Consider the following 144,179-nt stretch of genomic DNA (forward strand, 5'->3'; position numbering starts at 1 on the left):
AAGGATGCCTGAGTGGACATACAAAACTCACAAGTTCCTGGCTCTCACGGCTCCTATGCAGAGGGTTAGTCGAAGACGGAGGGGCATCGCGAGGGGCGTCGGGGGACGGGGGACTGTGCCTCACTGCCCTCCCCTTCTCCAAGAAACCCGTCTTCAACAGAGTCGAGAGAGCCGGGAACTTGTGAGGTGTGCATGTCCTGGTGAGCCTCCACCTTTTATAGGTGGGTGCAGCCTCGACTGTACAGAGACAGACCAGACCAGCTGCACCATACAGACACTTCAAACCTAATCTGAGTACAAAACACACACACACACACACACACACACACACACACACACACACACACACACACACACACACACACACACAGAGAGAGACACAAACATCTTACCATTAAAAAAATAGGGTTCCTTTACAATGTCAGAAGGAGGAAGGCACTAAGACACCGCCTTCCGCCCCTCGACGCCCTCGCGGTGCCCCCTCCTTCTGACAGGAACTTCCTACAGACCAGGTATGAAGGATGCCTGAGTGGACATACAAAACTCACAAGTTCCTGGCTGCCCTCCCCTTCTCCAAGAAACCCGTCTTCAACAGAGTCGAGAGAGCCGGGAACTTGTGAGGTGTGCATGTCCTGGTGAGCCTCCACCTTTTATAGGTGGGTGCAGCCTCGACTGTACAGAGACAGACCAGACCAGCTGCACCACACAGACACTTCAAACCTAATCTGAGTACAAAACACACACACACACACACACACACACACACAGAGACACAAACATCTTACCATTAAAAAACATAGGGTTCCTTTACAATGTCAGAAGGAGGAAGGCACTAAGGCACCGCCTTCCGCCCCTCGACGCCCTCGCGGTGCCCCCTCCTTCTGACAGGAACTTCCTACAGACCAGGTATGAAGGATGCCTGAGTGGACATACAAAACTCACAAGTTCCTGGCTCTCACGGCTCCTATGCAGAGGGTTAGTCGAAGACGGAGGGGCATCGCGAGGGGCGTCGGGGGACGGGGGACTGTGCCTCACTGCCCTCCCCTTCTCCAAGAAACCCGTCTTCAACAGAGTCGAGAGAGCCGGGAACTTGTGAGGTGTGCATGTCCTGGTGAGCCTCCACCTTTTATAGGTGGGTGCAGCCTCGACTGTACAGAGACAGACCAGACCAGCTGCACCACACAGACACTTCAAACCTAATCTGAGTACAAAACACACACACACACACACACACACACACACACAGAGACACAAACATCTTACCATTAAAAAACATAGGGTTCCTTTACAATGTCAGAAGGAGGAAGGCACTAAGGCACCGCCTTCCGCCCCTCGACGCCCTCGCGGTGCCCCCTCCTTCTGACAGGAACTTCCTAAAGACCAGGTATGAAGGATGCCTGAGTGGACATACAAAACTCACAAGTTCCTGGCTCTCACGGCTCCTATGCAGAGGGTTAGTCGAAGACGGAGGGGCATCGCGAGGGGCGTCGGGGGACGGGGGACTGTGCCTCACTGCCCTCCCCTTCTCCAAGAAACCCGTCTTCAACAGAGTCGAGAGAGCCGGGAACTTGTGAGGTGTGCATGTCCTGGTGAGCCTCCACCTTTTATAGGTGGGTGCAGCCTCGACTGTACAGAGACAGACCAGACCAGCTGCACCACACAGACACTTCAAACCTAATCTGAGGACAAAAAACACATACATACATACATACACACAGACACAGACACACACACACACACACACACACACACAGACACAAACATCTTACCATTAAAAAAATAGGGTTCCTTTACAATGTCAGAAGGAGGAAGGCACTAAGGCACCGCCTTCCGCCCCTCGACGCCCTCGCGGTGCCCCCTCCTTCTGACAGGAACTTCCTACAGACCAGGTATGAAGGATGCTTGAGTGGACATACAAAACTCACAAGTTCCTGGCTCTCACGGCTCCTATGCAGAGGGTTAGTCGAAGACGGAGGGGCATCGCGAGGGGCGTCGGGGGACGGGGGACTGTGCCTCACTGCCCTCCCCTTCTCCAAGAAACCCGTCTTCAACAGAGTCGAGAGAGCCGGGAACTTGTGAGGTGTGCATGTCCTGGTGAGCCTCCACCTTTTATAGGTGGGTGCAGCCTCGACTGTACAGAGACAGACCAGACCAGCTGCACCACACAGACACTTCAAACCTAATCTGAGTACAAAACACACACACACACACACACACACACACACACACAGAGACACAAACATCTTACCATTAAAAAAATAGGGTTCCTTTACAATGTCAGAAGGAGGAAGGCACTAAGGCACCGCCTTCCGCCCCTCGACGCCCTCGCGGTGCCCCCTCCTTCTGACAGGAACTTCCTACAGACCAGGTATGAAGGATGCCTGAGTGGACATACAAAACTCACAAGTTCCTGGCTCTCACGGCTCCTATGCAGAGGGTTAGTCGAAGACGGAGGGGCATCGCGAGGGGCGTCGGGGGACGGGGGACTGTGCCTCACTGCCCTCCCCTTCTCCAAGAAACCCGTCTTCAACAGAGTCGAGAGAGCCGGGAACTTGTGAGGTGTGCATGTCCTGGTGAGCCTCCACCTTTTATAGGTGGGTGCAGCCTCGACTGTACAGAGACAGACCAGACCAGCTGCACCACACAGACACTTCAAACCTAATCTGAGGACAAAACACACACACACACACACACACACACACACACACACACACACACACACACACACACACAGAGACACAAACATCTTACCATTAAAAAAACTGGGTTCCTTTACAATGTCAGAAGGAGGAAGGCACTAAGGCACCGCCTTCCGCCCCTCGACGCCCTCGCGGTGCCCCCTCCTTCTGACAGGAACTTCCTACAGACCAGGTATGAAGGATGCCTGAGTGGACATACAAAACTCACAAGTTCCTGGCTCTCACGGCTCCTATGCAGAGGGTTAGTCGAAGACGGAGGGGCATCGCGAGGGGCGTCGGGGGACGGGGGACTGTGCCTCACTGCCCTCCCCTTCTCCAAGAAACCCGTCTTCAACAGAGTCGAGAGAGCCGGGAACTTGTGAGGTGTGCATGTCCTGGTGAGCCTCCACCTTTTATAGGTGGGTGCAGCCTCGACTGTACAGAGACAGACCAGACCAGCTGCACCACACAGACACTTCAAACCTAATCTGAGTACAAAACACACACACACACACACACACACACAGAGAGAAACACACATCTTACCATTAAAAAAAAATAGGGTTCCTTTACAATGTCAGAAGGAGGAAGGCACTAAGGCACCGCCTTCCGCCCCTCGACGCCCTCGCGGTGCCCCCTCCTTCTGACAGGAACTTCCTACAGACCAGGTATGAAGGATGCCTGAGTGGACATACAAAACTCACAAGTTCCTGGCTCTCACGGCTCCTATGCAGAGGGTTAGTCGAAGACGGAGGGGCATCGCGAGGGGCGTCGGGGGACGGGGGACTGTGCCTCACTGCCCTCCCCTTCTCCAAGAAACCCGTCTTCAACAGAGTCGAGAGAGCCGGGAACTTGTGAGGTGTGCATGTCCTGGTGAGCCTCCACCTTTTATAGGTGGGTGCAGCCTTGACTGTACAGAGACAGACCAGACCAGCTGAACCACACAGACACTTCAAACCTAATCTGAGTACAAAACACACACACACACACACACACACACACACACACACACACACACACACACACACACACACACACGCACAGAGAGACACAAACATCTTACCATTAAAAAAAGTAGGGTTCCTTTACAATGTCAGAAGGAGGAAGGCACTAAGGCACCGCCTTCCGCCCCTCGACGCCCTCGCGGTACCCCCTCCTTCTGACAGGAACTTCCTACAGACCAGGTATGAAGGATGCCTGAGTGGACATACAAAACTCACAAGTTCCTGGCTCTCACGGCTCCTATGCAGAGGGTTAGTCGAAGACGGAGGGGCATCGCGAGGGGCGTCGGGGGACGGGGGACTGTGTCTCACTGCCCTCCCCTTCTCCAAGAAACCCGTCTTCAACCGAGTCGAGAGAGCCGGGAACTTGTGAGGTGTGCATGTCCTGGTGAGCCTCCACCTTTTATAGGTGGGTGCAGCCTCGACTGTACAGAGACAGACCAGACCAGCTGCACCACACAGACACTTCAAACCTAATCTGAGGACAAAAAACACATACATACATACATACAGAACCAGACACACACACACACACACACACACACACACACACAGACACAAACATCTTACCATTAAAAAAATAGGGTTCCTTTACAATGTCAGAAGAAGGAAGGCACTAAGGCACCGCCTTCCGCCCCTCGACGCCCTCGCGGTGCCCCCTCCTTCTGACAGGAACTTCCTACAGACCAGGTATGAAGGATGCCTGAGTGGACATACAAAACTCACAAGTTCCTGGCTCTCACGGCTCCTATGCAGAGGGTTAGTCGAAGACGGAGGGGCATCGCGAGGGGCGTCGGGGGACGGGGGACTGTGCCTCACTGCCCTCCCCTTCTCCAAGAAACCCGTCTTCAACAGAGTCGAGAGAGCCGGGAACTTGTGAGGTGTGCATGTCCTGGTGAGCCTCCACCTTTTATAGGTGGGTGCAGCCTCGACTGTACAGAGACAGACCAGACCAGCTGCACCACACAGACACTTCAAACCTAATCTGAGTACAAAACACACACACACACACACACACACACACACACACACACACAGAGACACAAACATCTTACCATTAAAAAAATAGGGTTCCTTTACAATGTCAGAAGGAGGAAGGCACTAAGGCACCGCCTTCCGCCCCTCGACGCCCTCGCGGTGCCCCCTCCTTCTGACAGGAACTTCCTACAGACCAGGTATGAAGGATGCCTGAGTGGACATACAAAACTCACAAGTTCCTGGCTCTCACGGCTCCTATGCAGAGGGTTAGTCGAAGACGGAGGGGCATCGCGAGGGGAGTCGGGGGACGGGGGACTGTGCCTCACTGCCCTCCCCTTCTCCAAGAAACCGGTCTTCAACCGAGTCGAGAGAGCCGGGAACTTGTGAGGTCTGCATGTCCTGGTGAGCCTCCACCTTTTATAGGTGGGTGCAGCCTCGACTGTACAGAGACAGACCAGACCAGCTGCACCACACAGACACTTCAAACCTAATCTGAGGACAAAAAACACATACATACATACATACACACAGACGCAGACACAGACACACAGACACAGACACACACACACACACACACAGACACAAACATCTTACCATTAAAAAAATAGGGTTCCTTTACAATGTCAGAAGGAGGAAGGCACTAAGGCACCGCCTTCCGCCCCTCGACGCCCTCGCGGTGCCCCCTCCTTCTGACAGGAACTTCCTAAAGACCAGGTATGAAGGATGCCTGAGTGGACATACAAAACTCACAAGTTCCTGGCTCTCACGGCTCCTATGCAGAGGGTTAGTCGAAGACGGAGGGGCATCGCGAGGGGCGTCGGGGGACGGGGGACTGTGCCTCACTGCCCTCCCCTTCTCCAAGAAACCCGTCTTCAACAGAGTCGAGAGAGCCGGGAACTTGTGAGGTGTGCATGTCCTGGTGAGCCTCCACCTTTTATAGGTGGGTGCAGCCTCGACTGTACAGAGACAGACCAGACCAGCTGCACCACACAGACACTTCAAACCTAATCTGAGGACAAAAAACACATACATACATACATACACACAGACACAGACACACACACACACACACACACACACACACAGACACAAACATCTTACCATTAAAAAAATAGGGTTCCTTTACAATGTCAGAAGAAGGAAGGCACTAAGGCACCGCCTTCCGCCCCTCGACGCCCTCGCGGTGCCCCCTCCTTCTGACAGGAACTTCCTACAGACCAGGTATGAAGGATGCCTGAGTGGACATACAAAACTCACAAGTTCCTGGCTCTCACGGCTCCTATGCAGAGGGTTAGTCGAAGACGGAGGGGCATCGCGAGGGGCGTCGGGGGACGGGGGACTGTGCCTCACTGCCCTCCCCTTCTCCAAGAAACCCGTCTTCAACAGAGTCGAGAGAGCCGGGAACTTGTGAGGTGTGCATGTCCTGGTGAGCCTCCACCTTTTATAGGTGGGTGCAGCCTCGACTGTACAGAGACAGACCAGACCAGCTGCACCACACAGACACTTCAAACCTAATCTGAGTACAAAACACACACACACACACACACACACACACACACACACAGAGACACAAACATCTTACCATTAAAAAAATAGGGTTCCTTTACAATGTCAGAAGGAGGAAGGCACTAAGGCACCGCCTTCCGCCCCTCGACGCCCTCGCGGTGCCCCCTCCTTCTGACAGGAACTTCCTACAGACCAGGTATGAAGGATGCCTGAGTGGACATACAAAACTCACAAGTTCCTGGCTCTCACGGCTCCTATGCAGAGGGTTAGTCGAAGACGGAGGGGCATCGCGAGGGGCGTCGGGGGACGGGGGACTGTGCCTCACTGCCCTCCCCTTCTCCAAGAAACCCGTCTTCAACAGAGTCGAGAGAGCCGGGAACTTGTGAGGTGTGCATGTCCTGGTGAGCCTCCACCTTTTATAGGTGGGTGCAGCCTCGACTGTACAGAGACAGACCAGACCAGCTGCACCACACAGACACTTAAAACCTAATCTGAGTACAAAACACACACACACACACACACACACAGAGAGAGACACAAACATCTTACCATTAAAAAAATAGGGTTCCTTTACAATGTCAGAAGGAGGAAGGCACTAAGGCACCGCCTTCCGCCCCTCGACGCCCTCGCGGTTCCCCCTCCTTCTGACAGGAACTTCCTACAGACCAGGTATGAAGGATGCCTGAGTGGACATACAAAACTCACAAGTTCCTGGCTCTCACGGCTCCTATGCAGAGGGTTAGTCGAAGACGGAGGGGCATCGCGAGGGGCGTCGGGGGACGGGGGACTGTGCCTCACTGCCTTCCCCTTCTCCAAGAAACCCGTCTTCAACAGAGTCGAGAGAGCCGGGAACTTGTGAGGTGTGCATGTCCTGGTGAGCCTCCACCTTTTATAGGTGGGTGCAGCCTCGACTGTACAGAGACAGACCAGACCAGCTGCACCACACAGACACTTCAAACCTAATCTGAGTACAAAACACACACACACACACACACACACACACACACACACAGAGACACAAACATCTTACCATTAAAAAACATAGGGTTCCTTTACAATGTCAGAAGGAGGAAGGCACTAAGGCACCGCCTTCCGCCCCTCGACGCCCTCGCGGTGCCCCCTCCTTCTGACAGGAACTTCCTACAGACCAGGTATGAAGGATGCCTGAGTGGACATACAAAACTCACAAGTTCCTGGCTCTCACGGCTCCTATGCAGAGGGTTAGTCGAAGACGGAGGGGCATCGCGAGGGGCGTCGGGGGACGGGGGACTGTGCCTCACTGCCTTCCCCTTCTCCAAGAAACCCGTCTTCAACAGAGTCGAGAGAGCCGGGAACTTGTGAGGTGTGCATGTCCTGGTGAGCCTCCACCTTTTATAGGTGGGTGCAGCCTCGACTGTACAGAGACAGACCAGACCAGCTGCACCACACAGACACTTCAAACCTCATCAGAGGACAAAAAACATACACACACACACACACACACAGAGACACAAACATCTTACCATTAAAAAAACTGGGTTCCTTTACAATGTCAGAAGGAGGAAGGCACTAAGGCACCGCCTTCCGCCCCTCGACGCCCTCGCGGTGCCCCCTCCTTCTGACAGGAACTTCCTACAGACCAGGTATGAAGGATGCCTGAGTGGACATACAAAACTCACAAGTTCCTGGCTCTCACGGCTCCTATGCAGAGGGTTAGTCGAAGACGGAGGGGCATCGCGAGGGGCGTCGGGGGACGGGGGACTGTGCCTCACTGCCCTCCCCTTCTCCAAGAAACCCGTCTTCAACAGAGTCGAGAGAGCCGGGAACTTGTGAGGTGTGCATGTCCTGGTGAGCCTCCACCTTTTATAGGTGGGTGCAGCCTCGACTGTACAGAGACAGACCAGACCAGCTGCACCACACAGACACTTCAAACCTAATCTGAGTACAAAACACACACACACACACACACACACACACACACACACACACACACACACACACACATTCATATTACCATTAAAAAAATAGGGTTCCTTTACAATGTCAGAAGGAGGAAGGCACTAAGGCACCGCCTTCCGCCCCTCGACGCCCTCGCGGTGCCCCCTCCTTCTGACAGGAACTTCCTACAGACCAGGTATGAAGGATGCCTGAGTGGACATACAAAACTCACAAGTTCCTGGCTCTCACGGCTCCTATGCAGAGGGTTAGTCGAAGACGGAGGGGCATCGCGAGGGGCGTCGGGGGACGGGGGACTGTGCCTCACTGCCCTCCCCTTCTCCAAGAAACCCGTCTTCAACATAGTCGAGAGAGCCGGGAACTTGTGAGGTGTGCATGTCCTGGTGAGCCTCCACCTTTTATAGGTGGGTGCAGCCTTGACTGTACAGAGACAGACCAGACCAGCTGAACCACACAGACACTTCAAACCTAATCTGAGTACAAAACACACACACACACACACACACACACACACACACACACACACACACAGAGACACAAACATCTTACCATTAAAAAACATAGGGTTCCTTTACAATGTCAGAAGGAGGAAGGCACTAAGGCACCGCCTTCCGCCCCTCGACGCCCTCGCGGTGCCCCCTCCTTCTGACAGGAACTTCCTACAGACCAGGTATGAAGGATGCCTGAGTGGACATACAAAACTCACAAGTTCCTGGCTCTCACGGCTCCTATGCAGAGGGTTAGTCGAAGACGGAGGGGCATCGCGAGGGGCGTCGGGGGACGGGGGACTGTGCCTCACTGCCCTCCCCTTCTCCAAGAAACCCGTCTTCAACAGAGTCGAGAGAGCCGGGAACTTGTGAGGTGTGCATGTCCTGGTGAGCCTCCACCTTTTATAGGTGGGTGCAGCCTCGACTGTACAGAGACAGACCAGACCAGCTGCACCACACAGACACTTCAAACCTAATCTGAGTACAAAACACACACACACACACACACACACACAGAGAGAGACACAAACATCTTACCATTAAAAAACATAGGGTTCCTTTACAATGTCAGAAGGAGGAAGGCACTAAGGCACCGCCTTCCGCCCCTCGACGCCCTCGCGGTGCCCCCTCCTTCTGACAGGAACTTCCTACAGACCAGGTATGAAGGATGCCTGAGTGGACATACAAAACTCACAAGTTCCTGGCTCTCACGGCTCCTATGCAGAGGGTTAGTCGAAGACGGAGGGGCATCGCGAGGGGCGTCGGGGGACGGGGGACTGTGCCTCACTGCCTTCCCCTTCTCCAAGAAACCCGTCTTCAACAGAGTCGAGAGAGCCGGGAACTTGTGAGGTGTGCATGTCCTGGTGAGCCTCCACCTTTTATAGGTGGGTGCAGCCTCGACTGTACAGAGACAGACCAGACCAGCTGCACCACACAGACACTTCAAACCTCATCAGAGGACAAAAAACATACACACACACACACACACAGACACAAACATCTTACCATTAAAAAAACTGGGTTCCTTTACAATGTCAGAAGGAGGAAGGCACTAAGGCACCGCCTTCCGCCCCTCGACGCCCTCGCGGTGCCCCCTCCTTCTGACAGGAACTTCCTACAGACCAGGTATGAAGGATGCCTGAGTGGACATACAAAACTCACAAGTTCCTGGCTCTCACGGCTCCTATGCAGAGGGTTAGTCGAAGACGGAGGGGCATCGCGAGGGGCGTCGGGGGACGGGGGACTGTGCCTCACTGCCCTCCCCTTCTCCAAGAAACCCGTCTTCAACAGAGTCGAGAGAGCCGGGAACTTGTGAGGTGTGCATGTCCTGGTGAGCCTCCACCTTTTATAGGTGGGTGCAGCCTCGACTGTACAGAGACAGACCAGACCAGCTGCACCATACAGACACTTCAAACCTAATCTGAGTACAAAACACACACACACACACACACACACACACACACACACACACACACACACACAGAGAGAGAGACACAAACATCTTACCATTAAAAAAATAGGGTTCCTTTACAATGTCAGAAGGAGGAAGGCACTAAGACACCGCCTTCCGCCCCTCGACGCCCTCGCGGTGCCCCCTCCTTCTGACAGGAACTTCCTACAGACCAGGTATGAAGGATGCCTGAGTGGACATACAAAACTCACAAGTTCCTGGCTGCCCTCCCCTTCTCCAAGAAACCCGTCTTCAACAGAGTCGAGAGAGCCGGGAACTTGTGAGGTGTGCATGTCCTGGTGAGCCTCCACCTTTTATAGGTGGGTGCAGCCTCGACTGTACAGAGACAGACCAGACCAGCTGCACCACACAGACACTTCAAACCTAATCTGAGTACAAAACACACACACACACACACACACACACACACACACACACAGAGACACAAACATCTTACCATTAAAAAACATAGGGTTCCTTTACAATGTCAGAAGGAGGAAGGCACTAAGGCACCGCCTTCCGCCCCTCGACGCCCTCGCGGTGCCCCCTCCTTCTGACAGGAACTTCCTACAGACCAGGTATGAAGGATGCCTGAGTGGACATACAAAACTCACAAGTTCCTGGCTCTCACGGCTCCTATGCAGAGGGTTAGTCGAAGACGGAGGGGCATCGCGAGGGGCGTCGGGGGACGGGGGACTGTGCCTCACTGCCCTCCCCTTCTCCAAGAAACCCGTCTTCAACAGAGTCGAGAGAGCCGGGAACTTGTGAGGTGTGCATGTCCTGGTGAGCCTCCACCTTTTATAGGTGGGTGCAGCCTCGACTGTACAGAGACAGACCAGACCAGCTGCACCACACAGACACTTCAAACCTAATCTGAGTACAAAACACACACACACACACACACACACACACACACACAGACACAAACATCTTACCATTAAAAAACATAGGGTTCCTTTACAATGTCAGAAGGAGGAAGGCACTAAGGCACCGCCTTCCGCCCCTCGACGCCCTCGCGGTGCCCCCTCCTTCTGACAGGAACTTCCTAAAGACCAGGTATGAAGGATGCCTGAGTGGACATACAAAACTCACAAGTTCCTGGCTCTCACGGCTCCTATGCAGAGGGTTAGTCGAAGACGGAGGGGCATCGCGAGGGGCGTCGGGGGACGGGGGACTGTGCCTCACTGCCCTCCCCTTCTCCAAGAAACCCGTCTTCAACAGAGTCGAGAGAGCCGGGAACTTGTGAGGTGTGCATGTCCTGGTGAGCCTCCACCTTTTATAGGTGGGTGCAGCCTCGACTGTACAGAGACAGACCAGACCAGCTGCACCACACAGACACTTCAAACCTAATCTGAGGACAAAAAACACATACATACATACATACACACAGACACAGACACACACACACACACACACACACACACACAGACACAAACATCTTACCATTAAAAAAATAGGGTTCCTTTACAATGTCAGAAGGAGGAAGGCACTAAGGCACCGCCTTCCGCCCCTCGACGCCCTCGCGGTGCCCCCTCCTTCTGACAGGAACTTCCTACAGACCAGGTATGAAGGATGCTTGAGTGGACATACAAAACTCACAAGTTCCTGGCTCTCACGGCTCCTATGCAGAGGGTTAGTCGAAGACGGAGGGGCATCGCGAGGGGCGTCGGGGGACGGGGGACTGTGCCTCACTGCCCTCCCCTTCTCCAAGAAACCCGTCTTCAACAGAGTCGAGAGAGCCGGGAACTTGTGAGGTGTGCATGTCCTGGTGAGCCTCCACCTTTTATAGGTGGGTGCAGCCTCGACTGTACAGAGACAGACCAGACCAGCTGCACCACACAGACACTTCAAACCTAATCTGAGTACAAAACACACACACACACACACACACACACACACACACACACACAGAGACACAAACATCTTACCATTAAAAAAATAGGGTTCCTTTACAATGTCAGAAGGAGGAAGGCACTAAGGCACCGCCTTCCGCCCCTCGACGCCCTCGCGGTGCCCCCTCCTTCTGACAGGAACTTCCTACAGACCAGGTATGAAGGATGCCTGAGTGGACATACAAAACTCACAAGTTCCTGGCTCTCACGGCTCCTATGCAGAGGGTTAGTCGAAGACGGAGGGGCATCGCGAGGGGAGTCGGGGGACGGGGGACTGTGCCTCACTGCCCTCCCCTTCTCCAAGAAACCGGTCTTCAACCGAGTCGAGAGAGCCGGGAACTTGTGAGGTCTGCATGTCCTGGTGAGCCTCCACCTTTTATAGGTGGGTGCAGCCTCGACTGTACAGAGACAGACCAGACCAGCTGCACCACACAGACACTTCAAACCTAATCTGAGGACAAAAAACACATACATACATACATACACACAGACGCAGACACAGACACACAGACACAGACACACACACACACACACACAGACACAAACATCTTACCATTAAAAAAATAGGGTTCCTTTACAATGTCAGAAGGAGGAAGGCACTAAGGCACCGCCTTCCGCCCCTCGACGCCCTCGCGGTGCCCCCTCCTTCTGACAGGAACTTCCTAAAGACCAGGTATGAAGGATGCCTGAGTGGACATACAAAACTCACAAGTTCCTGGCTCTCACGGCTCCTATGCAGAGGGTTAGTCGAAGACGGAGGGGCATCGCGAGGGGCGTCGGGGGACGGGGGACTGTGCCTCACTGCCCTCCCCTTCTCCAAGAAACCCGTCTTCAACAGAGTCGAGAGAGCCGGGAACTTGTGAGGTGTGCATGTCCTGGTGAGCCTCCACCTTTTATAGGTGGGTGCAGCCTCGACTGTACAGAGACAGACCAGACCAGCTGCACCACACAGACACTTCAAACCTAATCTGAGGACAAAAAACACATACATACATACATACACACAGACACAGACACACACACACACACACACACACACACAGACACAAACATCTTACCATTAAAAAAATAGGGTTCCTTTACAATGTCAGAAGAAGGAAGGCACTAAGGCACCGCCTTCCGCCCCTCGACGCCCTCGCGGTGCCCCCTCCTTCTGACAGGAACTTCCTACAGACCAGGTATGAAGGATGCCTGAGTGGACATACAAAACTCACAAGTTCCTGGCTCTCACGGCTCCTATGCAGAGGGTTAGTCGAAGACGGAGGGGCATCGCGAGGGGCGTCGGGGGACGGGGGACTGTGCCTCACTGCCCTCCCCTTCTCCAAGAAACCCGTCTTCAACAGAGTCGAGAGAGCCGGGAACTTGTGAGGTGTGCATGTCCTGGTGAGCCTCCACCTTTTATAGGTGGGTGCAGCCTCGACTGTACAGAGACAGACCAGACCAGCTGCACCACACAGACACTTCAAACCTAATCTGAGTACAAAACACACACACACACACACACACACACACACACACACACACACAGAGACACAAACATCTTACCATTAAAAAAATAGGGTTCCTTTACAATGTCAGAAGGAGGAAGGCACTAAGGCACCGCCTTCCGCCCCTCGACGCCCTCGCGGTGCCCCCTCCTTCTGACAGGAACTTCCTACAGACCAGGTATGAAGGATGCCTGAGTGGACATACAAAACTCACAAGTTCCTGGCTCTCACGGCTCCTATGCAGAGGGTTAGTCGAAGACGGAGGGGCATCGCGAGGGGCGTCGGGGGACGGGGGACTGTGCCTCACTGCCCTCCCCTTCTCCAAGAAACCCGTCTTCAACAGAGTCGAGAGAGCCGGGAACTTGTGAGGTGTGCATGTCCTGGTGAGCCTCCACCTTTTATAGGTGGGTGCAGCCTCGACTGTACAGAGACAGACCAGACCAGCTGCACCACACAGACACTTCAAACCTAATCTGAGTACAAAACACACACACACACACACACACACAGAGAGAGACACAAACATCTTACCATTAAAAAAATAGGGTTCCTTTACAATGTCAGAAGGAGGAAGGCACTAAGGCACCGCCTTCCGCCCCTCGACGCCCTCGCGGTTCCCCCTCCTTCTGACAGGAACTTCCTACAGACCAGGTATGAAGGATGCCTGAGTGGACATACAAAACTCACAAGTTCCTGGCTCTCACGGCTCCTATGCAGAGGGTTAGTCGAAGACGGAGGGGCATCGCGAGGGGCGTCGGGGGACGGGGGACTGTGCCTCACTGCCTTCCCCTTCTCCAAGAAACCCGTCTTCAACAGAGTCGAGAGAGCCGGGAACTTGTGAGGTGTGCATGTCCTGGTGAGCCTCCACCTTTTATAGGTGGGTGCAGCCTCGACTGTACAGAGACAGACCAGACCAGCTGCACCACACAGACACTTCAAACCTAATCTGAGTACAAAACACACACACACACACACACACACACACACACACACAGAGACACAAACATCTTACCATTAAAAAACATAGGGTTCCTTTACAATGTCAGAAGGAGGAAGGCACTAAGGCACCGCCTTCCGCCCCTCGACGCCCTCGCGGTGCCCCCTCCTTCTGACAGGAACTTCCTACAGACCAGGTATGAAGGATGCCTGAGTGGACATACAAAACTCACAAGTTCCTGGCTCTCACGGCTCCTATGCAGAGGGTTAGTCGAAGACGGAGGGGCATCGCGAGGGGCGTCGGGGGACGGGGGACTGTGCCTCACTGCCCTCCCCTTCTCCAAGAAACCCGTCTTCAACAGAGTCGAGAGAGCCGGGAACTTGTGAGGTGTGCATGTCCTGGTGAGCCTCCACCTTTTATAGGTGGGTGCAGCCTCGACTGTACAGAGACAGACCAGACCAGCTGCACCACACAGACACTTCAAACCTCATCAGAGGACAAAAAACATACACACACACACACACAGAGACACAAACATCTTACCATTAAAAAAACTGGGTTCCTTTACAATGTCAGAAGGAGGAAGGCACTAAGGCACCGCCTTCCGCCCCTCGACGCCCTCGCGGTGCCCCCTCCTTCTGACAGGAACTTCCTACAGACCAGGTATGAAGGATGCCTGAGTGGACATACAAAACTCACAAGTTCCTGGCTCTCACGGCTCCTATGCAGAGGGTTAGTCGAAGACGGAGGGGCATCGCGAGGGGCGTCGGGGGACGGGGGACTGTGCCTCACTGCCCTCCCCTTCTCCAAGAAACCCGTCTTCAACAGAGTCGAGAGAGCCGGGAACTTGTGAGGTGTGCATGTCCTGGTGAGCCTCCACCTTTTATAGGTGGGTGCAGCCTCGACTGTACAGAGACAGACCAGACCAGCTGCACCACACAGACACTTCAAACCTAATCTGAGGACAAAAAACACATACATACATACATACACACAGACACAGACACACACACACACACACACACACAGACACAAACATCTTACCATTAAAAAAATAGGGTTCCTTTACAATGTCAGAAGGAGGAAGGCACTAAGGCACCGCCTTCCGCCCCTCGACGCCCTCGCGGTGCCCCCTCCTTCTGACAGGAACTTCCTACAGACCAGGTATGAAGGATGCCTGAGTGGACATACAAAACTCACAAGTTCCTGGCTCTCACGGCTCCTATGCAGAGGGTTAGTCGAAGACGGAGGGGCATCGCGAGGGGCGTCGGGGGACGGGGGACTGTGCCTCACTGCCCTCCCCTTCTCCAAGAAACCCGTCTTCAACAGAGTCGAGAGAGCCGGGAACTTGTGAGGTGTGCATGTCCTGGTGAGCCTCCACCTTTTATAGGTGGGTGCAGCCTCGACTGTACAGAGACAGACCAGACCAGCTGCACCACACAGACACTTCAAACCTAATCTGAGTACAAAACACACACACACACACACACACACACACACACACACACACACACAGAGACACAAACATCTTACCATTAAAAAAATAGGGTTCCTTTACAATGTCAGAAGGAGGAAGGCACTAAGGCACCGCCTTCCGCCCCTCGACGCCCTCGCGGTGCCCCCTCCTTCTGACAGGAACTTCCTACAGACCAGGTATGAAGGATGCCTGAGTGGACATACAAAACTCACAAGTTCCTGGCTCTCACGGCTCCTATGCAGAGGGTTAGTCGAAGACGGAGGGGCATCGCGAGGGGCGTCGGGGGACGGGGGACTGTGCCTCACTGCCCTCCCCTTCTCCAAGAAACCCGTCTTCAACAGAGTCGAGAGAGCCGGGAACTTGTGAGGTGTGCATGTCCTGGTGAGCCTCCACCTTTTATAGGTGGGTGCAGCCTCGACTGTACAGAGACAGACCAGACCAGCTGCACCACACAGACACTTAAAACCTAATCTGAGTACAAAACACACACACACACACACACAGAGAGAGACACAAACATCTTACCATTAAAAAAATAGGGTTCCTTTACAATGTCAGAAGGAGGAAGGCACTAAGGCACCGCCTTCCGCCCCTCGACGCCCTCGCGGTTCCCCCTCCTTCTGACAGGAACTTCCTACAGACCAGGTATGAAGGATGCCTGAGTGGACATACAAAACTCACAAGTTCCTGGCTCTCACGGCTCCTATGCAGAGGGTTAGTCGAAGACGGAGGGGCATCGCGAGGGGCGTCGGGGGACGGGGGACTGTGCCTCACTGCCTTCCCCTTCTCCAAGAAACCCGTCTTCAACAGAGTCGAGAGAGCCGGGAACTTGTGAGGTGTGCATGTCCTGGTGAGCCTCCACCTTTTATAGGTGGGTGCAGCCTCGACTGTACAGAGACAGACCAGACCAGCTGCACCACACAGACACTTCAAACCTAATCTGAGTACAAAACACACACACACACACACACACACACACACACAGAGACACAAACATCTTACCATTAAAAAACATAGGGTTCCTTTACAATGTCAGAAGGAGGAAGGCACTAAGGCACCGCCTTCCGCCCCTCGACGCCCTCGCGGTGCCCCCTCCTTCTGACAGGAACTTCCTACAGACCAGGTATGAAGGATGCCTGAGTGGACATACAAAACTCACAAGTTCCTGGCTCTCACGGCTCCTATGCAGAGGGTTAGTCGAAGACGGAGGGGCATCGCGAGGGGCGTCGGGGGACGGGGGACTGTGCCTCACTGCCTTCCCCTTCTCCAAGAAACCCGTCTTCAACAGAGTCGAGAGAGCCGGGAACTTGTGAGGTGTGCATGTCCTGGTGAGCCTCCACCTTTTATAGGTGGGTGCAGCCTCGACTGTACAGAGACAGACCAGACCAGCTGCACCACACAGACACTTCAAACCTCATCAGAGGACAAAAAACATACACACACACACACACAGAGACACAAACATCTTACCATTAAAAAAACTGGGTTCCTTTACAATGTCAGAAGGAGGAAGGCACTAAGGCACCGCCTTCCGCCCCTCGACGCCCTCGCGGTGCCCCCTCCTTCTGACAGGAACTTCCTACAGACCAGGTATGAAGGATGCCTGAGTGGACATACAAAACTCACAAGTTCCTGGCTCTCACGGCTCCTATGCAGAGGGTTAGTCGAAGACGGAGGGGCATCGCGAGGGGCGTCGGGGGACGGGGGACTGTGCCTCACTGCCCTCCCCTTCTCCAAGAAACCCGTCTTCAACAGAGTCGAGAGAGCCGGGAACTTGTGAGGTGTGCATGTCCTGGTGAGCCTCCACCTTTTATAGGTGGGTGCAGCCTCGACTGTACAGAGACAGACCAGACCAGCTGCACCACACAGACACTTCAAACCTAATCTGAGTACAAAACACACACACACACACACACACACACACACACACACACACACACACATTCATATTACCATTAAAAAAATAGGGTTCCTTTACAATGTCAGAAGGAGGAAGGCACTAAGGCACCGCCTTCCGCCCCTCGACGCCCTCGCGGTGCCCCCTCCTTCTGACAGGAACTTCCTACAGACCAGGTATGAAGGATGCCTGAGTGGACATACAAAACTCACAAGTTCCTGGCTCTCACGGCTCCTATGCAGAGGGTTAGTCGAAGACGGAGGGGCATCGCGAGGGGCGTCGGGGGACGGAGGACTGTGCCTCACTGCCCTCCCCTTCTCCAAGAAACCCGTCTTCAACAGACTCGAGAGAGCCGGGAACTTGTGAGGTCTGCATGTCCTGGTGAGCCTCCACCTTTTATAGGTGGGTGCAGCCTCGACTGTACAGAGACAGACCAGACCAGCTGCACCACACAGACACTTCAAACCTAATCTGAGGACAAAAAACACATACATACATACATACACACAGACACAGACACAGACACACACACACACACACACAGACACAAACATCTTACCATTAAAAAAATAGGGTTCCTTTACAATGTCAGAAGGAGGAAGGCACTAAGGCACCGCCTTCCGCCCCTCGACGCCCTCGCGGTGCCCCCTCCTTCTGACAGGAACTTCCTAAAGACCAGGTATGAAGGATGCCTGAGTGGACATACAAAACTCACAAGTTCCTGGCTCTCACGGCTCCCATGCAGAGGGTTAGTCGAAGACGGAGGGGCATCGCGAGGGGTGTCGGGGGACGGGGGACTGTGCCTCACTGCCCTCCCCTTCTCCAAGAAACCCGTCTTCAACAGAGTCGAGAGAGCCGGGAACTTGTGAGGTGTGCATGTCCTGGTGAGCCTCCACCTTTTATAGGTGGGTGCAGCCTCGACTGTACAGAGACAGACCAGACCAGCTGCACCACACAGACACTTCAAACCTAATCTGAGTACAAAACACACACACACACACACACACACACACACACACACAGAGACACAAACATCTTACCATTAAAAAAATAGGGTTCCTTTACAATGTCAGAAGGAGGAAGGCACTAAGGCACCGCCTTCCGCCCCTCGACGCCCTCGCGGTGCCCCCTCCTTCTGACAGGAACTTCCTACAGACCAGGTATGAAGGATGCCTGAGTGGACATACAAAACTCACAAGTTCCTGGCTCTCACGGCTCCTATGCAGAGGGTTAGTCGAAGACGGAGGGGCATCGCGAGGGGCGTCGGGGGACGGGGGACTGTGCCTCACTGCCCTCCCCTTCTCCAAGAAACCCGTCTTCAACAGAGTCGAGAGAGCCGGGAACTTGTGAGGTGTGCATGTCCTGGTGAGCCTCCACCTTTTATAGGTGGGTGCAGCCTCGACTGTACAGAGACAGACCAGACCAGCTGCACCACACAGACACTTCAAACCTAATCTGAGGACAAAACACACACACACACACACACACACAGACACACACACTCACAGAGACACAAACATCTTACCATTAAAAAACATAGGGTTCCTTTACAATGTCAGAAGGAGGAAGGCACTAAGGCACCGCCTTCCGCCCCTCGACGCCCTCGCGGTGCCCCCTCCTTCTGACAGGAACTTCCTACAGACCAGGTATGAAGGATGCCTGAGTGGACATACAAAACTCACAAGTTCCTGGCTCTCACGGCTCCTATGCAGAGGGTTAGTCGAAGACGGAGGGGCATCGCGAGGGGCGTCGGGGGACGGGGGACTGTGCCTCACTGCCCTCCCCTTCTCCAAGAAACCCGTCTTCAACAGAGTCGAGAGAGCCGGGAACTTGTGAGGTGTGCATGTCCTGGTGAGCCTCCACCTTTTATAGGTGGGTGCAGCCTCGACTGTACAGAGACAGACCAGACCAGCTGCACCACACAGACACTTCAAACCTAATCTGAGTACAAAACACACACACACACACACACACACAGAGAGAGACACAAACATCTTACCATTAAAAAACATAGGGTTCCTTTACAATGTCAGAAGGAGGAAGGCACTAAGGCACCGCCTTCCGCCCCTCGACGCCCTCGCGGTGCCCCCTCCTTCTGACAGGAACTTCCTACAGACCAGGTATGAAGGATGCCTGAGTGGACATACAAAACTCACAAGTTCCTGGCTCTCACGGCTCCTATGCAGAGGGTTAGTCGAAGACGGAGGGGCATCGCGAGGGGCGTCGGGGGACGGGGGACTGTGCCTCACTGCCTTCCCCTTCTCCAAGAAACCCGTCTTCAACAGAGTCGAGAGAGCCGGGAACTTGTGAGGTGTGCATGTCCTGGTGAGCCTCCACCTTTTATAGGTGGGTGCAGCCTCGACTGTACAGAGACAGACCAGACCAGCTGCACCACACAGACACTTCAAACCTCATCAGAGGACAAAAAACATACACACACACACACACACAGACACAAACATCTTACCATTAAAAAAACTGGGTTCCTTTACAATGTCAGAAGGAGGAAGGCACTAAGGCACCGCCTTCCGCCCCTCGACGCCCTCGCGGTGCCCCCTCCTTCTGACAGGAACTTCCTACAGACCAGGTATGAAGGATGCCTGAGTGGACATACAAAACTCACAAGTTCCTGGCTCTCACGGCTCCTATGCAGAGGGTTAGTCGAAGACGGAGGGGCATCGCGAGGGGCGTCGGGGGACGGGGGACTGTGCCTCACTGCCCTCCCCTTCTCCAAGAAACCCGTCTTCAACAGAGTCGAGAGAGCCGGGAACTTGTGAGGTGTGCATGTCCTGGTGAGCCTCCACCTTTTATAGGTGGGTGCAGCCTCGACTGTACAGAGACAGACCAGACCAGCTGCACCATACAGACACTTCAAACCTAATCTGAGTACAAAACACACACACACACACACACACACACACACACACACACACACACACACACACACAGAGAGAGACACAAACATCTTACCATTAAAAAAATAGGGTTCCTTTACAATGTCAGAAGGAGGAAGGCACTAAGACACCGCCTTCCGCCCCTCGACGCCCTCGCGGTGCCCCCTCCTTCTGACAGGAACTTCCTACAGACCAGGTATGAAGGATGCCTGAGTGGACATACAAAACTCACAAGTTCCTGGCTGCCCTCCCCTTCTCCAAGAAACCCGTCTTCAACAGAGTCGAGAGAGCCGGGAACTTGTGAGGTGTGCATGTCCTGGTGAGCCTCCACCTTTTATAGGTGGGTGCAGCCTCGACTGTACAGAGACAGACCAGACCAGCTGCACCACACAGACACTTCAAACCTAATCTGAGTACAAAACACACACACACACACACACACACACACACAGAGACACAAACATCTTACCATTAAAAAACATAGGGTTCCTTTACAATGTCAGAAGGAGGAAGGCACTAAGGCACCGCCTTCCGCCCCTCGACGCCCTCGCGGTGCCCCCTCCTTCTGACAGGAACTTCCTACAGACCAGGTATGAAGGATGCCTGAGTGGACATACAAAACTCACAAGTTCCTGGCTCTCACGGCTCCTATGCAGAGGGTTAGTCGAAGACGGAGGGGCATCGCGAGGGGCGTCGGGGGACGGGGGACTGTGCCTCACTGCCCTCCCCTTCTCCAAGAAACCCGTCTTCAACAGAGTCGAGAGAGCCGGGAACTTGTGAGGTGTGCATGTCCTGGTGAGCCTCCACCTTTTATAGGTGGGTGCAGCCTCGACTGTACAGAGACAGACCAGACCAGCTGCACCACACAGACACTTCAAACCTAATCTGAGGACAAAAAACACATACATACATACATACACACAGACACAGACACACACACACACACACACACACACACACACAGACACAAACATCTTACCATTAAAAAAATAGGGTTCCTTTACAATGTCAGAAGGAGGAAGGCACTAAGGCACCGCCTTCCGCCCCTCGACGCCCTCGCGGTGCCCCCTCCTTCTGACAGGAACTTCCTACAGACCAGGTATGAAGGATGCTTGAGTGGACATACAAAACTCACAAGTTCCTGGCTCTCACGGCTCCTATGCAGAGGGTTAGTCGAAGACGGAGGGGCATCGCGAGGGGCGTCGGGGGACGGGGGACTGTGCCTCACTGCCCTCCCCTTCTCCAAGAAACCCGTCTTCAACAGAGTCGAGAGAGCCGGGAACTTGTGAGGTGTGCATGTCCTGGTGAGCCTCCACCTTTTATAGGTGGGTGCAGCCTCGACTGTACAGAGACAGACCAGACCAGCTGCACCACACAGACACTTCAAACCTAATCTGAGTACAAAACACACACACACACACACACACACAGAGAGAGACACAAACATCTTACCATTAAAAAACATAGGGTTCCTTTACAATGTCAGAAGGAGGAAGGCACTAAGGCACCGCCTTCCGCCCCTCGACGCCCTCGCGGTGCCCCCTCCTTCTGACAGGAACTTCCTACAGACCAGGTATGAAGGATGCCTGAGTGGACATACAAAACTCACAAGTTCCTGGCTCTCACGGCTCCTATGCAGAGGGTTAGTCGAAGACGGAGGGGCATCGCGAGGGGCGTCGGGGGACGGGGGACTGTGCCTCACTGCCTTCCCCTTCTCCAAGAAACCCGTCTTCAACAGAGTCGAGAGAGCCGGGAACTTGTGAGGTGTGCATGTCCTGGTGAGCCTCCACCTTTTATAGGTGGGTGCAGCCTCGACTGTACAGAGACAGACCAGACCAGCTGCACCACACAGACACTTCAAACCTCATCAGAGGACAAAAAACATACACACACACACACACACACAGACACAAACATCTTACCATTAAAAAAACTGGGTTCCTTTACAATGTCAGAAGGAGGAAGGCACTAAGGCACCGCCTTCCGCCCCTCGACGCCCTCGCGGTGCCCCCTCCTTCTGACAGGAACTTCCTACAGACCAGGTATGAAGGATGCCTGAGTGGACATACAAAACTCACAAGTTCCTGGCTCTCACGGCTCCTATGCAGAGGGTTAGTCGAAGACGGAGGGGCATCGCGAGGGGCGTCGGGGGACGGGGGACTGTGCCTCACTGCCCTCCCCTTCTCCAAGAAACCCGTCTTCAACAGAGTCGAGAGAGCCGGGAACTTGTGAGGTGTGCATGTCCTGGTGAGCCTCCACCTTTTATAGGTGGGTGCAGCCTCGACTGTACAGAGACAGACCAGACCAGCTGCACCATACAGACACTTCAAACCTAATCTGAGTACAAAACACACACACACACACACACACACACACACACACACACACACACACACACACACACACACACACACACACAGAGAGAGACACAAACATCTTACCATTAAAAAAATAGGGTTCCTTTACAATGTCAGAAGGAGGAAGGCACTAAGACACCGCCTTCCGCCCCTCGACGCCCTCGCGGTGCCCCCTCCTTCTGACAGGAACTTCCTACAGACCAGGTATGAAGGATGCCTGAGTGGACATACAAAACTCACAAGTTCCTGGCTGCCCTCCCCTTCTCCAAGAAACCCGTCTTCAACAGAGTCGAGAGAGCCGGGAACTTGTGAGGTGTGCATGTCCTGGTGAGCCTCCACCTTTTATAGGTGGGTGCAGCCTCGACTGTACAGAGACAGACCAGACCAGCTGCACCACACAGACACTTCAAACCTAATCTGAGTACAAAACACACACACACACACACACACACACACACAGAGACACAAACATCTTACCATTAAAAAACATAGGGTTCCTTTACAATGTCAGAAGGAGGAAGGCACTAAGGCACCGCCTTCCGCCCCTCGACGCCCTCGCGGTGCCCCCTCCTTCTGACAGGAACTTCCTACAGACCAGGTATGAAGGATGCCTGAGTGGACATACAAAACTCACAAGTTCCTGGCTCTCACGGCTCCTATGCAGAGGGTTAGTCGAAGACGGAGGGGCATCGCGAGGGGCGTCGGGGGACGGGGGACTGTGCCTCACTGCCCTCCCCTTCTCCAAGAAACCCGTCTTCAACAGAGTCGAGAGAGCCGGGAACTTGTGAGGTGTGCATGTCCTGGTGAGCCTCCACCTTTTATAGGTGGGTGCAGCCTCGACTGTACAGAGACAGACCAGACCAGCTGCACCACACAGACACTTCAAACCTAATCTGAGGACAAAAAACACATACATACATACATACACACAGACACAGACACACACACACACACACACACACACACACAGACACAAACATCTTACCATTAAAAAAATAGGGTTCCTTTACAATGTCAGAAGGAGGAAGGCACTAAGGCACCGCCTTCCGCCCCTCGACGCCCTCGCGGTGCCCCCTCCTTCTGACAGGAACTTCCTACAGACCAGGTATGAAGGATGCTTGAGTGGACATACAAAACTCACAAGTTCCTGGCTCTCACGGCTCCTATGCAGAGGGTTAGTCGAAGACGGAGGGGCATCGCGAGGGGCGTCGGGGGACGGGGGACTGTGCCTCACTGCCCTCCCCTTCTCCAAGAAACCCGTCTTCAACAGAGTCGAGAGAGCCGGGAACTTGTGAGGTGTGCATGTCCTGGTGAGCCTCCACCTTTTATAGGTGGGTGCAGCCTCGACTGTACAGAGACAGACCAGACCAGCTGCACCACACAGACACTTCAAACCTAATCTGAGTACAAAACACACACACACACACACACACACACACACACACACACACACACAGAGACACAAACATCTTACCATTAAAAAAATAGGGTTCCTTTACAATGTCAGAAGGAGGAAGGCACTAAGGCACCGCCTTCCGCCCCTCGACGCCCTCGCGGTGCCCCCTCCTTCTGACAGGAACTTCCTACAGACCAGGTATGAAGGATGCCTGAGTGGACATACAAAACTCACAAGTTCCTGGCTCTCACGGCTCCTATGCAGAGGGTTAGTCGAAGACGGAGGGGCATCGCGAGGGGCGTCGGGGGACGGGGGACTGTGCCTCACTGCCCTCCCCTTCTCCAAGAAACCCGTCTTCAACCGAGTCGAGAGAGCCGGGAACTTGTGAGGTGTGCATGTCCTGGTGAGCCTCCACCTTTTATAGGTGGGTGCAGCCTCGACTGTACAGAGACAGACCAGACCAGCTGCACCACACAGACACTTCAAACCTAATCTGAGTACAAAACACACACACACACACACACACACACACACACACACACACACACACACACACACAGAGACACAAACATCTTACCATTAAAAAAACTGGGTTCCTTTACAATGTCAGAAGGAGGAAGGCACTAAGGCACCGCCTTCCGCCCCTCGACGCCCTCGCGGTGCCCCCTCCTTCTGACAGGAACTTCCTACAGACCAGGTATGAAGGATGCCTGAGTGGACATACAAAACTCACAAGTTCCTGGCTCTCACGGCTCCTATGCAGAGGGTTAGTCGAAGACGGAGGGGCATCGCGAGGGGCGTCGGGGGACGGGGGACTGTGCCTCACTGCCCTCCCCTTCTCCAAGAAACCCGTCTTCAACAGAGTCGAGAGAGCCGGGAACTTGTGAGGTGTGCATGTCCTGGTGAGCCTCCACCTTTTATAGGTGGGTGCAGCCTCGACTGTACAGAGACAGACCAGACCAGCTGCACCACACAGACACTTCAAACCTAATCTGAGTACAAAACACACACACACACACACACACACACACACAGAGAGAAACACACATCTTACCATTAAAAAAAAATAGGGTTCCTTTACAATGTCAGAAGGAGGAAGGCACTAAGGCACCGCCTTCCGCCCCTCGACGCCCTCGCGGTGCCCCCTCCTTCTGACAGGAACTTCCTACAGACCAGGTATGAAGGATGCCTGAGTGGACATACAAAACTCACAAGTTCCTGGCTCTCACGGCTCCTATGCAGAGGGTTAGTCGAAGACGGAGGGGCATCGCGAGGGGCGTCGGGGGACGGGGGACTGTGCCTCACTGCCCTCCCCTTCTCCAAGAAACCCGTCTTCAACAGAGTCGAGAGAGCCGGGAACTTGTGAGGTGTGCATGTCCTGGTGAGCCTCCACCTTTTATAGGTGGGTGCAGCCTTGACTGTACAGAGACAGACCAGACCAGCTGAACCACACAGACACTTCAAACCTAATCTGAGTACAAAACACACACACACACACACACACACACACACACACACACACACACACACACACACACACACACACACGCACAGAGAGACACAAACATCTTACCATTAAAAAAAGTAGGGTTCCTTTACAATGTCAGAAGGAGGAAGGCACTAAGGCACCGCCTTCCGCCCCTCGACGCCCTCGCGGTACCCCCTCCTTCTGACAGGAACTTCCTACAGACCAGGTATGAAGGATGCCTGAGTGGACATACAAAACTCACAAGTTCCTGGCTCTCACGGCTCCTATGCAGAGGGTTAGTCGAAGACGGAGGGGCATCGCGAGGGGCGTCGGGGGACGGGGGACTGTGCCTCACTGCCCTCCCCTTGTCCAAGAAACCCGTCTTCAACCGAGTCGAGAGAGCCGGGAACTTGTGAGGTGTGCATGTCCTGGTGAGCCTCCACCTTTTATAGGTGGGTGCAGCCTCGACTGTACAGAGACAGACCAGACCAGCTGCACCACACAGACACTTCAAACCTAATCTGAGGACAAAAAACACATACATACATACATACAGAACCAGACACACACACACACACACACACACACACACAGACACAAACATCTTACCATTAAAAAAATAGGGTTCCTTTACAATGTCAGAAGAAGGAAGGCACTAAGGCACCGCCTTCCGCCCCTCGACGCCCTCGCGGTGCCCCCTCCTTCTGACAGGAACTTCCTACAGACCAGGTATGAAGGATGCCTGAGTGGACATACAAAACTCACAAGTTCCTGGCTCTCACGGCTCCTATGCAGAGGGTTAGTCGAAGACGGAGGGGCATCGCGAGGGGCGTCGGGGGACGGGGGACTGTGCCTCACTGCCCTCCCCTTCTCCAAGAAACCCGTCTTCAACAGAGTCGAGAGAGCCGGGAACTTGTGAGGTGTGCATGTCCTGGTGAGCCTCCACCTTTTATAGGTGGGTGCAGCCTCGACTGTACAGAGACAGACCAGACCAGCTGCACCACACAGACACTTCAAACCTAATCTGAGTACAAAACACACACACACACACACACACACACACACACACACACACAGAGACACAAACATCTTACCATTAAAAAAATAGGGTTCCTTTACAATGTCAGAAGGAGGAAGGCACTAAGGCACCGCCTTCCGCCCCTCGACGCCCTCGCGGTGCCCCCTCCTTCTGACAGGAACTTCCTACAGACCAGGTATGAAGGATGCCTGAGTGGACATACAAAACTCACAAGTTCCTGGCTCTCACGGCTCCTATGCAGAGGGTTAGTCGAAGACGGAGGGGCATCGCGAGGGGAGTCGGGGGACGGGGGACTGTGCCTCACTGCCCTCCCCTTCTCCAAGAAACCGGTCTTCAACCGAGTCGAGAGAGCCGGGAACTTGTGAGGTCTGCATGTCCTGGTGAGCCTCCACCTTTTATAGGTGGGTGCAGCCTCGACTGTACAGAGACAGACCAGACCAGCTGCACCACACAGACACTTCAAACCTAATCTGAGGACAAAAAACACATACATACATACATACACACAGACACAGACACAGACACACAGACACAGACACACACACACACACACACAGACACAAACATCTTACCATTAAAAAAATAGGGTTCCTTTACAATGTCAGAAGAAGGAAGGCACTAAGGCACCGCCTTCCGCCCCTCGACGCCCTCGCGGTGCCCCCTCCTTCTGACAGGAACTTCCTACAGACCAGGTATGAAGGATGCCTGAGTGGACATACAAAACTCACAAGTTCCTGGCTCTCACGGCTCCTATGCAGAGGGTTAGTCGAAGATGGAGGGGCATCGCGAGGGGCGTCGGGGGACGGGGGACTGTGCCTCACTGCCCTCCCCTTCTCCAAGAAACCCGTCTTCAACAGAGTCGAGAGAGCCGGGAACTTGTGAGGTGTGCATGTCCTGGTGAGCCTCCACCTTTTATAGGTGGGTGCAGCCTCGACTGTACAGAGACAGACCAGACCAGCTGCACCACACAGACACTTCAAACCTAATCTGAGGACAAAAAACACATACATACATACATACACACAGACACAGACACACACACACACACACACACACACACACAGACACAAACATCTTACCATTAAAAAAATAGGGTTCCTTTACAATGTCAGAAGAAGGAAGGCACTAAGGCACCGCCTTCCGCCCCTCGACGCCCTCGCGGTGCCCCCTCCTTCTGACAGGAACTTCCTACAGACCAGGTATGAAGGATGCCTGAGTGGACATACAAAACTCACAAGTTCCTGGCTCTCACGGCTCCTATGCAGAGGGTTAGTCGAAGACGGAGGGGCATCGCGAGGGGCGTCGGGGGACGGGGGACTGTGCCTCACTGCCCTCCCCTTCTCCAAGAAACCCGTCTTCAACAGAGTCGAGAGAGCCGGGAACTTGTGAGGTGTGCATGTCCTGGTGAGCCTCCACCTTTTATAGGTGGGTGCAGCCTCGACTGTACAGAGACAGACCAGACCAGCTGCACCACACAGACACTTCAAACCTAATCTGAGTACAAAACACACACACACACACACACACACACACACACACACACACACACAGAGACACAAACATCTTACCATTAAAAAAATAGGGTTCCTTTACAATGTCAGAAGGAGGAAGGCACTAAGGCACCGCCTTCCGCCCCTCGACGCCCTCGCGGTGCCCCCTCCTTCTGACAGGAACTTCCTACAGACCAGGTATGAAGGATGCCTGAGTGGACATACAAAACTCACAAGTTCCTGGCTCTCACGGCTCCTATGCAGAGGGTTAGTCGAAGACGGAGGGGCATCGCGAGGGGCGTCGGGGGACGGGGGACTGTGCCTCACTGCCCTCCCCTTCTCCAAGAAACCCGTCTTCAACAGAGTCGAGAGAGCCGGGAACTTGTGAGGTGTGCATGTCCTGGTGAGCCTCCACCTTTTATAGGTGGGTGCAGCCTCGACTGTACAGAGACAGACCAGACCAGCTGCACCACACAGACACTTAAAACCTAATCTGAGTACAAAACACACACACACACACACACACACAGAGAGAGACACAAACATCTTACCATTAAAAAAATAGGGTTCCTTTACAATGTCAGAAGGAGGAAGGCACTAAGGCACCGCCTTCCGCCCCTCGACGCCCTCGCGGTTCCCCCTCCTTCTGACAGGAACTTCCTACAGACCAGGTATGAAGGATGCCTGAGTGGACATACAAAACTCACAAGTTCCTGGCTCTCACGGCTCCTATGCAGAGGGTTAGTCGAAGACGGAGGGGCATCGCGAGGGGCGTCGGGGGACGGGGGACTGTGCCTCACTGCCTTCCCCTTCTCCAAGAAACCCGTCTTCAACAGAGTCGAGAGAGCCGGGAACTTGTGAGGTGTGCATGTCCTGGTGAGCCTCCACCTTTTATAGGTGGGTGCAGCCTCGACTGTACAGAGACAGACCAGACCAGCTGCACCACACAGACACTTCAAACCTAATCTGAGTACAAAACACACACACACACACACACACACAGAGAGAGACACAAACATCTTACCATTAAAAAACATAGGGTTCCTTTACAATGTCAGAAGGAGGAAGGCACTAAGGCACCGCCTTCCGCCCCTCGACGCCCTCGCGGTGCCCCCTCCTTCTGACAGGAACTTCCTACAGACCAGGTATGAAGGATGCCTGAGTGGACATACAAAACTCACAAGTTCCTGGCTCTCACGGCTCCTATGCAGAGGGTTAGTCGAAGACGGAGGGGCATCGCGAGGGGCGTCGGGGGACGGGGGACTGTGCCTCACTGCCTTCCCCTTCTCCAAGAAACCCGTCTTCAACAGAGTCGAGAGAGCCGGGAACTTGTGAGGTGTGCATGTCCTGGTGAGCCTCCACCTTTTATAGGTGGGTGCAGCCTCGACTGTACAGAGACAGACCAGACCAGCTGCACCACACAGACACTTCAAACCTCATCAGAGGACAAAAAACATACACACACACACACACAGAGACACAAACATCTTACCATTAAAAAAACTGGGTTCCTTTACAATGTCAGAAGGAGGAAGGCACTAAGGCACCGCCTTCCGCCCCTCGACGCCCTCGCGGTGCCCCCTCCTTCTGACAGGAACTTCCTACAGACCAGGTATGAAGGATGCCTGAGTGGACATACAAAACTCACAAGTTCCTGGCTCTCACGGCTCCTATGCAGAGGGTTAGTCGAAGACGGAGGGGCATCGCGAGGGGCGTCGGGGGACGGGGGACTGTGCCTCACTGCCCTCCCCTTCTCCAAGAAACCCGTCTTCAACAGAGTCGAGAGAGCCGGGAACTTGTGAGGTGTGCATGTCCTGGTGAGCCTCCACCTTTTATAGGTGGGTGCAGCCTCGACTGTACAGAGACAGACCAGACCAGCTGCACCACACAGACACTTCAAACCTAATCTGAGTACAAAACACACACACACACACACACAGAGACACAAACATCTTACCATTAAAAAACATAGGGTTCCTTTACAATGTCAGAAGGAGGAAGGCACTAAGGCACCGCCTTCCGCCCCTCGACGCCCTCGCGGTGCCCCCTCCTTCTGACAGGAACTTCCTACAGACCAGGTATGAAGGATGCCTGAGTGGACATACAAAACTCACAAGTTCCTGGCTCTCACGGCTCCTATGCAGAGGGTTAGTCGAAGACGGAGGGGCATCGCGAGGGGCGTCGGGGGACGGGGGACTGTGCCTCACTGCCTTCCCCTTCTCCAAGAAACCCGTCTTCAACAGAGTCGAGAGAGCCGGGAACTTGTGAGGTGTGCATGTCCTGGTGAGCCTCCACCTTTTATAGGTGGGTGCAGCCTCGACTGTACAGAGACAGACCAGACCAGCTGCACCACACAGACACTTCAAACCTAATCTGAGGACAAAAAACACATACATACATACATACACACAGACACACACACACACACACACACACACAGACACAAACATCTTACCATTAAAAAAATAGGGTTCCTTTACAATGTCAGAAGAAGGAAGGCACTAAGGCACCGCCTTCCGCCTCTCGACGCCCTCGCGGTGCCCCCTCCTTCTGACAGGAACTTCCTACAGACCAGGTATGAAGGATGCCTGAGTGGACATACAAAACTCACAAGTTCCTGGCTCTCACGGCTCCTATGCAGAGGGTTAGTCGAAGACGGAGGGGCATCGCGAGGGGCGTCGGGGGACGGGGGACTGTGCCTCACTGCCCTCCCCTTCTCCAAGAAACCCGTCTTCAACAGAGTCGAGAGAGCCGGGAACTTGTGAGGTGTGCATGTCCTGGTGAGCCTCCACCTTTTATAGGTGGGTGCAGCCTCGACTGTACAGAGACAGACCAGACCAGCTGCACCACACAGACACTTCAAACCTAATCTGAGTACAAAACACACACACACACACACACACACACACACACACACACACACACACACACACACACATTCATATTACCATTAAAAAAATAGGGTTCCTTTACAATGTCAGAAGGAGGAAGGCACTAAGGCACCGCCTTCCGCCCCTCGACGCCCTCGCGGTGCCCCCTCCTTCTGACAGGAACTTCCTACAGACCAGGTATGAAGGATGCCTGAGTGGACATACAAAACTCACAAGTTCCTGGCTCTCACGGCTCCTATGCAGAGGGTTAGTCGAAGACGGAGGGGCATCGCGAGGGGCGTCGGGGGACGGAGGACTGTGCCTCACTGCCCTCCCCTTCTCCAAGAAACCCGTCTTCAACAGACTCGAGAGAGCCGGGAACTTGTGAGGTCTGCATGTCCTGGTGAGCCTCCACCTTTTATAGGTGGGTGCAGCCTCGACTGTACAGAGACAGACCAGACCAGCTGCACCACACAGACACTTCAAACCTAATCTGAGGACAAAAAACACATACATACATACATACACACAGACACAGACACAGACACACACACACACACACACAGACACAAACATCTTACCATTAAAAAAATAGGGTTCCTTTACAATGTCAGAAGGAGGAAGGCACTAAGGCACCGCCTTCCGCCCCTCGACGCCCTCGCGGTGCCCCCTCCTTCTGACAGGAACTTCCTAAAGACCAGGTATGAAGGATGCCTGAGTGGACATACAAAACTCACAAGTTCCTGGCTCTCATGGCTCCTATGCAGAGGGTTAGTCGAAGACGGAGGGGCATCGCGAGGGGCGTCGGGGGACGGGGGACTGTGCCTCACTGCCCTCCCCTTCTCCAAGAAACCCGTCTTCAACAGAGTCGAGAGAGCCGGGAACTTGTGAGGTGTGCATGTCCTGGTGAGCCTCCACCTTTTATAGGTGGGTGCAGCCTCGACTGTACAGAGACAGACCAGACCAGCTGCACCACACAGACACTTCAAACCTAATCTGAGTACAAAACACACACACACACACACACACACACACACACACACACACAGAGACACAAACATCTTACCATTAAAAAACATAGGGTTCCTTTACAATGTCAGAAGGAGGAAGGCACTAAGGCACCGCCTTCCGCCCCTCGACGCCCTCGCGGTGCCCCCCCCTTCTGACAGGAACTTCCTACAGACCAGGTATGAAGGATGCCTGAGTGGACATACAAAACTCACAAGTTCCTGGCTCTCACGGCTCCCATGCAGAGGGTTAGTCGAAGACGGAGGGGCATCGCGAGGGGCGTCGGGGGACGGGGGACTGTGCCTCACTGCCCTCCCCTTCTCCAAGAAACCCGTCTTCAACAGAGTCGAGAGAGCCGGGAACTTGTGAGGTGTGCATGTCCTGGTGAGCCTCCACCTTTTATAGGTGGGTGCAGCCTCGACTGTACAGAGACAGACCAGACCAGCTGCACCACACAGACACTTCAAACCTAATCTGAGTACAAAACACACACACACACACACACACACACACACACAGAGACACAAACATCTTACCATTAAAAAAATAGGGTTCCTTTACAATGTCAGAAGGAGGAAGGCACTAAGGCACCGCCTTCCGCCCCTCGACGCCCTCGCGGTGCCCCCTCCTTCTGACAGGAACTTCCTACAGACCAGGTATGAAGGATGCCTGAGTGGACATACAAAACTCACAAGTTCCTGGCTCTCACGGCTCCTATGCAGAGGGTTAGTCGAAGACGGAGGGGCATCGCGAGGGGCGTCGGGGGACGGGGGACTGTGCCTCACTGCCCTCCCCTTCTCCAAGAAACCCGTCTTCAACAGAGTCGAGAGAGCCGGGAACTTGTGAGGTGTGCATGTCCTGGTGAGCCTCCACCTTTTATAGGTGGGTGCAGCCTCGACTGTACAGAGACAGACCAGACCAGCTGCACCACACAGACACTTCAAACCTAATCTGAGGACAAAACACACACACACACACACACACACACACACACACAGAGACATACACACTCACAGAGACACAAACATCTTACCATTAAAAAAATAGGGTTCCTTTACAATGTCAGAAGGAGGAAGGCACTAAGGCACCGCCTTCCGCCCCTCGACGCCCTCGCGGTGCCCCCTCCTTCTGACAGGAACTTCCTACAGACCAGGTATGAAGGATGCCTGAGTGGACATACAAAACTCACAAGTTCCTGGCTCTCACGGCTCCTATGCAGAGGGTTAGTCGAAGACGGAGGGGCATCGCGAGGGGCGTCGGGGGACGGGGGACTGTGCCTCACTGCCCTCCCCTTCTCCAAGAAACCCGTCTTCAACAGAGTCGAGAGAGCCGGGAACTTGTGAGGTGTGCATGTCCTGGTGAGCCTCCACCTTTTATAGGTGGGTGCAGCCTTGACTGTACAGAGACAGACCAGACCAGCTGAACCACACAGACACTTCAAACCTAATCTGAGTACAAAACACACACAGACACAGACACACACACACACACACACACACAGACACAAACATCTTACCATTAAAAAAATAGGGTTCCTTTACAATGTCAGAAGAAGGAAGGCACTAAGGCACCGCCTTCCGCCCCTCGACGCCCTCGCGGTGCCCCCTCCTTCTGACAGGAACTTCCTACAGACCAGGTATGAAGGATGCCTGAGTGGACATACAAAACTCACAAGTTCCTGGCTCTCACGGCTCCTATGCAGAGGGTTAGTCGAAGACGGAGGGGCATCGCGAGGGGCGTCGGGGGACGGGGGACTGTGCCTCACTGCCCTCCCCTTCTCCAAGAAACCCGTCTTCAACAGAGTCGAGAGAGCCGGGAACTTGTGAGGTGTGCATGTCCTGGTGAGCCTCCACCTTTTATAGGTGGGTGCAGCCTCGACTGTACAGAGACAGACCAGACCAGCTGCACCACACAGACACTTCAAACCTAATCTGAGGACAAAAAACACATACATACATACATACACACAGACACAGACACACACACACACACACACACACACAGACACAAACATCTTACCATTAAAAAAATAGGGTTCCTTTACAATGTCAGAAGAAGGAAGGCACTAAGGCACCGCCTTCCGCCCCTCGACGCCCTCGCGGTGCCCCCTCCTTCTGACAGGAACTTCCTACAGACCAGGTATGAAGGATGCCTGAGTGGACATACAAAACTCACAAGTTCCTGGCTCTCACGGCTCCTATGCAGAGGGTTAGTCGAAGACGGAGGGGCATCGCGAGGGGCGTCGGGGGACGGGGGACTGTGCCTCACTGCCCTCCCCTTCTCCAAGAAACCCGTCTTCAACAGAGTCGAGAGAGCCGGGAACTTGTGAGGTGTGCATGTCCTGGTGAGCCTCCACCTTTTATAGGTGGGTGCAGCCTCGACTGTACAGAGACAGACCAGACCAGCTGCACCACACAGACACTTCAAACCTCATCAGAGGACAAAAAACATACACACACACACACACACACAGACACAAACATCTTACCATTAAAAAAACTGGGTTCCTTTACAATGTCAGAAGGAGGAAGGCACTAAGGCACCGCCTTCCGCCCCTCGACGCCCTCGCGGTGCCCCCTCCTTCTGACAGGAACTTCCTACAGACCAGGTATGAAGGATGCCTGAGTGGACATACAAAACTCACAAGTTCCTGGCTCTCACGGCTCCTATGCAGAGGGTTAGTCGAAGACGGAGGGGCATCGCGAGGGGCGTCGGGGGACGGGGGACTGTGCCTCACTGCCCTCCCCTTCTCCAAGAAACCCGTCTTCAACAGAGTCGAGAGAGCCGGGAACTTGTGAGGTGTGCATGTCCTGGTGAGCCTCCACCTTTTATAGGTGGGTGCAGCCTCGACTGTACAGAGACAGACCAGACCAGCTGCACCATACAGACACTTCAAACCTAATCTGAGTACAAAACACACACACACACACACACACACACACACACACACACACACACACACACACACACACACACAGAGAGAGAGACACAAACATCTTACCATTAAAAAAATAGGGTTCCTTTACAATGTCAGAAGGAGGAAGGCACTAAGACACCGCCTTCCGCCCCTCGACGCCCTCGCGGTGCCCCCTCCTTCTGACAGGAACTTCCTACAGACCAGGTATGAAGGATGCCTGAGTGGACATACAAAACTCACAAGTTCCTGGCTGCCCTCCCCTTCTCCAAGAAACCCGTCTTCAACAGAGTCGAGAGAGCCGGGAACTTGTGAGGTGTGCATGTCCTGGTGAGCCTCCACCTTTTATAGGTGGGTGCAGCCTCGACTGTACAGAGACAGACCAGACCAGCTGCACCACACAGACACTTCAAACCTAATCTGAGTACAAAACACACACACACACACACACACACACACACACAGAGACACAAACATCTTACCATTAAAAAACATAGGGTTCCTTTACAATGTCAGAAGGAGGAAGGCACTAAGGCACCGCCTTCCGCCCCTCGACGCCCTCGCGGTGCCCCCTCCTTCTGACAGGAACTTCCTACAGACCAGGTATGAAGGATGCCTGAGTGGACATACAAAACTCACAAGTTCCTGGCTCTCACGGCTCCTATGCAGAGGGTTAGTCGAAGACGGAGGGGCATCGCGAGGGGCGTCGGGGGACGGGGGACTGTGCCTCACTGCCCTCCCCTTCTCCAAGAAACCCGTCTTCAACAGAGTCGAGAGAGCCGGGAACTTGTGAGGTGTGCATGTCCTGGTGAGCCTCCACCTTTTATAGGTGGGTGCAGCCTCGACTGTACAGAGACAGACCAGACCAGCTGCACCACACAGACACTTCAAACCTAATCTGAGTACAAAACACACACACACACACACACACACACACACACACACACACACAGAGACACAAACATCTTACCATTAAAAAAATAGGGTTCCTTTACAATGTCAGAAGGAGGAAGGCACTAAGGCACCGCCTTCCGCCCCTCGACGCCCTCGCGGTGCCCCCTCCTTCTGACAGGAACTTCCTACAGACCAGGTATGAAGGATGCCTGAGTGGACATACAAAACTCACAAGTTCCTGGCTCTCACGGCTCCTATGCAGAGGGTTAGTCGAAGACGGAGGGGCATCGCGAGGGGCGTCGGGGGACGGGGGACTGTGCCTCACTGCCCTCCCCTTCTCCAAGAAACCCGTCTTCAACCGAGTCGAGAGAGCCGGGAACTTGTGAGGTGTGCATGTCCTGGTGAGCCTCCACCTTTTATAGGTGGGTGCAGCCTCGACTGTACAGAGACAGACCAGACCAGCTGCACCACACAGACACTTCAAACCTAATCTGAGTACAAAACACACACACACACACACACACACACACACACACACACACACACAGAGACACAAACATCTTACCATTAAAAAAACTGGGTTCCTTTACAATGTCAGAAGGAGGAAGGCACTAAGGCACCGCCTTCCGCCCCTCGACGCCCTCGCGGTGCCCCCTCCTTCTGACAGGAACTTCCTACAGACCAGGTATGAAGGATGCCTGAGTGGACATACAAAACTCACAAGTTCCTGGCTCTCACGGCTCCTATGCAGAGGGTTAGTCGAAGACGGAGGGGCATCGCGAGGGGCGTCGGGGGACGGGGGACTGTGCCTCACTGCCCTCCCCTTCTCCAAGAAACCCGTCTTCAACAGAGTCGAGAGAGCCGGGAACTTGTGAGGTGTGCATGTCCTGGTGAGCCTCCACCTTTTATAGGTGGGTGCAGCCTCGACTGTACAGAGACAGACCAGACCAGCTGCACCACACAGACACTTCAAACCTAATCTGAGTACAAAACACACACACACACACACACACACACACACACACACACACACAGAGACACAAACATCTTACCATTAAAAAAACTGGGTTCCTTTACAATGTTAGAAGGAGGAAGGCACTAAGGCACCGCCTTCCGCCCCTCGACGCCCTCGCGGTGCCCCCTCCTTCTGACAGGAACTTCCTACAGACCAGGTATGAAGGATGCCTGAGTGGACATACAAAACTCACAAGTTCCTGGCTCTCACGGCTCCTATGCAGAGGGTTAGTCGAAGACGGAGGGGCATCGCGAGGGGCGTCGGGGGACGGGGGACTGTGCCTCACTGCCCTCCCCTTCTCCAAGAAACCCGTCTTCAACAGAGTCGAGAGAGCCGGGAACTTGTGAGGTGTGCATGTCCTGGTGAGCCTCCACCTTTTATAGGTGGGTGCAGCCTCGACTGTACAGAGACAGACCAGACCAGCTGCACCACACAGACACTTCAAACCTAATCTGAGTACAAAACACACACACACACACACACACACACACACACAGAGAGAAACACACATCTTACCATTAAAAAAAAATAGGGTTCCTTTACAATGTCAGAAGGAGGAAGGCACTAAGGCACCGCCTTCCGCCCCTCGACGCCCTCGCGGTGCCCCCTCCTTCTGACAGGAACTTCCTACAGACCAGGTATGAAGGATGCCTGAGTGGACATACAAAACTCACAAGTTCCTGGCTCTCACGGCTCCTATGCAGAGGGTTAGTCGAAGACGGAGGGGCATCGCGAGGGGCGTCGGGGGACGGGGGACTGTGCCTCACTGCCCTCCCCTTCTCCAAGAAACCCGTCTTCAACAGAGTCGAGAGAGCCGGGAACTTGTGAGGTGTGCATGTCCTGGTGAGCCTCCACCTTTTATAGGTGGGTGCAGCCTTGACTGTACAGAGACAGACCAGACCAGCTGAACCACACAGACACTTCAAACCTAATCTGAGTACAAAACACACACACACACACACACACACACACACACACACACACACACACACGCACAGAGAGACACAAACATCTTACCATTAAAAAAATAGGGTTCCTTTACAATGTCAGAAGGAGGAAGGCACTAAGGCACCGCCTTCCGCCCCTCGACGCCCTCGCGGTACCCCCTCCTTCTGACAGGAACTTCCTACAGACCAGGTATGAAGGATGCCTGAGTGGACATACAAAACTCACAAGTTCCTGGCTCTCACGGCTCCTATGCAGAGGGTTAGTCGAAGACGGAGGGGCATCGCGAGGGGCGTCGGGGGACGGGGGACTGTGCCTCACTGCCCTCCCCTTGTCCAAGAAACCCGTCTTCAACCGAGTCGAGAGAGCCGGGAACTTGTGAGGTGTGCATGTCCTGGTGAGCCTCCACCTTTTATAGGTGGGTGCAGCCTCGACTGTACAGAGACAGACCAGACCAGCTGCACCACACAGACACTTCAAACCTAATCTGAGGACAAAAAACACATACATACATACATACAGAACCAGACACACACACACACACACACACACACACACACACACAGACACAAACATCTTACCATTAAAAAAATAGGGTTCCTTTACAATGTCAGAAGAAGGAAGGCACTAAGGCACCGCCTTCCGCCCCTCGACGCCCTCGCGGTGCCCCCTCCTTCTGACAGGAACTTCCTACAGACCAGGTATGAAGGATGCCTGAGTGGACATACAAAACTCACAAGTTCCTGGCTCTCACGGCTCCTATGCAGAGGGTTAGTCGAAGACGGAGGGGCATCGCGAGGGGCGTCGGGGGACGGGGGACTGTGCCTCACTGCCCTCCCCTTCTCCAAGAAACCCGTCTTCAACAGAGTCGAGAGAGCCGGGAACTTGTGAGGTGTGCATGTCCTGGTGAGCCTCCACCTTTTATAGGTGGGTGCAGCCTCGACTGTACAGAGACAGACCAGACCAGCTGCACCACACAGACACTTCAAACCTAATCTGAGTACAAAACACACACACACACACACACACACACAGAGAGACACAAACATCTTACCATTAAAAAAATAGGGTTCCTTTACAATGTCAGAAGGAGGAAGGCACTAAGGCACCGCCTTCCGCCCCTCGACGCCCTCGCGGTGCCCCCTCCTTCTGACAGGAACTTCCTACAGACCAGGTATGAAGGATGCCTGAGTGGACATACAAAACTCACAAGTTCCTGGCTCTCACGGCTCCTATGCAGAGGGTTAGTCGAAGACGGAGGGGCATCGCGAGGGGAGTCGGGGGACGGGGGACTGTGCCTCACTGCCCTCCCCTTCTCCAAGAAACCGGTCTTCAACCGAGTCGAGAGAGCCGGGAACTTGTGAGGTCTGCATGTCCTGGTGAGCCTCCACCTTTTATAGGTGGGTGCAGCCTCGACTGTACAGAGACAGACCAGACCAGCTGCACCACACAGACACTTCAAACCTAATCTGAGTACAAAACACACACACACACACACACACACACACACACACAGACACACACACTCACAGAGACACAAACATCTTACCATTAAAAAAATAGGGTTCCTTTACAATGTCAGAAGGAGGAAGGCACTAAGGCACCGCCTTCCGCCCCTCGACGCCCTCGCGGTGCCCCCTCCTTCTGACAGGAACTTCCTACAGACCAGGTATGAAGGATGCCTGAGTGGACATACAAAACTCACAAGTTCCTGGCTCTCACGGCTCCTATGCAGAGGGTTAGTCGAAGACGGAGGGGCATCGCGAGGGGCGTCGGGGGACGGGGGACTGTGCCTCACTGCCCTCCCCTTCTCCAAGAAACCCGTCTTCAACAGAGTCGAGAGAGCCGGGAACTTGTGAGGTGTGCATGTCCTGGTGAGCCTCCACCTTTTATAGGTGGGTGCAGCCTCGACTGTACAGAGACAGACCAGACCAGCTGCACCACACAGACACTTCAAACCTAATCTGAGGACAAAAAACACATACATACATACATACACACAGACACAGACACACACACACACACACACACACACACAGACACAAACATCTTACCATTAAAAAAATAGGGTTCCTTTACAATGTCAGAAGAAGGAAGGCACTAAGGCACCGCCTTCCGCCCCTCGACGCCCTCGCGGTGCCCCCTCCTTCTGACAGGAACTTCCTACAGACCAGGTATGAAGGATGCCTGAGTGGACATACAAAACTCACAAGTTCCTGGCTCTCACGGCTCCTATGCAGAGGGTTAGTCGAAGACGGAGGGGCATCGCGAGGGGCGTCGGGGGACGGGGGACTGTGCCTCACTGCCCTCCCCTTCTCCAAGAAACCCGTCTTCAACAGAGTCGAGAGAGCCGGGAACTTGTGAGGTGTGCATGTCCTGGTGAGCCTCCACCTTTTATAGGTGGGTGCAGCCTCGACTGTACAGAGACAGACCAGACCAGCTGCACCACACAGACACTTCAAACCTAATCTGAGTACAAAACACACACACACACACACACACACACACACACACACACACACACACACACACACAGAGATACAAACATCTTACCATTAAAAAAATAGGGTTCCTTTACAATGTCAGAAGGAGGAAGGCACTAAGGCACCGCCTTCCGCCCCTCGACGCCCTCGCGGTGCCCCCTCCTTCTGACAGGAACTTCCTACAGACCAGGTATGAAGGATGCCTGAGTGGACATACAAAACTCACAAGTTCCTGGCTCTCACGGCTCCTATGCAGAGGGTTAGTCGAAGACGGAGGGGCATCGCGAGGGGCGTCGGGGGACGGGGGACTGTGCCTCACTGCCCTCCCCTTCTCCAAGAAACCCGTCTTCAACCGAGTCGAGAGAGCCGGGAACTTGTGAGGTCTGCATGTCCTGGTGAGCCTCCACCTTTTATAGGTGGGTGCAGCCTCGACTGTACAGAGACAGACCAGACCAGCTGCACCACACAGACACTTCAAACCTAATCTGAGGACAAAAAACACATACATACATACATACACACAGACACAGACACACACACACACACACACACACACAGACACAAACATCTTACCATTAAAAAAATAGGGTTCCTTTACAATGTCAGAAGAAGGAAGGCACTAAGGCACCGCCTTCCGCCTCTCGACGCCCTCGCGGTGCCCCCTCCTTCTGACAGGAACTTCCTACAGACCAGGTATGAAGGATGCCTGAGTGGACATACAAAACTCACAAGTTCCTGGCTCTCACGGCTCCTATGCAGAGGGTTAGTCGAAGACGGAGGGGCATCGCGAGGGGCGTCGGGGGACGGGGGACTGTGCCTCACTGCCCTCCCCTTCTCCAAGAAACCCGTCTTCAACAGAGTCGAGAGAGCCGGGAACTTGTGAGGTGTGCATGTCCTGGTGAGCCTCCACCTTTTATAGGTGGGTGCAGCCTCGACTGTACAGAGACAGACCAGACCAGCTGCACCACACAGACACTTCAAACCTAATCTGAGGACAAAAAACACATACATACATACATACATACACACAGACACAGACACAAACATCTTACCATTAAAAAAATAGGGTTCCTTTACAATGTCAGAAGGAGGAAGGCACTAAGGCACCGCCTTCCGCCTCTCGACGCCCTCGCGGTGCCCCCTCCTTCTGACAGGAACTTCCTACAGACCAGGTATGAAGGATGCCTGAGTGGACATACAAAACTCACAAGTTCCTGGCTCTCACGGCTCCTATGCAGAGGGTTAGTCGAAGACGGAGGGGCATCGCGAGGGGCGTCGGGGGACGGGGGACTGTGCCTCACTGCCCTCCCCTTCTCCAAGAAACCCGTCTTCAACAGAGTCGAGAGAGCCGGGAACTTGTGAGGTGTGCATGTCCTGGTGAGCCTCCACCTTTTATAGGTGGGTGCAGCCTCGACTGTACAGAGACAGACCAGACCAGCTGCACCACACAGACACTTCAAACCTAATCTGAGTACAAAACACACACACACACACACACACACACACAGGAAGCGCTGCCTGAGGAAAGCGGGGAGGATCATCAAGGACTCCAGTCACCCCAGCCATAAACTGTTCCGACTACTTCCCACAGGAAGGAGGTTCTGCAGCATCCGGTCCCGTACCAGCAGACTAAGAGACAGATTTTTCCATCAGGCCATCAGACTGCTGAACACTTCATAGACACCTCAGCTTCACAACTGGAACTTCAACATTATGTAATGCCACTGTTTTGCACATGTCTCAACTCTGTATATTTTTATATATTTTATTTTATTGTTTACTCTATTTAATTCGTAAAAAATGTGTACACACACACACACACACACACACACACACACACACACACACACACACACACACACGTAGAAAAACATTTAGTATACACATCCAGAAATGCATATACTATCATATATTGTACATATATTTATTAGTTTCAGATTAGCCATTCTTATATTTTGCTTGTTTACGTTATTGTATTTTGCACGTTATTGTATTTTGCACAACTCTGTTGCTTGTGAAGCTCGCACACAAGAATTTCACTCACATGTACTGTACCAATGTACCTGCACATGTGATGTGACAATAAAAGTGATTTGATTTGATTTGACATGTATATTCAAACCTCAAGGACAAAAACCAGAGGACAAAAACTACAAGAACAATATAAATATGGAGAAAACTAACCTTAGAAACATGCAGGGTGACCGGAGACAGCAGCACTGCAGACATGAGGACAGGCAGACAGTTAAGGCTGTGTGAGAGTCAAGTTCACTCCTATATATGACCTCCTATCGCAGAATGCGTTACTGTGACAACGCAGGCTTTGTGCTTTGAAGTGTGGTGATTGGTGACGTCATTGGAACGGCCCGGATCAATTTGAAAAAGGCGTTTTTGTCTGAAAATGCTCGTGTCCAAACTACCGTTTTCACAGAGTTGTGTGTCCACATTGAAACGGCCGAAAACGCTTACGTTCCAGTACTGCGCATGCGTGAAACGCAAGGTGACTGGACCTGCCTCATTTCTGTCTGCCGTTTATTTACTTTCCGGCTCTTTGAAACGTGCAGGAAAATGAAAAGGAAAAGCGACGAGTTTTTTAAATGGACTAACAATGAGGTGGAGTTGTTGCTGCAAGTAATACAAAAGTACAAAGTTGCAAAAGCGATTGAGAATTAAAGAATTTGAAGAAAAGCTATCTGCTATCTTTGTGTTTTGCAGCAGAGAAAAAATATAGTTTATGTCAATAAAGCCTTTGATCCGGAGAAGAAAAGGATGTCAGGAGGGGACCTGGATCTGTGTGTTTACGCCTGCGTGTTCTGACGCCATGACATCTTGAAGATGCCGTTACCACAGAAACTGATTTTTGGGCATTTTACAAATTTTAGTCCATTAAGCTATTTTTAACCATTTCATTTTAAAGAAAAGTGTCAAATTTGAAGCCTTCAAATCAAAGTAACACCTTTTTTTCATATTCATACACCAGTCGTTAATAATTTCTACACCTCTCCCGGAAAATTTAAAACATACAAACAATTTACGGGAAACAATCTTGGAATACACATATTTGATCACGTTAGAACTTGATATTCACACTGGAACTTGTTAAATTATTACAGTAATTTACATTTAAAGAAATTTTCAAACGTACCTGCAGCGAAGTCCAGGTGACAGTCGGGGAGTCCGGGTCCACGGCGAGCCATCTTCAAACTTGAAAAACAAAAACAAGTACAAACGATCCACAGATGAAGTACTTGTTGTGCTCTCAAATTAAATCCGCTTTTAGTAAAATGTTTTGCAAAACTTAGCTTTCCACAGGCTGAGGTTGGAGCAGGTCGAAACAAGTCCACGAGCAAGTGTAAACGGACGTTTGGAACGTTGTGCAGCATTTAAATACCCTCGGCGACCATGGTTACGGTTGTCAACGTGTACACGTGCACGTGATAGAACTATCCGATTGTTCAGTCTGACGTCACTAGCCGTGTCTGGGTCTAAACTCCGCTGCAGGTCCATATATCAAACGATCACTATGGCATTACTGAGAGTTGAAAAACTGTCTAAAGTCTTTCATCTTTAATAAAATGATCGGCGTTCTGCTCTACCAGGTGTAACAATTGAGTTTAACATCCAGGCATCCATGAAAACGGAATTTATGACATTTAACGGAGTTAGAAGTTAGCAGGGAGTTAGCTCGCTAGCTTCTATCTAAATACAATATAACATGTCCTGACTGCGGGGTTTTGGAAACAAGTTAAAACGTACAGCTCTGCTATCACTTCCAACATAAATGAAGACAGAAAACTAAACAGCAGTGACGTTTGTCGAGCGGGAGCCTGGGATTGTTTAGCTAAACGGCCTAAACCGTTTCCCATTCATTCTCTATGGTAGTGCTAAACCACTACGGATGTAATATATTTTTGGCCACTACGGTCTTCCGGCGCTGTAACGAGTTTGAGATGCGGCGGCACTTTTAAAAAATCTCCTCTTTTACGTTTCGGGAGAGAAAACAAGTAACTCAACGCTCGCAACACATCCCAACGCTCCTCATTCATTGATCAAAGGTAAGAAACGTCGTTTGAAATAACAGTAAACCAAACAGAATACATTTACAGGTGTATATTACAGGTAATAGGCGTGTTGCGATTGCATTTACGAAGCATCCATCGCTCAGTTAAAGACGGTGGGAGTTTATCTGCTGTTGTAAAGTGGCACGGTAAAAAAATGAATGAACGTGATCCTTAAATAAATTACGTGTTTCATTGACGTGTTTTGCCATTAAATAAACTTTGTAGGTTTCCGACTGCTGTGACACTGACATTACTATAATGTGGTACAATTAAATAACCAATAAGTGTCTTGTTATGAGATGACATGCTAAATGACTGAACCTGCTTTAAAAGAAAATGTATTGCTTTCATGTTGTAATGGTCAGTCACCTTATCAATGCGAAAATCTGTTTTGATATCTCTAACATGAGCAATGCCCACTCGTGTATGAATAAACACGATAGCTTAAATACATATATGTTGTTAATCTACCAGCAATTCTTATGTGCCATGACTACTAAGCAGTTACCACAAATTTTGCAGATATGCCAATAATCATTCAACCATGAAAGGTTTTTATTTACAGACAGAACAGTTTGTTATACCTGGAGGAAAAAACACTTTTATCCCAAATGTTGTCAATGTTCTTTCAAATTGAGTCTCGTTATTGTTCTCCTGCATCCTGCTGTGTAAACCCAGCAGCAAGATTATAACCTGAAATGTATTTGTTTGTGTTTGGAATCAATTTTGTTTAATATAATTGTTTATTTTTTCACTGCTTGTCAAGATGCAGAAGAAAGTTGCGCCATATCCAGGGAAAATCTCTGTGGTTGTTCCGCAAGGGGCCACTTGGATACCTTCTCCAGGACCCGTCAAAAGAAGCTCGACGGATTAAAAATGACCCCAAACTGCAGGACAAGTCTGCACCTGTGAGGGATGATGTTGTACATCAGAATGCTCTGACTGTCATCTATCAGAGAGGAGGGGATGAGTCTGACATGAAGGAAGTGCAGGGAGAGTACATTCTGCAGTTTGGAAAGTATAAAGGGAAATCTTTCCAGTGGCTTCTGGGGAATGATGTCGGGTACACCATGTACCTGATCAAAGATCTCCAGAAGGAAGAGGCTGCAGGGACCTCTGTGGAAGAAGGGCATGGCAAGGAGAGCTTGCATTCATTTGTACAGTATGCCCTCAGCTTTACAGAGATAAAGACTCTTCTGAACTGCAAGACCAGCAGAGTGAGTGTTGCTGCAGAAGCCTCTGAGGATGATCAGCTGGTTGGCTTTGGCTCACGAGCCAAGAGCACCTGGAAGGAGATTCAGGAGTCTCCTTTCTACGAGGCAGAGAGACAAAGATGGGTGGAAGAAAAGAGGAAATAGGGGAGAAACTGTTGATATTGTACATAAGATAGTTTTGTTCTAGTTTTGTAATGTTTATTTTGTTTATATAAATAAAAACTGATTGTAAATATAAAAATGTGAATAAATTGTGTTCTGTAAAAATAGCAGCACAGCTCTCTTCTTGATAACCTCTTAGAGTTCACCTGTATGTTTATATACCTGTGTGTGCTCACCATCAGGTAATCAGTTTTAAAAAGCTATGAGTGCGGCCCTGAAAGCTTACATATTATTTCTAAATCACTTCATGTAATGATAACAAGCCATCCTTTCTCTAGTGGGGTCTCACAGCTTTTATCTTTATAATCTTTCTGGTTGATTTGTAATATTAGAAACATGACTGCTGTCTTTTATCTGTGTGACTATACAGCCTGTTTCAGACATGACAACCAGACAGTGTCTGAAGTTATCTTTAATACATGCAACACAGCCGGAGATAGTCCAGACACTTTCTCACTTCTGATGATAATATTTTTGGTTTAGGTATTGTTGCTTTCTGGCTTGAAGCTTATCTACAAAAGCAGTTCAATAAGGAGAGATCATGTGGAAAAACCGAACATGATTTATTGAGATACAGAAATAAATGTAACTGTTAGGCAGTTAGACTCCAATGACCCATCATAGCAGAAGAAATCTCAGCAGTGACAGGATTTTGCATAAGCCACACCCCAGAGTCAAAATGCTGGTAGTGATGAAGATGGAGGCTGGGACAGGGTTCTGAGTGACCACGGTGAGGAGGAGAAAGGAGAGGAGGCGGGCTGCATAGCTGAGGATCTGAAACACAGAATGGTAGAAGCAGAAGAGCAACAGATTTAAAGCATGCAGAGTGGAGGCTGGCAAGAGCATGACTGGAATAAAGTAATGATGTCAGTACTGAGTTTGTGCTGGAAAATGAATAGATATAAACTAACAGCCACCAGGAAGCAGACAGATGACTTATTACAGACATGCCTTGTTTAAATTATGTATAAGCATCATTTTCTATGTCATCAGAATGTATCTGTATTATAGTTTTAGCTTTAGTCTTTTTATTAAAAGTTGGATGTCTGCATAATTGTAGACTATATGTCTGGTATGTATCATCTCAAGACTGTCATGATACAGTCTGAGTTATGACAGTATAGGTACGTAATGCAGAAAAATTGCTCCACAGGCCATAACACTATATAATCTAAATAAAATGATAATGAAATAAAAATTAAAAGCAAAGTGAAAAATAAATGTTATCCACAATAAGTAAATTGAAAATGGTGTTTAACTTTTGATAATGTAACACAACCTTTGTCCCAACCAGGACTCGAACCCGCGCTCAGACAGTTCAGTGTAAAAAAAAACAACCATTTTTTTCCAATGCCCGAAAAGCTGCGATTTGATTGGCTGTTTCTCCGTTACACCTATACGCGAGGAGAACAACTGAGATAATCCATCCAAAATACGAGGTTAGTCATTCATATACTGCTGCATGGGCTGGGCTGTAGTTACATCCTAAGGTTTTAAAAACTGAGCTTAAATAAATGATTAGCGGTAATAAAAGCCGAGGGAGGTCAACAGGGATCACTGACAGTCAGTGATCCCTGTTGACCTCCCTTTCTTTTGAGATCAAATAGAAGAAAATACATAACATTAAACATGTTAACAACACAAAAGCCATATTAAACGCAGACTACTTTAGACCCGGAAGTAGGATTCGTGGCGTCATCACTGAACAACCGGATATGAATGGAGCTCACCGCAGTGTAATTTACAGTTAATTTATGGTCATTTACTGTCAGGGGTGGAAGTAATGAATTACAAATACTCACGTTACTGTAATTAAGTAGATTTTTTGGGTACTTGTACTTTTATGAGTAATTTTTCAAGTGTGTAATTTTACTCATACTTGAGTACAACTTACACCATGTAATCTACTGAGTACGCCCACAATTTGAATTAATATTCAAACCTTTCGTCTGCATTTTTGCAGCCAATAAAGCCGTGCAATCCCGACCGGCCAATTTAAGACGTAAGCAAAGAATAAACTCTGATGCAGCAGCAGGCACAGGTGTCTGGAGGTGCTACATGGTGGAGTACAAACTACTTTATAGACGGAAGATGTGGAGACAAAGAAGCCAAAATGGAGACAGAGGACAACTGTCAACCATGAAAACGACATAGAAAAGACGGAGGACGTGTGCCCGTGGCCATACCTGGAGGAATTTTTCATGTGCAGAGGGAGAAAAGGAGACAGCGTCCAGATGCAGTGCAAACTTTGTTTGACCTCTACAGTCATTTCAGCTTACAAGACTTCAGCGTCTAATCTAAAAAAAACAAAAAAAAAAAAACACATTGAGGTAAGAGGTTTTACAACTATACGTGTACAATATTGCCTTCTTATTTTTCATGTGTGTTAAGGTTATTAGTTTGGCTGAGATATTGTCACCGCCATTGGTTAGCCTGATATTAAAATAAGACGGAGCTAGCTAATGTGCGTGTGTGCATGCATAATTGAGCTAAATTCGTAGGAATGTTTTAGCTTATTATTTGGATAACCACCGTCATTACAATAAATTAAATTTGTAGTCATTTAAAACTCACAGGCCTACAATCAGCTGGCCTATATAAAAAACAAAAACAAAATTTGAACACAGTGCTGAGCTGCATCTCAAATTAATCTTCCAGCTCTCAGCTGACATGTACCAGAGCCCGCTTGATGGATCAGTTGATCAGGATCATTGGCCTGATATAGGTCTATCATAGTGACGTGGCTCTTAATCAGTAGGGTTATATGTTTCCCAATATGATATATTTTTTTAAAGAACATAATGTGGATTGTTTTTATTTGTTAGCTGTATGGGCAGCATTTTTGTGTATGTGATCCCTTTCCTTAAATTACATTTGCTATATACACATATTTTGCTCTCTTAGTATTTTTAGAACCTGACTAATACTGAAAACTTTAGGGTGATACTGATAAAAAGGACTTAAAAATTTAGATACTGATACATTGGTCGATACTCTTTTTACAGATAGTATACAGATTACAGAACTTGGAATGTATACAGAAATTCATGTTTTTCGCAATGATCGTTCAAAATTGGCTTACATTTGTAAATAAATACAGCAATATATCTGCAAGATTTGACCAAATTCACCACTCTTTTATACTATGCTAAACAATCAAAGATTAGCTCATGTCTAGTTGAATGATGTTTTAAAAATGTTTTCCTGTAGTGTTAATCACAGTGATGTTATGAAGTAATGTATGAACCTGACGTATGATAATATTTATCTCTACGGAGGAAACATCCATCGAAGATTGAGCAGTACAATATCACTGTGGCATCAACATCTCGTCAGCGAAAGGCCACAGCCACACCAAACAAGCTCTCAGCAAATACACAAGCCAAGTTACCAGACCTGATGTTGAGAGCTGCAAACAAACATGTTCCACAAGCAACTGTTGACATGCTTGTCATCATTTTCATATGTGAGGGTCTACAGCCATTTGCAGTGGTAGAACAGCCATCTTTCAAAGAATTGGTTACCACATTACAACCTCAAGCCAAAGTCCTCTCCAGACCCACTGTCCGTGCCAGAATCTGTGAAGCTGCTGATCACATGAAGATGACTTTGGTTGCAGCATTGGATAAAGTCAAATTTGTTGCTACCACTACTGATTGTTGGTCAGCTCATCAGAAAAGTTACCTTGGAGTCACATGCCATTGGAGGAAGAGTCCCTGGAAAGAAGATCTGCAGCACCAGCATGCAAAAGATTGAGAGGGTCTCACACATTTGACATGCTTGCTGGTGCGCTTGATGATATCCATTGCCAATACAAGATTAGAGGCAAAGTTGTAAGAACCACAACTGATATGTGGAAGGCCTTGACAAAGTTGGATCCACTGTTTGGGGCACAAAATGATGCAGATGAAGCTGAAGATGAAACAGACCCAGAAACTATTGACCTGACTGACCATATTGACTACCATGAGGCAAGTGCAATTCTGATGAAGACTCTGGTTTGGAGTATCAACTCCCGTCTCATCAGCGATGTGCATGTCACCTGCTAAACCTTGTGGCAACATCTGATGCTGCCCTAGCAGAGAGCATGAAGGAAACCTACGAGAGGCTCTCCCGTGCATGCTTTGCAAAATGCCAGGCCATTTGGAACAAAACTCATTTGGCTAATGAAGTGGTAGAGGACAAGTGTGAACTACAGATCATTCGTCCCAATGCAACACAATGGAATTCAACCTACCTTGCCATTGAAAGGATAATACGCATCATTGATGAGAAGGGGGGAAATGCCATCAGGAGCATTTGTGAGGAGTTCAAGGTGAAAATGTGAGTAAAATTGGACACCTACCAATATGGTTGCAAATCTTGTGAATTTTCCTTAATGGATGGTTAAAAACGTGAGCAGACTCTTAATATTAAATCAGAAGATCCCTGTTATAGTCATGGTGGGTTTTGTTGTTGTGTCTTACAGGTTGAGTCCTGCAGAAGTTGCATTCCTTAGGGAGTACTGTACCACCATGAAGCCACTGGTGAAAGCTTCAAACATTCTTCAGTCTGAGTCCACTTCCTTTATGGGATGGCTCCTGCCAGTAATCCAACAACTACTGTTCAAACTTAGCAGGCTGGAGACATCAAGCAAGACATGCGTGCCACTCATCAGAGTCCTGCAAAATGGCCTTCAAAAGCGTTTTGGAGCGATGATGGAGGATCCAGAGTTGGCTGCAGCTGCAGTCCTCTTACCCAAGTTCAAGACTTCCTGGACTGACAGAGCAGATGTAACAGAGGCTGGTAAGGATTCATGTGATCCCATTTTTGTGTATTTTTACATTTGAACACATGCTTAAGTGAGTATTTCACCTAATACATTGTAAGTTATTGATGGTCTGTCCCGAATACTAAACAATCCTTTTTGAGAATTTGCCGTTTTTAAATTTGTGTTCAGGAATAATCACTGAAATTTAAATAACAAAATTGTGTTATCTACTTGCAATTACAGCCTTGACATACATCAAACAACATCTTGAAACGACAGAGCATGAGAGTGAGGATCAGCAAAGAGAGTCATCTGATGAAGATGAATTCTTCTCCAGACCAATCTCCAGAAGGCTGCAAAGTGCAGTTGAGCTTGATGGTTACCTTGCTTGTGCCACAGACACCATGGAGCTGCTGCACTCCTTCTCAGGTATCAAAAACCTCTCTCTTAAACTGAACACAGCTCTGCCTGCTTCTGCTGCGTGTGAACGACTTTTTAGCTGTGCTGGTCTACTCTTCACAGCCAAACGAAGTCGGATTGCCTCTGTTAATTTAGAAAACCAGCTCTTGCTGAAACTGAACAAAAGGTTCAGAAAGTAAAGTGTGCTTGAATGTCCAGCTTGAATGAAAAAAAAATACACAAAGCTGGAGTTCTTCTGTGTCTTTACGTGGCCAGCTGCCTCTTCTTCTCCCATTCTCTCTCCCTCTCTCTCCTGTTGCTACTTAAATGATGAAACTGATCAATGATCAGCTGATCGCTTTTCTCTCTTGTTTGTTTATCGCGCATTTCGAGCCAGAAAGAGGAAACCAGCGGTGGTCGCTCTAAACAACAGCAGCAGGTTAAAACTTGATCAGCTGCTATTAGAATTTATTTAATATTACTTTCTAGTATCAGCTGATGTTGGCTGGAGCCACAGCTGTAACAGCTGCTGGTCATGATATCGGTTTGGATATATGGTGAGAGGGAAACGTGAAGATGAAACCAGGAGATGTCCTTACTGAATCATCAGAGCTGAACAGGTGATGGAGAAACAGGTTTACCTTTTAGGTGACATGAATAAGTTGAAGGGAAGTTATGAACTGTTTCTGAGAGACAAATAACATCAGGATCCTTTTTTACTGACAGCTGGTAACTGTGCAGGGACGGGTCTAGCAAAGTTTTGCAAGGGGGCAGGTAACCATATACATGCACTGTTTATAAGATTGGGGAAACCTGCAGTCAGCTGAGACTGAAGAAGTCAATTGGATGAGTGACGAAACGTTTTTCCCACAAAACGTAAAGTCCAGATGAACAGAATAAACTTTTGGAGATACTATATAGCTCGTGCTAATATCACATCTTCACATTTTTCTTTTTAGAGGTAACAATAACTTTGCATTCTCGCTACTCACCATGCTCTAAAACAGGTATATGTTAGCAATGACATCATTTAACAAATGTTTTTAAAATTCTAGCCGTGCTAATTAGCCTTAGGATTGGTTGAGGTCTGTGCAAGCCTTTGGAACAAAATCAGTCTTTTAAAGCTCACTATTTTCCAGGTGAGCCTATAGCACATTTGTTAAAGTCAGTCCGGATTGTACAGCTTCTAATCAGAAACAATTAAAGTTTGTTTCTTTTTTTTGTGGTTTTTTTTTGTGCTCATCAATCTTTTTCTGTAAGTAGTTACCGAAATACAGTCAACCTTTCTTCATTTTCCTAAGTGTGTGTGTGTGTGTGTGTGTGTGTATATATATGTGTGTGTATGTGTATATATATATATATATATATATATATATATATATATATATATAAGTAACAAAAAAAAACAAACCACAACGCCCCCCAGATCAACACAACCATCAAACATATTAGAGGAATATAACAGTAATAAAAGTAGATTTAAACAGGCAATACCTCTAGACTAGCAAAATAAGAGATAAAGGGTTGCCACTTGTGAAAAAATTTGGCTGTGCAACCTCTCAACGTATATTTAATTTTTCAAGTTTTAAAAAAAACATGACATCTTCAAGCCACCGGGAAACAGTAGGATACTTAACAGACTTCCAATGCAACAATATTAGACGTCTCGCTAATAGGGATGTGAAGGCTATAATATCCTTTTGTGTGGAATCAAGTGTAAGTGAGCGAACAGGAATCCCAAATACAGCAATCAGAGGACAAGGATGAAGAGTTACCCCAAGAACAGTTGACATAATAGCAAAATACCCTGTCCAGAAACCTTGTAGCTCAGGACACAGAAAAAACATGTGGCTAAGGTACGACCAGTACTTTTAACATTTTATCAATTATTTACCAAATTAAAAAACAACATGTGGTAACTTATTTTTAATTTTGCTGCATACAAGTTGAATGAATGCTTACTGGATCTAGAACACCATTTAGATCATAACAGCTCCTGATCAGGATGAATTTCATTTTCAAATCAAATTTCATGTCGCAGTTTCACACTTTTGTAACATATTATTTCAAAGCTTGCTTATGGGCTTGTTTTGGAGCAGACCAACAGTCAGGCTCGTCTTCACCCTTACTGTCAGACTCTGAATTGATGGTTCTGCTATATCTCACCTGGCTGAGTGGGGACACATGTACTAAACGTTAGAGTTCCCACTGCAGGAGCTTGGGTTTGAGTCTGCCCTCGACCGTTTCCTGTGTGCCATACCGCCTCACTCTCTCCCCACCTTCCTGCCTCATGTTCTGAAATCTCTTCCTCTCCATCAACTTTGAGTTTCTTTGAGTGGAGCTTCTTTTGCAGCTGTGACAAAATATAGAACGGTTTCTGCAACCAGGGGAGTAAAATGTGCTGCAGTGTGAGGGCGCACAGGTGTAGGTGTGGAATTTTACATATAAATATTATAGTTTACTTCATGCACAAGAAATGTAAACATTTAATCTAACCCACTTTTCATCAACTACATAACCTTTATTGGAGAGTACATTCATAAATAGTGTGTATCACACACACAAACACACATCCACTAAACTCTCTCGTTTTATATCTCTCCCTCTCTCTTGTGAATGATGGAAGTTTGGTGGACTGTGTGGTTTGTCTGGCTGAAAGTTGTGTTTTTTTTTTTATGTGTGGTGTGTTGTGAGGCTGATTATGAGTTAGTGTAATTGTGTATGGTGTTGTTAGTGTAGTTTATGTGGCGTTAGTGGTTTTTCCTGGATGCAGAGCAGGTCAGTATGCCGTGGACTTTTACACCACCATGTTAGGGATGGAGTAAAGTAATAAAGCTTGAGTGGAGAAGCTGCTGCAGGGGCTTCCTCAGCTGAGCTCTGAGGACAGAGCTGTCCTGGATGCTAACTTTTCTTTGGAGGAGATTAGTGCTGCTGCTGGTCAGCTGGCTCCTGCACAGGGTGGGCTGCCTGCAGACTTCTGTAAAAGACTGTTACTGGCATCGAGCCATCATGTGGGGCTCTCTCTTCTCCCTAAAAAAACAGAGATTTGTCTCTGCTTAGAAATGGAGACGTGGCTCTGTTATGCACAGATTACTAACTTCCTTCAAAAGTACTGGCCACCAGGCCGAAACACTTTGTGAAATGAATCACTCACAGAGATCAGTCGTACTGTGTACCACACAGCTCTAATGTGAACAAGAGTTTTCTCATGAGAGACTTGGTAGTTATTTGTAAATTGTACAGTTTGATGTTGGAATAATTTCTTTAGATTAAGAGAAAGTGTTTGATAGGATTGACAATCTTTTTTGTTTTTCCATTATGAGAAGTTTTGCTTTTTGGAGGTGGATTTTTGTCACTTTTGGGGCTGTTGTATCAGGCGGCTTTCTGTTTTGTAAAAGTGGATGATGGGCTGAGCTGCCCAGTATAAGTTTGGAGAGGATCTAACTGGAATGTCCTGTTTCTGGAATATATATTTATATTGGTATATTTGTTAGAATTTTTAATCTTTGTTGAATGTTTTAAGAGATAAATAAGCAAAGTTATCTAGATTTATGTTGCCAGGTTTATGTCGGAGGCCTCTGCTGGTGTTGTCATTGTTTTTCTGTTTTCATTACAGATCAGAGTGATGTGGACTTTCTCAAAAGATGTTTAGATTTGTATGAGAACCTTCAGCAAAGGTGAGCTGGTGAAAAAATATGGTGTAACAGGTTTGTTGGTGGTCATATAGAGACTTTTTTTTTTTTTAGGAAAAGAAGAGTCTCGGAGGTTGCCATGGAGTCAGACTGTCTAAACCAAAAATGGATGCTGTACATACACTGATAAATGTCATTTCAGGAGTGGCCAGATTGAAATCCAGAGAAAACTATGCTAGAGGTGAAAGGTCAAACATTGGTCATCATGTTGAGATTTTTTTAATACCACAGACTGACAAAGAAAACTGAAATTTGTGAATTTTAAAGGTGTGCAAGATGTGCTGTGTTCAGTCGCAGGGCCTTGCCCTTTTATTTCATTTGTCTTTGGTTTCGAGTTTTTATTTGTGCTCTTGTAATTATTTTGTGATAAAACTTTTTCTATTTTGAGATCAAGATTCAAGTGGAAATCTTTGTGTGTCTGTCTCTCCCTTGGTTTCTGTAGAGGTACAGTGTGGGGGCGCCTGGATAAATGTTAAACAGAAGCTAGATGTAGTGTTCCTCCACTGTCCGTTAAGGATATGAGGAAAAGAAATGGTCAAGAACAAAGTGTATGGTGTATTTATAAAAGAAAATGGCTTTTAAATTGTATACCAAAACGACCACCAGAAAGTCAACTACAACTTGTTACATAATCATCATGATTGTTGTATCAGTTTAACAGTTTATGGGTTGACTTCTTTCGGTTCATTCACTGTTTACATCATGAAGGAAAAAGAAGGCAACAGGCTGAGAAATGAAGCTGTTGTGTGTCTTTGTGGCCACACGGGGGCAGTGCTGCATAAATAGTAGAATCTCTTCCTGGACACTTTTTCTGGACCTCTTTTTAAATGACTAATAAAGACAACAGCAACATGAATTACATCAGGATCTGATATGGTTGTCTTTTTTTGTTGAGCTTTATATATTTCAGAATGCCTAGAGTTTGTTTGTTTCCCATGTTTTGTGATACAGAACATCTCCTCTCAGACGGCTGTTGTCTCATAATGGGTCATTACCTGGTCTGATGGGGTGTTTGTTCCATTTATAAATCAAGTGATTGATTTGTGAAATGAGAGATGGCCTCTGACCTGCTGACTGGTGTCTGATCTTCTCTGCTCCCCTCAAATTTGACAACTACTCGGCTAATGTGATGGTGGACAGGAAGTCACTAAACCTGGGACTCTGGAAACACATTTCTAGGGATAAAAAGTTAATGTAGATCGTTTCAGGAGATAAATATTAAATGATCGATTTGGCGATTATACTAATATAGTAAGAAAAGAATGTATGAAGAAAAGATTTTTTATCTATACACTTAAGCAACGACCAGAGTCTTAGAATTGCGCTTTCACCAGGTTTTACTTGACTGAACAACAGAACTTCTCTGTCTCCTTTATAAGGGGTCACATCCTGAGTTACACAATGAGTCTTTCAAATGTGTGCGATAACCCACTGCATGTGTAGTCGTGCTGAGACCGCGTGGTCTTATTTTTATTACCCCTTGATTCAGCTGTGACCTGCTTATCAAGTCTTTTTACAAGTACATCATAATTATCTGCTCTCATGCAGACATAAGTTGAGCAATGGTTTAACAAACTTTCCCATCAAAAACATGAAGGTTTAGCTTTAAGCTTATTTGTCCAAACAACAAAGGATAAACTGCCAGCACCTGGACTGAAACAGAACATAGTAGTGTTGGATGTAAGTAAAGGAAATACAAGTATAACTGTGACTATGGAACAAATCTCCTTCAATGTTAAACCTTAATGTTAACCTGATTGTGTTTATTAGAAAAATCAGCCATTACAGTGTCTGTGATTGCTTCACATAGTTAGTTAACTCTGGTTGTCTGTGGGTTTGTGTCAAACTTGGAGTGGAAAAAAAGCATAAAAACTGTGGAAGATGCAGACTGTGAAAGTCTAGTTTATTTCATGAATACAATTATTTTTTTTACAGTCGCTAGAACAAAGTAGCGTACATTCATGATAAAGTAAATACCACAACACAACATGGACAGTAAGAAGTAAACTGAATTGTCTTAGAACTTATTATATTCTTTAAGCTTAAAAGCAACACCTAGGATTCGACTGTTTGTGTTTTAAACCTTTTATTCAAAACTAGTATGTGTCAACACTTCTTTCTCCCAGCAGCATTATTGAAGTGACACTTTAACGACACTTTACCTGCTGATGCTTCACATCACAATCTTTATGACGAAAAAGCTCAGATGTCTGTGCTGTCACTTGTTATGAAAATGGACAGAACCTGGGCTCAGGCTTCCTCTTCTTCTTTCCTTCCTCTTTAATAATAACCATAGATCAGTAAAATAGCCATATTTTTAAACAAATGATTGTGATGAAGAGAATTTTTTTTTCTAGTGTGCATGAACTCAAAATCTTTTAAGTTTAAATCTTTTTTGTTTACCAATAACTGGGGAAATCCAAACTTGATGTACCAGGTCAACTCAGCGAGCTCCTGTCTTGACCTCCCCTCTGCACGCACGCGCACACACACACACACACACACACACACACACACACACACACACACACACACACACAGTATCATCATAAATGCCATGATATCTTTCTTGTTCAAATAGTTTATTCACTTAACAAAGAGGTAGCTTGGAAACTCAGTAAGAAGGAGGAAAAATAGTTTAAGGACATTTTCTCAAATAAAGAGGATTTCATCATCTTTCTGTTCATAATGGGGCGATTGTGGCTCAAGAGTTGGGAGTTCGCCTTGTAACCGGAAGGTTGCCGGTTCGAGCCCCGGCTTGTACGGCCGCGGTCGTTGTGTCCTTGGGCAAGATACTTCCCCCGTTGCCTACTGGTGGCGCCAGTGTCCGGCAGCCTCGCCTCTGTCAGTGCGCCCCAGGGTGGCTGTGGCTACAATGTAGCTTGCCATCACCAGTGTGTGAATGGGTGGATGACTCGTTGTGTAAAGCGCTTTGGGGACCTTAGGGACTAGTAAAGCACTATACAAATACAGGCTAAATAAAAGAAGAGATACATCAGAAACAAATCAGTAGATCCAGAAATTATAGAGTCAAACTCTTTTCAGCTGTAGAGGTACACTTCATGCACTCCTTAGCGTACAGTTCAAATGCCTGTGTTAGGGTGCATTGTTTCAGTTTCATTAAGTCTTCTTGCAGTTACATGATAATTATTATGCTGGAGTGATCAAAGCTCATAAACATCTGAGTTACACAATGAGTCTTTCAAATGTGTGGAATATCCCAGCTGTAACCTTTGCTTTCAATTTGGTTAAATTTGGCATTCAGATCACAGACTAAACAACAAGTACAGTAGGTCTTCCACTCCACAATTAAAAATAGCAACGCTCATGCAAGGCTTTATTCTCCATAGAGTCAACATAAAGCAACATTAAATAATGGATCTTTCATCTGAAAAAATTACAGTTTGTATAAATTTACACTGAAGACCAAAATACACACACATACATAAAACCCATAAATCACTAAAACCTATTAAAACACATGGAAAATTACCTCATTTGTTGTGCTATTCAAAGATGTGTATGTGTGTGTATTCAGGCCAAGTCATAAAGAAAGCAATAGAGGTCAATATACTTTATGTTCTACAGTAGCTGCAGATTAATGAATTATAGTGGAAACTTGAAGATCCTAGGTATAGTAGTTTGTGGGAAATAAATACAGTGAAGTGACCATTTAGCTCTTGTGGCATGAAACTGCTTAGTGCATTATTATTTGCTTTTCTACAATATGATATTTGTTTAATAATTGATTGATTTAGTGCATAAAATAGTTGATAAATAAAATGTTAAATATCTAATCTAAGGGAGTGTCTTTGACACATGCTGACTGCATTCTTCTTATAACCAGAACAGGAAGTGAGATCAGAGGAGAACAAGAGTGAGCAGTTTGGTGAAAGGAACAGGAAGGATGAAGAAGAGGTGAATATCCACACAGTTTAAAAGGAGACATCATGGCACAATAAGAGCACAAGCTCTAAGATGAAGACTGGTAATGATTAAAAACTGCACTAAATAGTATCATTCTGTGACTTCACACTTTAGGTAGTGCATAACATGTACCACTTTATATTAATTTTACTATATGTTTAAATAAATAAAAACAAATAACTTTAAAAGGTGCTGTTATTGAGTGAAAATTCAAAAGACTTCATAGCTGGGGAGAAAAAGGGAGAAAGATGGAGGAACACAGCACACATAAGAAACAGGTAAGAGTGGACATGAAGTCAAAGTCAGGGACATGTCCGATAATAAAGACCTTCCACCTGGCTACATATATGTCACTTCTGCTTTGCCCACATTCATCTATGGTGATCGCTTATAACTAAGCAGGGTGCTATGCTCTTATCAAACGATGATCCGAAACTGCTCTTAAAATAATTATTACAAGAATATATACATATTTTTTTTGTTATTTTTTTAGTTGAATATAAAATGTTTGTGTGTGATTGTCAGTACAAAGAGGAAGCGCGGACAGAGAGACTGGAACTAACAGAGATCAGGTGGATTTTTCACAACATCTACATGCATTAAATGGATGCGTTGTGTGCTTTTCAGTAGCACTCTGCTATTAATGTGAATAATAGCATTTAGCAACATTCACATCACTGTAAACTTGAACAGGATGAATGCCACTATACTGATGTGACAGACTACAAATCTGTTCTCCACTCTCTGAATTGGTGTACACGAGTCTCTGTGCTGAGTCTGCACAACAAAGTGTTTGGGTTTGCATGAATTCAAAAGCTGTCATTTAAAATCAGCTCTATTACCAGTTTGCTTCTTGTGCAGGTACGTGGAGTCGCAGGGGGATTTTGAACTGTCTGTATTGTATAATGGTACTTTAAATACTTGATGATTTGGTGGACCTGCCTCTATGTGGTTAAGAGACTGAAACAATGCCGTGCAGGTTTCTCCTCTGATCTGCTTTTTCTTAAACTGTTTTTGAAATTTACTGTCAACATGACTGTGCCATTGCATCGGGTTTTAAACTAAAGTGACCACCGTAAAGCTGATGTATTATATTAAAATCTGTTATTCTTAGACACTGCTGTAGGTCATCCAAAAATTACATTTCTTTTGAAGGCAACACTAAAAGCATGACATTAAGACTGAGCTGAGCCCTCCTAAAGGTTTGATGCTGGAGTCGCCCCTGATTGAGTGCTTCTCACACATTTATGATTTTGAACAATTTACAGAAAATAATATCAACAGTAAGTACTTTTAAAGACTTAACATATAATAATAGTTGCTGAATTCATGCAAGTCAAATAACTGATTGATCAACTACAGAAACAAAATTGTACTTCATGCGTTTCATGAGCACAAATCTTCATCTGTAAAATAACAACTAAAGATGTCAGATAATTGTAGTGAAGTCAAATGTACCAATTTCCACTTAGAAGCAGCGGAGAAGAAGCCACAAATGTGATGGAAAGACCGATGTAATGCCTCTATCACCCACTGTCCTTGCCGACCTGCATTGGCTTCCCGTTAAGTATCGCATTCAATTCAAAATCCTGCTGCTCACCTTCCGAATTATTAACGATATAGCTCCAAGCTACCTCATTGAGCTCCTTAGACATACACCCCTACGGTGTAATTTTACATGTAGTTGTTTTTTTTACTGTGTAATAATATTCAGCATTGCTATCAATACATTTTTCAAAAAATGCTTCTCTGTGCAAAATGGGATTAAAAACATAAACTGTGGGTGTGGCGGAGGTGTGGTCCGGGGCGCGGCTGCAGGGGAGGAGTGGTGCAGTGAGCTCAACGGGGCGGTGCTGGTAAGAACAGCTGATGGCGATTTTGGACTGATGGTGGTTTTCCTTTCCTTTATATAGTGAGGTGGAGAGGAGCGGAGGAGAGAGACGCTGGGGAAACCGACCGCTGTCAGACGGTGTTCTGTTGTAATTCAGTGCACACTCTTAATAAATGTGGGATCTGATGACAACGACCTGTGTGTGGGTGTATCTGTGCCTAGCGTGTGTCACAGTGGGATACTGTTATTCCGTGATTTGAACCGGGGGAACAAATCGTGGCAGGATCAGCCTGATATTTTTTGTATCCCACTCTAACTTTACTGTATAAAGAGCTAACGTCTCCAAAATGTCAGGAGTAGTTAGTCATTACAACAAGTGTTTGTGAACTAAAAATCAAGAATGTGGGATACTGTTTGTCCGTGATTTGAACAGCCCAGCGCTGCTCCCGACGAAGGGAAAACCAATTCTGCAGGGGAGACCTGGGTCATTCTTACTATTCGGTGCCATTTGAGTCCTAATGACATAATATGGTATATTTAGTGTAAAACTTGTCTAATGCTTATTTCTAAACCATTTTCTTGTATGTTTAACCCCCCTCTACCATAGAACACATTGATATATACACAGGATAAATACATTAAAAGTAAATTACTTTTATTTTAGCACAAGTCACTAAAGTACTATGTCCCCAGTCATGCTTGCTCGACTTCAGTTACAAATATAACTTAAAAAAAAAAAAAAAGAAATCTAGATTTTTCATCATTTCTGGATTGGCTTATTTCTAATGTTCCTCATCAAATGTTCTTTTTTATTATTAATGCATGTTTAATACTTAAAATCTTTAAAAAATGTTGTGTCCCTGAATCAACTGTCACCCCTGTTACTCTGATAAGAATTCCATAGAACACATCACCTGATTATTCTTTTAGTCACATGACACTCCCAGATGTAACATATTTTGGAGGGAAAACTTTCAAGAAGAAGACGAGTAAGTACCACTCTTTAATCAACCCTTTTTTCAATGTTTTAGCAAGATTTTGTAATGTGGCAAAGCATAACACGTCCAACCTGTTACGCTTATTAATAGTGGAAACAATTTTTTTTTTGTAATTTTTATAATATGGCTAATAAACATGTTAAAAATGGTTCTTAGTGGTCACCATGTACTAGCTTGTTGTTCATCATACTAGTAGTAATGGCTAAGTTTAGCATAAAATCTCCCCCCTGATACCGTCACCCCTGTTATTGCTATGCACTGTAACAGGGGGGACACATGGTAACAGGGGGGACGTAAGATGATAGAAGTTTAGTGTTTAGGGTTATTTATACAAGTGTGTATTGGTAATTATTATTAACCTGTATATATATACTTTTAGAAGATTTTGAATAGTATACATTTTTCAGGGAATGGCACCAATGTCTGCTGCGGAGAAGCAGCGGCGCTACCGAGCACGTCGTGATGCTGACCCTGAGAGAAGACAGATATATCTCAATAAAGAGAAAGAGAAGTGGAGAAAGGACAGAGAGGAAGGGGGGAAAAAAAGAAAGTGGCAGATCTCAGTGAACGACAGAAGAGAGCACAGAGAAAGCAGTGGCGAGAAAGGAAAAGAAAGCAGAGGGCTAGTGCCAAAGGCAGGACAGAATTTGAGGCTATGAATACTCCTCCCCTAAGTCCAGACCCTCAAGGTTAGAAGAAGAGTTGACAGTTCAATGCTTTGCTGATTAGGTAGATTTTGTATTTGAATGATAAAACGTGATTTTGCCCTAAAAAAAAAGAGAGAGAGAGAGAGAGAGAGAGAGAGAGAGAGAGAGAGAGAGAGAGAGAGAGAGAGAGAGAGAGAGACTACCTGCCTAATACATTATAAACATATAATATCCAACGTCTATCTTATACTGTATCTAAACATTTATCTAAACATATATATATATAATAATTGTGACAATATTTCCTGTGTTGTAGGCAATACATTGTTGGACGAAGGAATATTAGACAGGGAAGAAGGAGACTCAAGAATGAAATTAAAGAGCTAAAGGCCTTGTTGGAAAAGGAAAAGAGAAAAAAAGAAAAATACAAGAAGAGGTGCCAGCGTTTGGGTGGGGAAAAAAAATCCCCACGTTCTAAAGTGGATGCACTGCTGCGTCATGAAACAGTTAGCAACACAATTAGGAAAAGACTATTACTGCAGGAATCAATCATTGAGGAAATCAGGAATAAATACAAAAACACCAAAAAGGAACGAGAGAGGCAAATTATTGCAAAAACGACAATAGGAAAAATTATAAAGAAATACAGGCTACAGAGGGCTGCACAGACAGCTCTAGGCTTTTCAAAAAAGCGTGGTCAAAGACAAGATGGAGGGCTCATAACCTTTGAAAGAAAGGAAAGCAATAGATTACCAGTTGATTGCAAGCAGAAAATAAAGGCCTTCTTCTTAAGAGATGACGTCAGTCGGATGACAACAGGACGAAAGCAAACTAACTCAAAAGAAAATAAAAAAACAGAAACGTTTGCTAACTGATTCACTGAAGAATCTGCACCATAAGTTTCTTTCAGAAACTGAGCATCAGGTCTCATATTCTTGTTTCTGCACCTTAAGACCATTTTGGGTTGTGGTGCCCACAGAAGCTGATCGTGAAACCTGTCAGTGCAGGACACATGAGAACTTACAGTTCATGGCCAATGCCCTGTATGTCCAAGGTCTGTCAGCAACAAAACACATTGAAGAGATGGTAGATGCAACAATGTGTGATGCTAAATCCAAAGTCTGTGCATATGGTGAGTGCAAAGACTGTTTCAGTACAACACACACACTCTTGAGACCTCCTAACAACACAGAGATAGCCTTTACCAAGTGGTCTCTAGAAGAGAATGAAAAATTAAATGATGGAGAGGTATCTGGTAAAAAGTCAACAATTACAGTGAAGACAACTGTCATGACAACAGAGGATGCACTTGCAGGGGAATTTCATGACGGACTACTCAGATTTAGGCGGCACGTCTTTAATATCCGATGGCAGTATAGAGCCTACAGACAACTGAGAGAAAATCTGAGAAACGATGAATGTCTGCTACATGTAGATTTTTGAAGTTTCTTTAAGGTGGTATTTTTTGTCACTGATGTTATGTCCACCCTGTTACCTCCTGTCCACCCTGTTTCTCCTCTGTCCACCCTGTTACCTGTGTGTTTCTTTTGTTAATTAAATCAAATCAACAAACATAATGCATGTCTCTTTGGTTATTGGGAGGGAATGAATCAGCAAAATTAAGTTACTTAAAAATGGAGCCAATTTTTTTTTAATATTCCCTTTGAATCTAAAAACAATCTTTTGAAATTACACTGTGTCTTAAAACTGAACCTGTCTTCTTTCAATATAATGCTTGTTTAAAATACTTCCTTGAAATTTCCTTGCAGATTTTAAAAAGGGACATTGTAGCTTTTAGAAAATGTAAATATTACTATAACTGTGCATTCAAAACAGTTATTAATAGAAAATTGAATGTCCTGTAACAGGGTGGACATTTGGCACGTCATGGTAAAGACTTTGATTTTAAAAAATATTATAATATAATATCCTTAGCTGGACCAATACATTTTTCTTATAGGTTGAAAATCCCTCTTTTAGATGAAATGTTAAAATAATTCAAAATTTTGTATTTTTTGATGAAGAGTGATCACACTGAAATGGCACCGAATAGTAGGAATGACCCACCTACCTCAGCGCTTGTGCAGGTGAAACCAAAGGGCAGATATGCTTCACCATATTTTCTAGTCTTTGGCTTGGAATAAAGTTGGTTTGGAAACCTATTCAGCGATGCTTCATCTCCTGCTTTGCGTTTGTGTAGGCGCCCCGTGCTAGCAGTGTCCAAGCATTTTGTTTTTTTCCCCTTTTCATACCGCCCCCCCTCCCCCCACCCTGCAATGGCTCTGCGCCCCCCCCTAGGAGGCGGGCCCCACACTTTGCCTAGCCCCATCTTATCTCTCTGAGCTGCTGCAGCCTTATACACCCACCGGCTCTCTCAGGTCAGCTGATCAGCTGCTCCTAAATGCATCTGACTGAGCGTAAACTTAGAGGAGATCGTGCTTTTGCCGTAGCAGCTCCAAAACTGTGGAACGATCTGCCTTTAGAGATAAGACAGGCCCCTTCTCTGCCTGTTTTTAAATCACTCCTGAAAACCCATCTATTCACCCTGGCCTTTCACTCCTTGTGAGATGTTGGTTTTTAGTTTTACTTCAGTTGTTTTAGTTGATTCAATGCTGTTTTAGCTTGTTTTTAAATATAGGGCTGTTTTAATTTTTATGTACTATGTTTTATTTTTTACTGTTTTGTTTTATTCCATTGTTCTTAACTTATTTACTGTACAGCTCAGTTATTCTCCTGACTGAAGTTTGATCTGTTTAAGGCATCCTGCCATGCGATTGCATTTGTCCCTGACCACCAGAAACCCTCATGCTAACTTTTATCGAGTGGAAAAAAGTTAGCATTCATCCTCCAGCTTCACTGTGTTTCTATGCTAACATAGCTGTGTCGCTAGCGATCATGTAGCAATCAATCTTTATTTATAAAGCACTTTTCATACAAAAAAAAATGTAGAACAAAGTGCTTTACATGGTTAAAAGCAGCCCACCCCACCCTCCAACTCACTCCCCACACTGTCATTAACATAAACGATGTGAACACACACACACACACACACACACACACACACACACACACACACACACACACACACACACACACACAAAAAGAGTAAAATTGGGCTGGGTACGCATGAGCCAAGTGAGGAAACACTATAACAGGGAGCCGTCTGCACCGGGAGCCGGTCACAGACCGTAGCCTCCAGGCTGGGCACACAGCAGGAGGGAGGCAAAGAAGCCCCCCAGCCAGGCTGAGAGGACCCCAGAGCCCCAGCAACCATGGTCGATCACAGCCCCGGTGCAGGGAGCGCCCTCTGAGGAAACACTGGAGATATGACACAATAGGATATATACAGGGTAAAACGATAAAATAAATGAGAACGGGATACAATATAAATAGAGTAACAAGATTAAAAAATAAATCAATAAATATTAGGTAAAGCCTAAATTAATAATAGAATAACAGGATAGAATAAATAAGCATAAAATAAATAAACGTTAAGTAAAAGCTAAATTAAAAAGGTGGGTCTTGAGCCTGTTCTTAAAAACATGTACGTTCTCTGCGGCCCTGAGCTCCTCCAGCAGGCTGTTCCACAGATGAGGACCATACCACTGAAAAGCTGCCTCTCCGTGAGTATGTGTCCTGACTTTAGGGACAATCAATAGGCCAGTACCAGAGGACCTCAGGGTCCGCGAGGGTTCATACAGTAAAAGCAGATCTGAGAGATAAGAAGGCCCAAGACCATTAAGACATTTAAAAACCAATAAAAGAACTTTAAAATCGATCCTGAAACACACGGGGAGCCAGTGCAGCGATTCTAAAACCGGTGTAATGTGGGCCCGCCCTCTGGTCTTCGTCAGCACACGAGCTGCCGAGTTTTGTAAAAGTTGTAAAGTTGAAATATTCTTTTTAGGAAGACCAGAGAGCAGGGCATTACAGTAATCAATGCGACTGGTAATAAAAGCATGCATCAGCATCTCCGTGTTTGCCCGAGAGAGAATAGGGCGGACTCTGGCTATATTTTTTAGATGATAAAATCCAATTTTGGTTACATATTTAACATGTGGGATAAAACCAAGCTCAGAGTCAAAAATAACACCCAGGTTTTTCCACTTGTAGCGAAGGACATAGTGAAAATGCCTGTAATTTAGACAAGAGTTTCTCTCTCTGAGCCTCAGGACAGATGATTAAAACTTTAGTTTTGTCCTGGTTAAGCTGTAAAAAGTTTTCTGCCATCCAAGATCTTATATCTAAAATACAGTTAAAAAGGGCATCCATTGGTCTGGTGTCATCAGGAGACACGGAGATGTACAGCTGAGTGTCATCAGCGTAACTGTGGAAGTTCACTCCATGCCTCCTGATGACACCGCCGAGAGGCAACGTATACAAATTAAAAAGTACAGGGCCTAGAACCGACCCTTGAGGCACACCACATGTCATTTTATGGATCTTAGAGGAGCATGTATCCATACTCACCATAAAAGTTCTGTCAGAGAGATAGGAAGTGAACCAGTTGTGTACAGCACCAGAGAGGCCCACCATGTGTTTCAGTCTGTTTAAAAAAAAAAAAAAAAAAAAAAAATAGCGTGGTCTACTGTATCAAAGGCTGCACTTAGATCCAGTAGCACCAGGACTGAGAGCTTTTGGGAGTCCCAGTTACATCTAAGATCATTTAAAACCTTTAGGAGAGCCGTCTCTGTGCTGTGGTTCACCCTAAATCCAGACTGGAATATCTCCAGGATCTGTCTATCATTCAAAAAGTCATTAATCTGAGTAAAAACAAGTTTTTCTAAGATTTTACTTAAAAATGGTAAGTTGGATACAGGTCTGTAGTTATTAAAATCATTACAATCCAAATTGCTCTTCTTCAGAAGGGGCCTCACCACTGCCGTTTTAAAGGCAACAGGGAAGACACCCAGCTGAAGAAAGCAATTCATCATGTATAAAAGCTCAGCTTCAAAAAATCCATAAAGTGTTTTAAAGAGTGAAGAGGGGATTGGATCTAAAAGACATGTGGTGGGTCTCACTGTGGAGAAAACTTTCTTAAGGTTTTCAGCATTAACCAGGACAAAGCTGTCCAGTGTCTCCTCAGGTACAATCGAGCCCTCAGATGTGTTTAAAATCATATCGCGATTAGATAAAATGTCAGATCTGATGGCGCTGACTTTTCCCCTGAAGTGGTCTGCAAACTGCTCACAGAGTGACTCTGTGGGGGTTCTTTGGGAGCTGTTAAAATCAGGGTTAAATAAATGATCACATCATTATATACCAGCTAGTCCAACTTCAGTAACCCTACAAAAGTTACTGCTGTTTAGTGTTCTGTCTTCATTTCCAATATGGAAAAGAAATAGTAAAAACTAAAAGACTTGCATCAGATTTGGCCTACTTTATATAGTGAGTCATATTCGCCCATCCTTTTCTTCTTTAAATGTGAAGTGGTGTTGGAATTTCCAAGTAAGAAATGCATTCCTGCCCTGCTGCAGGCTCTGTTGTGCTGGCTCCGAGTCCATTGTGTAACTGACAGCATCAACATCAACAGTACATTCGAGCTTCTTTGTTGCGGCTCTTCCAACCAGTGGCCGCGGCAGGCTAAACATGAGGACACCGATGACGCGCAACAATTAACGCAAAAAACACTTCTGTATCATTTGCTTCTTTATTTTCACATGCAACTGTCCAAACCACAAATCAGCATATGGGATTAACTATCAAACAAACGCACAGACTGCACAAACAAATAACTGCAACTTACGAATAACTGCACTAGCTACTATGTCAAAATTACAAACTGGTCTATGGCATCAATTAGTGCACAAATATACAAACACCATCAAGTTACAGTCCAAATATATCACAATCATTCAAGCTGCTATCAATTGCGATCACGTTGTGTTCAATTTGCATTCATATTGCGATAATATTACGATCATGTTGCGGTATGTTGCGGTCAACAGAAAGTTTTGCCTCGTGCTCACCCTACCTTCTGCTCATCACATTAGGTGCTGTGAACAAGTGAGTGCAACCACATTTATCTTATACCACACCCATGAGACACGCCCCACACCCATGACCAATACAGTGAGTCCATTTAAACCAACCCACTTAGTCAGACGGAAACAACTCATATGGCTCCTACACTCTTATTACGTGTTTTATTTGGGTTTCCGGCAATGCGTTTAATTACCAAAATTAGAGGTGGGATAGCCTAACATATGAAACAGAAAATGACCGCTGTGTAATCCATTTATTTCAGTAACTGTATTCTAATTATCACCTATTTAAACTGTAACTGTGACGAACTGGTTACTCATATTTTGTACTTTACATACCTAACACCTGTACATGTATTACTCCCCAACACTGCACTCAATAATGTTAATGTGGTTGTGTTGAGTAATACTGCGAGTGCTGATGTAAGAGCTTTGAGATGCATTTGTAGATATTATTACGTGTTTTACAGTCTTTATGGTGCTAGCTTAAAGTTACGGTGTAAAGGTTATCTTATATTGTGGTAAAGCGGTTACTATTTAAATGGTGTCTAGACAGAAATATTAACTCCTGTTATGACTAAGTTGCTAAGTTACTAGTTAATGAAGTTACCAGTAACATGGTTAAACGCATTCACAGATTCACAGTAAATATCCCGATTAGCTTCAATGGATCTATAATAAATTTCTGCTAGTTCTAGCGCTTCATTTAAACCGTATGATACTCATACTTACCCAGAGTCAGTGTAAAATAAAATTCTACCTGTGTGAACAAAGTCTGGCTCCTTTAATCCTGCATGACAAACTTCAGGATGCAGGTTTATTGACCCTCTTTCCTGCTGGCACACCTGTGACACCTGAGAGTCAGCTAGAAACTTACAGGAATGTTTACTTCATGCAAAGACTGATAGACTCTGTAATACTGTAAATGATCAGTAACTTAGGTTAATACTAAACATTTGTGCCTCTCTGTCTGTGCTGAACCATTTAGAATCAGGTTTTGAGTCAGGCTGCATTGAGTGTGGGACTTAAAAGCATTAGGCTTGAAGATGGTATGAAAATCTCTACTTACCTTCTACGCTATATTTTTGTTACTGATTTATTAATACATTTTACATTGTTTCTTTTGTTTATCAGTAGAGAGAACACAGATTTCAGAGGCGCAAAGAGAAGCACTGTTGCTTCATACTTAATACTTTAAAGCTGCATTAGGGGAAGACAAGAAGCAGAAGTACTTCCAGGCACAGCCGCAGTGAGGGAGCAGACACCTTACACTGAGTTCAGAGAAGTCAGAATTTCAAGAAGCGTCTGAAACAGCTCAGGTTTGGAAAGAAGCCTTTTATGTTGGGTGTTATAAAAAATATACACATATTTATAAATACATTTTATAATAACAACTATAATATTATTATAAATAGTAGTTATTCTCTTATTATTATAAATAAATATCAAACATTTCAGTTGATTTTCTATCACATATATTGTGTTAGCCCTGTGATAAACTGGCAGCCTGTCCTGCTTTTGCCCTGTGGCAGCTGGGATAGGCTTCAACCTCCCACTGTCACGATCCTGGGTCTTTTGACCCAGCGTTTTAAGTTTTAGTTTATTTTTGATGTTTATGGTTTATTTTTAAGTTCATTAGGTTATCTAAGCTCATTTGTTTATTTAGATTCCCCTTGTGTCTTCTACCCCTGTGTTTTAGTCTCCCTTTGCCCTTTATGTGTTTCATATATTGTCTTGTCTGCGTCTCATGTTTCCTGTTTTATTTTGAAGGTCTGTGTCCTATGTCAGTGTAGTCAGCTTTGCTTCCTTTGTCTCGTTATGTCAGAGTAGTGTCAGCTGTTTCCCCATGTGTTTCCACTTCCCCCTAATCACCCTTGTGTGTATTTATTCTGTGTGTTTCTGTTCATTCTTTGTCAAGTTGTCTGTTGTTCCATGTCTCCAGGAGTTTCCATGTTTATGTTTTTTGCAACGTTCAAGGTTTTGTTCTTTGCCTTTTGTGTTTAGCATTCAGTTTTCCCAGTTTAGTTCTAGTTAGGTTCTTTCTTGTGTGCATCTGCCTTTTGTTTTTGTACTCTTTTATCAGCCACATTAAACGGCTCGCTTTTAACCTGACCATGTTTTACCCAACAGACATTTATTTCAGTGACTCTTTTGAATTTAACGGACTTTGGATTATTTCCTGTGCAGGAGGAGGAGAAGGAGGCTATTCGGTAGTGATGGGCAGATGAAGCTTCATGAAGCACTGAAGCTTTTCATCCAATTGGTTCATCCCAGCGCAAAGCTTCTTGAAGCTTCATTTGCTCTAGTAGGACACCTACTGGACGTAAAAATATTAGTTGGCATGAATTTGAAGAGTGTGGCCTTTTGCACACAGCCTGTAAATGTCAACAACAAAAGGAGTGTGTAAAACATGTATATTGTAGTGATGGCAGTATACTGTGTATATTTATACTGGCAGTATGGAAAATGATCATTTACTGTGAGGTGAGGTGTGGTTGGGGTGTGGACAGTAGTTGTGCTTTTGTAACGTTGAGGTATGGACAGCTACACACTTCTGCCTGTTCACATTCTGTAAAAACTAAATGTTCACTGCTTTTATGGCCTTTTTAGTGGGGAGAACATAGCTAGGATTTAATGATTTAACAAATCTTTTGAATCCTTTGTCCTCCACATTGCTAAATGGCTGGGAGTCCTCGATCACCATGCTAACCAGGTCTTCATCTATTTGAGATTGTTCTCCTGAGGAAAGACAATAAAGACAAAGCACAAATATAAATATCACACACATAACTTATAACAGTTGTATAATATTGTTATATCATTTAGTAACATTACTGCATGCTATATTATCATTGCATTTGATGGCTCACCTGGTCTTGCTCCTCAATCGGCGTTCCCCTTATTCTCATGCAAAGCTCTGTAGTGCCTAAGCATGGATGAGGTGTTGTTGTTATATCCCAGCTCCCTGGCACATAGCAAACACTTCACCTTGTACAAAAGTAAAGACAGCTTAACATAAATTGTATTGCACCATCAGTATTATGGAAATACATCTTCTGTAGAAATTTACATACCTTGTTGGGAGGAATAAGATCAAAATGTTCCCACACAGGTGAGGATATCCTCCTCTTCTTAGCTGGCTCCATTCTCTTCTGACTTTCTCTCATAAACCTCCAAACTGTCTCCAAATTCTCACTAACCGCAACTCTCCATCAAACACCCACATTTTTGAATGAAGTCTGAGGGGTTTATATCGCTGTCGTAGCTCGCGGCAAAGTTCGAACCACTTCCTGAACCAGTCACGTGGTACAGCCGGGCAGCGAGGCTTCAGACGTCATCATTTTCAGCTCCTCCCATAAATGAAGCAAGCCTCGATACGCGCATCGCAGAAACGCTCCCTCAATTACTCGACACAAGCTTTGAAGCCTCGATAGAGAACGTCACATCACTACTATTCGGGCTCAGATGACCCGGATAGCCACGGCTAACCCAAGGTTTCTGGATTTTCTTGCCTGATGATTTAAAGAACTTTGTTACTGCCTCAACCTCAGTAGTAATATAAAGGCACTTTTTTAACTAGTTTAGGAGCACTTTTCTTTTGTGCTCTGAAAGACACAGAGGCTAGTAGTTTTTAAAACAGAGTACCACAAACAACATGTATCCTTTTAGAAATAAACTTTTCTTGTGATACTTCTAAAAACCACATATTCTTAACTAGCCACAATAGCACTGTATCGACCCCCCAATGTTCCTTTAATGCAACCTATAATTGTCTAGTAGCCACACAAACGCACTGCAACAGTAAGACTTGATGAGACAGAGGGGGTTACAGGTAGGGCCCCAACAGTCAGCAAAACAAGTCATAAAACAATAAAAGCTGCATACTTATCAAGAGCATCCCAGCACACACATCCCAACTGTAGTTCCATAGTTTTTCACCTTTTTTCTTTACAAACTGCTCTTTTCATCTCTCCATGTCAGAGGTCAACTGAAACCAAGTCCACCTATATAAAAACACCCCATCAGACACACAGTATTTTCCTCAGCACTTCACAACTTTCGCAAGGTATATCGTTTTAACTTTTTTTTTTCGGACCCCGGACACAGCGCTGTGAGGTAGTTAGCACACAATTTGGCCATGTAGAAAGCATCGTTTGTTTGGAACGCGTCATCACTGTTCATACGAGTTTAATTTAATCAAACCTCATTTTAGGATCTACGTGGCTCCTCATCACTCGCCGATTCATCATTTTATTTAGATATCAGAATTTTCAGAATGGTGATCCAAGCGGGACACAGAGGCTGCTAGTTTTAACGCACCAGAATGCCGCAAATATAAATAAAAGCCTGACTATCGAGTGAGCCTAGCCGCAGCGACACCTTTCTTTCAAATGGATGCCTGCAGGTGCGTTGGAGCCGACTTTGCTACCCGCACAGAGCGTTTCGGACAGTCGGGCACTGCTTATGCAATAAAGAAAAACAACAATACAGCATGTTTCTCTGCTCCAAGACATCCGCGGTCCTTTCACACGGTAAGCATGTCTGTTATACCCAGCGCATAAATGTCTGTATGTCAGCGCTGATTAAACCCTGTTTAAAATGTGACACGTTTGTTGTCCAAAAACATTTCCTCTAAATTTGCAAAGTTACTGATTTAAAATCTGCTCTAAGAAATATTTCCTGTGATCTAAAATTTGGCACATTTATATTTGTGTCTGGTAACAACAGCAGCAAATGTGCTGTACAGCTGATTCTTTTGAGGGTGTAGCGCCTTCAAAGGTTGACGTAGGCACCATGTAGAGTTATAAAACGGGGTTTATTCTGGTCTCGACGACCCGGGAGAACTGCTCAAAGAAGAAAACGATTTTTTTTTAAAACATCACATCAAAATGCATTCTTCTACTTTGTGTAAATCAATCACAACGTAATTAATCACAGAAAATAAAACATTTAAAGAACACAAGCAAAGTAAGTTGACCTCCAGGAGGGGCTAAATAGTCCTTTGTGGCCTTACTATCTTTTTCTAACTTATTTCTTGCACTTATTTAATTTTGAACATTACTTTTTCCATGTGTGGAGCTAACCATGTGTGCTAGCAAAAAAGGGGTTGGGTGGAGACCCAAAAATGCAACCAACTCTACATTCCACTGTTCATCACCAGATGGTGCAAAAGCGCAAGATCCAGACATAAAGCATCAAATCCAAAAGTCCTTTACAGAGGGTTTTTATCATTATTATTATTATTATTTATTATTTAACTAACTTTTTAAATGTTTCACACATTAAACATTAATGCATGAATGGATGTGTATTTTAAAATGAAATACTTACAGAAGACATTGTTAATTATTAACAGCTTAATTATTGTGCTTTGTATATGCTACATGTATATATAGTACATGCAGTATGACAGGAACACAGAGGTTTAGTGCCAGACTTCACATAAAAAGTATCAACTATGTTAGGATCCATGATTATCATGTGTGGTGTTAGTTTACATTAGTGGCTCCTCTCATGAAGGTGTGTGGATCTCTCACCTCTCTCCAAATTGTGGTTGTGTGTTTGATGCTGAAACAGATGAAGACTGCTGATTGGCTGAAGTAGGGTACAATATATTTTTTTGGTTTTTGGTTTGGGCAGTGCTCACCGCTACATTAAATAAACTGCTGCTCGTGTGTGTTTGTAGGTTCTCAGTCATCCAGCTCATGGTTGTCTAAGGAGCCTGGAAACACTTCAGCCACCTGGAAATACCCAGCCTGCAGAGTACATCATATGATTTATTGATTTATTTTGTGTTCATGTCACATGGATGGATGTGAAATTAATTTATGATTGTTTTGTTTTTTGTCTGTTTCTAGAGGAGACGTCGTTCAGGTTGCAGGACTTGGTGGTTATAGAGTAAATGCCACCGGCCACACACGTAAAACCATATTTTGTTTGATTATTTCACAGTTAATGCTAGAATCTGATTTCGGTTTCTGTGACTGTTTTATACTTACATTTATGTTTTTTGTTTAATACTGAATGAAGAACAAGTTTTTTTCTTTTTGTAAATTTTGGAGTAGATATACTGTGCGCCAAGTTCCTTGTTTAAAAATCATTTGGAAACATAACAAAAGATGAAACATCATTCTACTCACAATTTTAGCTTTTGAAAGATTATGAATAACTTTTGTTCTTTTCCTTTTTCTCTAGTCCCTGATGAACCACCTAATCTTCAGTGTGCAGACATGTGTGTTGCTGACTGTGAGCCTACCAGATACTCTCAGTGTACTGCATATGTGCCATATAACAACAGGCTGTGTCTGGAAGAACATCAAGTAGATGCACGTGGGGTTAGTTAACTGCTAATATTACTGTATATCATCTGTGTATGTTTTAGATATTTTGGGGAGCACAAACTACATTTCTATTCTCTCAGGGTGATTCTGGTGGTGGAGTGATTTACAACAACATGATTTATGGTGTAATCAGTTCTGGTTTTGAACGTGTCTGTACTGGACCAGCTGTTACTGTGAATGTTTGTTCTGACATGAACTGGATAAATCAGAAAATTGCTCAAAATAATGGAAAATAACTGAATGAAAATAACATCCAGAATAAACAATCATCTCTACATGAAACTTGTGTGCTGTGTGTTGTTTCTACTCTAGAATATCTTCATGTTAACTGCAAATTGTGAACCTTTTTCTTTGGTCTAAAATATTGTGTCAGATTTGCAGCTTGTGTGTGTTTGAATGTGGTGTCAGGTGTGTAGCAGCTCATCCTGTTGTTCAGAAACTCTCAGACTCACACTGTGAAGATGCAGAAAGGCTTTCTGATCAGACATGCCACCAATCAGCTGCAGGGCCTGAACATGATAGACTTCATAAATCTGAGTTGATTGTTGGGGGTGGAAATGTTTACGTGGAGGCTGTTGGCCTCCGTGCACTGAGGGCATTAAAATAAATACAGTAACCATCAAAATAAGTTTTGTTGATAAAATACATTTCTTGAAACCGTCCATTGTTTTGTCCGAACTCTAAAAACTGAATCCAATTTTCAAACTAAAAGCAGTGCTTTCAAAATTTACACTAAAGCAAAAAACCTACAAGAACAAAAAATAAACAAAATTATAGTACATAGCGACATATGTGTTTTATTTCTCATAACACATCATTTCCATCTTGTCTTCAGTCCTGCATTTTTATACTTCTAAGACCAAAATGAAAACTAAACTCTTCATATTCACAAACACTATTTGTTTCAGGATTTCATCATGATTCATTTTCCATATGAGGCAGTGCTTTCAAATTACTTTTGAAGTAGTACAGAGAAATTACTCTTCTCCTCGTCTTTTAAATTGCATCAATATTTTCCAACTGAGCAGTAAAAGGACACGGAACTCAAACATGAAGCATCAACGTGATGTTTAGATGTCAATTAATATTACAATAAGAGACTAAAGTAACTCGCTTTGAACACTTCAGTTTTCTCTCTTGATGCTGCTGTTTGTTTCCTCCCCCACTTGTATTTTTCTGCACTTCAGTGAATGTGCATAGCGCCCTCTGTTGTATGTTTGGGAGAACTGCACTACATTGTCATCAAACGAAACTGTGCAGAGGTGGAAAATGAGCAAAGGAAGCACATCAACTGAAGAAGCTTCTTGGATCAGAAGTTAAACATCATCCAGAACCTTAAAGAAGTAAAGTCGCTTTCTTTCCAGGCTCCTTAGACAACCATGACCTGGATGACTGAGAACCTACAAACACACGAGCAGCAGTTTATTTAATGTGGACCTGAGCAGTGCCCAAACCAACAACCAAACAATTTTTACTGAACCCTACTTCAGCCAATCAGCAGTCTTTATCTCTTTCAGCATCAAACACAAACCACACCTTGAAGAGAGGTGACAAATCCACAAACACCTTCAAATGTAAACACACATCACACATGATGAACATGGATCCTAACATAGTTGATACTTTTTTTTGTAAAGCCTGATACTAAATGTATGCAGGCCACCTGAACTGCTTTTTCTCGAGTGCCGCCCACTGGTTGGTCACTAGAACTGTGTGTTGCCATCACTGGAGCTGTGGTTGGTCTTTTAGATTATTTAGACTGGGACTGTTTTTTGATTAGGCGGCATGGTGTCCTGACGGCTGCCTCTGTTGTTTTTTTTCCCAGGAGGAGGAGAGTGGAGCACAGGTGGACAGCAGCCATGGGAGCAGAGAGCACAGAGTTTTGGGTGAAGACATGACACAGGAGTCGAGGGAGCTCAAGGGATTATTGTGTTGTCTTATTTACTCCACTGTAAATAAAGAGCACTGTCCATCGCACGAGTCCTGCTTTTGGGTCCTCCTTCCCCACTTCACAAACACTGAAACTAATTATACAGGTAATAATAAAGGAACCAGAAGTTCACATCTATAGCTTTAAATTTGGATAAATCTGTCAACACAACCATCAATAATAGAATAAAATACAAACAAACACTGAAACTAATGAAAAATTACACATGATATATGAACTGTGGAAACTAACTGAACAATAAAACTCAGAATAAACAAATTCAAACATTATATGAAAGGTATAAACTGATTTGCATCTTATTGATTTGCAGGCTCACTTTGCTCCAGGACTTGACGACTGGCCCAACCCGTACAGTCTTTGGCTCTTAATACTGAATGTTGAAAACTGATACTCATGGACACCTTATTTCAGCCTCTTTACTTTGCATAAGAGACCCAAAGCATTACATTAACATGATGTTGTCTAGTGGACCAGCACGTCCATTACATGTTTTGCCGTTATTGCTGTTTGTTACGAGTTCAAATATTGAGGGTGAGCACAAAACAATAATGGTCCAGAAGAGCTTCGGTCAAACAATGATTTTAATGAACACGCGCGTGGGGAGATGAACACTGCCCACAGACAGCATCGATCTCCGCCCAATGATACACAAGCAGTTGTTTTATACCATCAGGGTTTACGTTTATGACGCCCCCTCATGCGTCAAGCAGATACAATACATGCATAAGTTTCAAAACCACAAATGTTCTGTTGACGACTTTGGACACATTTAAAAGGACATCTTCTCCGTCTCGAGGCCAGGTGCTTCCTATTAATCTTCTAACTCTCGCTTATCTCCTGGAACAAACTGTCCCTTAGGCAGACACAATTTTGCAGTCACAAGCTTTTGCAAACTATTATTTGAACTCTTACCTAAATATGAGTCTAACTACTGTTTGTGTGTGTGTGTCTCGACCTCCAACGCACTCAGCCTCACCCCGCCCGTTGATGCTTCTAACCTTTTACCAGACAGCTCTCTGTGATAGGTGTAATAATCTTAACTAAGAACATGTGTAATCTATTGAATAAATGCTTTGATGAAATGATAATTAATGTAATGGTAATGATGATGGTTATGAATAGTAGCAGTAAAATATTTCCCTGATCTCCACACTCCCGCTTTTGACCTCTTGACCACAAGAGGTCACCATACGTTGCTTGTGTCACTCCTCGGCCCACTCAGCTGCTTCCATGTCCATTAATGGCATCATGGGCCCGGGTCACCGTTCCCTCTCTAGCCGTCCTCTGGCCCAGGGAATGAGACAACACCCTCTGAGACATTAGACAAAAACAAACACCTTTCCCTACTACGCCTCCCACACTCATCTCCTCAATTGGTCTCTTAATTCTTCAAACTTGGTTCAAGCTATCATGTTTGGGACTCACTAATCAAAAGCGAGCCTGACTTATGGCCTTGGGTCCCTATTTCGTCTACCTTTAACAACGGTGGGAGTGAAGCTCCCGTGGAATGTGCTCTCTGTCTCCTCTATTATCAGAAAAAGCAAGGTCCTGACTCTCTGAAAACAGTATTTCTTATAACTCAGCAGTATAATGCATCATAAAACAATATCATTCATTCACAATAAATCAGCAGCCTAATGTAATACAAATCAGTTTAACAAATGTAATAGTTATCACCTTCTTCTAATTCAGGAGAATAATGCAAACTAAAACTACATAATAATTTCACAATCATTAATCAGGGGCATAACGTGGCATAAGATAATATAATAATCTCACAGTCCCCCTTTGATCTCTTTTAAAAGAGATCACTTACACCCTAGAATCCAGGTTTGCGAGGTCCATTTCTTCTTCTTAGTCCTGAGGCCCTGTGTCCCCGTTTAACGATTGGACCATATTGGATGACCTCTGTGTTTGCACAGTTCAGATGCAAGAAAAACTATGATTACAACAACAATAGAAGTTACAGATGACACTCCCATCGCTCTCCAGTTCTCCCACAGCTTTATCTTGGTGCTCCAGTTTCCCCAACCTCATTTTGGTGCCACCTTGTACCTTTCAAACGTACTCAGACTAGAACCTCTGTCCAAGGAGCTTTTAACCTTTACTTTATTGCTGCAGCTATCAGTGTCTTCCAGTCGGGTGATTCTCTGCTCTTCTTTCTTCGACCTCAGGGGTTAGACCACCCTTCAGTCGTTGCACAGATCAGGGGATTATTCTGCCCCGATTTTCAAACAACGATCTGTGTATTCTGGGGTCACAGCCGTGTCCCCCTTTTTACCAAGAGCCTCTCGAACCTCGTTGGTCTGGTGTTCCTGGTTTTTTGCCAACCCCTTCATGGTTATTGCTTTGTTTACGGGATCCATCCTTTTGAGGTGACTAGCTAGAGCCCAAACTGCATGACCCTTGGCCCCAGTTGCTGTCTCGGCAGTCTCCACGCCTATCTCTGCTGCGAAGGATCCTCATATCTCCGTGACCTCGTCTGGTGTCTGTTCCTTTCTCTGTAAGACAGAAAACCAAAACACCTCTCTGCCTAGCCTTAATAATCTAATGTTGTTATTCATTGTTCCTCGAGTGATTCAAAATTGGTTTAGAATATTCAGAATGTTCAGGACTCTCTGGCCCAGGGACTTATTCTAATCATAATCTATGTGTGTGTAAGCGTGTTTGCATTTAGCCCTCTGCACTCAAAGTCAATACCTGCAATATATCAGTCCGGTCCATCACGCCGAACGAAGCTTATGACCTTCTAAAGACTGAGTGCCAACTCATTATGAGCACATTTGCAATGCGTATATGAAAATAAAAATAACCACTTATTTTAGTAAAAGAAATCAAAAACAAATTAACCATTTTTACTTCTAATCTTTGCCACCTTTTTACAAAAATCATGTGTTTCTTTCAGCCTTCCGTCCTACGATTTCCTCTCCAGTGCGATACTCAGCTTCTCATGAACACAGGCATTTTATCCTCTAAACCAGGGGTCACTAACAGGCGGACCGGGGTCCGAGTCCGGACCCAGTCGCCATCCTATATGGACCCAGACCTATAGTTAACAAAATATTAAATTATATTTAATTTTGACGGGGCGATTCAATTTTAAGCGGTAACCTTACATTGTATTAGACCAGGGAACATACTAACCAATTGTGTGCGAGTTACGCCACCCACGTGACACTACTTAGCCAATCACATCTGCGCATTCAAGGCGATCGCAACGCTGAGTGCAGACACAGACAGACAGAGGAAAGACATGGTGAGAGGTGAATGACAAGCGAGACGATTAACGATACAGTGAGACAAGACGTGAGCGGGAGTCACAAGAGGTAAAACAACTATGGCGCTTTCAAAAAAGAGAAAAGTAGACACCGAAAATAGAACTTTCAAGACTGAATGGACTGACGCATATATGTTCATTCTTCCGGCCGCAAGCAGCAAACCAGTGTGTCTCATATGTTCAGAAACCGTGGCACTGATTAAAAGTGGCAATGTCAAACGCCACTATGAGACAAAGCACAAAGCTTTTGAACAATCATACCCACCCAAGTCTGAACTCAGGTCCCAGAAAATTAGCAGTCTCAGAGCCCAATATGATCAGTCCACAAGGATCTTAACCAATTCTTTCACCGCCCAACAACGTGCTCATGAATGTTCCCTCAGAGTTGCTTGGATTTTAGGTCAACACAAAAAGCCCTTTGCAGATGCAGGTGTTGTCAAAGAGTGCATGAGTGCAGTAGCAGAAACATTACTTGAGGGTAAACAAAAAGAAGAGCTTCATGACAAAATAAAGCAAATACCTATGTCAGCATCAACAGCCACAAAGAGAAGTGAATTATTAGCTCAGGATGTGCTATCCCAGCTGGAAGAAGCTATTCATAAGACACCATGTGTAGGCTTGGCTGTAGATGAGTCCACTGATGTGTCTGACAATGCTCAGCTGTTAGTTTATGTAAGGTTCTTCAACAATGATAAGAAAGAGTTCTGTGAAGACCTGCTAGGTGTAACTTCCCTTCACAGCACTACAAGAGGAGAGGATATTTACCTGGCCATTAAGGAAATGTTAACAAAGCGAGGAATAGAGCCAAACCAAGTGGTTTCAATAACCACAGATGGAGCCCCTGCTATGATGGGGAGAGAGAAAGGAGCTGTAGCAAGAATGAAAGAGGACAATCCCGAGCTAATCTCTTATCATTGCATTATTCATCAGTCAGTGTTATGCTCCACCCTGTCAGACGAGTATGCTGAGGTGATGAAAACAATGATGAAAATGATAAATTTTCTCAGGGCATCTTCTTCTTGTCAGCATCGCATGCTCAGGGAATTTCTCAGAGAAGTTGATGCACACGCTGATGATCTTCTGCTTCACAACAATGTGAGATGGCTTAGCAAAGGCAGGGCATTGGAGCGATTTTGGTCCATCAGAAGTGAAGTAGCAGCTTTCTTGGAAGAGCTGGAAAGTCAAAAAGCAACAAACTTTTCTCTCTTTTTAAATGATGGGAAAAACATGGATATTGTGGCCTTTTTGGTTGATATCACTTCACACCTGAATGAACTGAATTTGAAGCTGCAGGGCAAGGACAATTCAATTTGTGAACTGATGACAGCTGTCCGCTGCTTTCAGAGGAAACTTGAAGTGTTCAAAGAAGACCTGCAAGGAGACTATGCACACTTCCCAACAGTGAAGGAACAGGCTCAGGGACAGAGAGATGTGTCCTCTTTTGTTGACTTTGTTGATAAGCTGATTGAAAACTTCAGCAAACGTTTTGATAGCTTCAGCTTTGGACAGCAGCTCACCATGTTCATAAAGAACCCATTTGCCATCACTGATGTCAGAGGGTTCTCAAAGGAAAGTCACACAGCACTTCAAGTGGGCAAATGCTGGGCCTCTTCAAATGCAACTAATTGATCTCCAAGCAGATGTGGCCCTGAAAGAGCAGTTTGGAAGAACTGAACCTGCCACTTTCTGGCCCCAATTGGTCTCTGAGACAGCTTTCCCAAATCTGAGGAAAGTAGCCCTGTACATCTTGACCATGTTTGGCTCCACATACAGCTGTGAGGCAGCTTTCTCCACAATGAACATAATAAAAACTAAATATCGTTCCAGGATCACCAATGAGCACCTACACATGTGTATGAGAATGGCCCTGACACCATTCCAGCCCAGATTTAAAATCCTAGTAGAGCGAACTAAAGCTCAGTTCTCTCACTGAACAACAGAAAGTTGGGACGTGGAATATAAGGGGGAAAGAAAGAGAAACTGTAAAATTGTTAAAATGTTTTGATGTTATCTGTTGAAAATGTATTGAGACTGTTTAGTCGAGATGTAAAATGTAAAGAAAAAGGGAAACTTTTTTTTTCTGAAATTAAGCACTTTGTTTTAAGATGCACAATTTAGCCATTTTATTTATTTTCTCTAATTCATTTTAAACAGCAGCCCTATTTCTAATGTAGGCCTACTGTGTGTTTCAGTGTTAACAATAAATTTTGTTGAAATGTTTTAACTTGTATTTTCATTGATTTGACAGTCTATTGTTCATACGTTCAGATATAAATAAAAAAAAAAAAAAAAGGTTGCTTCTCTATCACAATCATAACGTAAGTTAGACATTATGATGTCCCGGACCTCTGCTTGAGAAGATTTTCTCCAACTGGACCTCCTCAAATTTTAGTTTAATACCCCTGATCTATAGGATAAGATGCACTTGTATGACCATTTGTTTTGTTGCGGTAGGATTCCAAAATAACATTTCTTTTCTATAAAGTAATTTAGCTTAAAGCTGCAATGACATATTCCCATTTTAAAAAGAAAATGAACTATTGAAACAAAGGTGCAGGGTTTAAAAATGTAAATCCTTACTATACGTCTTCCTTTTCTGACCTGTTTTTGATCTTAAACTCCTCTTATATATCGTTGTTCTTTCGAATGAAACATCAAATTCATCAAATTTTAGGAAAAATTCATGTCTTATAGCCAACCCCAGCCCTCCAGCTTAATGTCTTCCACTAAGTGCTCATATAAACTACCGCCGATAAATGAGACGTGTGATGTCAAGAACGTGATCAGCAGCAGCATGCCCACCTGCAAAAGTCCTTATTATTTTTTTGGCAGAGTATAAAAAGCCAACATAATATTTTCATGGATAGAATCATTTTTTTCTATCACAGTCAGACTAAGTGCAAGAAAAAACTGAAAGATGTGTATTTTCATTTCATGAAATGACACAAAGTTCAAAGAGTCCTTGATTTATTCTTTTTTTTTTACTATTTGAAAAAAAACAACAACAAACACACACATTCCTGGACCCAAATTGGCCAAAACTTAAAAAAAAAATCCTAACATGTATTAGAAATGTTTTTAAAGAGACAGCTTTGTGAGTCCTGGAAGTCATACAGTGGCAGCAGCACCAAGATAAAGAAAAGTATTTGTGTATGATGAAATAATATATTAAATACACATCACAACAAAAATACACATTTCTGCGAAACAGTTTCAATTTCTAATCATGGAAAACTATAATGTTTTCAGTGGATTATTCATTCACATAATGAATGTAGTTGATATTTTATCACTGATTGCACATTTCCTGCAATAGCTGTGGAGTGTGTGTTCATTTGAATCAGTCACTTCTACAGTGAAGTGTTGAACAAAAAAATTCAAAATGACTAACTCGTGATTCTTCGTTTAAGCCTCTATCAAATACGCTTCCTATACGTTGATTCAGGAAGCCTGAACCTCATTGCTTTAGTCCATTGTTGCATTGCTTCAAAAATATTGCACACCTGTGTAGGTCCTACCTTCCATTTTGGACAGAGATACACAAGCAGGCTAATAATTTCCACATGGGGCCAAAATGTCATTTTCTGTGTCCATCGTGACTCTGTATGCTACAATAATTTACCTCAAAACTGATTTTGTTTTTTGTGCTCACAACCTGTCAGTTTTCCCCACCGTTTTTGAACCACTTTCATCCACGGTGTTTGAGTACGGGTCCTGTTTTATTTCATTGCCTTCGTAGCTGATGTTATCATAAACTTGTCTCATGTGGCTGTTCGTCTCCGCCTTTTCCCTGTCCTTTTCTTTTTCCTGCTGGAACTGGAGCAGCACCGCTTTATTTACACCGGGACCTGAGAGAAAGGAGCACGACACAATGCAACAGCGAGACACTTAGTCTTCACCTTCAGTTTTAATAGTTTCTCTACTACACATAAAGAACCCAGAGGAAAATGATGTACGTACCGAAATAACTGAGCACCACTGGGAGGAATATAAGTCCGTGAGCCATTCCCAGGAGTGTAATGACGAGGTTCAACCGGAAGAAGAAAATCTGGATGAGCTGCGCTTTGGCAAACGCCAGCACGATGATGCCTGGCAGGTTAGTCATAGCAACACCAGCAAACACCTTGAGGGTGCAAAAAAAGGGAAAATTCATTTGAAAACATGTCTTTATTTTCCTTTTTTTGGTTCAAATTTTTCTTTAATGGGTGATTAACAACATCAGCTCTTGCTTTACTTACTGCGCTGCCCATTTTGGCTGTAGCCTCGATTGCTCTTTCCACACGTGTGGGCTTGGTGCTGAGTGCAAACGATCTCGTCATATGCGACACAAACTCAACAGAGATGCCCACCGCCTGCAGATTGCACAGAAGATGTGAGACTTTCACTTTCATTTAAACCATCAAAAATGAATCTCTGCAAAGCACGGGAAAAATACAAAAGGCTAGCAAATTTAGTAAAAATATCCACACTCAGTTGATTGTATAGGTTGGTCTCCAAAGAAACCCAGTGATGCAGCTAATCAGCACCTGTTATTAGGCAGACTGGTCAACACAATGTCTTTCCATAACTGTGTCCGCACTTGAGAAAATGAGCCTCCTTCAGTCCCAATGATCTGATTTGCTCTTACCGTGACCAGATTGATGAGAGCCACTGCGTTATAGTCGATGCTCCACAGAGTCATGACACCGACTGTATCCACAACGATCATGACAATGGTGAGCAGATTGAGCAGGCCGGAGCGCAGATCCAAGCCGAGCAGCAGACAGCAGACCACGAAGGTCGGCAGCAGACACAAGGAGATGTTGAAGAGTCCCTCATTCACAATAGTCAGGTACTGCTCATAAAATACGTAGGTTATCCTGGAAGGAGGAGAAACATAAAACATTGATCAGAAAATACAAACCGCTTAAAGACGAAAACAACTTTCTGGCAGAGTGGTTGGAGCTGAGTTGCAGGGAAATGGGGAAAGCACATACGTGTAAGGGAACACTTCAAAGTCAGGCGAGGTGCCTGGCACGAGCCTCATGCCTTGGGTGATCTTGTCAGCAAGCTCCCTGGCCATCTTCAGGGCAGCGGTGAACTCCTGGGAGTTGGTTAGAGGTGTGTGGTAAGCCATGAACCGAGAGGCTGGAGAGACAGGGGGGTAAAAAAGGTTTTATTTCCTATTTTTTAAATCTGTTTTTGAATGAATAGAATCACTTCCACTGCTATGCGGTGTTTTTGGGGACCTACCTATTATTTCCCCACTTTCATCTCTTACCACTGCTTTGTCATACGCTCCTAGACCGCTGTTTAAAAAAGACAGTAAGCCATGAGATTTCCGTTTTGATGCTGGGATTTATTAGTGTGTATGCGCGCATTTACAATACAAACCCTTTGGAGCACTGCAGGTCAGGCCTGTTAGTCAGAAAGTCAGGAAGGTAGCGGTTGAATTGTGCCACAGTGGGCCTCACCGTATCATTATCAGGACGTGCCAGACACCTTTTAGCACAGATTAAACCAGCTGTTAAGACAAATAAGAAGAGTAGGGGTTATTGAAGTCATGTCTTTGTTCATGTTTAGACAGTAACATCAAAAACTGCATGCAAGTATGTTTTTTTAATGCTTTTTTCATTTAAGAAATGATTCTCACATTCAATTGCAGGACAGAAATGTCCTACATTGGGACCGTTGGTGTACAGACGACAACATTTGGATTGGGGGTTCAACCAGTCAATGAAATCATCCACCCACGAGTTCGCAGGGATAGCCACATAGGATCTAAAGTTGAGATCATATAAATAATTATTTATTCTCATAATCATCAAATTCAGAAAAAGGTAAGAAACAGCAATACCTTGTTAGTCTGTTGCATTAAAAGTAACATTATCCAGCACTTCCAAGCAATAATTGATCATTTTATTCAAAATTGAAGTTTAAAAAACCACTTCAGTTTGTGTTTTAAGGGGTTCTGTGCTTGAATATTTGGCCATTTTTCTCTGTCTTTCTCTATGCTCAGTATGCTTCAGGAAGCTAACAACCTGTAGCTACTTCAAATGTAATAATATCAGTCTCATACTTAGTAAATTTCAAACCATCTATCTGGATCTGGGATTATGTACTGAATATTTCTAAATAACTACAGCTGTGTTTAAGAAGGCTCAGCAGCACTTTCACTTCCCGAGGTTGCTGAAGAAGTACTGTGTAGATGAGAAACTGCTGGTTTGCCTTCTTTCGCTCACTGAAAGCATGCCAGCGTACTGTGTTACAGCGTGGTCTGCCTGTTCCCCACTGGTAGACGCTACAGCTCCACCAAAACAGAGGCAAACAGCTCAAGCCCTAACTCAAGCAGGGTTGCTGTAATGCACCATGACACTTTCTATTTAATTCTTTGCTCCTTTTTCATTCATAATCATTCATTGTCTTCTACTGAAAGGCCTGACTTTACTGTGGGAATGACTTTGTTGTTTTATTGTGTGAATGGCTTGTTTTTATGCTTGGGGCACCTGCACAATTAGCATCTCAATTTAACTATTTTATAACACAAAGATTATTAAAGGCGTTCTGATACAAATCTTTCAGTTAAATTTATTGGAGTTCTTAATGATAGATTTATTGTTCCTGTTTTATGAGATGCTGTTTGCCAGCTGATAAGGCTGCTGATAAATACGGCTCCATAATTCTGCTTATCTTGAGGAAACAATTGTGAAAACAGGCAAGCTGGGAAGATTATTTTGTGCATCAGAAGTTTCAAATCTGTCAGAACACAGTTTCTGATTGCAAGCATATTTCGAGAATAATTATAGGGGATATCTCAGTGATTGCTTTCACTAACTGGCACTATCACTCAGAGACACCCTTCATCTGCTCTGTGGCAATTATGTTGTTGAGTTTATCATTAACTGATCTGACTGGAAAGTGTGTAACAGGTTGCTACTACGATATCAGCAAGGTCAAGGATATGTTGTGATGTGAAGGACACATGCAGAGTATCAGAACTGTTGCAAGCAACTGGTAGATACAGAGTTTAAGTGAGCAACAATGGTACAGAGTTTGCTTTTAAAGCTTAAAGTTTCCCGTGTTCAGATTATAAACAATAAATCCACTGACTCACCGTTCAGGGTAGTTTGTGGCGTACTGGATCTTCTGAGTCAGCGAGAACTGATCACAACCCACGCTGGAGCAGACTGCATTCATGCCCTCCACAGAGGTGAAGTTGAACCCCTTTTTTGTTACAAAATAAACAGGAACGCCAACTTCAAAGTACTTGTTCAGGTACTGGAAATAGGTCAGCATGTATGAGTCCTGCATCGAAAACAGAAATATCTTTGTGAACAGGTTTAACAGGAAGAAAATAGTGTCATTGCCATTTATACATAATTGTGCTTACTGACCTGAGGCATAGCCAGCTCCTGATCCAAACCCACTTTCACATTCATCATGAGGAATAAGGCTCCACAGAACATAAAGATGAAAACTACTATCTGAGGAGAACATAGAATAGAGTGAATTTATCAAACATCTGTTTAAAAACACACACATCTCAATATGAGTTTGTGTTCATCTCATTAAATTTCATCTCGCAAGATTTAACATCAGTGAGACAGCTGAGGTCAGCGGTTTAGAATAACTGTGGACTGAACATATTTTATGTTGTTGGTGAGGCATTACCACTATGATCCTGGTGTAGCGGTGCAGTAGAACAGGGGCATAGTATTTCTTCATGAATGGCATCAGAAAACCCTTATTTGGCTTTTTTGGACGCTGTTTTGACACTTTAATGCAACAGAGAAGTTCACAGCGGTTGTTGTCTTGGCGCCGGGCATCCAGGGACAACAGCGCAACAAAAGCTGTCATCTGGAGGGCAAAGTCCATGAGCACAGCCAGAGCAGCATATAGAGCAAAGGACTTCACTGCTGGCATAGTGGACAGGGCCCCTGAAACAAACATGGATAGAGGGTAACGCACCAGACAAAACACCAAGTCCAGCTTGGTGTAAAAAAATTTTATTACATTTTTAAAACTAAGGATTCAGCTAAGGATATCAGATTATATACCTAGGAAGAAGCAGACAGACTCAGAAAGACTGCACAGGAGCATGCTGGGAGCCACGTTTCCAAGGACACGCCCGATCTGCTCCTCTCGCGTCTCGTGAGGCCTCCGCACATCTCTCTGGAAGACAGGAAGAGTAACTTAATAAAAATTCCACCATGTTAAAAAAATGGCACCATTGTACATTTATGGCACACATAGATATACAATACCTGGTACTCCAGAACAAAGATGAAGATGTTGTCAGCTCCCACGGCGAGCACCAGGAAGGGAACGACCTGAAGGATGACCAGTGAGGAGGGTATGCCAATCCAGGAATAAAAACCCATTGAGGCCAGGACAGAGCAGGCGACCACCAGGATCCCACCCAAACCAACCAGAAACTTAGAGTCCACCTACAGGACAAAGAGATGCAAATGTACAAACGTCTCAGTGAACCCATTGACATTTCTTTATTACGCTGTAGTAAGAACAATAATCCTGACATAGGCATACTGTATCAGCTTCTCCTTATCACGTACAGTAGGTGATATATACCATTCTATCATTTTTTCTCTCTGTACAGAAGCCAGTATAACCCAGGGGCATATTTTATGCTCACATTTTTACAGCAACAACTAAATTCATGTTTTAGCAACTTAAAAAAAAAAAAAAAGCTCCGATCATAACGCTTTCAGCTCTTGGTCAGAGGGTTTAAAAAGCATGTTGTTTCTAGTCAAATATGGCTTTATTTGCCATGTTATCAAGGTTACTGCACACTATTATCTAATCTAGGTCAAATGGACAGCAGCTAACAGTTGCATCCAGCACCACACTTAAATGTTAGCAAAAAATGACATTATTCTGATACCAAATGAATGCACATTAACACTTATGTTAAATCCAAACTTAAGTGTTAAAGTGTAAGCAAACCTAACCCATAAGTGTGTATTCTTATGCTTTGCAGTTACTAGTTAGCATCAACGATGTTACCGAACATTTTTAGCATGCTAATCAGCACAAAACAAAACATACAGCTGAGGCTAACTGGAAAGTAATTTCTTTTGCAGATGCTAGATTTGGAAAAATGAAAATACTGACATAACTGTGCTACATAAAAATGTTTGGGCTCCATCCTGGGCAGACCATGAAGGTAGGTGTTAAGACATTTCACCTAAAACCACACAAGTGAAAAGGCAGAGTGTGGCAGGGTTTATGAACACCCGTTCAAAGACTAATGGCACTAAAGGGATTAACTGCTGATTTGCAAGTTGCAATACCCGGGAATACCTGATGCTACCCATTCTGCGGAGACGTACCAGTAAGCGTTTCCATGAAGAGTGCTCTCCAAGTGCCACAGCGATGTAAACGAAAATTACAGCATAGCTGATCATGAAGATGGGGATATCTTCTGCAGTTGTTCGATTGATCTCGTCCTCCAGAGATCTCTATTAACAGAGCAGAGAAGTGAGTGATTAGATGTGTTAAAGGTCACAGAGAGGCCAACTTAACGTTTCTTAGAAAAACAGCAACAGCAAGTCTTTGTCAGTATGCCTGGTAATTGCTTCATTTTGCTTTCTTGAGCATTTTGATCTTTATTAGATAGGACACGACTGTGAGCAGGCAGGAAACGAGTGCAAAGATGGTGTAATGACACGTACAAAGGTCCCTGGACCACCTCAGACAAGTGACACGCGGCCAAGGCCTTAATGGAGCTTTTCTACTCTGCTTCATCACTCAAAGCATTTTACACCTCATTCACCGAATCACTTTTTTCTAAGTGATTCATTTCTATTTCACATTCACACACATGTGCGATTCTTACTCAGCACAAAGCATTGGGAGGAACTCAGAGTTAATTATCTTGCCCCCAAACACTTTGGCCACAAACCCTCAAACCTGCCAATTCTACTTCTTGAGCCACAGTGACTCACGTAAATCACAGGTAACTGCCCCAAAATCCACACAAATTTCTCATTTGAACTTAAATTTTGTAAATATACGAATAATGCATACTCATAGAGTTTTTACCTCTGCCATGTATGCAAAAGTGAAGCTGTTTTTCCGGTCTTTCTGGTATTCTTGGACAATTTTAAGAAACTCTTTCTCCCATTGCATAGCCACTTTGAATTTAGGGTCACTGCGAGCATAGTTGTTCAGGGAGAAGGTCAGGATGAAGGCCTCAGCACTGCTGAATGCATCATCTGGGAAAAGTCAAGTGTAAATTGTTCAAGTGAGTTAGAAGCGCCTTTTTGTGTGTTGTACAATAATTTCAGGGATAAAACAGTGGTTCTAAAAGTCTCTTACCCTCATATCCTCCCACAGCCAGGAATGGGAAGACTGGAGCTCCATAGTCAGCCATGCAGCTCATACCTAAATCTGTGATGTCTTTGAAGGACAAAGGAGAGCTTGAGGAGAAGTGGAAAAAGGGGGAGAAAGGATGGTTTTATGTGCCGGAAGGTGAAGTTTATAAAAATGAGCGGTGTTGGTTGCAGTTTTTTTTAATGAATGCTTACCCAAGGCAGTAGATGAGGTGGTCTCTCCAGTCCACCTCTTTGGTCACTCCCAGCTCAGTCATGTTCACTTTAGCGTTAATGTGGTCTAGGCTGTTCTGGAAGTACTGTGGCAAGCTGTTGACTGCACAGTCAGTCAAGGAAGGGTTGTTGGGATTTAGCGGCGCAAAGCACACATCCTTCAAACTTGCTGTCCGGTTCAGATCATCTGACCAAAACTGAATATTCTAAAAACAGAATGAGGGGGGTTTCAGTTAGTCAACATGGAATGATGCACCTTTTCAAACACTGTCAGCAGTCAGCTTTGACTTTGAGTACCTGTATTCGTGTCTGGAGTTCCAGCAGCTCAATGATGAGCTCTTTGGACATTATCCCACTAAAGTTTTGCGGTCCAAACAGCAACGAGTCATAAATGTGGCTTTTTCTGCCTGGTGCTGTCAAGATTACTTGATTTGTCCTGTAGAAGGGATCAAAGTACGTGTCGTGGAATTCTTTCTCTTGGCGAGCCCGGCTGTTAGGGGCAGACCAAAGTTCAACTGGATCGGTGGTGAGTTTGATGTCTTTGAGGCCAACAGATAAAACAGCCACGACAATAAGAGACAGGAGGAGGACCTTGAAAAAAGATCAAATATTCTTCAGGCGTGGTGTCTTCGTCTGGCTAACAATATACTTTCTCTTAAATCCACTGTGTAAGGTAAGGTTAACGCAAGAAGTCAGAAATGTGCAAATTCTTTGAAATGGGAACATATCTATACTGAATTAGTAAATAAAATATAGATAATAGGGAATTATTAGTATTCTTTATATTCCAAATGTCACTTTGAACAATAAAAATGTAATCTTCCTCATTTTAGTCCACTCAGAGGATTTGTTGCTATAGCATAACTGGGTTTGGTATGAACAGCATCTTATGATTTGACTTTAATTCTTCCACTAAAGCTAAAAGAAGGCCTAGTGGGTACATACGTCCTACTTTTACTGGATCAAAGTACTTACAGTGAGGGGATAAGAGGCCATGATGGTTCCCCAAATCCGGAACTGTGAGCTCAGGTAAGCCTGAGCAGCCAAGCTGTTTGTCTCAGCACATGTCACCTCTGAGGGATGGATGATCTTCTCAGTCACTTTATCACTGTCCTTGTCTTTGCCTTTACCTCTGTGTATTCCTTTCTTTTTATTTTTTTGAGATGCCACCCACCAGGAGACAGAGAGGTATAGGACAAAGGAAAGTATCAGGAGAATGAGCAAGATGATAGAAATTACAAGGTAACCATTGGTGCCCAGCAGTGTAAAGGGGCCAGCGACCGGTGAAGGAGGTAGCACACTTGGACACGATTCTTGGCAGTCCTGGCAGGAGCAAACGTCCCCTCCTGTAGGTGTGGTCTCATTACACATGAGAGCGACCCCGTTGTAGGGAATCACACCTTCTGGCAACCCTGTGGTGTCTCCTTCTTGTATTATTTTAAAGTCGATGTCCAGAGGAGCCAAACCGTTACTCGAGTCCCCTTGGAAATCGTACCAGCGCTGGGGAGTGCATAGCTTTGACCCATAGCGACCACACATGGTGGCAATGGCATAGCCTCCAATCGTGGCAGGAATCCGGACATTTTTACATGACTGGAAGGAGGTATCAGCAAAAGTCTTACCGATGAATGCCTGGTAACCCAACACGGCCTCCCTCGTCCTATTCTGCTCAGTGACATTCATCACCCTTGTGACCTTAACTGTTTGGCTCTGGTTAGGACTGCAGGTGTTGATGCAGTGCAGGTGAGCAAAGTTGTAAGCACAGGAAGGGCAGCGGACGAGAACAGCCTTGGACAGGGTCAGGCTCTTTTCCAGTGATCCCAGCTGTTTGATCGTACAACAAGCATATGTGCTGCTCTCTCCCTGGTCAAACATGGGGCACACCTGCAGCAGGAACAAATGTAATTATAAAAGGATTGTAACACGCACTTATTGAGAATAGACAGAAATCTACCTCTGCCACACTTCATTCAAACTTCTTCTCTTACAGCAGTTCACTCCACCAAGAAGAAGGATATACACACACCTGTTTGAGTATCTTGTAGTGGTCTCCAGTGACGAGTTTGGCACGAGTGTAATTCAGACATGGGACGATGGGATCAATGAGGGTGTTATTTAGCAGCGGGTTACGACCACACTCATCATAAAAAACACAATATCCCGGCTCATGCTGGGCCTCTGATAGACTCTGCGTGGACGAGACGAGTTTTCAAGAGTAAGTACAATAAAGGCAGCAACAGCGCTTTTAATGTAGAGTCTGCTTAGAAATCAAAAACTTCTCAGCACAGATGTTCGATTATAAAAATTATTTTCCTACTCACAAACATTACAGTTAACACGAAGCGATAAGCTCAATGATATGTTTTCCAAAAACTTGTATAAGTTTGATAGTGTTTATTATAATGCCTATAACATTTTCTAAGGATAACTCGTAACATCTCACAGCCCTGTCACAATGACTCAAACGCTACACGGTGTCCTGCCAGCTCAGCTTCTTTATTGCCAATTTGCAACAATAAAATGGAGATTGTACTAATAAATTGCACACGTTCAAGGTTAATTATAACCACAAACTACATGCGTGCCTACAATACAAGATAAAAAAATGTAAATACTAAGTACAATAAACTTTTAAAACTAGTGTTTGATTTCTGTTGGAATATAAATTGACTTTTATTTTTTATAGCCAAACACAATGTATTCTTGTAACATGCAATGTGATTAAAGGTGACTGTTGCCAAACCTACGGGGCTTAAAAATGTCATCTCTAATTTTTTACAGTTTAAAGCAAAGGCAAATAAAATGTCATGATATAAATTTAATCACCTTTAACACGAGAATAGAAATTTGGGGGAAAGTCACAAATGTGTGAAGGGCATTACCTTTGAAAGTTTTAAATATAATAGAAATAATAATAATAATAATAATAATAATAATAATAATAATAATAATAATAACAATAATAAAATGTTATATCATACTTTGCATGAGAGTATGTGAGATAAATATAATTGTGACGACTACATTTGAATGGTCAGTGATGTAAAATGTGTGAAACAGCTTTAAAAAATCACCCATATAGAAAAATATTACATGCACATATTTATGTATGCATTATGTGCATATGTTCAACACAGTTTAAATCTAAAACCACAACAGTGATTTTACCTGAGACGCTGTTTGCACACCTTCTTCTCTAACCTCAACTCTGGACATAAAAATCACTACTTACTTATATTTATTTATTGTATTGCTTTTAATTTGGGTTTCTTATCTGCGAATGTACTATAAAAATACATATTGATTGCTTGTTTAAACAGTTATATTCATTTAGGATTTTAATTAAACGTTAATCTTTCTAGTTTTAAGTGCTGATCACAGATCAAATGATTAATACATTTCAACCCCCCCCCCCCCCCCCATCATGCTGTTAACTGAAAAAATGTACAGTATTACATCTTCAATATATTATAGAAACCAGTGCACAACTGCAATAAATTCCCCAATAAAAAAAGAAGAAAAAACTTACCACAATATTTATAAAAATGACAAGGGCTGCAAGACGCATCATGATTCCTGAGCACGATTCAACAACAGAAGAGTCAGATTCTTAAATTTCAGTAAAATAGGAGTGTAAGGAGTGTTTCACTGTTGACCTATTAGAAGATGCATTAGGAAAGAAGGTGAGAGGTGATGTGGGTAGTCTCTGTTGTCTGTCTGTCTATCTTACAGTGTTAGGGCTACGTAAGGAGAAACGTGTTCTGGTGTGATGTTGCTGCCGGCCAATCACGGGCGAAAGCTACCAGTTGCTCCGTTTGATAATTAACACAGAAAATAGATTTTGATAGGGTTGCTGGGGTGATTCAGCAGAGCTGGGAGAAACAAAATCCCACCCAGATGTCTAAGCCACACCTAGTTCTTCACTTGTGCTTCATCTTACATTGATACTTGAACTGATACCACCTGGAAATTTGTAGTTTTATTGACGATAGATAAACATTCTGAGTGATTTGAATCGTGTCAATCCCTTTACAGCAAGAAGCATGTGTAGGCTGTTGTTGCTTGTTTTCAGAGCAGTGCATGTAGGAAACATCCAAAGTACAGCACACTACTACTGAACCTTTAGACCATCATCAAAGTGACTATCTGATCTATAGGGTACAGTGAGAGAACAATACCTGTGTTCCTGATATGATATGATGGATCATTTTTCTTTAAATCAAAAAGTCATTTAGTGCTTTGAATGGTCAGTAGGACTAGAAAAAAACTAAATGAATACAAATATATTACTTTCAAGTCCAGTGATGGTCTGTAAGCATGCCAAGCCGACATGATCAACTTTGTAATTAATGCTCTTATCATATGTCAAGGTCACAGCTGAGATAAAGAAGAGATCCGATGGTCCAGATGCTATCGTCTGAGCTTTCAGGGTGAAGGTGCGTGAGCATTTAAATTTGTGATAAACAGACATGGTGCAGAAGATGGGAAGAAATGGCAAAGATATGAGGATGTTTATTGTTCTTTCGTGATAAGTGGCAGCATAACAGAATTTTGTAACTATTCATAAAGTTTAGGATTTATCAGCATCTCTATCTATCTACTTTGCGCCGATTTTCAGAGCGATTGCAGCAGTTCCTGTGCAATTCCAGAGTCATAACGGGAGCAGGTTTCATTCAGCAGAACAAATCTATTTCTGATGCTACACCGTCCAAACGTTTATCACTAAATTATTTTATTCTCATTCTGTTATATCATGTTTTTGTGACGTTGGTAGATGCGGTGCACCCTGGCATTTATTCTTTATGAGCGCTATTTCTTAAAGGACTCTGCCCAACCATAAAATGATTTTGCAAAGATTAGCCAAAAATTAATAAGCTTCTCTGTTCTTAAAAGGAAAAACATCTTCATGGAATAGATTTATATGCTGCTGCAATTTAGACTTTTGTAAGTAATGACAGGGTCTATGTACATGTTTTAAGGTCCTATCACATTTTCTAGAATGTGCAGACCTGCAGAACTTACTGAAAAACTAACTTCAGGTAAACACTGTTCGGACTGGAAATCCACTATCACCGCTTCAATTGGTTCAACTAAACTTGCACATGAGTCGGGCTGGAAACAGCACTTTACTTCATATCATTTATGTTTGGTGCCAATCAAAGTGATTCTGTGGTTTGTTTGTTTTTTCAAATCATTTATATTTTTTATTTTGTTTTTGTGTGTTTATTTAAACCTGTTTCTTTCATTAGCTTGTGTTTTTGCTGTGCATTCCCTTGCTTATATGAGAAACAACTGTGCAGACCTTGAGAAATTGAAAACATTTACTAATTTTGGAAATAAAAATGAAGAACATTTTAAAGTTAAAATTATTAAAATTATTAAATTAAAAATTATGATCAATAAATCAGGATTTGAAAGCAGTTCCTTTGCAGGACTGGTTGTTGTGCATGTTTTTTTTTTCCTTTTTTTTTTCAATTCGGTTTCGATACTTTTCATGCACGAAAGACATGAACATAAATGTGATGTTGTCAGTAACCTGCATTTAAAACAAAATAAAACACCAGGACACCCGATTGTCGCATAGAAGGTGACAGCAAAGGACCAATAAATTAGTGGGATGACCCCCACTGGTGGGCAATCCAGCCACTGCAGGTGGGGGAAGATAAGCAGGGGAAACTGACGGGACAGGTGTGAACCTTTTTGCTTCATGCTAGAAAAGACTGAGGACTCTCTGCACTAAATCAACATTTCTCTGACAATCCAAAAAAATAACTTATATTAAAGAAAACAGAAGTATAAAATATAAGTACTTCATACATATAGGTATAAGTATCGCATTATATGTTTGCCTTTATGTTGTTGTTTCAAAACAGCAGGAGAAATGTTTCATTTAACTTCTGTTTTTGATAATGTTGTAACTGATCGCATCAAATTGAATTAGGCATTAAAAACTATCTGTCATGTGACCTAATGTGATGCATTTTGATGAGTATGATTTTGTTTAACTTAAGAACACAAAGCACATCTTTCAGTGTGGGACACCAGTATGCAATAAACAGCTGAATCAATTTTATGCATGGGTCTGTTATATATAGTAGATCATTTAAATACTGTAACAGACTCATGTGCAATTATGTAATTATTTCTAATGATGGCAAAATACTAAATGTTACACAACAAACGTACAAATTTCTCTAAAAGGGTTATTGGAAATAAAAAGAATGTACCTACTGAAGTTAACACACTGACAGTAACAGTATATTATATATTATATATATGTTTAAGTTTTTGAAGATTAATAATATTATCACATCGACATGTACTAATTAGCAACAGCACAGACAGTTGTGAGTTTAATAGTCTTAGATTTTTATGGCATAAAAAGAAAAGAGAAAGAGCTGTAGCATTCAGGGTGCAGTCTTCAAATAATGCCTATCTAAACCATTTTAGAAAACAGATTTTGCATCCAGATAGCGTACATTGTCCCCTTTTTATGATGGGCTCCTTATCGTTATTTATGGACCTCATGTTAAGCTGAACTGATCTGGGGAGAGCCAATCATCTTGACTTGTTGGACTCAGATAAAGGTGAAAGGTAGTTTCCTTAGAAAACCCTCAGTATCAGATTAAAAAAACAACTGTATTAGCAGATAAATCTGTTTCTACATGAGGGAGATTCAAGTTGTTTAAGTATCTGCAAATAATATCAGTGTTTTTCCCAATAACAGTAGAAATATATATTTATATTAGCTGTATTATTTAAGATGTTATTCAGACACTGATATTTTACATGTAGTTGATTTTTCCTCCAAATTTAGTGGTATTTTTACTTAAACTGTACCTCACCTATACAAATTTTACTTGTATTTTTTTTCTTTATTCCCACAACCGTGCACCAATGCAGTGTGTGCATATATATATATGTATGTATATAGTACTTGTAATTTACGTTTGTTTCATTTTGTTCAACTTTACAGATCTGCTTCACTACTCTCATAACTAAATATTTCTCTTTTTACTCCACAGCTTTACCCGTTCACTTTTCAGCTCATAGCCAATGAAAACCATACATATGCAAATGTTATATTTTCATTTTTCTGGATAAACTGAAAGATTAGATCTTCTATTTTTCCCTGAAATTTCTGAAATTCTTGTTTAGATATCCTCCTGAGGACCGAGGAAAAAAGAATCTTCCCATTGAACTTTCTTTGTGATTTTCTTCCTCGTTGGAGTTGAAAGAGGCCGCCCAAACACATGAATTATCGATGGAAAGCCTGGGATGTCCTCTATTTAGTACATCAGGACTTAGTAGGGTAGTTCAAATAAGTCGAAAGATATAGACCAAAAACAAATGTCCATTACAGAAGACAGAGAATAAATGAATAGGCTGGTTCTCAGGAGGATATTAAAAAATGAAAAGATTCTGGAGTCGCTGAAGGATTGTGTTTCAGTGCCTTTTAAATATATTTGGTAAAATTTATTTGTGTATTTATTTATTTTATTGATTACATAAATGTGTTATATTAATATTACTTTTCTGGGGACCACCAGAGGTCAGTATTCAATATACAAGGGTTCGTCAAAGTGTTTCTATAAATTATGGTCTACTGTGCTTATTTTGTTCTTTATATCTTTGGAAAAACCTCATGTTACATACATATGAAGTATTAAGATTTGATGCTAGAAGACACATAGTTGTAACACCAACAGACTGTAATGACATCAGGATCATAAGTTTGTGCAAACTAACAAGGAATTTGACTGGGCTTCACTTTGTTATCTTTGTGCAAAAAAAAGAAAAGAAGCGTTTTTTTTTAAATACGCAGTGAAGTGTGATTATATGACCTCAGCTTTTTTAACTCCTGTAGCTGAAGCTACAAAGTGTTGTGGAACTTAAAGCAATTTCACTCCATCAATACAGCCCTTACTGACAAGTCTGATTTTTTCAAACGAAGAAAGTTTACAAGACGGTTGTGAGGCCTGCTATGATGTAAGGTTTGGAGACTGGAGACTTGGCTCTGACAAAAAGATGTGAGGCTGAGCTGTCGAGCTGAGATGGTCACCTATTAAGACTGATGTGGACAAGGTTAGAAATGAATATATCAGAGTGACAGCTCAGGTTCAGCAGTTTGGAGACGACTTTAGAGAGATTGTTTGGACATGCGCAGAGGAGGGATAGTGGATATTTTGGACAAAGGATGTTGAATATGGAGCTGACGTGGAAAAAGAAAGAAGATTACGGAGAAGAGAGAGATGGAGGCAGACAATCCACTGCAGTGACCCTTAAATGAAGCAGCTGGAAGAAGAAGAAGAAAACAGATGAAGAAGTTTCTTTATGAAACAAAATCGCATTTGTTTCCATTTAGACTTAAATAAAAAAAATACATGGCTGCACAAAGAACTTGTTACTTCTGCATGTTTGTATCATCCTGATAATAAGAATGTTTTATTAAGTATGACACAAACCAAATGAAAAATATGTCAAAATCAGAAACACTTTCTGTTGTATTTTCTAACTGATACTGGCCTGCCCTCCACCCTCCCCATATGAATCAGTACCATTTACAGCTCTGTTCACATGTAGCTTTGCTGTGATTCTTCTCAAAGGGTTGTTGTCCTCTGTGCCGTTTCACACTGCGTGGGCATGAGTGTTTGGACTGTGCTTTATTTGTCATTGAGCAGTCATCAGTCCTCTGCTTTCTTCTCGGCTAGTTCAGTGATTTTATACTGGGGAGCCACTGAAGGGAAGCCGGAGACAACCAGGAAAATGAAAGGGAGAAATTGCTTTTAAAAAGTATTAGTTATTTACAGAAAAAACAAACAGGAGTTTGCTGATTTTTGTGTTTACCTTTTCTTGCTACTGATAGGAGGAGGGGGAAAAAAGCTTGAATCACTGGGCTTGGCAGTGGATGAGTCACAAACAACCTGTGTAGATTACAAAATGGTGAAATCCCCATGCAGGGAGTTACTTGTCAATTAATAAAACACTGTGCTCATAGGGAAAGAAGTGTTAATTATTAAGTGTGATAACAGCTCTTTGCCACACATAATGTTTCAAAGCAGATTTTGTTATTTAAAGGAAGAGTGGTGAAACAAAACCTGTCTGCATTTCTGTATGTCAAAATGCTTTTTCACTAATACTGATGTAACAGATGCTCTCTCTATCAGGCACAGTAAAACTACGATGTCAGTAATTAATGTGTAAAGTTAATTTCCACTGAAGCAAATATCATGTCTTCACTAATAGTGCAAAATCAAAACAGCAGTTGCTTCAAGCTGCTTGTATTGTACAGTAAAGATCCTACAATGAAAGAGAGAAACCCCCAACAATCAAACAGCCCCCGATGAGCAAGCACATGGAGACAGAGGGAAGAAAAAACATTTAACAAAAAGAAACCTCCAGAACAACCAGGCTCAGGGAGCGGCAGCCTGCACAAGGGGGTGAGGATACGCCTTCACATTACCTTCACATCTGCGAGGCTAACCTGTGTTAGATGGCGAGTTTGAGAGCAGAGAGACAAAGAGCGCCAGTAGCGTAATCTGCAGGTGGATCATTAGTGCACCAACACTGCGTCGAGGTAACTGTACACTGTATACGGGGATCGGTCTAAATTATATGTATTATAGCGCTGCAAAAATCAGGTCGGGTGAACCTAACTCACACATAACATAATAACATAATCGCTGCGTTTACTTTTGAGATTTATACCACTGAATGTTGTCGCTAAGGTTGTCTCCTAACCAGCTGTCTGATCATGGAAACCAGTTGACTACGTTAGCTGTAGCGGTGATGAAAAGCGCCTGTTATTGAAGCGGAAAACGCCTTTTGGAACTCTTATCTATCTGAAACATGAACATAACATAAACCACTTTTTTACATTTATTATTCCTGTTTTCAGCGAGGAGGCTGTTGTAACTGTAAAGCCTTGAACTGATCAAAAACGCGCTGCACCCACAAGACTAACAGAGGCTAAAAATAGACATCGTATTTCTCCTGTATCAGCTTCTCCTCGCTGGCTCTCTGGTCAATCTAGAGTTGAATTTAAAATGCTTCCCCTCACTAACAAAGTATTAATTATAATCTGGTTCAATCAAATCTGAAATGCGTGCCCATGAGAGGAGCCTGGCAGCGCTGACTCTACCAAGATGAACATCTCTTAGTTGAGCTGCTGTCAGGATGCTTGGGGACCTCCCAGGATGCACTGAGCATTTCTTCTCTACTCACCTTTCCCCCCCCCTCACTCTCCAGGTATTTATAGGCTGCTACTACAAGTCTATGACTTCTATCTTCTCTCTCTCTGAAGATTTGTCTCTCTGTGCTCCCCCAACATGCTTCCTCATAGGGGATCATCACCTCATCAGGGTTTTCTCTTATACTGAAGGGTCTTTACCTTGCTATATAAAACGTCTTGAGGCTACTTGATGTGAATTACGGTACCACTATAAACAATTAAAAAACACCAACTGTGGGAAGCCAGATTTGGGTATTCAGCAAAACATGCAAGAAGTTCTCAATATGTGTGAGGCATTTTTTCCCCCTAGTTATCAAAATAAAGCAGAAAAACGACCGTGCAAAAGCCCATGTTTCTCGCTTAATATTTAACTGCAACCTATCAGTAAGACTCAGGTTTATGGAGCTTCAAAGCTGTGATAAGACGTACTTGCTATAAATTGCTGACATTTGCATTCACTTTTTGGTAATTAATAAATCAGGCACAGATGACCAATAATCAATATTGAGTGCCAGAAATGCCACTCTTTACTTTGTTAGTGACAATACTACTCACACTACTGTGCAGACAAAAGTCACTATTGTGTGCAGTCCTGAGCTTGCTGAGGTGATTCTACTCTGAATAAACCAAAGCCTTTATTTAGGGAATCAGGAATTTATTCCAGAAAAGTTATCATAACCAGGACAAAAGCCCTTTCTACCCCTATGAAAATACATTAATGTGAGAAGTAAAGTAAAACACATGGCTCATTTTGGAGTTTTTACATTTCAGAACTAAAAATAATCAAAAGTACAAATAGGCAGGTACAAAAAAAATGACATGCAGTTTTCCAAGTTCAAAAGTTAACACTAGCCGAACTTAAAAGTACAGTGAGTATGAAAAGGAGGGGGGGGGGGGGGAATTAAGCTTGCAATTCAAAATCTGCGTTGTTTATTGGAAGGTCCATAATCTCCAGGGCCGGGGAGGCCTCTGGGGAAGCCACCCTGACCACCTCCAGGCATGCTGTTGTTTCCTGGCCCTGGCAACATTGGTGAATTCTCTGCAGCCAAGCCAGGAGTACCAGCTGGACCAGAGCTGCCCCCCAGAGAGTTTCTGTTCATGGGCATCCCATGACCACCCATATGCATCCTCATGTCTTGCTCCCTGTTCTCAGAGAAGTTGCCCCTGAAGCCCTCCTGCTGCCTCTTCATAATCTCCTCATTGCGCAGCCTCATCTCCTCCTCTCTCCTGCGGCGTTCCTCCTCCTGTCGGAGCTCGGCTTGTTTCCTCTTCTGCACTTCCTGATTGTGGAGCTCCTCCATCCTTCGCAGCTCTTCCTGCCGCCTCAGGAGGTCCTGCCTCATCAGCATCACCTGATGCTCGTGTCTGGCTGCCTCCATCTCAGCCTCCAGCTTCTCCTGCGCCTCTTTCATGTTGCGGTCCACCATCTCATACTGCTGCTTCTCCATCTCCATCAGGGCCTTCCATCGCATGGCATACTCATACTCGAAGGAGCCGGGCTGAGCGAATCGTGGCGGCTGCTCACGCTCTTTGTGATACTGCTGGTTTTTGTTGACCAACTTTTCTGGCAGTCCCTCCTCTTCATCAAACTGTTCCATAGGCTCCACTGTAACAGGCCGGGGGAAAGCTGTCAGAAGATAAGCACCATCAGAGCACTTATCCAAAGCCTTTCTTGCAGCTGGCTTTGAGGTGAACTCCACTATGCCCTTCCCCGTAGGTCTCCCTCGGTCATCCACTATGACCACAGCTCTTTCTATCTGGCCAAAGACTGCGAAGGCCTCCTCCAGGAGCTCGTTGGACGCAAACTCTGGCAGATTCTTCACAGTTAAAGCAGCTCCGTGTGTCGCAAACCTCACCCGTATGGGCCTGCCTCTGAAGGGGGTATCATCTAGCTCGGCTCTGGCAATCTCTGCTATGATTCTCGTTTCGAGCCTAATGAAGCCGAAGCCTCTTTCCTTGTTAATAAATATCTCGCTGGCTTTTCCATACTTGGTGAACAGCTTCTCCAGGTCCTCCTCGGTAACACCCGTTGGTAAATTACCTACAAACAGCCTGCTCCGCTGGGTAAAGGTCTTTTCCCCGGGCTTTCTGAAGCTCTGCAGGTCCAGGGTTAAGGCCTCGTTGGGGTTGGTCTGCTCGTTGGGCTCTGGCTGCTGCCCGTTGCTGTTTGTTCCTTCTCTTTTCAGCTGCTCTCCCGGGCGGTTTGGGCCGCGGTTCTGCTGGGGGCCTCTGTTTCCTTGCATTCTCGCAATGGATTTAAAATCTGAAGTAGCAAATGGCTTGTTAAAAACACAGAAACTCTTTGCAAACGGTAGCGCACAAAGAGCTGTGAAAATGGCGAAGGTACGCGCTACGCTATTGTGACCTCATTTCGTTGCGACATCGGCGACGTAGTTTATGTGCGACGGTACGAGAAAAAACAACAATAAAACAAAAACGATGCAGTTATTTAAAAAAAATATGTAAAATGTAAGTGTATAAAAATAACAAGGCTGCTTAAAATGTGTTGTATATATGTTTTGTTCCTTACTACGGGTGCTTTAGATTTTTGACTTTTTTTAAATGTTTTCTTACTTCTCGCGATAGTTTGCCCTCGTACATAGAGACTGTCACCGGTGCGCGGGTCATTTCGCGGGAATTATTCCTGTTGCTCGCAAGCTACTGAAAATAATCGTCGATATCTGAAAATATCAACACACTTGATCTCAGAGGAGTAGCAACTGAAGTGCAAACGTCTATTTTCTTCGGTAAGGTCGTTATATCTGTCATATTATATTAATTTTCAGGGTATTCACATGAAAAGTCGGGGTGTTTAGGAAAAACCCAGACAACTTTACTTGCACTTGTAAGCATGTTATTGAGTTGACTGTGCTTTAAATTGATAGCCTTTGAAATCTAAAATAGACCCATTTCTATGTCTCCTGTGCTTTTATTCAGGACAGTCATGTTCTCAGACCTAAGTGTACAGAAGGAGGGCTCCTCTCTGCTCTGCCGTCCTGCCTCGGAGGACCAGGGCCCGGTGTTTGAGAGGACGTCTCTGGCTTATAGTCAGTGCTCTGAACGCTACAGAGTTGGGGAGCGGAGCTTCAGCCGCCAGTATGCTCACATTTACGTAGCACGACTCATGCAGATGAGGCCTCTGCTGTCAGAGAGAGCTCAGCAGAAGTGGGGTAAGCTCAGAGCAATCTTACCTACCTACATCAGGGACACTGAAACATTTGATTTCTATTTCTTAATCTGTTTTTTTTTCTGTTCTGTATCTGTCAGGATCAGATGTGGTTATCAAGAAGCTGTGTGATCTAGAAACAGCGGAGCAGTGTTGCATTGTAGGGACTCTGTTCAAGCGTATGGCCTTGCAGCCATCTATTCTGAAAGAAATCAGTGAGGAGGTTGGAAGTAGTGCTAAATTCACCCCACACATTGAAAGCAGCTACTGAATTGTACTTTAACAACTTTCTTTTTCCTTGCTCTCCAGCACAACCTCCTGCCCCAGCCTGCACGAGCAAAATACATTCATGAATCAGATGAGTTGATTCTGGAGGATGAACTGCAGAGGATTAAACTAGAGGGGAAAATTGACAAAGACAAGTGTGTCACAGGTTGGTAGTTTTTCAGGATGTCAGCATCACATGAGCTGTGGACGTATGAGTCTGATGTAGGTGTTTCTTGTTGTCTTTCTTAGGCAGCGTCATTGCAGTATATGGTGCTGAGAGGAACGATGGGGAGTTCACAGTTGAGGACTTTTGCACAGCGGATCTTCCTTTGCAGAAAGCAAGGCCTGCACTTGACTCTGACAGGTATGAAAACACATCTAATTGGTGTAAATCCCTGCCTGTAGTGATAAACAACATTAATTGCTTTGCCTGCCTTCATACAGGTTTGTGCTCCTGGCATCAGGTCTGGGTCTTGGCAGTACTCATGCTGACAGCATGCTGGGCCTACAGTTGCTTGTCGACATGGTAACTGGTCAGCTCGGTGACCTCGGGGAGCAGAGTGGTGCAGCAACAATTTCCAGGGTTCTGCTGGCGGGAAACCTCCTGAGTCAAAACACTCAAGACAAGGATGCATCAACAAAGGTGAGAAAAATGGTTTGAACCTTGTCATATAGTCACGTTCCTCCCAAGTCACTCATGTGAACTGGTTTACTTAAAACATAAAAATAAATATTTTACCCTTTCTCTGTTTTTTTTTGTTTTTTTCCCCAGGCCAAGTATCTTACTAAGAAGACTCAAGCTGGCAGTGTGGATGCCATTCGTTTGCTAGATGAGTTGTTGCTTCAGCTGGTGGTAAGTCTGAAGATTTTGACACAGTTTACTTTAATGATAAATGTTTATGTTATGATTCATAACATCCAAGAGAGCCAAGGGAGGACCTGTGATACTGTATGAGAAAGTGTGGAAGGAATGATAGATGGGGATGGGATTAAACCAGGGATTGCCTTTGAGCCCTTAGTTTTTTGCAGTGGTGACAGGCTGACATATGAGTTCGGGCACGAATCGAATCTCCATGGAGTATGATATAGTTAGGCAACACTGCGATCTGTAGTAAGAGTAAGGAGCAGGTGGTGGAGGAGCTGGGGAGGTGGAGGAAAGTCAGTCGAATCGAAACAGAATACATGTGTGTGTGAATGACTGGGAGACGGGTTTGAAGGCGAAGGTGTAAGAAGCAGAGGTAGAGAAGGTGGATGAGTTTAAGTACCTGGGGTCAACCATCCAAAGCAAGGAGTTAGGGCTACATCTAAAGATAATTTGGTAGTCAACTAATCTGCCTTTTTTTTTTTTTAGTCGATTAGTCCATGATTATTTCAATAACTCTTATCTCCGTTTCCTGTGGGCAAACCACCTGTTCTGGGCTCCAGTATCTCATCTGCCCACCAGTGAATATCACCCTGTTATCTCGTCCCACAGCAAATTGGAAGGAAAGCTCTGCTTTGCACAGTCTGCATTTACTTTATTTGTTTTCTGTGAAATTCTTTCACATTTTTTTTTTTTAAAATCCCCGTTTCCATTTTCTTCTGTCCTGCTTTGCAGTTAGCACTACTTTCTTCTTCTTTAGTATTGAGTTCAGTCTTGGCAGACGAAATAGGGGATACTGCCCCCATGGCCCCCTGTAGTGTATTGCATTTAAAAAAACAGATTTACGTGGTATTAGAATGTGACACGTCGACAATAAAATTACATGTCGCTAAATTTTAATTGTTGACGTCATTGATTATAATAAATCGTAGCAGCCTCATAAAGACTACACTAGAGAGGTGAAGAAGAGCAGGTAGACGAGCTGGACATGCTGTAATATATGATGTATTGTATGGAGAGGGTGGTGCTGACAAAAAGACAGGATGTTGAGCCTGGAGGAGGCAGAGTTGAAGATGCTCAGAGTTTCATGGAGAGTGGGCAGGATGGACAGGACTAGAAATGAATTTATCAGAGTTACAGCTCAGGTTGAGCGGTTTGGACACTAAGTTAGAGAGACAGGCTGAGGTGGTTTGGGCATGTGCAGAAGGGTGATGGTGGATAAACTGGACTGGAGGAAAAGAGGAAAAGCACAGATTATTACCGTCTAAACAACTCTACTGTTTTGTTTTTTTTCTTTTGCTACACATTACTGTCTCCTGCTGATTAAGGCCTCGGTTCCTGTGGATGTAATGCCTGGCCAGTACGACCCCACCAACTACACCCTCCCACAGCAGCCTCTCCACCGATGCATGTTCCCCTTGTCGTCCGTTTACCCCACACTACAGCTGGCATCCAATCCATACCACGCCAGCATAGACGGAGTGAGGTAAGCAGCGTCACACATGTTGTTACAGTGGGCATGAAACACTACAAGTATACAGGCTAATTTACACCATAGAGCCCTGCTCTCAAAAACTAACATGGATATAACTCTGTTTGTGTAGCTGGATTTGAAAAATAAGTGCTTACAGTTTAAATTTTCAACGTGTTTAGCACTATTTCTTAAATCCAACTTCACAGACGCACTTAGCCTATGTCAGTTTTTCAGAGCAGGGCTCCATTTATGCCTCATATTCACTTCTAGGTGCAAATATGTTTAGGTTTACATGTATTTGCTTGTTTCCTTGAAGGTTCCTCGGTACATCAGGGCAGAACGTCTGTGACATTCAGAGGTACAGCAGCAGGGACAGCCACTTGGAAATATTAGAGGAAACGCTTCGACTCCGACATCTGGCCCCGACGGCACCTGACACATTAGGTTAGTTGATACAGAATAACACGCAGAGCCTCTGGTAAATCTAAACACACTATTGGTTTATTGACAAGATTTTCTCTGAATTGCTCAGGTTGTTACCCATTTTACCAAAAAGACCCTTTCATCCTGGAAGAGTGTCCCCATGTTTACTTCAGTGGCAATGCCCCTACTTTTGACTCCAAGCTCATCAAAGGTTAGTGCATGCCATTTGCATGTAAACAGAAGAAACTTTGTGGATGTTATCATATGATCTGTTTTAAGCTACAAATGTACTATTCACACAGACTAATGTGTAATAAATAATTAACTGTTGCTGCTCGTATTCTCATCCCGCCAGGTCCGGATGGCCAGGAAGTCCTTTTGGTTACCGTTCCAGAATTCAGCAGCACACAGATGGCGTGCCTCGTCAATTTACGCACTCTTCACTGTGAGCCAATCAGCTTTTCTGCCTTCTCTGCAGATGAAGATGAGGAAAGTGAGATGAACGTAAGCCACTGAGGACACAGCTGATGCTTTTTTTTTTCCTTTTGGCCAGAGAAGGATCAAATTAACTTCAATCCAAAAAACACAAGCTTTTCAATAAGATACATTTACCTCATGGGTTCCTTTCAGTGTTTCTGTTAAAGTAACATTTGTGTTTTTGTTTTTTTTCATTGAACTGAAAGAAAACCAGCAAATGAAAAAGAAAGGAAGAGACCCTCGTGGTTTAATAAGAAGCCTTTATTTGAAAAATAACTCTTCTAACCCATCTGTGTCTGAGAAAACATGATAAAAACCTCTGTACTCCTTCATCTGTTACCAAGTTCTCCCACATTTACTGAATGTTCACACTAAAAATATTTCTGCCATATGTGAAGATCGTGTAAATAACAGTTTTTTTTATGTGCATCCACAATAAACTTCTTTTCACGAAGCATTCGTAGAAGTGATTGAACGAGTCAGAGAATAATGAAGTGTGATCTTTGGGGAAAAAAAATCTAAAATGGTTCCATTTCTGTGAAGAGACCTTATTTCAAATGTTGATTAACAGATGTACTATTTTAATATAGCTGATATTCTGTACATTCCCATTGCTTACGTCGTACAAAGACGAGAGCCCTAATTTGATTCTTCAGCCAGCTCTAAGTACAACACGGCAACGTGAACTACAGTTAAGAGAGGACGGTGGTTTACTTGAAACAAGCCACTTGTGTTTTCTTTAATAGTCACTGATCTTGTAGTCATAGTCCATGATGGAGTCTGTGAAGCCGCCAGGAGTTGAGGACTGTCCCTCTCCCCAGACCCAAGATTCATACCAGGATGTGGTGGCCTCTGTTGTTGTGGGAATTGTGGTTGTGGTTGTTGTAGGGGGTAACGTCGTTCTCATCGACATGGCCTTCATTAACTTCCGCTGGCGAAGACGACGGATGAGAGCGATCTTGCGCTTCCGTCGCTGCTCAGGACTGAGTCGAGAATTTGTGGAAGACCCATTACTGGCACCGATCACACTCCTGTGGCCATTGTTGACTGTGGTGTACTGTACTCTGCTATTGCTGTAGGCAATTCGAATTGGCTTGTTGCCGTGGAGGGCCATAATCTGCAGAGAAATTAAAGAAAAAACAAAGAGGCTTTACTGAATACTGCTAAGATGCACATGCATCGAGGCACTTCAAGTTGGGACAGTCTTACCTGTTTAATGCGGTCCCAGTTGGACTTGGCCAGGTTGAAGCTGCAGGCAGTCGCACCCGACTCATAGCCCACCACACAGAGTTTGGTCAACGAGGAGAAGCCCTCAGCTCGAGCCGTCACGCGGTACTCCCCGGGGTTAAGCAGACGCCAATAATCCCCCGTTGGTGCTACAATGGCAACAGTAGTGTTGAGCACAGTTTGAGCTATGTTATATTTTATTACATCCTGAGTGATGGTGTGAACAGTATACTGACCTGTGGTCACGTCGTGATTTATCCCCTCGATAGATACAGTAGCGTTTGCAATAGGGTTCCCCTGCTGATCTTTCACAATCCCTCTAATGCCGCGATGCACCTGAAGTACACAAATAGTTACATGAGTGAAAGAAGCAAAGTACAAGGTACAGTTGCTGAGTAGTAGTTCTCTTCAACTGCTCAGTAAAATCAGTAGTTTCATTTTTTCATGAGTGGACTTTGGAGTAAAATTGAGCAAAATTATACTTGGATTGATCCAAAAAGCTGTGGTTTAATGATTCAGTTATTCTAAAATGATTCCACTCAAAAATCATCCATTACAAAAGAATCATATTTGATCCTACTCCCATTTTTATGTTGCATTTGGGTCTTTTATATGTATAATATAATAAACTGTTTTGATAAGTGGTATATGAATTTAAACACCTGCGATCAACTATTCAAAGCAACAGACAGTTAACTTATACAGCCAAAGCAAACATTTGCCTCCAAGAGCTCCGCAAACTGTACAACATATGACATCCTCTGTCAGTCGACCCTCGGTGGACAAATCTAAGGATAAAGGGGAGCAACCTCGGGAAAACCAATACAGCGTGGGAAACATCTCGGTTGGACAGAGGAGGAATAACTGCAAAATCACAATGCTGTAAATCACAATTTTAGGTACTTTTATTTATTTTTATTTTTTAGAAATTTTAAAATCCAACATTATATCCAGCAGGATGTTGAATAGTCTTTTCACTACAGACTGAAGCACAGTCAGGACAGGTTACAGTTTGTGTTTGTTTGGGACTAACCTGCTCCATGAAGATGAGCATTGCTTCTCTGTTTTTCTCCCACTCATACGCCAGCTCGCTCTGATGAGGGAACTTATCACAGCCCAGGAAAATGGACAGCTCCAAACAGTTGGTGTGCAGGTAGCTAAAGTCATTCATACCTGCAGGGAAGATCAAGAGCGTGTATTGCAACTACTGTCCACCAGGGTGTGCTATAAACATACGTGGGAATTTAAACGCACTGGTCTCTACTTACTGCCTGTTACTGGCTTCCATTTGGCCCGGTTGACAATTCCAAGACCCCCTCCTGGTGTGTCTCCTTGGCAGGAGCCGTGATGGCTGTGTGTCATGGTCAGGTGTGTGGAGGCATAGGAGATAGCTAGCCACCTGAAGAGGGATTCGTCTGCAGTCACGCGGGGCTCATCTTCAGATTCAGCATAATGGTAGCCTGCACTTCTTCCTCTGTCATCGTCTTCTTCCTCCCTGTGCCCATAACCCTGGTTGTACGCGTGATTGTAGCCATGGTCGTACCCAGGGTCATAGCCATGGTCGTACCCAGGGTCGCGACCATGGTCATAGCCTGTGTCGCGACCATGGTCATAGCCTGTGTCGCGACCATGGTCGTACCCAGGGTCGCGACCATGGTCATAGCCTGTGTCGTGACCATGGTCAAATCCATGGCCCCGCCACTCCTCTTCTGGCTCTGCATACCCTCTGCTTCTCCAGTCTTCCACTGGCTCCTCGTGGTAGCCCCTTCCCCACTCAGATACATCAAAACCTTCATCCTCATACCTGCAGACATGATTCTAAATGAATCATTAAGCACTATTTTGGTGGTTCACAGAGGTGAAAAATTAGCATTTGGACAATACGTGTGTACGTAAAGGTACAGAAACAACAACAGAACACAGGTAGGGAAACAAGTCATACTGTCTCTTCTTGCGACTCTGAGGTTTCTGGCTCTCAGCAGGCTTGTTGAGACGTAAGCTGTCATAAGGATAGGCCACAATTCTCTCCCCACCCTGGAAGTTTGCACCCAACACAAATGGATAGCTTTTCATCCAGGAGATTATGGCCCTGGTTTCCACAGCAATCTGGAACAAAAGCAGGAAGATCAGGATCACACAGACAGAGGATCAGAATCTCATGTAACATACTTTTGTTTTTGTTTACCACAACCTGGTTAGTCTCAAAGACTTTATATATCTATATCTATATCTATATCTATATGCGTATTTGTTTGTTTGTTGCTTTACCGAACTATTAGCTTCAAAGTGCTCTGGTATAGGCACATGATGGTTGGGGGTGAGTTTAGGCACCATGCCCTTATCCTCAGCATCCCACAGGATACTATTCAGATCAGGGAAGTTCTGGAAGATGTCAAAGCCCTCATTGGTGAAGTGACCGGTGGTCCAACTGCTCAGCTCTGATCCCTGCAGAGTAGAAATTGGGTAAAAGAGACATACTCATCTAAGTAGCCCACTATGTTTCACAGACATTTCCTCTTTGTTTTAGACAGTATTTAAAACATGTTGTCATTAATTGATTGTTTTTTACACCGACCGCTTCAAAAGCTTCCTCCTGTCCGTCAGGGTTGAGCGAAGGCACCAGGTGGATGCGTATTCCCTCCACCAGGCGCTGGGCTCTGGGGTTTCTGTCTTTATACTCTTTGCACAGGTACTGCATGAGAAGCAGGATCATCTCCCGACCCACTGCCTCATTTCCATGGAGACCTGCCGTGAAGCGGATCTCTGGCTCACCTGTGGGGACAACCGGGGCGAGACTGTAATTGTCTGTCAGCCTTAATCTGCTGGTGTCCGCCTGGTGTTTATTAGGATTTGCAGGATACCACAGTGGTGCCATAAAGACCCAGCGTAATTTCAACGAATCAGCATCCCAGACTGTTTGAAATACTACACATTACAGCATTTGTGTTGTTATAGCACACATTACAATAAGAACACGGCTATCTGCCCGTTTCCTGCTTGAGATCCCACCTATTTCGTGCTCTGTGGGATTGCCAGAGATTATCATGGCAACAATTTCCCGTCCCTTGGAGCTGCGGCCCAGGCTGTAGATGGTGGTGATGTTAGGGCACTCCTCATTCACTGACTTCATAAGCTGAATAGGTGAGATAAAGACAACAGTAAATATGCAAAGCATTGTATTTGATTACATTACGCACTACAAAGCAGATGGTTAATAATGAATATTATGTTATTGTGGAAATGTCATGTTGGTCTCTGGTGGTTCAAATGAAAAACTGGGACAGAATGAAGCTGCAATTTATATTAGAGCATTTAAAGCGGACCTCCTGGAATTCTATCAGCCAGCAGATAAACTTTGCAGGGAAACTCACATCAACCATCTCCGAGTAGCTGTGGTGTTTGAACTGCAAGTAGTCCACGGGAGTCACCTCATTTTGCTTGTACAGAACATTAACTGGATCTGTTTGGAGAAAAGAGCAGCAAAAATTATTCATTTTCTGTGTTTAAGGTGTGTGTGAGTGTGTGGGCATACGACTCACCAGGCAGGGGGCAGCCTAGGACCTCCAGCCTCATACAAAGAGAGCCGTTCCAGCTCTGTGGGATAATTCGCATGTAGCGGGCCACCACGGGCACCGCAAGCTGGTTCATCACTGGGGTGTCCTTATCATTATTTCCGAAAAACAACTGCACAAGAGAGGACATGTGAATGAGGGGGAGAGGAAGATGAGTATTGGTGCTTGTGGAAGTGGCACAGTTTTAGATGAACTCACCCAGTCGGCGTATCCATCGTGAATGGTGGTCCACTCTCTGCTGTCATTGCTGAAAGCCAGGAAGTAGGACGTCACGTAGTCATTGCTGACAGAAGAAGAGGGCAAATTGTTGGGTGTAGGAATGTCAAATGATGCATATTTATGTCTGCGTGTCTGTTTGTCTCTTACTCATTTAAGGAGTCCCGTCCCTGAGTAATGACTCCGGTGAACTCTGTCGCCCTGCGAGCATCTATCTCAAACCAGTGGATAGCATCCTCTGAATTTGCACACCACGCTCCACCTCTTATGTTTTCCTCATCATCGGAGCCCTGGGAGACACATGCTACTGAATACTCGAACCCTTTTAGTATCTTGAGTGCCAAAGCAACATATCTACTTTTGCATCCATTAACAGAAGAATTTGGATACCCCCACCCGCCCACCCCCCCAAAAAAACACATTGTTGATTTAAATACTGAGGACTTAAAAGAATCCGTCAAGCATGTACCACTAAGGCAGCTCCTGGAAGTGACAGACCCAACAATAACAGTATTTTTCAGTGTTGCTGGCAGCTGGTGGTTATTTCAAGGCCTGCTTGTAGGTGCATGGCCCCGCCCTGATTGTTGTGTACCTGCATGTTTAGGCGCGCCCTCTGAGGTGCAAAGTGATACTGAGACATAGAAGAGGCTGAAAGCTGATCTGGCTCGACCTTGTGAGACTCCATCCCCAGGGGAGGACACTCTGCCAAGCAGAAAGAGAACATTTAAATAATGTGTTAATTACATTCAGCAAAAGCTTACGTATACTCTCCAGATTTGAACAGATGTTGACTTACTCTTTGGCTCTTTGAAGACACGTGGCCTGTTCCTGGCTCTCTCCTCTGCCTCCTTTAGCTTCTGCGCTCTCTCTGTCCGAGGCCAGACAAACAGTCTTAATGCAAAATAAATTGCGCTGTCTTGGCTGAATTTATTTTTCTTTTACTCTGCCCAGAAATGATGGAGGAACTCAGTATTATTTTACAATTTTTATTTGCCAAAAGTCCTCACGGGGACCTGGAGGGCCAGAGTACGGTTAAAAAACAAAGCACACCAGATGTTATGATTTAGCTTCTAGTCCAAGTCTGCTCTGAAACTATCATCATCATCATCATCATCCCTCTGACCTGGACTTTTACCATGAAGGAAGATTGCAGAGTCTCTCACCCATTGTCATTATTCATATTCTGACACATACTGGAGCGTGATGCTGGTTACATGGCTGACAGTGAGAATGTAAAACATGTTGTAAGCTCTCTCACCCACAACACACACATGCGCCCATTTACACAGTATCTGTAGATGCATATAGTTGTGTTACGGAAGAATGCAACAACTCTCAGAGACGTCTGCAAAATCATTTCACCTTAGACCTAGTCTGGGTCAAACTGTGCACACAGGAAGAGCCTCATTAACAGCAGTCCTGGTGGTGTTATATATCACTTGCTCTGGGCTTTACCCCTTCAACTTTACGCACGGCAGACACGTGGCACAAAAGAGCTGAAATACTTCTCCCTTTGTTGTCACTCCTCTTCATCCCTCACTTCCAATCCGATGCCGGCACAGCCTTCTTAGCTTATCTCACGCTCTTTGCTTTTGGGCCCAGCCCATATGAGATTTCTGAACTCTTTACAGCCCTAATCTCCGTTTTACTTTGGTGGGGTGAACTTTTGTCCCTGTCATGCAAGTTAAAGCAAGTGCCCGAGACACACACATTTGTATGCATGGAAATCACATCTGCATTCTCTTAGTATGACTAGATATGACTGAGGGGAGACAACATCATTGTTAGTACTTTTCCACTTGGGTTCATGAGGCACTCTCTTTGCTTTGACAGGATTACGCACGGTGGTGCAAATAACAAAAAGAAGAATCCCATGTGGGTCTCCTTACCTCTTTCTTCCCTCTCCCTCTCTTTGGCTGCTCTTTCTCGCTCTTTTTCCATCCACTTTTCATCAGTCTCGTCTTCTTTTCTCTCTGAAAACAACAACAACAACAGAAAAGGAAAGAAAATCACTTATAATTTCATAGAAACAACAATGATTACCACAGAGCCATGCACAGTAGTGTACTGTATATGCATGCTTTTTTTTTGTGGTTTTGCAAGTCATTAAGAAATGCAAACAGGTCATCAAGGAACACTTGAAAGCTATTGACCCAACTGTTGTTTATCCCTTTCTTTTGCTGTTTGCTTTATTGGCAGGAAGTTCTCTGTGACTAAACCAATAATAGAAAACATTCGAGTATGGTTGTGATTCACATGTGTGTGAGCGGGCGGCCACATACTCATCCCGTACTCGTCGTAATCATCATACCAGGTCCCCTCATAGGGCGCGGTGGCGGTGGGCTCTTCTGTGTAAAAGAGAACAAACACGAAGTCAGACGATTCGTTCAGCCCCTCGGAGGCGCCGCTACTTTACAGAGTCAAGCTTTATGGGATTACATGCAAAATTTTACAACTTAGCAGTGGCCCGAATTATTCAACCACAAGAGGAGTTTTCTATTTTGATGCTGGTGTGATGCCCGCTGTATAACGTAGCTGTTAAATCTTCAATTCCCCATTTATGAGAAACATAACTTTGCTGGGCTCTGATCACAGGGCTTTTTGTTGCTCTACAAGAAAACTGTGGAAAGTTTTGTTGACTGTGTGGAAGAAATAAACCCACCCACTCCTGTGTGTAAACTAGGGCAGGTCAGCTCATAGATTAGCTCCAGTGTTATTCTCATGTGTTGCATTTCTAATGAAACACAAAGTATGGGCTGGCTATTTCATTTGTATCTTAATGCTTACTAGAGGTTTCACATTAGTTGATTTTGTCATGAGAGTCTGCAGTCACCTGGCAGGATTTCAACCTTAATTTCTGGGCTGACCTCTTTACCATCAGGTGACGGTTGCACCTCATCTGCAGGAAGAAGAATTCAAAAGGTCAAGCTGAGAGGTGATTTAAGTGTAACAGACAGAGAAATGGGGGAATATAAGCAAGAATGCAGAAGGGCCAAGTATGAGTGAATCATTGGAAATGCTGAAGGAGCATAGGTACTGTACAGTAGTGTGGAAACAAAGAGTAATGAGAGCATGCCATTCAAATCCAGATGAGTGTCACAGGTCTGCACGACACACTGTTTCCAGCATGCATTTCATCCCGTGGAAAAAAAGCCCTCTGTTGACTTCAGCTGGAAGAAATAAAGAGCGCTCATAAAAGTTTTCTCCAATATGTCTGAAAATCGGATCCAAAAGATTAGCGGGTATCTGTTATTAAACGTTATTTAATCAGAAGTTTACGCAGTTCCTTCAGCTTAAACAAACCACCGAGTTTACTGAGTGTCCAGCTGATTAATCACTGAACATCCTATTCCTAATCACTTATCCAAATAAGGGTTAGTAAGAGGCAGAAGCCTTTTGTAGTTGACAGAGGACAAAATGCAGGGTACATCCTGGACAGATTGCTGGCCTACTCTCTGTAAATGTCTCCCATAGTGCAGTTCACTCCTTTTTTGTGTCTGTTCTTTGCTTCTTTCCTTCTGTTTCACAAAGAGTAACACTGTCTTAGATCATCTAGTATGTTTCTGAAGAAAAGAAGCACAAGTGACCACTTTCATGGGGAAATTGAAATATTTAATTTTTTAAATCATGAATTTAAAAGCTTCTTGATAATATCATACAACCCAGCACTGTTAAAAAAGACACCTTTGATTCTGTAACTATTTCTGTACACATGACCTCTCAATTAGCATTAAAAGAATGCACTTTAAACTCTGACAATGATCCTTTTTAACCACTACCAGCAGTTTTTATTTCCACACCGCAAAGCAGTAATGATAAAACAAAGGGGAAATTTTGACCTAATTGAGTTCTTGTTGTTTGACTCCCTCATACTTTTAAAGACATAAACTAAAATTTTACTAACTGCCATTATTTTAAATGTCAAGTTTCACAAGACAGAGAGTAAAGCATTTGTCTCGACTCAAGTTTCCACTGGCAGGGGAGTGCCTAGAGGAAGGATGTGGGGTGGCATCCATCCCCTCTGAAGGTGAGGGTGTTTCCTAATCTTTTAATGCTATTGGAGTACATTACTATTAATGCTACAATACTTAACACCATCAGATGAGAGAATTTACTTTACTATTTCATCGAAGTAAGGTTTTAATTTACTTGTACCTTAGTATTTCTATGTTGTTGTCTACTTCTACTCCATTACATCTTGTATATAAGTGTCACATTTTGTACTCTACACCAGTTATTTTCAAGTTGTAGTTACTTGTTAGTTCGAAGTATCTAAAGCAAGCTTTTTAAAGTACAAGCTGATGATAAAAACCTTTACTATTACTTAAGTGAAGAGTCAGATTGCTTGTAAAAGTATTTTTTGTGCAGCATCAGTTTCTTTAATACCAATTTTCTGCATTTCTGATAAAAAAAAAAATATTTAAGACAATTGTTTTTCCTACGGGGCCCCTGCCTTAATCGTGCCCCACACCTTGGCCTACCCCACTGAAAAATTCCTGTAAACACCCCTGTCAGTTAAGTAAATTCATGATATTTCTCAGAATTGTTTCAGCGCCCCCCCATTTTGCCACATGGATCTAATTATGCTTTCATCATCTTATTCATGTTACATAAACTGCCTCCACACTAAACATCCTCAATCAAAACAAAGACACGAAAGACTTATACGTACATGTGGCATCCCAGTAATCGCTGTCATCTGTTCCAGGCTTTGTATCAGGGGCAGCAGGCGTTGGGTTTACTTCTTGCCAGTAGCTGTCATAGTTATCGGTCACAGAGGTGTAGAGGTCTGTCTCGTCTGGTTTCATGTAATCATCGTAGATGGCAGGTGCTGAAGTGGGCACTTCTTTCTCTGCTGGTTTCCAATAGTCATCGTAGGCATATGTTACAAGAGCAGCTGGGTCTTCCTCATCTGGTTTAAAGTAGTCTTCATAGGCATCTGTTACGGGGGCGTCTGGCTTCCAGTAGTCGTATGGGGGATCTGTGATCGCAGCCTCAGGCTTTGGCCTGGAGGGTGTGGGCTCAGGACCCCAGTAGTCATCTTCTGGGCTCCAGTAATCAGTTTCTGAGAGGGAAACAGACACAAAAGCTGGCTGATGGTGAGCTCACAAGTCTGGACACAAATATTTTTATGGTTCTCTGGTGTTTTATAATGTTCTGATTTTTGAACTGGATCTGAAATTATTTTTCCTCCTTTCCACTACTACTTAGACATATTTCTAGTTTTAAATTTGTATTTGAATAAAAACAACAACAAATCCTCACAAACAAACAAACAAACAAACACTGTAACCCTCGATGGGTAAAAAATCATAAAAGAGCACAACTTTTTTGCCTAATCGGAATAGGTGCTATATTTACATCTAGGTGTGTGTGCCACATTTCAGTCTTCATTTCAGTGTTGTGATTTAGAGATTTAGGTGTGTTATGTGAGGCTAATGTAACACTGAGCTGGTAGCTGGCTCAGAAATGAGGAGGGGGCTACATTTGATCTTTCTAACTCTAAGTTTTGTCATTTTCAGTAGCTTCTGGGTGCAGAAGCTACTAAGCCTAATGTCAAAGGGAGAACAGCTTTCTGTCTTGACCTCTGTAAACACTTTCCTGTTGAGCTCAGTCTTTCGTTTTGGGTCACGCTGGATAAAAATGGTCTGTTTTAAAAATCTTGGTCATTCCGTGTATCAAAATGGAAGATTATCTGCGGTATAAAACTGCCCTCTCATGAGCTCCAGTTTCACCAAGATGGCAGAAACAGCTGAAACACTCATCTCAAGGCCAGACTTCAGAAACCAATGGGTGATGTCACGGTAGATTCCTCCATCTGTCTACAATCTGGTATTGTACAAAATAAGCTAATGTGGAAGTGACTTAAACTCTCTAATATTCAACAGTGTTGGGACAACGAAGTCATGCTGCATAAAACTTTAATGAGATTAATCATCCCTGTCAAGTTTTTCTGTGGTCATTTTATGGCCTCTGACCCTGGTGTTTGAAATCTTCTTCAGTATTGCATGATCATGATTTGAATGGTCAGATTTTATGTGGACAGTGTCCTCAGGTTCTTACATTCATCCCACACTCCTCTGCAGCTCACCATTGTGTTCACATCCAGCCCTCAAAATGCTTGAGGTTACGGCTTTCAAATCTACAAACCAGAGGCAAATCCACTTCTTTTATGCTCCTGGTCCACCCCAAAACAGACTTGAATGACAACAATGGTTGAAGTTTCCATTTATATTGTCATGTTTATATCCCATTTATATTCTTATATTCCCAGCCTTTAAAAAAAATTGTTAAACATGTTTTTCCAAGCCAGTAGTGGGAGGCAATTTAACACACAGAATATTAACATATTAACATTAACACATATTAACAATATAGTTATATGAACTCAAATTTAGTAGTCAACTGAGTCAATATTCTTCAAGCAGCCCCTGCATGTGTGCCACTCACCGGCATCGGGATAGGGGTAATCTGTATATGGTTCGGTGGGTGGCTCCGTTGGGATCGCTGGAAATATAAGATACAAGATTTAACAACAATCAAATCCAAGTGATCAGTGAAGCAGGCTCAAGGCTTAGTATTCTCTTCTCACTTGTTGTGGTCGGGGGCAAAGTTGTGGTTGTTGTTTTCTTGTCCTTCTTCTTTCCCTTCTTGTCGGTTTTTGGCTTTTTGGTGGCTTTGGGGTCTTTTGGCTCTTTGTTCTTCTTCTTGTCCTTCTTTTTCTTCTTGTCTTCATCAGGTGCCCTCCTCACCCGGCCTAAAATATCTGGAAAAAAGGGGAAAAAAAGAAGCGGCAGAGAGAGAGAGAGGTTTTCCAGAGCCCACTCCTCACGGTTCTGTGACAAAATCTTTTGAAATGAAAACATATTCCTCCTTGCATACAGAAGCTAAAGACACAATTAGTTCTTTTATGAGGCTTGGGTCTGAGATTATGCAACTATTTCTTCACTGCATCACATTGCAGTGTTTCCAAGGAAAGTCCAGACTGCCAATTACATTTCAGTGGCTGCTTGAGGTCCATCAGTATTTCCTTTTGACTTTTCCTCAAGTCCTGTGGCACCTTCATGGAAACCATGTTTCTCTCTTTCCATTAGTTGTACTCTATTAACCACAGTTCAGCTTTAATGATCCAAAATCAGTCCAGATACTCAATAAATGTACCGCTTTCACCTCAGCAGCATAAGCGAGACTCATCAAAGAGCTTATTTAATGGCTCCAAAAACTGGGCTTATTGCTTGAAGTGTGTTAGCGGGACTGTACAGAAGAGTCAGCATTATTCATGCAGGGCTTGAGCAACTGAGGCAGTGGAAAAGGTACGCGTCATAAAAAAATCTGTCTGCAAGATGCTCGACTCAGTGTCTTCTTCTCTTGTCTGGTGTGAGTTAAACCAGCTCATCTGTCCCGCTCCCTTGTGCGGGGAAGCAGGAGTGGACAGACGAGCACATGGACTTTGTCACGCTGTTGGAGCTGTCAGAGACCGAATCGTTGTGTGTTTGTGTCTGCATTTGCTCCATGTCATGCCACAACTCAAGCAGTACCTCAGCAGCTCTGATATCTTGTCGGCATAACACATCTGTGCTTTAGAAGTACAAAATATAATTTCTTCCACTTACCTGCCTGGTTGGCTTCTGCTTCTCTCTTGGTCTTGATGCCACCCTCCTCTGGGAGTAAGTCTGCTACAAGTCCTTGCTCTCTTTCTGGGTCATCCGGCGATTCGTCTCGCAGCTGATCCCCAGCCTGCCGGAGAGAAACTATTCCCCCGGCGCTCTCTCCTCCTCTAGGGATCATCAGCAGGCAGCACAGGGCCAGCAGAGCCGCAGACGCAGTCACAGCCTGGATCTTCATACCTGCTGCTCTTCCAACTCGCACAATCCTTTGGTTTGGAGTTTGTACAACCGCTCAACACTCACTCCAGTTTAATTGCCAGAAGGTTAAATTTCACCCTTAGGCCCCCTTGTGTGCTCTTTCCTTGTGATCCACACTTTTACTCGAGAAGGGAAACCTCTGCAACTCCACACATACCCACACAGCCACAGTGTCAGCCAGCCTCAGACTGCTCTAGACAAGAGATGGAGTGGGAGGGGGGTAGAGATACACAGGGAGGGAAGGGAGGTGGGTTGTAGAGACAGACGGAAAGAAAAGATGCAAAGCAAAGCAGTAATCCAGTCAAATGAATAGACAGGGTTCCTAATTACCCCGAAGCCAGGGTCAGCTGAAAAAACAGCGCAAGGCTAGAGGATCCCCTCCACCTGGCCGACAAGTCAGAACAGGTGCAGTGCTCAGACAGGAGTTGGAGGGGGAGGATGAAGGAAGGCAGGTGAGGGCCCCAGACTGCAGGGTTTGCACCTCCTGGAGTTAAACGCCAATTTTTCTTCGTCCTCGGCTCTGGCTGAATTCCTCAGTCACCACAAAGCAGCAGGAGAGGGGAGTGATTCCTAGGACATTGAATTCCACAAGCCGAAGAGGAGGAGGAGGAGAGAATGGGCAAAAGGGGGAGGATTGAGACAAACACAAGCTAATCCTCAGAGTGAGGAATTCCAAAAAAGAAGAAGAGGAGAAAAAAAAAAGGGAAACAGGCAGGAGTAAAACATAGATTCTTCTTTGGTACTTAAAAAAAAGGGGATCTCTGCTTTCCATCACTTCAGTGTGATGCACTGTCGCTCATTCCTCTGAGTGTTACGTATTTTTCTTTCTCCTTTCTGGAGAAAAGGTTGTGTTACACAAAAGGGTGGGGGGTGGGTGGGTGGGGGGGGGGGGGGGGTTGGAGTAATACACACGCTGGGCAAGAGAATTGTCTGAGCAGATGACAGAATTAACATTTGCTGTGTTTTTTTTTAACCATCCCCCATCCTCCTCTTACTCTGTCCACTGTTTGGAGAGCCTGTCAGGGCCTTTAAATTCTGGGTGTGTAGAAAAGGTTGCAGCTAGTCTCAATGAAGAATGACTGATCCATTAATAAGTCTAGGCTAAGAGTTTAGATCATTTCAGTTTCTAGATTTAGAATCCAGATATTAAGCAATGTGGTAAAAAGCATTGTGAAGCCCGCAGAACTCCTATAAACTCTGCTTAGGAGCAGAAAAAGAAGAGATGTCCTCTGAATGGGTTTCAGACTGTGATGAACAAGACAGATACACAGGTACAGACGTCCAAGTGCATGAAAACCTGCTAAAATCATTTAGTTCGTACTGTCTCAGACTCAGAGGACAGTGACGCAGAAAAGGAAAACAGACTGCGTGGGATTTGATTTTAAGAAAACTATGGTGTTGTGCAATCTTATCGATGGGGGATATGACTACTGCTGTGAAGAATGCTGCAGAAATCTCGGACTACAGTAAGGTCAAGCACAGGGCTTCTGAGCTGGAACTAACACAGAGCTGGATAACTTTAGTTATTACTATTGCTGTTATTATTACAGCACAAATGGAATGATTTTATTTGTTGGAAGCTAATATGTTACAACAGTGTAAAGGATGTGAATGATGTTATAGATAATGCAACAGTTCTAGCATTTGTTTTTTTTGGCAGCTATAGTTTCTGAAGGAAAGTCAGTGGATGATAACCACAAAGAGAAGATAGGCAACCCTACAAGGCCTTAAATCAGCCTGCAAAAGGTGACATGGCCACAGGTAGTACGCACACATTGTTTGATGTCTGCAGTGCAGACAAGAGAAACCAGAGCACAGAGTCGACTGAAAATGGGGCTGACATCAGTGTTGTACGTGTCTGTAATTTCCTATATGTCAGCATTTCAAGCAGAGTGCTGTGCATTATGTTTAATGTGTGTGCACACAGACCTGAACTGAGCATCAGAAACTATTGGGCAGGAAACAATGACATCAGAGAGAGAGAGAGAGAGAGAGGAACAGAGTTGGGGGAGGGAAGGCGAGAGTGAAAGTGAGAGAGAAAGACTGTAATCCAGCAGGCTCACTAGGTACAAATGGAAACAGATTCATAAAAGTCAACCCTGCTCTGTTCTCGTCATTCTGACTTGGATGCCAGAGGCCTTGACACACCGGTAGGATGCTGGATATGTGGCTGAGTTCTCTGTTTCACATTATTAATCCTTTAAAGGGTTTCTGAGTGGAATCATGTCAGTTAGGTTGCTCTCAGCTGAAATCACTCCTTCAATAAAACATTGCTAATGTAAGCATGGAAGGGAAAATAGGTTAGGGAAGGGTGATTTTGATTCAGGTCATAAGAAAAGGGGGGAAAAAAGGCTTAGAATTTTTCTTTTCGTCCTGTGTGTGTCTGCTGTGATTCAGCAGATCCACCACATCCCAGTCATCTGGGACTGTGGGACTGGAGGCACAAGTCTGATTAGGCGCAGATGTAGAGCATCCAGTATCAAGATTCCATTGAGGCATCTTTGTTAACTCAGTACAAAAGTCTCTTTCGTTTGATTTACATTTTCAACACACCAGCATGTAAACAAGCCAGTAATTTGCTTATCTTATGAAAGATGAGGGGCCTGCCAATACTGCCGATTCCACCCCACTGAAGCAGCGCTGGGACTTATGAGGCTCACTAAAAACTAAACACTGGAAAGGCAAAATGAATCAAGATCAGGTTTAATTTTAATAGGAGTTCACCGATGTTGTTTTGAAAACTAAAAACACTGACAAGGAATTGGAAAAACAGATCAAACTTCAGCTTATGCAACTGAACAGATTAGTCTTGGCAGACTCGCTCTGTGCGTGAGATTATTTTTGCAGCACCACAATAAATGAAACACCATGTGAGTCATGTAGCTCTATGGCAGCATGTTAAAAGTGTGCACTCTAGTGGCTGAACTGCAGAAAATGTACTGACGCACTGCAGAGTACAGATAAGAACAGAGTTAAAAACCTCTGCAAAAGAGGAAAAAGTTGCAGGAAAAAAAAAAACACTTCATTAGTTGCTAAAAAATAAATACATTTATTACCTTTTTAATCCATCTGTAAAGTTTCTTTTTAAAAAAAAACAAAAAACCCACCACATACATAAAATGCTCTATCGGACTTAAATATGGCGACTGTGGAAGTCGTTTGAGTACAGTGAAATCACTGTTTAGTAAATACGAACAGCTGATGGACATGGTCAGCAAAAGAAAACCTGGGTAGACCATGACATTTAAACAATGCTCAGTCGGTAGTAAAAAGCCCAACACGTGGGAAGAAAATATCCCCTACACCCTTACACCTCCACCACCACCAGTACTGTAAATGTTAGATATAAAGCAGGATGGCTCCATGCTTTTTCCAACATGTTATCAGTTGTCCGCTTTTGGTGAGCCTGTGTAATTTGTAGCTTCAATTTCCTGTTCTTGGTTGACAGAAGCAGCCCCCGGTATGGTCTTCTGCTGATGAAGCCCCTCTGCTTCAATGTGCTGCACATTAAGAGTTGCTCTTCTGCATACTTTGGTTGTATCGAGTGGTTATTTCAGTCACTGTTGCCTTCCTCTCAGCTTGAAACACTCTGGCCATTCTTCTCTAACCTCTAGTATCAACAAAGCATTTTCCCTAAGAACACTGCCACTTACTGGATGTTTTCTCTTGTTCAGACCACTCTCTGTAAACTCCAGATAGTTGTGTTGGGAAAATCCCAGCAGTTTCACAAATATTCAGACCAGCCTGTCTGCCACCAACAAACACACCACACTCAAAGACACTTAAACCAGCTTTCTTCCTCATTCTAATGCTCACTTTGAACTTTAGCAGGTTATCTTTACTGAAAGTTAAGCTTTCCACATACTTGATGGCCACCTTTTTATTTAATTTATAAGATTTAAGAGGAAGTTATGATGACTCAATGATTTCCCAGAGAAACAGTTTTTAAACAGCATTTATTTAGCTTTCTCCATACAATACATTTAATGTACAACAGCACATACTGTATTCTCAAATAACTCTCAGTATAAAATAGGGCTTCTACAATCAAGGTACAGTCATAAAATGCTCTGAGGGACATGACGACAGCAACAGTAAAACACCTTCATATAAAGCGCAGGATATTGAGAGAAGTGATTGTATTTGCCAAGCTGCTGCTGTAGGAAGCAGAACTTCAGACCCCACCTCTCAGAGCATCTGACATCCTGCAAGAACCCGTTTTATGTTTCTCTTGGTTCTGGTTTGTCAACTGAAGCGGCTCCAAATGATGATCAAATCATAAGAACATGATCTATTACTGCTGAAAATACAACTTTTGTTAACATGGGAGGATAAAATCAGGCCTTGTTTGGCTATTATATACACATAGGTGATAATACACCAAAGTCAAAGTGCACTCAGCATTATGACTGATGATCAAGCGTATCTTAACAATCATTTATTGAACTGTTTGTGACTGGAGCTGTAAAAACAGGATTGTTTCTGAGTGTTTCCTGACACAAAACACTGAATTACAGCAAAAGTATACCATACTATCACTGAAGCCACAAGAAAGCGATCTTATTTCAACATTATAAGTAAACATCAGCCAATTATAGAATGTCTTTAAAAGGAATTTTATCTGCAGATGTGCATCGGAGTGCGCGTGGGCCTATATAGCGTCGATAAATGTGTCTTTAAATAGAATACACGTAACACTGACCAGCTTTTGTGTTAGTTTGCTATTACGTAGTGCTTCTGGTGGAGGATATACATTACATATCATATCCAATTAGTATGAGAGAAGGCCTAGATACAAGGAAACGTAAAAATAGAGAGAAAGGAGAGATTTGTCTCAAGTCTTGAGGTAAGCAGTGTGTTTCGATATAATGCCCTACAGACAATCATACAGTTACAATCATTAATTCTCTATATACAAACTTCCTGATTTACATACACTGTACTGCTCCTCAGTTTGTAATTGAATAAAACTAAATATGAGACTATGGTGCAAACTTTTTCAAGCGAGGAGGGGAGTCTGACTTCACAAAGCCCGTTTTCATGATGTGGGTGATAATGAACGTTACAATATGGCTATTGAAGATGGCCTGCTTCCTCTTGCATACGTCACACATACTATCAAATATCTACAACAGTGCAAATTTTCCTGATCGATCAAAACACTTGCAAACAATTGGCAAAACTACATCAGCTCACTTTTGAAGTTGTACAGTGGACGAGAAGAATGCAAGTTGGCGATGGACAATTGTCTGAATAGATGCCGACATCGAAAACTCACATGCCTGTGCATTTAACAGTATATATTAATTAATTTGGCATGTTTTAGGGGTAACATTAACTCTGCGTACTGTGTCACACAAATGAATAAAGTCTACCGTGGCACGATGGCTCGAATGAAAGACAAAAGTAAGAGGACAAACCTGCACTCTGCCCCGCATAGCTCTGCTTGGATGTAGGCACCGGGTTTACTATCACCTTCTTAGAAGACAAGTTTTAGCTCAGAAACATATCGAGCCTAGCCCACATCTCTACAAAACACACGCTGTGCCACCTAAATGTGCATCTACTCGAGGAGGCTTCGCAAAAAAAAGGGAAAAAAAAGAAAGAAATGTATGTGCTATAGTAATAACAGTTTGCGCACTCATTAACACTACAGACTGTAACTGAGACGCGACATCAACAAGCTTTTACGAAGAGGAGGAGGCTATAGGATGCTACAGTACTAGTGCTACCTGAACATGCTACAGATTGAGACTACAAAGATGGAGGACTGATTCACATTAGCACAAAGCAGGAACCAGCTTTGCTGAGGAGCTCTACCCATTTCAGCCCACAGAGCTGCTTGCAACCAGCTGTGCCTGGAACCAACATTTGATTATTTAAAAACGCAAACCAAAGGTTGTGTGTGTCTGTGTGTCGTTTGTTTTAGGAGAAATATTGTCTTCACAAATGTTATGAACCATTTTTAAAATGACAGAAGTACCATCTATGCAGCTTGATGGATCAAGTACTTAGTAAAGCTGGCTTATTGTGTGCAGAGGAAAGCACCCCATCTGTAGTCAGTTCCTGTCATATGAAACACACATAGAAACATACTCACACACATTCGCTTGCACAAGTGCACAAACCCTGAAGTTAGGAACGATTTCTATCATCACACGGCACTAGCGTTTTGATAATCTTAGAGTAAGAGCTGGGATTGCATACTGTAGCATACATCTCCTGGGAGAGGCGCCCTTCATCAATATCAGCTCATTTGTTTTTAACCACACATGCATCCACACACAGACACACACTCATACACACTGGAATAAATTTTCAAACTGGTCAAAAAAAAAAAAAAAAAAATAAATTTACAATCGCATGCTTTTTAACGGAATGTAAGAAAGCTCAAACCAGAGCTTCGGCTACAGCTGGGACCAAGCTGAAGCCAAAGTGTCTCCTTTGCTTTAACCAGGAAAAGCAGCGACTTAAGAATTTTGTTCTGGTGGAATTTCATAGTGTTCAAACCGTTCTCACCATCACCAAGCCATTAGTCTGGTAACAGAATTCTGAAGTGTTTTGACACACAACTGTAACGTTATGATTAAAGGGACAGCTGTCCCTTAATAAAGGACTAATATATAGTTTATCTATATAAATAGATAAACACACACATACACTTTATATGTTTTTATATATTATTTAAAATATATTCCCCCATATTAAGTGGGAGCTCTGGACCTAGTCTATTAGACCTCTGGCAACAGACACCTACTTAAAACTGACTACAACCTCACATTTCGACTGATGTCCAAATGACATATGCCATTCACACCAACAGCAAATGCAAGGTGATCAGACCTTTAAAGTAAGCTGCATTCAAAGCCTACAGTGTAGCTGTGAAACCAGTATCTATTAACATTTTCCATCTTCCTCTTCCCACTCAAACTAATGGAAAACCTGCTATTGTATTCTCTAAAGCAGGGATTCAGACTAGTTCATTTTATCTTGTATTACCATAATTTCAACAGAGCCTTTAACAACATACCAGTCATCGCTGCTCTTCAGTTACATTGCATGTGACGGAGCAGTATTTTGGTGCAAAGAAGAATGCCAAGCCTTTGGGGAAAAAAAAAAAAAGACACTCTCTGCCATGCTTCTCTATAACATTTAGATAACCTGGATAAGAGATCCTTGGAGCAAAATTGTGTATATTTTGTACTTTTAGACAGGTAGACTTCAACCACAATAATTTGGCAGCTATTGATTTGGCTACAAAATCCACAGAAAAGTGCAAATATTCACTTTATTTTGTTTTTGTGACATCTTGAGTTTCTGACCTCTTTATATCTGTTCTATGCACCCATGCTTAATAAATAAGTTAATAACAAAACTCAAACATAACTCTGAAAGATCCCCTAGCATAATCTGATCAAAGTGCAGCACCCCAGCAACAACGGAAGGAGTGGAAGTGTTTGATAAGGTTCAGATAGCAGGTTCTAGATCATGGTCTTGTGGGGCTCTTCTTCTAGCTCCGAGTAAGCCACTCGCACATAAAGTAATAGATAGACTCACACACACAGAAACACTCGCATAGAGTCTAGCTTAGATCAGTCTGGCCTCTCCCTCCATGTCTGGCGGTAGATCACACACTCCTGTGAAGTGCATCTCCTTTCCCTTGCGTGCCTGTGCAGTGCCAGCTTTGGCCCCTCGCTCCCCCAGGCTGGGAGAAGGCTGTTGAGCCACAGGGTCTGGTGACGTCCCACGGGGGATTCCACCTGCCCGCCTCTCTTTCAGGAAGACCTCTAGCCGGCGCAGCATCTGCTTGGGGTTCTTTTTGGCAAACAGCTCCACCTCTGAAGGTTACGAAATACAGAAAATGTGAGATTTGCGGAGGAATGGTAATATGTGTTTTTTCCAGTGTGGAATTCAATGGATAGACCCCTAACTTAGACTAAAGGAAGACTCTTGACATTTGGGAAATCCCATATTTGCTTAGATGCTGAGTGTTGCTTTCAAACAATGATACCAATCACATATTTGTCTCTAAATATGAAGCCAAAAGCTGCAGCTTAGGTAAGAGGAAAACTATCAACGGTGTGTGAAACAGTTCACTAACCAATAACCAATTATTGAAAAAGTTCAATAATCTCATCTGTGTTAAGGATATGAAAACAGAAATGTAAAAATCACAGGTTGCCATCTGACAAAAGGCTTTGTAACAGGCTGACCTTGGACCTGTATTTTTTTTTTTTTTTTTACTTTGCCCTTTAAAGCAGATTAATTTTCTGAGGTTTCCAGTCTTTGTGCCAATTGGCTTCTGACTGCAGCATCACAAGTAAGAGGTAGCATTAGCGTGATTAAAAGCACAACCTTTCAGAACAAAGCCAGAGTCAGCGATGGTCTTCTGCTGGGTCTTCCACAGTTGATAAAGGTGCAGATACGTGGCAACGTAGAATTCGTTCAGCACGCCGACCACTTGCTGACGACGATTACACTCCCTGGTATGAACAAAACACAAAGGACAGAGGGTGTCGTGACACCCATCAAACACACTTCTGAAAATGGGATAATTAAAAAAACAAAACAAAACAAATATGAGTCTCACTTGGACAAGGCCTCCTCTCTTAGTACTTGCAGAGCGATGCGGGTCATGTTGATTGACATCACACTAAATGGAAAGTTCTAAAACAGACAAAAACACAATGAATTATTGTTAAAGCAGTAAGGGACAATCATTAAATCAAATGAACACATTTTCCCACTTTGGTTTGAACAAGCTGCCTTGTGAGAGTAAATTTTACTGCCAGGTAACACCTGTGTCGGGTGTTGTGATAATTTGTAGATGTCTCTAGCCAAGGGTAGAGTCTCTGGGTCCATCACAAAATATAGAGTATGCATCAGTCCCAGGAATCCAGTGCCACGTAGGTCAGTGGCAGGGTCTGTACCTGCAGTAAAGAAAGTAAATAAAGGCAAAGCAGCATGATGTTAGCACAGGAGTGATGTCATATTATTAATTATGAATTGAGAACTACCTTTTTACAACAAAATAGAGAGTGTCTTACCCTGAAAGCCAATGTTTTCCCAGTGTACGCCATACCGTGGACAGTCCAACTTGCTGCCAATCAGCTTCTTATAAATGGTCTGGAGGACACGCATGTGGACCGTTTGGCTGTTGTCAACAGGGCCTGTGTAAAGAAAAGTAAAACACACATGTGCAAAAGACCCAATTTTTGTTTTTGGAAACACTTAAGGAGTTTTAACTACTTGTGTGATGTTTAGACCAAACAGACCCTTCTAACACACACTCACACTGTGCAATGGCAAAGACGAGATCTCTCTCCTCCAGGAGCTCCCTGTGAAGTCGCGGAGGTCCAAAGAGGAAGTGTGTGATCGCAGCCAGACCAGTCCTGCGAATGGTTGGCTGGATGTTCTTCTGCAGGTGGACATTGAGGAAAAATTTGAAAAAGTGTACTCATTAAAACAATGTATTTATTTGTTTTCAAATGCATCATCATTCTCATACTTTATATTTTTCTATTTACTACACTTAAGACTAGTGATTTTTATGAATAAGATCTAATTCAGATTTCCTCTGTTTGTCATTCTACTTTCTTTGCAGTTTTGTTTTTAGCATTCCTTACCAGCAAATCCCCAAGGTCTGTGGTCTGAAAGTACTGCAGGGCTTCATTGAAGGGGATAAGTGGGGTTGGGTTAAAGTCCTCAGTGAGAGCTGGGAGATCAATATTACAGTTATATTATTATACCATCAACTAACAGACCAAAAATCAGCAAAGTCATTATCATTCTCCTACAAACGGCAAGATTTATCTGACCTGGCTGGGTGTGCTCTAGAGCCTCCCACTCCTGCCTGGCCTTTTCCAACTCCACATTTTCCTTATCATCTGTAAACAAAACAAAGTTGAAGAAAGAAAACGTGCCAATTCAACAAACAGCTTCATTTGGTTCACAGCTTTAACTTAGCACTCCAACAGGGTGAGCTATTTTGCTATGGTGACGTCCACCCAGTCAATCCCCTGTCATGAATCCTTCTTGTCTAACAGACCTGCACCCTCCAGGGTGCCTCCTGTGCTTCCTAAACCCAGGCAACCATAACTCCTGGGTCAGGTGTTACCTGCAATAATTGCTCTGTATCTAGGACACACACACACACACACACACACACACGAGAAGAGGATGTGAGACAAAAATCAAGGTTGTTCATGTTACCTTCAGGCTTGGGCTGGTCTCCAGCTGCCAGGGTTTGCAGAAGACCATTCTGTTTTAATGCTGAAATCTGGAAAATAAAATATTTGGAGACATTAAATTCAAGGAAGTGGCGTGCTGTTTGAAGTCAGACAGTAACAATAGGCTTTAATTACCGGCAGAGATCTGAGTGGTGCGCTGCCATTGGTGTGGTCTTTGACATTATGACCAATAACCAGTCCATTCATGATCTATAAAGCAAAAAAAAAAAAGAAGACAATATGTAGATTTTTTTAAAAGGACACAACACAAGCAAAATCTAATGAGAATGAATCAATGAGAAGTGATTTTTAAGTGTACTCACAGGCTTATGATTGGAGTGTCCATTGGTTATCTCCTCTAATGGTTTACATTCATGAGACAAACCATTTAGACCCTAACAGCAGAGCAGCAGCAGCACAGAACAGGTGCATCAGAAAAACACAATGTAAAAACAGTGCAGCATTCACCCCCTCCATGACAGAGCAACACATTATTACTGGAGGCCATATGCAATTCCTGAAAACTAATACACATATGATTAAAAAAAAAATTTAAACAGTGAAATATTTAGTATAATAGGCCAAATTAAATAACAGGTATCCTTTTGAAAGTGGCCTGCTTGGAAACATGCCACTTTTACTGGGATGCTTCTTGTGTGAGGCACACTTATGCTTAAAAACTATGAAAATAATTTAAGGGTGCACATCCACTGGGGAAAATGGCAATAACCTGACTTATGTTGCACCGAAATTGCAAACACACTTACTGATCCAACTGTTTACAAATGAAACTGTACACAAGGACAGCAAAGAGGCCAGGGAGTTAGAGGTAATGTTTTGGCTAGGAAACCAAGCTGGGGATAAAGGAAATGCGCTGTCAGCTGCCACTGATAACAGAAAGGACCTTGACCTTAGACCTTAGGTTAAACACATAAGACATAAGGACTTAAAGCACATCATGTGACATTAAACAAAAGTGCAGGGCAGGAAGGGAAAAATGATTCCTCTGAGAACAATAAAAATCTCCGTAGCAACAATGGTCAGACGGCAGTACTTCTGTTTTGTTGACCAACACGGCAGGTGCTGCTTTCGGTTTTAATGGTTTTAAGTTCCTGTAAATCTAAACACTGGAATGAGATTAAAACAAAGGTCAAATAAGGTTACCTCAATGCGGGAGGCGACATCAATGTCTTCTTCCATTGCATGTGAGCGCGTTGTCTGCTGAACTTGTTTCTGATCCTGGCCTCTAAAGACTTCTGAAGTCATAAACTGAGATTGGCTGATGAGTTGATGCAAGGGCCACCATGGCTTCAGCTGCACACACTTGTAGCTACTGCAAGTATCTATGCGTTTATCATTTTCCCCTCATATATGTAGACAACACGACATCCACAGTCACCTGGTCGATTTTAGAAAGGTGTCGCCGGCAGGAAAAAAAAGTGTTGTTTGAACATCATATTCACGCAAGAGCAATAGTTGTGTGGTTTTCGATGCCAGTCTAACCACGAGTATGGATGCTGACAGGAATCTACAGATATCAGTCCACGAGAGCTGACTGGAGGAAATGGCTACCCATCAATACACAAGTTGCCTGGAAACCTGCCTCTTTTCTCTCCACCACTGACCAGCCCTGCTCTCTTTAGCCCCTCCAGAGGTGCCCGAAACCTGAATAATGACATTCCTGTTCAGGGCTGGGCTCTCCCTGTCCGAGACACTTCATCACTTTGGCACTTAAGATAAATCCAAAGTATCCCAGGCAGTATTCACAAGCACCGAAGCAGCCCTACGTCTCTGGCCTCACGTGAAATGGCATCGAACATCCGAACTCCAGCTGTGCAACGAGATGTGGGGTCATGAAGAGTTGTTGTATGGCAGGAGACACTGTGTGAAAGGCAGTGGTTTAAAAACGCAAAGTTAATAAATGGCTACACAAAAGTAACAGAAAAACCAACCAACAGGCGACAAAGACACAGAATTATGGGTTCTTCCCAGCACGTTTGGCTCATCATATCAAAAACAATAAAACAAGCAAAGGTTCATCACGTATCCTTTAAGTCACAATACATCACAACACCTGGAACAAAAATAGTTCACTTATGCGTTTACCTGTTAGGATGGGCCAAATTATTTTGCTGTGAAAAAAAAAATCTAATACCTGAACTGAAGACCCTGTTTCTTCCAATGTTGTCTCTGTGTGGGAGGGTCAGAGTATATTGCGTGGTGTAAAATAAATACCTCCTCCCAAGCACTGGTTTTCATACTTATATCTCAAGAACATTTTCAATGCATGACTTTAACTACTCTTTTCTTTTTTCCTTCTTTCTTTTTGTTTACTTTTTTACAGCGTAATATTGCTACTTTTACTAAAGCAAAAGCTCTGCACACTTTCCCATCCGTTTAAAAAAAAAAAAAAAAAAAAAAAAAAAAAATCACAGCAATTTTAAAATAAAAGGATAGCACTACAGAAATCAAACACACAGCCGCGACAAAAAAAAAAAACAACAACAAAAAACTAGCGAATAAGTTCAGCTTAGTGAGGTGACAGCTGCCTACAGTAACGCTCCGCCGCTCTGACAGCTACCATTATCTGTAGCAACCGAAAAGCTAGCATTATGTCAGCTAGCAACCCCGCAGGCACAAAGACGCAGCTACAGCTTCACCTCAAACGGAGAATGCCACGGCGCATATACTGCATGCAAGTCCGCCGAAATTTACGGCAAACACCACAACATTTTAATTCGTATATAAAACAATCACCTGCATTTAAGGACTCCAGTCCTAGTTAGGTTTTGACACACGAAAAGCCAGCTGCCAGGCTAACTAACGGGCTAGCAGTAGCTCTGCTGAACTGTAACAGGGATGGAGGGGGGGTCTGTCCCCAAATCCAACAGCAACACGAGAATAAATCTGCTTTTGTCTCCAAGTTCCGGCAAATGCAGCAGAAACATTGCGTCCCGCGGCCTGTCTGAAAATATTACGTGATATGAAGCATTTTAAAAGTACCTCAGTTTATGATTGTTTCTCCCTCCAATCTCAGCTTCCCTTCCCCCTGTTGTGTCGAAAAGTGATTGTCTGCCAGAAAGTGATTGCCGTCCGCGGGAGCGCGCGCAGCTGCTTAAAGCTGCAGCGCCCGGATTACTTGCGTTGCCAGCTACTTCCGTGCAACTGATATAACGTGGGGGAAAAAACCCCAAACACATTTATGCCTTTGTTATTAGGCAAAGGTATGCATTTATGGAGCTTTAACGTTTCTTGTAACCGAATTATGACGCTTATCAGAAGGTTGCTTTCAGTGTGTAGCGCAGTCACGAATGACTACACGCATCACGATGGAATAATTAATGCCTACAGGTTTAGTATGTCTACTCTCGTTGTTCATATTTGTTATAAGACTGTCGAATAGTAGTTAAAACAATAAAGACCTATTGTGCCAGTATCACCATGACTCTTTCTTGTTTGTTCAGAATAACGACTGAGAACATGGCATTTTAGCGCTACCAAAAAGTGATTGTGGCCTATAACTTGTCACTGAAACAATATTTCGGCTTCAAACTTGTTGGATATATTCCAGAAGGGTTACATGTGATATATTATATCCCAAAAACTCTCCAAGAACTGCTGAATAACTTGTACAGGAACAATAAAACTGATAATATGCAATTTCCAACCTGCCAAAAAGCGATTGTGGTCTATAACTTGTCACTGAAACAATATTTCTGCTTCAAACTTGGCGTATGTCATTCAGAAGGCTCATATGTCAAATATTACATCTCAAACAGTCTCTTAGAACTGCTGGATAACCTGTAAAGGAACATTAACATTGATAATATGCCATTTTCAGCCTGCCAAAAAGCGATTGTGGCCTATATTTTGTCACTGAAACAATGTTTCTGCTTCAAACTTGGTGGATGTCATCCAAAAGGGTTATTAATTGAAACGAAAACCAAAAACAAATAACAATTACATCCAAGTAAAGAAGAAACCACCAGTTAAAATAAACTAACAAATAGACCAGAAACAGGGGGTATAGCGGAAGCTCAACACCAGTAAACCATGGAACAACATATATATTAATTCTTTGCATACAGTAACTATGCTAACATGTTAGGAACCACAAAATAATTGAATAATCCTACAAACAAATTGCAATCAAAGCTGAACTCTAATGTTGTGAACAACACAGAAACACACACAGCAACACGAACATAAATTAATGAATTAATAAACAAATAAACAACCAATAAATGTCTCCTATAATATTTATTGGTTGTTTATTTGTTTATTAATTCATTAATTTATGTTCGTGTTGCTGTGTGTGTTTTTGGTTTTCGTTTCAATTAATAAGTGCTGTATTGGAATGACATTTTTATTACCGTTTGTTTTGTCTTTCCTATTACTTGGTATTCCTAATGTGTTTAAGCAGATCTCCTCCCACCTGTTTCCATTTGGCCATTATCCTTTTTTTTGTATTATTTTTGAATTACAACATTTTTGAAATTTGACGTTTTATGCACAGGTTGAAAATGACATATTATCGGTATTAATGTTCTTTTAAAAGTTTTTCAGCAGTTCTTGGAGAGTGTTTGGGATATAATATGTCACATGTAACCCTTCTGGATGATATCCAACAATTTTGAAGCAGAAACATTTTTTCAGTGACAAGATATAGGTGGTAATCACTTTTTGGCAGGCTTAAAATGGCATATTATCAATGTTAATGTTCCTTTAAAAGTTATTCAGCATTTCTTAGAGACTGTTTGGGATATGATGTGCCACATATGATCCTTTTGGATGATACCCAACAAGTTTGAAGCAGAAATATTGTTTCAGTGACAAGATATAGGCCACAATCACTTTTTGGCAGGTTGAAAATTGCATATTGTCAGTTTTGTTGTTCCTTAATGGTAATTTAGCAGTTCTGAGGGACTGTTTGAGATGTAATATTTGACATATGACCCTTCTGAATGACATCCACCAAGTTTGAAGCAGAAATAGTATTTCAGTGACAAGATATAGTCCACAATCACTTTTTGGCAGCTTGAAAATGGCGTATTAATGGTCCTTTAATAGTTATTCAACAGTCCTTAGAGACTGTTTGAGATATAATGTGTCACATGTAACCCTTTTGGATAACATCCACCAAGTTTGAAGAAGAAATAGTATGTCAGTGACAAGTTATAGTCCACAATCACTTTTTGGCAGGTTGAAAATGACATATTATCGGTATTAATGTTATTTTAAAAGTTTTTCAGCAGTTCTTGGAGAGTGTTTGAGATATAACATGTCACATAGGACCCTTCTGAAAGACATCCACCAAGTTTGAAGCAGAAACATTGTTTCAGTGACAAGTTATAGACCACAATCGCTTTTTGGCAGGTTGGAAATTGCATATTATCAGTTTTATTGTTCCTGTACAAGTTATTCAGCAGTTCTTGGAGAGTTTTTGGGATATAATATATCACATGTAACCCTTCTGGAATATATCCAACAAGTTTGAAGCCGAAATATTGTTTCAGTGACAAGTTATAGGCCACAATCACTTTTTGGTAGCGCTAAAATGCCATGTTCTCAGTCGTTATTCTGAACAAACAAGAAAGAGTCATGGTGATACTGGCACAATAGGTCTTTATTGTTTTAACTACTATTCGACAGTCTTATAACAAATATGAACAACGAGAGTAGACATACTAAACCTGTAGGCATTAATTATTCCATCGTGATGCGTGTAGTCATTCGTGACTGCGCTACACACTGAAAGCAACCTTCTGATAAGCGTCATAATTCGGTTACAAGAAACGTTAAAGCTCCATAAATGCATACCTTTGCCTAATAACAAAGGCATAAATGTGTTTGGGTTTTTTTCCCCCACGTTATATCAGTTGCACGGAAGTAGCTGGCAACGCAAGTAATCCGGGCGCTGCAGCTTTAAGCAGCTGCGCGCGCTCCCGCGGACGGCAATCACTATCTGGCAGACAATCACTTTTGGGCACAACACCGGTAATTTCGAGTGCATCTTGGGAATTGTGGTTTCCTGTCCGACTCTATCTTCATTACGTCATCGCATTCTCGAGCTCAGGTATACAGGATCTGTGGGACATCGAGACGCCTTCCGTTACCTTTGATTCTCGCTCCTTTTTCTTGCTCAATATGTAGTAAAAAATAAAAAATAAAAATCTATTCCGAAAAGAAATAAAAAGGAAAAACGAAAACAGAAATAATAAAATAAGGTTCTGAAAATTCTAATTTACTTTTGACTTGGCACTTTCTCCCTTTCTATAAGATGAAAGAATGCGCCTAAAATTCAGACTTCAATTTAGACCACACGAGGGCACACAGATGGAAATGGGTTTGAAAAAAAAAATCAAGGCTGTCAGTGCCAAGGAGATATTTTTTTCTTTTTTTAGTCTTCCTGGTTACACAGCTTATCTGCACTGGATAATTTCCTCTTTCCTATCCAAGAATCCAAGAATTTTTTCTTTTTAGTGAAAGACTATCTCTAAATGGCTACAACTCACATTACATCTACTTACCCCCGGAACATTTGGTATGCGGTAAACAAGCTGCACTTGGGGATGCTATGCTTTAAAAATTTAAGTGCATGCAGTTATATGCAACCAAACTGGACCCCCGGATTTCTCAAAAAGCCCTATGGGGGAATTTGAAAATGGCTCCCATTTGACCTCACACTCTAAACTAAGGCTTTAGTGGCATGACATAACCGCATCATCCCGAGTAGTACAGGTTAATATATTTTTTATTAGAAATGGGAAGTCAGACCTATACTCTGCAATTAAACTAATCCAGGTCCCTGCTATCTGCCCTGCCAAGAAAATGAGCAGTTACAAAACATTTTGGATCAACTAAAACTACACAGAATAGGCAAAATGTTACACAACTGGCAGTAATGGAGGAGAGATTTCCTGTTTGGGCTGAAATCCACTGTTACTTGATCTTGGGGAATGTGCTGCTGGCTCGCATAGGACTGCTAGCTGCTGGACTCCTTACATTTCGGAGTGGCCAAACACCTGCTCGTTCTGGCAAACGCTCAGCCTGAAAACTCATCAAGGGATAGGAAGACATTTTTCATGAGCTACATTCATCACGGGTTTAAAAAGAGCCTCTAAATCCATCCATCGCCTCCCCGTCAAAGAGGAATAATTCTTATCATTATTGCTGTGCTATTTAAAAGAGGAGTTTTGGTTTCATGTTGAGCTTGGTGTTTTACTTGTGTGTGTTTTTTCCCTTACTGGGATTTGAATTTCTGTCATTTTTTAAAAATCTCTGTGATCAAATAAAAAAGTCAAGCAAATGGCACTTAAAGTGTTTAATGTTATCTGTTTTTTCCCAACAGGAAAGAGCAGAGAAATCATTCATCAACAGCATAATAAAAAGCACAAAAACACACACCCTAATGATTCTACTGTCATTTATTCAACACCGCTTTATGTTACAATAGCTCATAGCCAAATACATCTGCAAAATATCAATAAATAAAACAATGAAATAACAGTGCAATTTCGCAGAAGAGGTAGGGGCAATAAATGACTGTTTTCTGCCAAAGTGGGATGATGATGATGATGTATGAATATGTCAGAAAGCATACACTGACTTTTGCAGAAGGTCTTACCAGGACGGTGAGTCATTGAGGCCAGTGAAATTGTGACATGATTATTATTTTTCTATTTCCTTTTACAGTTTTGAATTGTTTTAATATTCATTTTTTACATGCTTGCTGATGAGTACCTGAATCAGACTTAAAACATTCTGTTCAAGGGGAAATGACTAAATTGTGTTTTCCCAAAAGAGAATTCCAATCTCTGTGACTTTTCAAATTTAACAGATAAATTCTCCAAGCTTGGCCTGATCAAATTTAGAAAAGAAAACAACAAGGAGTGAACAACACCAGAGCCACAGGTGAAAGGTCCAACCCAGACTCTTAAGATCAGTAATCCACAAACCCAACATTGCAGTTTATAGTGGTGTGGTGCTGGATATACATTTTAAATGGCATTCAGTTTCTCTTCACTTTGCAGTTTAGTGTTCACTTTGTGATCAGAACTCTTAAAGGTGTTATTATGTGCTCTAAAAACCCCACAATTTTATTATATGACTGTCGCCTGCCTTTAATCAGTAGCATTATATTTACAGGGCACTTGTTTGAGACTGAATCTCTCTGAAGGATTTTAGCCTAGTTGTTTTAAAACACCCAAAAAGGGACCTGAGACACTAAAAGCCAAAGGCGATTCCTAACCTGGTTAAAAACAATGAAAGCACACAGTCTGTAAGACTGGTGTTAGAGACAATCATGGCAGATTTTCTATTTTTTAGGGAAAGAAAAACACACATTTACCGACTGCAGCAGTTTAAGCAGATAAATATGAGTTTTGTTTTGGGTTTTTTCTTTTGTAAATGAGCAGAGGCTACTTTTCTGCCACGTCTCTGGTGCCAAAGCTCAATAGACATCCAGTGTCACCAGGTAGGAGACATCTCCACGGAAACATTGTTAGCCATCCTTTTCCTGAGGTGGCTGGCAAAGTCCACCTGCGTCTGAGCGAGCACTTTGTTTATGATTGTCTTTGGGATCCAGCCCTGCCAATAACAGAGACAAAACCAGTGTCAGTTTGAATCAAATGACGCTTTTACACAAATCTAATACCAGTGAAAGGGAAGATGCAAACTTGATCATTCATACCTTTAGATCTATACTTAGTAACCAGGTGAATTTGGTCTTATTTGGGTCTTCAGCGCAGGGCTTCATAACTATGCAGGTTGGCCCGTTTTCCGCTCTGAGAAATGTAATGATTAACAGACAGTGTCACTTTAAAATAATCTGCACGCAAACAGTCTGTGCATCCATAAAGTAATGCCCCGGAGTGATGGCTCCCCATTGCTTACCTGACAACACCCCTCTGCTCAGGCATCTTTGGGTGCTGAGTGGACATTCCTGCCAGGAAGCAGGTGGAGCCTCGCCGCTTGGCACATCGGACACTGACAAAGTCCCTGGGTCCCACCACATTGCCGGGGGTCTCTGCGGATACCTCATGGGTGATCATCGTGTCCTGGCCGATCTTTTGGAGAATCTGGAGAATTCCAAAGTAAAGCATCATTAATTAACATTTCTGGATATATTTGTGTAACATGTTGTAAGTGTACGCTTTTAAAATAACAGAATAAAAGAAGCAATAACCATTAATTTTTCAACTTTCTTACTTTGACTTCTTTCACATTTGGGTTCCACTCCCCCATTTGCTCCATATTTCCAACTAGCTCTTTGTAAAGCTCATCAGGATGTTGCTCCAGCATCACTTCTAGCTTGAACACCTTCCCGACATGAGGTAGCACTTTGCTCAGGACCTTGTCTCCATTCGCCTGCAGAAGAGAGGGAATGGGGACGAGAAGTGTTAAAATGTGAAGTTTCATAGCGGAGCTAATACAAAAACACTTGACTTTGATGCCAATAATGTATGCACGCACAGCAACAGTTTCAGTGGTCCAGCCGTCCTGCTCGCTGAGGATTCTGATGGCCTTTTGCAGTGCATCTTCACCTTGTTTCAAATAAGACATCTCCTCCTCATTGTAACCCTCTTCTTTAATCTGAGAACCTTAAAACCAAATTTCAATTATCTGAATTATACCTGTTTATGTCTTATTCTATGATTAAAAAAATCTGATCATGCATGACCTTTTTTTTCGCATTACAGTGACTGAAACAATCACAACAACTCACTGAGAAGAGAGTTTCGACGGTGGACTTGGCTGATCCAGTTACTGGGGCCTGGACCTGCCAGCTTGTACAGCTCATGATGAATGGCTACCATGGCATTCTTCCTCAAACCTGGAAAGCGCAGACAGAAAATACTCCGTCACTGTACCAGAACTTCCAGAAGGATTATCGAACAACATCTGTCTTCATTTTTTCTTTACTTATCAGGCTGGCATGTAGACTGCAACTTGGAATTTGTGGATGAATTTGTGGATTCGTTCACTCACCTGTCATATTCCTCATGTGCCGATAGGAGATGCCAGCACACAGTTTAAAAGTAGCAGGCAGCATTTTCAGTTTCGAAGAGCGATGAGAAAAAACTGTGTGAAGGCAAGAAGATTGCAGAGATTCAAACTCTCTCTGAGCTGTGAATGTTTTAAATGGCCCAGCTCCTGGGTCCATATATATAGGAGCACTGCCCACAAGGCCGCCTTGCTATCACTGTGCAGATAAACACACACACATTTCACTGTACAAATGGCCATGCCACCAAGGTTGCATCGCGCACGCAACAAGAATGCCCCACACTCTCACAAACACTCTGTGGGATTGTGTCCAGCATCCAGGCCTCCTCCTCGCTCACTTAAGCAGACACAGACATTAGTATATCAGTGGGTGACACTGGGAAAAAACAGCCTTTCGTCAGCAATGAAAACACCCAAAAGAGAGGTCAGTGCGAGAGACCCTGAGTGACTCATGCATCCCTTCATGGCCCATTACATGCTAAACACTCTCTGGAATTTGAGGGCAAAAATTTTCCATTCAGTTAGGCTTGTTTCTTCTCCCAGTATGACTGAACCCTGAATGGTACTTGGAAATATAAATGAGTGAAATGATCAGACATTAACTTTAATGTTGTGCTTGGAGACTTTGGGCTCCCTTTAACAAAAACAACAGCAAAATGTGTTTGAAGATGGCTTTAAATGGACAATGTTCGTAAGACATCTGCTGTAAAGGGTTTTGCTCGTGTTTTTAAGTCTCAGAGACCTTAACTGCAAAGGTTTCAGCTATGGATAAATAGGGTGGATTTTCATAAACTATCTCAGTGGCTATTTCTGAGAATTTTTTTAAGGTTTTTAGGATTTATTGTTGTATATTTTTTTCTACAGAAAATGTTTAGACCACATTTAGCTATGTCACCAAGTGGGGCAGCATTGTTCCTTATCAGTGAGCAAATAAAAGGAAGATGCACAGGCCACGGCCCTGTGTTTCTTCACACTCTACATTACATATTAAATGATTTCCCTTTGGGAATTTTTATTTACGTTAGGGCAAAAGATAAAAAAAAAAAAAAACTTTTAAGAACAAAAATGGTTGATTTTGCAACAATATGTGTAAAAAGCAAGCATTAAAACCACATCTATGCACTGAGCTGTAGTTATCCAGAGCAAAAAGTAACCCTGAGGTCGAAGGAAGTACGTAACTGTGGGTGATTCTGACAAAAATGCATATTCTGAGTGTTTTGACTGTGAAGAAACAGGGAGAGTGTCAAAATGTTTTGTTTTGTTCAAGTGCAAACTGACAGGAAGTATGAATAACAATTTGCTGCTGAGAACTGAACATCCTTAAACATCTTTTTTACATTTACAGTATTTATCACGGCCGATATTCTGACAACAGCTCATACAAAACAGATGTACAGAAGCGTTCCTTATACTAGGAAAACTGACTTTGTATAACATACTTTAGGATTAAACAATAATAAGAGAGCAATAAAATTTTAATGCAAGCAACCAAACTTCACTATGAATCTTTTGCCGCCTGCCCATTACATCACACTTTTCTTGAAAGTTCTTCCTGAAGGCTTGGTTAATCATCAGATGCTGCACCACCATCTGTGAAAAACATATTTTATCAAACTGCTCACGTGTTTCGTGAACCTTGCTTGCTTCTTCCAAGAAAAACCCTGGCTATCTAACAGAAATATTGCCTCAGTGGGCCCTGCACGTCAAGCATGCGCTCAGAGTCAGGGGAACAGTCAAGTGAGTTGCAGGTCATCTGATTAGTGAACAGGAACGCATGCAGAAAAAAACCCCTAAAAAATCACCACTATCAAATAAATAAATTACCAAAAAAGCCTTAACCTACAACCTTGTGTCCCTCTGGCTTGATGACAGGAATCATCTATCAGTCCATTTGGCCTTCTGCAGGGTGACTTTTTTTTATTTACCATGGGAACACACACTCCTAGTGTCTTAACCATTTCTGGGCCACAGTGGACACAGTGCAGATTCTAGGCTGGTAAAGGTTAAGGGGTCAGACTCTATGTCTTAAAAGAAGGTACATTTCTGTAAGTGAAATGGTAAATGGCCTGTATTTGTATAGCGCTTTACACTACATTCAGTCATTCACACACTGGTGATGGCAAGCTACATTGTAGCCACAGCTGCCCTGGGATGCACTGACAGAGGCGAGGCTGCTGGACACTGGTGCCACCGGGCCCTCTGACCACCACCAGTAGGCAACAGGTGAAGTGTCTTGCCCAAGGACACAACGACCAAGACTGTCTGAGCCAGGGCTCGAACCGGCAACCTTCCGATTACAAGATGAACTGCCAACTGCCACGATCGCCCCAGTGCTCTAGCTTTTGATCCTGGAACAGGGAGTCATTACTAACTGATGAGATGTAATGCAGTTTTAACATTTCGGCTTAATATCCTCAACATTTGTTTGACTTGACACTAGGACAATTTTTTTCTTCCTTTTCTTTAACTTTCATATCATATGGATTGAATACTTCTGCATAAATAAAGGTATATGAGATACATAAAAGGCTATGCGAAAAGATGTTGTGCTCATTACTCAACCTCCAGCATTAAATTTCTGTTCTTGTGAATTCACAATACTGAATAAAATCAGGACCAAAGTGGTGAATAACGTAAATATGTGACATGTACTGGATGTACAGTTATTCCCCTAATAGTCTTGGAAAAAATAAAGTTTTCATAGAACATTGTTTATCATTATTACTTGCTTTTATTTAGTTTAATCTCTTTATGCTATTTTAACTTGAATTTTGTTCTTCAAAAGTGTCGTATAAATAGGGTTGCCAACTCCCTGAAAAATAAATAAGGGACACCTCGTGGCCAGGGCCGGGCGACCCAGTTCACCCTTCCCAGTGTGGTGAATTTTGTAGCTCTTTTTTTTGTGTGTGAAATTATTTTTTAACCATTTGACTTGAATTTGATTTAAGCAGATGCATATTCTTTGTGATATGACCATATGGGAAACAAATGATCATTTAGCCATTTATTTTTAGCTCAAAATGACAACATTAACACAGTAAAACAGGTCTCTTTCTTAAACAGAAGCCTGTCATGCTTAACTTTTGAGAATATAAGTAAATCTTTCTTTAAAAGAACTCTGTCCTGCTTAACTTAAAATTATATAAATTAATAGAAAACAATAGAACGAAAAATATTCTTGTAACAGTGCACATATAGTGCATTTAGTACAATTGGCTTCAGTTGAGGTATTATTTCAGCTTTTCTAACGCTAATCAGCTGCTCCTGTTTGTAAACCCACTTGTTCCCATGATTACGCATCATAACTCATCATCATTATTCATCTATGTATTACTTTTATGTATTAGTCATCTATTTGTTGTAATCATCTATCCTTGCAGTTGTTTATTACACAAAATAAATTATATTATCACACTTCTGGCCACATAGCGCTGATATTCACTGCACATGCCCATATTAACCTTAACCAGAGGGTTTAAAAAAACAAACCAGTGTTTACATACCATATCTGCTTCTGCCGTGGCCTGGTGGACAAAAAATTGGTTAAGGGTTCCCCGAGCTTTCACGCCCCTCGTGTTCTTCATGTGCCCACCACTAGAAGCATGCCTATGGAAAAAGTGCGCCGGCACACAGTGCAGTGCGCTTTAAATGTGTTATCATGCATTTTCCCAGCCAGGTGTTTTCCTTTTCCCATTCCTCCTTATACTTTTGCAGCCTTTTTTTTCTTCCTTTCTCTGAAGGGAACAAACATTGCTGCTCTAATGCTGGGCTTACACTGAGACGATTTTTGAGTCGTGCGACCGATTTGGTGATCGGACCGATTTTGGCCCTCATCGTGCATCGTGTAGTATACGTGGGGTAACGAGAAGCGATTAACACCTCACG

The 144,179-nt window shown here is 44.3% G+C and overlaps 6 protein-coding genes, 2 long non-coding RNA genes and 1 pseudogene across 14 annotated transcripts; 3 read left to right on the forward strand and 6 right to left on the reverse strand.

Moving 5' to 3' along the window:
* Positions 1 to 41,995: 41,995 nt before the first annotated feature.
* Positions 41,996 to 43,747, reverse strand: LOC147317092 (uncharacterized). The gene is made up of 3 exons (XR_015131694.1): positions 43,645 to 43,747; positions 42,684 to 42,718; positions 41,996 to 42,128 (listed from the first exon to the last, which is right to left on the reverse strand). It is a non-coding gene; the product is annotated as an uncharacterized LOC147317092 (long non-coding RNA).
* A 6,276-nt stretch (positions 43,748 to 50,023) lies between these two features.
* LOC147317093 (uncharacterized) lies at positions 50,024 to 64,236 on the forward strand (annotated as a pseudogene).
* Positions 64,237 to 72,573: 8,337 nt separating this feature from the next.
* LOC147317094 (uncharacterized) lies at positions 72,574 to 74,828 on the forward strand. Of its 2 annotated transcripts, XR_015131665.1 has the most exons (5): positions 72,574 to 72,696; positions 73,851 to 73,927; positions 74,023 to 74,084; positions 74,360 to 74,499; positions 74,586 to 74,828. It is a non-coding gene; the product is annotated as an uncharacterized LOC147317094 (long non-coding RNA). The 2 variants fall into 2 exon arrangements; XR_015131664.1 differs by having other exon boundaries at positions 74,360 to 74,828.
* A 7,861-nt stretch (positions 74,829 to 82,689) lies between these two features.
* npc1l1 (NPC1-like 1) lies at positions 82,690 to 93,994 on the reverse strand. Its single transcript, XM_086313745.1, has 21 exons — positions 93,807 to 93,994; positions 92,304 to 92,465; positions 91,253 to 92,161; positions 90,575 to 90,868; positions 90,260 to 90,483; positions 90,051 to 90,151; positions 89,775 to 89,947; positions 89,063 to 89,191; positions 87,977 to 88,159; positions 87,770 to 87,884; positions 87,384 to 87,649; positions 87,107 to 87,196; positions 86,827 to 87,017; positions 85,366 to 85,493; positions 85,107 to 85,236; positions 84,966 to 85,021; positions 84,710 to 84,860; positions 84,361 to 84,592; positions 83,972 to 84,085; positions 83,694 to 83,856; positions 82,690 to 83,581 (listed from the first exon to the last, which is right to left on the reverse strand). The coding sequence occupies exons 1-21, from the start codon at positions 93,846 to 93,848 to the stop codon at positions 83,382 to 83,384; spliced, it is 4,053 nt and encodes a 1,350-aa protein (XP_086169871.1). The 5' UTR covers positions 93,849 to 93,994; the 3' UTR covers positions 82,690 to 83,381.
* Positions 93,995 to 98,972: 4,978 nt separating this feature from the next.
* Positions 98,973 to 107,632, forward strand: pold2 (polymerase (DNA directed), delta 2, regulatory subunit). 5 transcript variants are annotated; one of them, XM_086313749.1, is made up of 11 exons: positions 98,973 to 99,070; positions 103,446 to 103,678; positions 103,776 to 103,897; positions 103,984 to 104,107; positions 104,191 to 104,305; positions 104,386 to 104,584; positions 104,714 to 104,794; positions 106,132 to 106,289; positions 106,594 to 106,721; positions 106,810 to 106,911; positions 107,056 to 107,632. In XM_086313749.1, the coding sequence occupies exons 2-11, from the start codon at positions 103,453 to 103,455 to the stop codon at positions 107,214 to 107,216; spliced, it is 1,416 nt and encodes a 471-aa protein (XP_086169875.1). In that variant the 5' UTR covers positions 98,973 to 99,070; positions 103,446 to 103,452; the 3' UTR covers positions 107,217 to 107,632. The 5 variants fall into 5 exon arrangements, with proteins under 5 accessions (XP_086169875.1, XP_086169876.1, XP_086169877.1 ...); XM_086313750.1 differs by lacking the exon at positions 98,973 to 99,070 and adding an exon at positions 102,815 to 103,260 and having other exon boundaries at positions 103,451 to 103,678; XM_086313751.1 differs by lacking the exon at positions 98,973 to 99,070 and adding an exon at positions 102,815 to 103,255 and having other exon boundaries at positions 103,451 to 103,678.
* nono (non-POU domain containing, octamer-binding) lies at positions 100,575 to 102,986 on the reverse strand. The gene has a single exon (XM_086313752.1). It carries the CDS (start codon positions 102,749 to 102,751, stop codon positions 101,423 to 101,425), a length of 1,329 nt encoding a protein of 442 aa, XP_086169878.1. The 5' UTR covers positions 102,752 to 102,986; the 3' UTR covers positions 100,575 to 101,422.
* aebp1b (AE binding protein 1b) lies at positions 107,420 to 120,652 on the reverse strand. Its single transcript, XM_086313746.1, has 23 exons — positions 120,388 to 120,652; positions 119,806 to 120,245; positions 118,785 to 118,958; positions 118,643 to 118,699; positions 116,865 to 117,257; positions 115,026 to 115,091; positions 114,475 to 114,540; positions 114,082 to 114,165; positions 112,989 to 113,060; positions 112,785 to 112,894; positions 112,343 to 112,482; positions 112,175 to 112,259; positions 111,944 to 112,088; positions 111,776 to 111,864; positions 111,414 to 111,537; positions 110,980 to 111,176; positions 110,673 to 110,849; positions 110,347 to 110,510; positions 109,673 to 110,208; positions 109,438 to 109,577; positions 108,641 to 108,740; positions 108,387 to 108,553; positions 107,420 to 108,294 (listed from the first exon to the last, which is right to left on the reverse strand). The coding sequence occupies exons 2-23, from the start codon at positions 120,035 to 120,037 to the stop codon at positions 107,917 to 107,919; spliced, it is 3,696 nt and encodes a 1,231-aa protein (XP_086169872.1). The 5' UTR covers positions 120,038 to 120,245; positions 120,388 to 120,652; the 3' UTR covers positions 107,420 to 107,916.
* Positions 120,653 to 123,996: 3,344 nt separating this feature from the next.
* On the reverse strand, positions 123,997 to 133,384 carry elmod3 (ELMO/CED-12 domain containing 3). Of its 2 annotated transcripts, none has more exons than XM_086313753.1 (13): positions 133,290 to 133,384; positions 131,451 to 132,167; positions 130,610 to 130,681; positions 130,422 to 130,496; positions 130,270 to 130,336; positions 129,876 to 129,944; positions 129,684 to 129,772; positions 129,352 to 129,475; positions 129,105 to 129,227; positions 128,857 to 128,987; positions 128,648 to 128,724; positions 128,413 to 128,540; positions 123,997 to 127,895 (listed from the first exon to the last, which is right to left on the reverse strand). In XM_086313753.1, exons 2-13 carry the CDS (start codon positions 131,550 to 131,552, stop codon positions 127,645 to 127,647), a joined length of 1,308 nt encoding a protein of 435 aa, XP_086169879.1. In that variant the 5' UTR covers positions 131,553 to 132,167; positions 133,290 to 133,384; the 3' UTR covers positions 123,997 to 127,644. The 2 variants fall into 2 exon arrangements, with proteins under 2 accessions (XP_086169879.1, XP_086169880.1); XM_086313754.1 differs by having other exon boundaries at positions 133,044 to 133,355.
* Positions 133,385 to 137,695: 4,311 nt separating this feature from the next.
* On the reverse strand, positions 137,696 to 140,466 carry star (steroidogenic acute regulatory protein). The gene is made up of 7 exons (XM_086313755.1): positions 140,277 to 140,466; positions 140,014 to 140,121; positions 139,761 to 139,888; positions 139,497 to 139,655; positions 139,182 to 139,366; positions 138,979 to 139,072; positions 137,696 to 138,875 (listed from the first exon to the last, which is right to left on the reverse strand). Exons 1-7 carry the CDS (start codon positions 140,449 to 140,451, stop codon positions 138,756 to 138,758), a joined length of 969 nt encoding a protein of 322 aa, XP_086169881.1. The 5' UTR covers positions 140,452 to 140,466; the 3' UTR covers positions 137,696 to 138,755.
* Between the last annotated feature and the right edge of the window lie 3,713 nt (positions 140,467 to 144,179).

This window comes from Aulonocara sp. 'chitande type north' Nkhata Bay, linkage group LG12 (genome assembly GCF_057382095.1).
Source record: "Aulonocara sp. 'chitande type north' Nkhata Bay isolate Kocher_YH1m ecotype deep benthic linkage group LG12, A_spYH_male_GT1.1, whole genome shotgun sequence".
NCBI lineage: Eukaryota > Metazoa > Chordata > Actinopteri > Cichliformes > Cichlidae > Aulonocara > Aulonocara sp. 'chitande type north' Nkhata Bay.

Bases quoted from the DNA above. Each gene is read 5' to 3' on its own strand.
- npc1l1 (XM_086313745.1), bottom strand. From the start codon at position 93,848: ATGATGCGTCTTGCAGCCCTTGTCATTTTTATAAATATTGTG. The intron at 88,160-89,062 runs GTACGTCTCCGC...TTTGTCCTGTAG, and splicing joins CTTCATGGAAACGCTTACTG to GTGGACTCTAAGTTTCTGGT. The intron at 84,861-84,965 runs GTAGGTCCCCAA...CTGTCTCTCCAG, and splicing joins TGAAAGTGGGGAAATAATAG to CCTCTCGGTTCATGGCTTAC.
- nono (XM_086313752.1), bottom strand. From the start codon at position 102,751: ATGCAAGGAAACAGAGGCCCCCAGCAGAACCGCGGCCCAAACCGCCCG.
- pold2 (XM_086313749.1), top strand. From the start codon at position 103,453: ATGTTCTCAGACCTAAGTGTACAGAAGGAGGGCTCCTCTCTGCTCTGC. The intron at 104,108-104,190 runs GTTGGTAGTTTT...TGTCTTTCTTAG, and splicing joins CAAAGACAAGTGTGTCACAG to GCAGCGTCATTGCAGTATAT. The intron at 106,290-106,593 runs GTAAGCAGCGTC...GTTTCCTTGAAG, and splicing joins GCCAGCATAGACGGAGTGAG to GTTCCTCGGTACATCAGGGC.
- aebp1b (XM_086313746.1), bottom strand. From the start codon at position 120,037: ATGAAGATCCAGGCTGTGACTGCGTCTGCGGCTCTGCTGGCCCTGTGC. The intron at 118,959-119,805 runs GTAAGTGGAAGA...CCTTTTTTCCAG, and splicing joins AGCAGAAGCCAACCAGGCAG to ATATTTTAGGCCGGGTGAGG. The intron at 114,166-114,474 runs GTATGTGGCCGC...TGTTGTTTTCAG, and splicing joins TTACGACGAGTACGGGATGA to AGAGAAAAGAAGACGAGACT.
- elmod3 (XM_086313753.1), bottom strand. From the start codon at position 131,552: ATGACTTCAGAAGTCTTTAGAGGCCAGGATCAGAAACAAGTTCAGCAG. The intron at 130,337-130,421 runs GTAATTAAAGCC...TTTATTTTCCAG, and splicing joins CACCACTCAGATCTCTGCCG to ATTTCAGCATTAAAACAGAA. The intron at 128,988-129,104 runs GTAAGACACTCT...TCTTTACTGCAG, and splicing joins GGAAAACATTGGCTTTCAGG to GTACAGACCCTGCCACTGAC.
- star (XM_086313755.1), bottom strand. From the start codon at position 140,451: ATGGACCCAGGAGCTGGGCCATTTAAAACATTCACAGCTCAGAGAGAG. The intron at 140,122-140,276 runs GTGAGTGAACGA...TGCGCTTTCCAG, and splicing joins GCACATGAGGAATATGACAG to GTTTGAGGAAGAATGCCATG. The intron at 139,889-140,013 runs GTGAGTTGTTGT...TTTGGTTTTAAG, and splicing joins CCGTCGAAACTCTCTTCTCA to GTTCTCAGATTAAAGAAGAG.